Source organism: Canis lupus, chromosome 24, assembly GCF_003254725.2.
Source record: "Canis lupus dingo isolate Sandy chromosome 24, ASM325472v2, whole genome shotgun sequence".
Taxonomy (NCBI): domain Eukaryota; kingdom Metazoa; phylum Chordata; class Mammalia; order Carnivora; family Canidae; genus Canis; species Canis lupus.
Window position 1 is genome coordinate 16,265,441 of NC_064266.1, and position 144,179 is coordinate 16,409,619.

At 42.0% G+C, this 144,179-nt stretch overlaps 2 protein-coding genes and 2 long non-coding RNA genes across 7 annotated transcripts; 2 read left to right on the forward strand and 2 right to left on the reverse strand.

The window, feature by feature from the left end:
• Positions 1–11,184: 11,184 nt before the first annotated feature.
• LOC112673369 (uncharacterized) lies at positions 11,185–13,154 on the reverse strand. The gene is made up of 3 exons (XR_003144757.3): positions 12,915–13,154; positions 12,419–12,549; positions 11,185–11,363 (listed from the first exon to the last, which is right to left on the reverse strand). It is a non-coding gene; the product is annotated as an uncharacterized LOC112673369 (long non-coding RNA).
• A 2,406-nt stretch (positions 13,155–15,560) lies between these two features.
• Positions 15,561–81,873, forward strand: GPCPD1 (glycerophosphocholine phosphodiesterase 1). Of its 4 annotated transcripts, XM_025469371.3 has the most exons (21): positions 27,250–27,401; positions 32,741–32,817; positions 35,723–35,819; positions 40,197–40,281; positions 46,205–46,280; positions 48,155–48,196; positions 49,966–50,089; positions 54,283–54,514; positions 56,517–56,679; positions 56,992–57,124; positions 58,100–58,154; positions 61,263–61,355; positions 64,307–64,384; positions 65,076–65,115; positions 66,446–66,507; positions 68,545–68,610; positions 70,475–70,611; positions 71,319–71,454; positions 71,869–72,029; positions 77,277–77,348; positions 78,497–78,633. In XM_025469371.3, exons 2-20 carry the CDS (start codon positions 32,769–32,771, stop codon positions 77,299–77,301), a joined length of 1,854 nt encoding a protein of 617 aa, XP_025325156.1. In that variant the 5' UTR covers positions 27,250–27,401; positions 32,741–32,768; the 3' UTR covers positions 77,302–77,348; positions 78,497–78,633. The 4 variants fall into 4 exon arrangements, with proteins under 4 accessions (XP_035561946.1, XP_025325156.1, XP_025325154.1 ...); XM_035706053.2 differs by lacking the exons at positions 27,250–27,401; positions 77,277–77,348 and adding an exon at positions 15,561–15,961 and having other exon boundaries at positions 78,497–81,873; XM_025469369.3 differs by lacking the exon at positions 77,277–77,348 and having other exon boundaries at positions 27,252–27,401; positions 78,497–81,873.
• A 38,801-nt stretch (positions 81,874–120,674) lies between these two features.
• Positions 120,675–133,319, reverse strand: LOC125753579 (collagen alpha-1(I) chain-like). Its single transcript, XM_049100775.1, has 6 exons — positions 133,305–133,319; positions 133,037–133,264; positions 132,854–132,895; positions 132,069–132,810; positions 123,431–123,526; positions 120,675–121,242 (listed from the first exon to the last, which is right to left on the reverse strand). Exons 1-6 carry the CDS (start codon positions 133,317–133,319, stop codon positions 121,136–121,138), a joined length of 1,230 nt encoding a protein of 409 aa, XP_048956732.1. The 3' UTR covers positions 120,675–121,135.
• Positions 133,320–133,831: 512 nt separating this feature from the next.
• On the forward strand, positions 133,832–142,456 carry LOC125753572 (uncharacterized). Its single transcript, XR_007405701.1, has 2 exons — positions 133,832–134,571; positions 135,225–142,456. It is a non-coding gene; the product is annotated as an uncharacterized LOC125753572 (long non-coding RNA).
• Positions 142,457–144,179: the final 1,723 nt, after the last annotated feature.

Consider the following 144,179-nt stretch of genomic DNA (forward strand, 5'->3'; position numbering starts at 1 on the left):
AACAAGATTCCTTAAAAGTTTCTCAATGTCATTATTTGTGGAAAAATTGGCAGTTTAACCATGGGAATAACTGTAATGATGGGGGAGGGGGGAGAGGACAGAGCTAAGAGAGTAAGAGGAACAAAAAGGCTTATTTCGGATAGGATGATTCAGGAGGCTTCTCTGAGTGAACAATAATTTATTTTTTTAAAAGATTTCATTTATTTATTCATGAGAACACACAGAGAGAAGAGAGAGAAGCAGAGACACAGGCAGAGGGAGAAGCAGGCTCCATGCAAGGAGCCTGATGTGGGACTCGATCCGGGGTCCCCAGGATCACACCCTGGGCTGCAGGCGGCACTAAACCACTGAGCCACCAGGGCTGCCCTCTGAGTGAACAATAATTTAGCTAAGATCCAAAGGAAGAAACAAAAGAGCTAGCATAAGAGTATGGGAAGAGCTTTCATGAAGCAGGAGCAGCATGTGCAAAGGCCCTGAGGCTGGACAGGCGGGTGTGGTGAGCTGGAGAGAGTGGTATGAAACAAGCTCAGGGAGGTAGGTGGGTCCTATAGCAGCTTAAAGGACACAACAAGTTTTTATTTAATTCTAAGTGTGGTAGAAATCCATAGAAGGATGTTAAACAGATCTGGTATATAAGATCAACCTATTTTCTGTGTAGAGAATGGGTTTCATAGGACAAGGAGATTGGGTGGTAATGGAAGTGGGCAGGTTTGAAATGGGCTTTAGAGATAAAATCAACAGCCCTTTTGATGAATTGGATACAGAGAGGAAAAGCATGAATCAAGATGTACTAAAGTTTCTCACCAGGAAGACTAAAGGAGTGGTACCATTTACAAAACAGGTAAGGCTTAGGGGTGGGGCAACAGGTTTGGGAAGTGAGGAGCCAAGAGCTGCAGGAGACAACGTGATATCTGTAAGATTCTCTAGTGGGAATTTCAGGGATGCAGTTGATATAGGAGTCTTGAGTTCCAGAAAGAGATCAAGGCTGGAGGTATTAACATGGACATTGTTGGTATCCACATGGTATCAGAGCCATGGGATTGGATAGGGTTATGTGGAAAGACAAGAGAGAAGATTACCAAATGTAGAGGTTGGAGAGTGGAAAAAGAACTTACATAGATGGCAAACAAGGAGAAATCTATCTCCCAGGGACCAGGAGGAGAGTATTTCCGGAAACCGTGGGGTGGTCAACTGGCTCAGTGATGCTTAGAGATCAGTAAATACGAAAACAGAAAAATATCCATCAGATTGGGCAACAAGGAGGTTGTTGTTAACCGTGATGAAAGCAGGTTCGATGAAATGATGGGGGCAAAAGCCAGGCCGGAGGGAATGGGGGAGGGAAAGACATTAAGACAGCATGTGGAGGGCGTTCTTCCAAGAAATTTGGCTCTGATGAAAGTAGTTGAAAAGATCTTTGCTTCCATACATGTTGTGCAAAAACAAAGCTCTAAGATTCTTTTCATATTAGTCTGGTTTTCCCTTCCTGTTTTGATTGCAAAGTCCTCTTTGCTTCAATTTTCAATTAGCACTAACTGGAAAATCACCTCCTTTCATCCCAGCATGAAACCTGGACATTATTGTCCTGTAAAGTAACTACTAATTACATTGGCAAAAGTAAACTTCCTGAAGGACTGTGTCCTTGCTGAATAAAGATATCATTTAGGCAGCCCTGATTTCTTGTTGGAAGCTGAAAATATTTATCTTCATAAAACCAAATAATTATTCAGAAGAAATAGTCCCTTTTATAGTTCAGCCAAGAAATTGAAAATGACCTTTAAGGGCAGAGACAGCTTGTCTCCTATTGTTAGTGCAATAATAACTTTGGAAGAGGAGGAATTGGTCTGTCATGCTCACTTCTGTTTCACCCCTTTACTTCGGCAAGATGTGTCAGGGACTATCAGCCCTCAAATCTCTCTACACCTTTCCCAGCTCCTAGACAGAAATTTTTGTTTGAGTTTTCCTTAAAATGCTCCTGGCTTCAATATTATATACATCCTTTGTGTCTTCTTTTCCTCTCTCAACTACATTTTCCTTAGTTTAACTGAGCTCAATTTCCAAGATGGCTCCCAATGATCCTGCCTCCTAGTACTTATCCCCTCTCTCACTGAAAAGGGCTGATGTCTGTGACCAATAGGATATTACAGAAATGACAGAGGATGCCTTCTGTAGCTAGGTCACAAAAAGCAGTATGGCCTCCACCTGGCTCCTTCTTGGACTGCCTACTCTGGGAAAAGGCAGCCACCGTGTCATAACTATAAAGCAATTCATTGAGAAGTCTTCACGGGAGAGTCTGAAGGTTCCTGTCCACAACCAGGGCTATGTGAGTGTGCCATCTTGGAAATGGATCTTCCAGCCCAATTCAAGCCTTCAGAGGACGAAAGCCCCAGCTATACCCTGCTGTAGCCTTCAGCAAGACCTGAGGCCAGAATTTGGAAGTTATATAGCAATAGGTAACTAGTATATCACTGAGATTGAAATAGGGAACAGCTCCACAACCTTCCAGAAGAATTTACATATATATATATATATTTTTTTTTTACAAATAAATATATTTATTTATATATTTTACAAATAAATTTATTTATTTATTTATTTTTTAAGATTTCATTTATTTAACTGACAGAGAGAGAACACAAGTAGGCAGAGTGGTAGGCAGGAGAGGGAGAGGCAGGCTCCTGGCCACACAGGGTTTGATGTGGGGCTCTATCCCAGGACCCTGGGATCATGACCTGAGCTGAGGGCAGATGTTTAACCAACTGAGCCACCCAGGCACCCCAAGTTTCTATATTCTAAAGAAGATTGTTTTAAACTCAAATCTGTAAGTGATAAATTTCTGAAAACAGGAAAAAAGTAGTGAAAGATTCAAGGCAGGAGTAAGGAGATAATTTTTCTGTGCATTTGTGTATTTTGAAAAGTAGGAGAGAGTATAAAATGCTAATATACAGTTAAGTAGGTCCTATATAACCCACCTTCAGATCAAACCTCTCCTAAGTCTGTACTTCTTGTCAGTGTTTATTTAAAAAAATATTCACTGAAGCAGACAATCATATTAGATTAAAAATAGCCACTTCTGGGGAAAGCCAGTTAGGCCATAGACCACCAGGTGGGGAGGAAGCCCAAGCTAGCCATCTGGTAAAGTACTGGAAAAGAGAGAGATGCCTGACGAGCCCCTAGCTGTTCCAGCCAGCTGAGGTGCTGGACATGCAAGTAGGCAAGCCATCTTGGACATCCGGTCCAGTCAATCCTTCAGCCAACTCCAGCCTCAGCTGCCATTTCATTGCAACTATATAAGAAACCTGAGAGGTGCCTGGGTGGCTCAGTGGTTGAGCGTCTGCCTTTGACTCAGGTCATGATCCTGAGGTACTGGGATCGAGACCTGCATCAGGCTACCCGCAGGGAACCTGCTTCTCCCTCTGACTATGTCTCTACTTTTCTCTGTGTCTCTCATGAATAAATTTAAAAATCTTTAAAAAATAAATAAACCTGAGCAAGATCCTTCCCTCTGAGTTTAGCCAGCCAACAGAACTGAGGGAGATAATGAAACAGCTGCTTTAAGTCACTAAGTTGTGGAATGGTTTGTTCTGCAGGAAAAGAATTGGAACAATTAAAGAGGGAATTGAGGGCACCTGTGTGGCTCAGTGGTTGAGCATCTGCCTTAGGCTCAGAGTGATATTGGGGTCCTGGGGTGGAGTCTGGCATCGGGCTCCCTGCAGGGAGCCTGCTTCTCCCTCTGCCTGTGTCTCTCTCTGCCTCTCTTTCTGTGTCTCTCATGAATAAATAAATAAAATCTTAAAAAGAAAAAGAGGGAATTGATCAGGGAACACTAGGTTATATTAATGCAGGTAATCATTAGTTTGTAATGGAGCCACTTCTGGTGGTATGACTTTCTCTAGCTCAGCTTCTCAGGTTCAGGAGTAGGGGAATAAATGGTAGGGCTGGGAAAGATTATTATTTTGCCACAGGGCACGAAGAAACAGCAAACACCCATGGGATGATAAATGGGCATGTAATGTAACTGAGTTTGATTTAAAAAGGAGACAAGGAATCCAGAACATGGAGATGTAGCTCCCGAAGTCTTGTTGTCTAGGGCCAGAGTTGCCCAAAGAATTAAGCTATTAAAAAAAAAAAAAAACCCAAAGCTAATGATTAACTACTAGCATTTTCTCCTGCTAACTCTTGGCCACCTCATTTCATTCATATGTTTCTGTCTTCCACTGTAATAACTTAGGGACTGAGTTATTCCAATGACGTTTAATAGGGCAATGGCCATCTTGCTCTTTTGAACATCCTGCCTTATGCTTCAAACAGGTCTTCAATAAAAGTTTGTAGTTCTGGGGAACCTGGGTGGCACAGTCAGTCAAGTGTCTGACTCTTGGTTTTGGCTCAAGTCTGACCTCGAGGTGATGAGATGGAGCCCCACATTGGCCTCTGCACTCAGCATGGAGTCAGCTTGAGATTTTCTATGCCTTTCTTTCTCTGGCCCTCTCACCACACCACACCACACCCTGAGCTCGCTCCTTAAAATAAATAAATGAATCTTAATAAATACAGAAAATCTGTAGTGCTGTAAATTTAGTTTTTATTTTTTATTTTTTTAGATTTTATTTATTTATTAATGAGAAACAGAAAGATAGAGAGGCAGAGACACAGACACAGCAGGCTCCATGCAGGAGCCCGACGTGGGACTCGATTCCAGGTCTGCAGGATCACACCCTGGGCTGAAGGCGGCGCTAAACCGCTGAGCCACCCGGTCTGCCCAAACTTCGTTTTTAAAAAGAAACATCAAATCCTCTTATCTTAACATTTTTCTTGATATGAAGCAGAGTGCTGGAAGCATTTAAAACGACTTGAGGAGCACCTAGCTGGCTCAGTCAGTGGAGCCTGTGACTCTTGATCTCAGGGTCGTGAGTTTGAGCCCCACTTTGGGTGTGGTGTCTACTTAAACAAACAAACGAACAAACAAAAAAACACTGGAAATATGCTTCCTATCATTGTCTTTGTTCTTTTTGATGATTTCTTTGGTCAGGTCAATCTCTTCATTCTTGGGGTAGCTCTTGACCTTGGTAAGGCTTCCAATGGCAGGTACTTCAGACTCAGATATTAGGTATTGACCATTTAATAATGAAAATGCTTATTCTTCAGGGATGTAGGGTAAGGCAGGATGGTTTTTTGTTTTGTTTTGTTTTTCCAATACAAGCTTTTGGCAGGGCCTGTGGTTGGCAACAAAATGATATTTCAGACATTAGAGAAAGGACTTAGGAACTGAGTGTTCCCTAGGCTTATCAAGTGAATGGTTTCTGCTACACAGTCAAGAAAGGATTTATTTTCAGAAAGCAGGTACATGCTATTAAGAGAGTTAATAGGACAAAAGTTTATTCTCCTGACTTATACCACCTGCTATTTTGAGGCTATTCTACTTGGAGGACAAAATGTGAGACGCATTGTCTGGAGTTTCCATAGAAGCAGTCTCAGTGTTTGCTGATAAGTTATAAATGCTACTACAACCACTCCCAAACCATTAAAACAGGCCTGAACCCATCCTGTCTGGTAAGTAGCTGATATTTCACAAAACAAAAGTGAGAAAAGCAAATGCAGATAGAACCCAAGATTTCAACCCATGACTATATCGACTGGGCATAGAATAGGAAACACCGATGTCTACAAAGTTGGTTTTTAACCTCAATATCTAGAAACTCTCAAAAGATTTTGAGCAGAGACAATCAAGTGTGAATACCCTACTATGTCTACCAAAGCCCAAGAATTTAGGGATAGGAAAACTGGCTTTCATTTCCCTAAAAAGGTAAAAGAAAAGGCTATTTACTACATACCTTGAAAAAATGTTTAGATGACTTAGTATCTTGAAAACTGAAGCAGCTATAATCCTATAATCTCATATAAAATGAATATGTAAGATATTTTATGAATTTATCATTAAACTTAAAAGACTTTTTTTTTAAGATTTTGTTTATTAATTCATGAGAGACACAGAGAGAGGCAGAGACATAGGCACAGAGAGAAGCAAGCTCCCCACAAAGAGCATGATGTGGGACTCTAACCTGGATCCCAGGATCTCCCCAGAGCCAGAGGCAGATACTCAACTGAGTATCCCCGCTGACCCACTCAGGCGGCCTGAAGACATTTTTTTTTTTTTAAGAACACTTCAGGGGTGGTTGGTTTGCTCAGTGGGTAGAGTATGTAATCCTTGGTCACAAGGTTGTGAGTTTAAGCCTCGTGTAGTGCCCTGGAGCAAATTAAAAAAATAAAAATAAAAAAAATAACACCTTAAAGAGGGACCATATATCTTCCACATGTATTTCCTGAATAGCTTTAATCCTTTTGTTATTGAAGAAAGTGGCATTGTGAAGTTAAAATGGGTAGATTTTTATACTAATAAGCATAATATAGATAACTATTTTTGGAAGGTAAAAATCTTTATTAAGTTAAATAAATTTTAAAAGTTATGAACTAGGATGCCTAGGTGGCTCAGCGATCGAGTGCCTGCCTTTGGCTCAGGGCATGATGCCGGGATCCAGGATCCAGTCCCACATTGAGCTCCCTGCTTGGAACCTGCTTCTGTCTCTGCCTAGGTCTCTGCTTCTCTCTGTGTGTGTCTCTCATGAATAAATAAATAAAATCTTTAAAAAAATAAAAATAAATAAAAGTTTTGAACTAAGTGTAGGGATTCCTGAGTAGCTCAGTCGGTTAAGCATTGGACTCTTGGTTTCAGCTTAGGTCTTGATCACAGGGTCCTGGGATCAAGCCCACTCACCCCCACACTGGGCCTGGGGACAACTTAAAAAAAAAGTTATGGACCAAGTATTCAAATAAACTCTTACCTAATTACCTTTCCATTTATTTGATCAATAGCTTTTTTAATACATCATGTTGCAATTGTTTAAATTCTAAGTTGCGATTAATATTTAATACAAATAGCTATTCTTTGAGCAACTGAGCCTGGTAATGGGAGGACATTATTCCCAGATAATCAAGTCGTATAGAATCTCTAAGTCCAAAAGAAAGATTTGTGTACAGTGAGAATGGGGAAAATTAACAAGGCAGGAAACAACAAATGTTGGAGAGGATGCGGAGAAAAGGGAACCCTCTTACACTGTTGGTGGGAATGTGAACTGGTGCAGCCACTCTGGAAAACTGTGTGTAGGTTCCTCAAAGAACCTGCCCTACGACCCAGCAATTGCACTGTTGGGGATTTACCCCAAAGATTCAGATGCAATGAAACGCCAGGGACACCTGCACCCCGATGTTTCTAGCAGCAATGTCCACAATAGCCAAACTGTGGAAGGAGCCTCGGTGTCCATCGAAAGATGAATGGATAAAGAAGATGTGGTTTGTGTATACAATGGAATATTACTCAGCCATTAGAAATGACAAATACCCACCATTTGCTTCAACGTGGATGGAACTGGAAGGTATTATGCTGAGTGAAGTCAATCGAAGAAGGACAAACAGTGTATGTTTTCATTCATTTGGGGAATATAAATAATAGTGAAAGGGAATATAAGGGAAGGGAGAAGAAAAGACTCCTAACTCGGGGAAACGTACTAGGGGTGGTGCAAGGGGAGGAGGGCAGGGGGTGGGGGTGAATGGGTGACGGGCACTGAGGGGGGCACCAATAAAAAAGTTAATTTATTTAAAAAAATAAAAAAAATAAAGATTTGTGTAGGTGAAAATGACATGATATGATAAAATTTAGTTTAACCTAACTTCTCCTTGACTTATGAAATTTGTGGAATTTATCTCTGTATTTGTGATTTCTGCACCCAGCTTTTATTTTCTTTTTTATTTTTAAGATTTTATTTATTTATTCATGAGAGACACAAAGACAGAGAAGCTCCATGCAGGAGCCCCGATGCGGGACTCATCCCAGGACTCCAGGATCACGCCCTGGGCCGAAGGCAGACGCCCAACCGCTGAGCCACCCAGGCGTCCCTATTTCTAATTTTTTTAAAAGATTTTATTTGAGAGACAGTAAGAGAGAGCACAAGCAGGGAGGAGGGGCAGAAGGAAGAAGCAGACCCCGAGGAGTAGGGAGCCCAATGCAGCATTTCATCCCAGGACCCTGAGACCTTACCAGAGCGGAAGGCAGACACTTAACCAACTGAGCTTCCTAGGCTCCCCTGCATTCAGCTTTTACCAATTTTTTAGAGAGATCACCAAACCCACATTTTCACAACATCGCTGGTGGGTTGTAAATATTACTGTCACTGCTTGCTAGCTGTGGAAATTGTGTAAGAAATTCTCAGGGATTTATCAAAGTTCTTTGCAAATGTGGTGCGAGAAAAAGTAAATGAAATTGGAACCAAAGATGTTGAATATAGTGTTGGTGTTTGTTATTTACCTTCTATGCAAATAGTTTCCCGCTTTTGGTTTGCTTTCCTGAGTCATTATGAAAAGCAACCACACACGGGTAGGGGGTGGATTATCAGCTGGCCTCTGCCGGTGGGGGGGGGGGGTGGAGGCCGGCGGTGCGGCAATGAAAGAATTCACCCAAAACAGAGCAAAGGAGATAAGATAGAGGTTTACTGAATACACTGCAAGGCTGGGGGGGGGGCGTGGGGGAGTGTGTGTGGGGTGTCTGGACAGCAAAGGAGAGATCTGCTAGGAGGCAGTGGTGAGGATGTTTTGAGGTGGGTCGCCTTATGGGCCTGTTACATTCAGTCCGTGGGTCACTGTGGGCCCTTCTATCTCACCTAGGTCTCCGTTGCTCAGGCTTGTTGCCTAAAATTGCCCCTCTATAGGGGAAGCAATTTATTTAAGAGACAACCCTATGATTTTAGGTGTCCATGTCATTTTTTGATGACTCCTATTGGCACCACCTCGAAGTCTAGTTGGTGTTTCACCATCTAGAGCTCCTGAAAATACATGATCTAATCCAAGAACAAGAGATGAATCACAGACACTGAAAGCCTACAAAATGACATATTCCTTGGGTTTTAGTCCACCCTGGCTAGACTGCGGTGAGCCTTGCTATTCAAAGCCTTACAACTCAAAGAGCACTTGCTTACTCAAAAAGATTGGTAGCATCAGCATCCACCTTCCCCCTTAGTTTGTTCGAAATTCAGAATTTCAGGCCCCAGAGCTACTGTATCAGAATCTGCACTTTATCAAGATCCTTGGCGATTCAATTCGCATTTGAGAGTCCCTGATCTAGGTTCTAGATTCTAGGGTACCCCATTATTGTATTTAATTTCCACGAATTATCCAAAAGACCCAGGACACCTCTCTCCCTCTTCCTTCTACCCATTTCTCTTCTGTTCTCTTTCTCTTCCTTCTGGTTCTTAGTCTCTCTCTCTCTCTCTCTCTCTCTCTCTCTTTTCCTCTCAGTTTTCTTCCTCTACTTTTTCTCCTCTCTCTCATCTATAGAACATATGCAAGGAAAACAGAGACTTCCAACTCATACATTTTTATGTATATTTGCAAAGCCAAATGACTCCGCCCACACAGAGCATAAATCTGTAAAGTAGCTGAAAGTGGGGCACAGAAAGTTGGTGGTGATCCTTTTCTCTGCTGAGTTGGAGCAGAGCCAGGAGGGGAGATACAGGTGGATGTGGGAAGGTGTGGATGGCCTCCCTCCTCTGCTAGCCTGAGGTCAGTCACTGAGTTCTCATAACTTGCTACATTTACTGAACAGGAGGCAAAGCATCAGGACTCTGCCCTTACTTTCTTTCGTTACTATTTTATTTTGAAATAATTTCAAACTTAAAGAAAATTGCAAAAATAATGCAATGAACTTTTATATATCCTTTATCCAGATTCCCTTTTTTTTTAAAGGTAAGCTCTACACCCCCTCCTGAACATGGGGCTTGAATTTACAATCCCAAGATTAAGAGTCATATACTCTACCAACTGAGCCAGCCAGGTGCCCCCAGATTCACCCTTTTTACCATTTTACAACATTTGCTATGCTTTCTCTCTTTCTCTTTGTACATGCATACACAACACACATGAATTATTACCTCAGTAGGCTGTATCTATTCTCCCTTACGCCCACCTCCCCCCTCCTCTTCTTTTTACTGTTGGGTTGGTGAGGATCATATCATATTTTCTCAAACTTGTGATTTGAGTTTTATAATTTTTTTGGAGATTATTTATATTGATTGCCTAACAAGATAAAAGAAATTCAAAGTTTGTGATATTAAAAAGCTTGCCGGGGATCCCTGGGTGGCACAGCGGTTTGGCGCCTGCCTTTGGCTCAGGGCGCAATCCTGGAGACCCGGGATTGAATCCCACATCGGGCTCCCGGTGCATGGAGCCTGCTTCTCCCTCTGCCTGTGTCTCTGCCTCTCTTTCTCTCTCTGTGCCTATCATAAATAAATAAAAATTTTTAAAAAATTAAAAAAAATAAAAAGCTTGCCTTATTCATGAATTCCACTCTTAAGAGTTCATTAGGGTTTTTCTTCTATCCCTGCTTAAAAACTCCATCATCCTTGAGAACATATAGCCACATTTAAGCTATCTTTCCAATCATTTTTTATATGTAATTTTGTTTTACATGTCTGTGGGGAGAACTGACATGGGCAACCACCTTTTGGGTTTAAGTACATGTGGGGTTTTTCTTCCAGCTGTATGAGATAACTGACATATAACCTTTTGTATATGTAAGGTGTACAACTTGTTGATTTGATACACATCTATATTGCAAAATGATTGTCACCAGTCACCATGGCATTAGCTATAACACCACCATCTCATCACATAATTACCATTTCTTTTTTTTTTAAGATTTATTTATTTATTCATGAGAGATACAGAAGCAGAGACATAGGCAGAAGGAGAAGCAGGCTGCCTGTGGGGAGCCTGATTCAGTACTTGATCCCAGGACCCCAGGATCAAGACCTGAGCTGAAGGCAGATGCTCAATTACTGAGTCACCCAGGTGTCCCAACATAATTGTCATTTCTATGGTAGGATCTACTCTCTTAGCCACTTTCAAATACACAATACAGTACTGTTAGTTTGATTCACCCTGCTGCACATTAGGTCCCCATGTACATTCGATCTTATAACTGGAAGTTTATTCCCTTTGACTAATACCTCCCCATTTCCCACATCCCCTAGCCCCTGGTAACCACCATTCTATTCTGTTTCTCTACTCCTAATACTTTAGCATACATTTCCTAAAAACAAGAATATTATCTTATGAAATCACAGAAATTTAACATTGGTAGAATACTATTACCTAATCTACAGTCCATATTCCAGTTTTATTAATTGTCCCCAACCCCAAATGTCCTGTATAGGAATTTTTTTCTGGAGCAGGATCCAGCCCAGGAGCACATGTTACATTTGATAGTTGTATCTCTACAATTTCCTTTAGTTTGGAACATTTCCTCAGCTTTTCTTGGTCTGCCAAAGACAAAGAAAGATGAAATGACATTCTGGAACAGTATAAACCAATAATGACTTTTTCATCATAAGATTCAGATTACACATTTTAGGCTTGAATACTCCACAGGTTATTATGCTTTTCTGTCTGTGGTTTTTTTTTTTTTTTCTAAACTACAATTAGTGAATTTTAGCAAGCTCATACAAGAAATGTTTTAACAGGATGGAGACCAAGGACTTGGTATAAAAATTTAAGATTCTCCATCCCAATACTCCTTCCCCTGTAGGCTAAAATATTTTCCATACCTTGGGTGGAAAAGCTAAAATGTTCTATGCAGTAGTGGAAATAGTCTGCCTGTTAGGTATCATCATGGACTTGGGAAATGCAAAAAATGCATGGGACCAAACTCTCAACAGACATGATTCAGCAGGGCCATGGCCCAGCACTGGCCTCTTAGGAGGTGTCTTGGGGAAGGGAATGTGAAGATTGATCAGAAACAGTAGGTATTAATTAATATTCTTTGGGCTGCTAATAACAGAAAACGGATTCTCCTTACCTTGTAAGAAAGGGAATATATAGAAATATACTAATTGGAATATACTAGAGCCTCCCTTCTCAGAAGTGTGATCCCTTGACCAATCGCATGAGCATCACCTGGCAGCTTGTCAGAACTGTGGAATCTCGGGGCACCTGGCTGGCTCAATCAGTGAAGCATGCAACTCTTAATCTCAGTGTTGTGAGCTCAAGCCCCACATTGAGTGTGGAGCCTACTTTTAAAAACATTTTAAAAAAAAAAACTACAGGGACGCCTGGGTGGCTCAGTGGTTGAGCGTCTGCCTTTGGCTCAGGGCGTGATCATGGAGTTCAGGGATCGAGTCCCACATCGGGCTTCCTGCATGGAGCCTGCTTCTCCCCCCTCTGCCTGTGTCTCTGCCTCTCTCTCTCTGTCTCTCATGAATAAATAAATAAAATCTTTAAAAAAAAATAAAGAAAGAAAGAACTACAGATTCTCAAGCCCTACCTTGGGACCATAAAACGGTAGTCTGCAATTTAACAAGATATCCAGGTGATTTACCTGCGTGTTAAAGTGAGAGGCACTGCCATGGGGTAGGGCTAGAGACTCAAGGAGCTGGCAATAGCTGCAAACAAAGCCTCAAGATGCAAGAACCAGGGCAACTCTGGAGCTGTAGGAGCACATGACTCTTCCTGTTAGAGTTAAGAAGACATAGCACAAAGTCACAGAGATGAAAAGTACAGCATAGTCAATAATACTGTAATAATGTTGTACAGTGACAGTGACTACACTTATGGTGAGCAGTAACATATAGAACTGTCAGATCAATATATTGTACACCTGTAACTAATATAATGCTGTATGTCAACTATACTTCAATAATTTTTTTTAATTAAAAAAAAAAAAGATGCAGCACAAGTGCTCCCCACTCTGGTCTCTGAGTTCAAAATTCCCAGTTCCCAGTGAAGTAGTTTCTGTTGGTGCCCCAACCATGGCCTCTGCCTGCCTCAATGATCACCTGTGCACCATTCCCCTATATAATTACACCCTTCCATACCTTCTCTTTGTCCAGAGTTGTTCTCTGACCACTGTCTCAAGCAAGGTAAGCCAGCAGATATACAAAGTTCATGCCCCCAGAAGTAGTCCTTGTAAAATAAGAGATGAACTTGGTGGGTACATGCCTCAGCCTCCTCACACCTCAGCAGGACAGTGTGGGGTTCTACATGGCCTCTTGCGCATCTCAGGAGGATTGAGCCCCAGCTGCACACAGTGGTCACTCCTTATGTAACATGCTGGAGTCATGTACTGGCTCACAAGAGCCAATTGTTAAATTTTCAGAAATTGTGCTAGGTCACAGTCATTATTAAAATAAATTATATTGGGACGCCTGGGTAGCTCAGCAGTTGATCATCTGCCTTTGGCTCAGGTTGTGATCCCACAGTACCAGGATTGAATCCCACATCGGGCTCCCTGCATGGAGCCTGCTTCTCTCTCTGCCTCTGTCTCTGCCTCTCTCATGAGTAAATAAATAAAATCTTTAAAAAAATAAAAATAAAATAAATTATATTAGACACAAAGGTAAGGGACTCCTGGGTACCTCAGTTGGTTAAGCCTTTGGTTCAGGTCATGATCTCAGGGTCCTGGGATGGAGCCCTGCCTTGGCTCCTGGCTCAGCAAGGAGTCTGCTTTTCCCTCTCCCTCTGCCCCTCCCCTCATTTGTGTTCTCTGTCTCTCTCTCAAGTGAATAAATAAAATCTTAAAAATAAAAATAATTTTAAAAAAATTTTTAAGTAGTACTATTCAAACTCACTTCCTAATTGCTCTTGAGGCTAGTTACACTTGTTGTATTTGTATGGTGGAAAGGCTGTATAATGGTGTGCAATTGTGCATTTCATCCCAGTTCAGCATTCAGTGATATATGTTAGTAGTTGAAAAATGGCCATGGTGGGAATATTGATTCCACGGAAATTGGCAAATGCTGCAAATTAGATTTTTTTTTCCTGGAGAGCCAGTTATTAAACATTTACCATCATACCATGGATTCAACACATTCTTTATTGGCTCTTTTCTGTTCCTTGTCTCCTTCCTCACTCCTTCCTAATACTTTCTGAAGTCACCAGGCAAATAAATTACTTGCATACATATCTTAGTCTTAGATATTAGAGTTTCCTTTTGGAGAAATGCAAACTAAAACGACAGGAGAGAAAAATCTGATTTTTCCAAGCTGATACTGCTGCTCACTTCTAGACCCATTAGCTACAGTGAGGGAGTTTGAGCCTCTTAGCGTAAAGCTGCTGCCAAGTATCTACCCTTATAGACTGCAGTTTCCAAGCAATGAAGAATTTTCTTTTTTTTTTTTTTATTTATGATAGTCACAGAGAGAGAGAGAGAGAGAGAGGCAGAGACATAGGCAGAGGGAGAAGCAGGCTCCATGCACCGGGAGCCCGACGTGGGATTCGATCCCGGGTCTCCAGGATCGCGCCCTGGGCCAAAGGCAGGTGCCAAACCGCTGCGCCACCCAGGGATCCCCAAGCAACGAAGAATTGCTGTGAGCCCTGTAGTTGCTGCAAGGGAGGCCTGATGGAACTCTCAGCCTGGTGAGAATTTATTTCTAAGGAGATATTTGGGGGAAAAGAAACAGATGTGGAATTCATTAAAGAAAGGAATTGAATCTCTTACTCAGAAGGGTTCGTAAGTGTCATGCATGTGAAATTTGTGAGTTTTGGCATAGGTCAGTAGTTAGCAGACTTTTAGAAATTTTAATCCAAAAACTCGATTTTTTAAAAATTCTGGATCTAGACATAGGATTGCCAACTTTTAAGATTGCCAAATAGAACAGATAAAACATACAAAATATATATAAAAACATATAAAATATATATAAACATGTTTTAAAAGTGCCGTTTACTAGTCTTGTGTACTTGATCTCTCTATGCCTTAGTTTCCACAGTACTAAATGGTAGTTACAATCTACCATTGGTATAAGACAGAAAAAAAAATTCTAAAACAAAACAGACTACTGTCATTTCAATTTTCATGGTTATTTTAATCTTTAAAAAGTAGAAAAAATAGTATTTATTACGGGGTATCTTTTATGTGATAAATTTGGCTTCATGGAGAATTTATGACATTTCATTGTATTTCTCATTTCTCTTCTGGCTTGTGAACATATCTCTAAGGAATCATTACTCGTCCACGTTGACTTTGGGGAAATCACTCTTCTGGGCAGAGTTCTAATGTTTCATAGTATACAAAGAGGCAGTCTCTGAGGTAAGCAAAAATAAAGAAGAAAATGAATGTTTTCATGGCAGGGATGCAATGGAGATCACACTGTCCATCTTTCAGAGACTGTTCTTTCTGCTTCCCTCTGTACATCTCTTCTGCTTGTTTCTTCCTCTTCCTACTGCCTTCCCCTGTTGACTCATCTTAGACTTGCCCTGATTATTTACAACCTCCTGGCCTAAATATATAGCACTCCCCAAGGACTTCCTTCTCAGTGGCTGTTATGGGATGAACTGTGTCCCAAAAAAGATAGTTCGAGTCCAACTCCCATATCCGTGAATGTGACCTTACTTGGAAATAAGGGTCTTTGCAGATATAATCAAGTTAGAATGAGATCATGAAGTTGGCATGAATCCAATATGACCGGAATCCTCAGAAAAAAGGGAAAAAGGAACACCGAAACAGACACACCCAGAGGGAGAATGCTATGTGAGGATGGAGGCAGAGACTGGAGTGATCCATCTACAAGTCAAGGAATGTTGAGGATTGCTGGCAACACCAGAAGCGAAGAGAAAATCATGGGACAGATTCTCCCAGTGTCTTCAGAGACAGTATGATTCTGCTGGCACCTTGATTTTGCTCTTCCAGCTTTTAGAACTGTAACAGAATAAATTTCTGACTTTGTAGTGCTTTGTTACAGGAGTCCAAGGAAACGATTACAATATCCCAGCTAAAGTTGCTGAGAGAAGCTGCTGGGGTGTCTAACCCTGGTCCAGCTTTGTTTGCTTCCCAGCCTGAGGATCTATGAGTTACGTCTAATAGAGGGAAGCTGGCAGTTTAGGACCTACTGCAGAAAAGCCAGTGATTTGAAGACACAGACAGGTAAGCAGGACTCTTACCTTGAATCTTTATTGGCTTGCAACTTGGCTTTCAAAAGGGGGACAATGAACCTCAAGTTTCCCATTTCTGCAGCCATAATGAGAAGCTCTCAATATTTTATCATGGAAGAAAGGAAAGCTTTCCAGGGTTGGATGTCAATCACTAAAATAGTATTGACAAATACTGTCTTATTTTGATAAAATATCTTAATTTCTCCATGCCAGGCATTCTTGCAAGATATGGTTCCATGAGAGAAGAAACATGGTCTGATTAATGAACTTGCTATTTATTCCAAGGCACAAGGATGCCAAACAAAATGGGCTATTCATAAAATATATTAATCTGGGCCCTTTATGGCAGCAACAAGCAGGATAGAGATTCAAAAAGGAAAAAAAAAAAAGCCCACATCAACACCCAAAGATATTGTATGCGGTGTATTGTTTCTCTAATCAGATTGAAATAGCTGAAATAGGAAAAATCTTTTTCTGGGGCTTTTTTCCCATTCTTGAGATTCCTTCACATTACACTGGGAAAATAGACCTCATGACATGCAGAGCCAAGTGATGAATCATTCCCTCCAAATAAATAAATAAAACCCGAATTTGAGCCAAACCAGTAAATCCATTATCTTTCAATCTAGGAGTGTGGTGTGCTGGTAAATATCCAACAACCAACTCTCCAGTGGGAAAGGCTCTGATTTGCAGTGCTTGCTGGTTTCTGACTCCCACCATGGCTTATATCAAGTCACCAACCTAAAGACAATGAACTTGAAGTTGGGAAGAGGTGTGCACAACCCACTCACGAGCTAGCTACTGACCACTAATATCTAGGAGTTTATTTATTTATTTATTTATTTATTTATTTATTTATTTATTTATTTTTATTATTTTATTATTATTTTATTTTATTATTTTTTTATATTATTATTTTTTAATAGTTATACTTGACATCTGTAGAGAACTTAAAAAAAAAGATGTTTTCTTTATACCAGGTGTTTCACATAAGAACATCTTCACAATTGACATTCTGTTTTAATCTTTACACCTGATGAGGTCCATAAAATTGAGAGCCTTAAAGAATAAGGAGTTTGTATAAGGTCAGGTAGTGGAGCTGAACTCAGCAAGTTATTTCAACTCAACGGCCTTTGTTTCCTTTGCTGCAAAGTGGGTTCATAGAGAATCTCAAAGATGGTTGGGAGGACTTGATAAAATAATGCATGTAAAATTCTTAGCACATTGCCTGGTCTGCAGTTCTTCCCTGTTTCGTATGCAATAAATATTCATTGTGGATCTTTCAAAAGTACCAATTGGCAAAAAAGAAGAAAATTTAAAATACTAACCGCTAACAATGTTGGTGCAGAATTCTGGTTCTGGCTTAATTTGACTTAGGAAGGGCAGGCTGAGCATATGAAATGCTTTTTCAGTGATGAAGCACTTGAGCAATTGTTGAGTGCAATTCTGTTTGGATCATGATGGGATGGGAGCTTAGGTTGCATACCGATGTATGCAAATTACTTTTTAAAATAAATTAGGGCAGGAATAATAATGTCATTGTCACTTGAGTGTGCTATCTCTCTGGAGTGGGAATCCTAAGAAAGGAGATGCAGCCAAGTCCCAGGGTCAGGACCCCAGGGGCACACTTGGTGGCTGTAAACTATAAGCCCCTTGAATGTTGCAAGAGAGATGGGGAGAGAACAGAGTCAGACAAATTCATAGTTAGGGAAAGATGATGTGTTTCTTCCAAAGCCCAGTGATTGGTAAGCGTTCCCTACACTGTACGCTATACTGCAAAGGACAGCAGGGCCTCTCCTCTGAGGAGTACAGCAGGGTTGTGTGTGCATCATACTTACCATGAACAGAGGAGGAGGAGCTGTGGTTTGCTTGCCAAGCATATGCTATTTTTGGTAGATGGCATTGCTCCACCTTATTTGAATGAGGATTTTCGGTAGAAACAAGAAGTGATACTTTTGTTTCCCAAATTTTACATTTTCTTGTTTTATTTTTGTTTCCTTTGTTACCATAATTCAGTATTTAGAATTGTAGGGCACCTGGGTGGCTCAGTCGGTTAAACATCCAACTCTTGATTTCCACTCAGGTCATGATCTCAAGAGTCTTGAGATCGAGTCCTGCATTGGGCTCCATGCTCAGTGTGGAGTTTGCTTGGAATTCTCTCTCCTTCTCCCTCTACTCCCTTATCCCTCCCCTCCCCCCACCAGCTGCTCATGTGCTTACTCTCTCTCTCTCTCTCAAATAAATAAATAAAATCTTAAAAGAAAAAAAAAAAGATGGGCTTGTAATTTATTGTAGTTTAGAGTGCTTGTATATGAGAAATCTTTCCTTTTGTTCTCAGGCACAATAAAAAATTAACACATTCACATCGAATATTTGAAAAACTGAAAAAAATGCAAAAAAGCAACAATATCACATAGCCCCACTACCTTTTTGTGCATTTCTTCAGCCTTTTAAAAAGTATTATAGTTCCCTGTACATCCCATCTCCTTGAGCACTAGGTATATAATCACCAGCTTCACACAGCAAAAGTGCAGCTCTTTCTGCCCATAGGCCCAGTCCTTGTGCTATAATAAAAGCACTTTTTTGCACCAAAAAAAGATATAGCAATATCTATTGCTATAAATATACGCATATATCAATATACACTTTTTTAAAAATGGGATCATATCATACACTCTACCACTTGCTTTTTTTTTAACTTAAAAATAGACTGAAAATCTTTCCAAATGGGTACATAAGGAGTTATCACATTCATTCCGTGACTGTGTATTTCATGTATAAATAAATGAGAATTACTACTTATCCATTGCCACACTTCCCATTGAGGGGTATTTACATTGCTTTACTTTTTGCTTTTGTTTTTTGTTTCTAGTTTTTTGTGTGTGTGGGGGTGGGGAGTATTTTAGACAATTTCAACTATGCTACATGAATGTTCTTGGTATATCTTTACGTACCTATATTAGTATTTCTGTAAATATACATTTCTAGAACTACATTTTTTGGGTTTAAAGCTATGCACACTTAAGTTTTTCATAGTTGTGATCCAAACATTCTCAAAAAAAGTGTTATCGATTAATTCAATAAAGACTAATGTGCCAGAGCACCCATTTCCCCCCTTCCTTCCAATAATGGGTGCTACAAACCCTTAACACAGAAACAGATTAAGTTTCTACGATTTCCTTCTAAAAAAGGATTCTTGAAGGGGCACCTGGGTGGCTCAGTGGTTAAGTGTCTGCCTTCAGCTCTGGCATAATCCAAGGGTCCTGGGATTGAGTCCCACATTGGGCTCCCACATGGAGCCTGCTTCTCCCTCTGCCTATGTCTCTCTGCTGCTCTCTGTGTCTCACATAAATAAATAAATAAATAAATAAATAAATAAATAAATAAAATCTAAAAAAAAAAAAAAAAGGAGGATTCTAGGAAACTGAGGTGGTTGAAGGCCAGAGAACTAGAGACAGGATGCAACTGATTGCTCCAACGGTTGCTAGGAAAGGTCTTTGGACCACCCTATCCTGGGATCCAGGAGGAAGAGACTCGTGCTTGCTTTCAAACTTCAAAGACCAAAGCACTGCACACAGTGTAAGCCTGTGGTGGCAATAGGGTGGCATAGTAAGGCGGTAGATCCCTTCATTTTGGCTCGAGGCATCTCTTGTACTGGAAACAGGATGGAGAATAGTTTAGCGCTCAACCCTGTGGCAATTTAAATAGTCCGTGAGATTCAAGATTTGTGATTCTAAAATCCTTTTAAACTCTACTAAAGATTAGATGATCCTTTAAGTGGCTGAGTCTAATTACAAGATAAGGTGGGTTTTATTTATTTATTTATTTTTTAAATATGGATTTTTTTTTAGTTTTTTATTTATTTATGATAGTCACAGAGAGAGAGAGGCAGAGACACCACAGGCAGAGAGAGAAGCAGGCTCCATGCACCAGGAGCCTGATGTGGGATTCGATCCCACGTCTCCAGGATCGTGCCCTGGGCCAAAGGCAGGCGCCAAACCGCTGCGCCACCCAGGGATCCATAAGGTGGGTTTTAAAAGTCAATCCTTTATTTCCTCAGGCAAAAGAATTCATCAAGGCCATCCATAGGCATTATTTTAGGCACTGAGACTTCAAAATAGAAATAAGATAAGGTTCCTGACTTCAAGGAGTTTACAGTCTTATGCGGAAGGGCAGAGGAAATTGAAAACCAGAAACCAACACCTTCCATAAAGTTCAATCCAGATGTGAGGGACATTTGCTTATGCAAATTTATCCACATCAATTTTCGTCACACTCACAAAGGAATAACTAAGAAGAAAGGAGGGTGTTTATAAGAAAATGCTTCCAGGATGAGTTGCAGATCACTTGATTGCTCCCTGGAGCTAATTTTACATTGGTTCAAGTGGGTGGGTTGGTGGGTGGCCAGTGAAGAAGGGTCTTCTAAGAGATCTTTTCAAACTTTGTGTTCATATGAATCCCCAGAGTTCCTGTTAAAATGCAGGTTTTGAATCAGCAGGTCTATGGTAAGGCCTGAGATTCAGCATTTCTTAACAAGTGCTCAGGGAAGGTCAGTGCTGCTGGTTCAAGAACCATACCTTGAATGCCAAAGAGATTGAGGAGGCCCTGAATCCTTTAGAATGACTGGGAAGGAAAAGAGGTGGCTTCGGTCAGAAATAAATCTCGAGGTAGGTAGGAGCTAGCTAAAGAATAATTATCTAATGCTAGAGAGCCATCGGGATACTAAAAAGAGGAGGGATAAATTGGGTAAAGTGGTGAAATCTAATTCAGAGAAGCAGGTTATGGAGAGTAAATCTCTTACCTACTCTCTTCTTCTTAGTCATTTTCTTCTAAGAATTCTTCTTCCTCTCCTTGTCCTCTTTCCCCCTTTTTCCTTCCTCCTCCTCCTTACCATCATCATCATCATCATCATCATCATCTTGCATTTAGGTCATATAACTGGAGAATTGCTTGAAGCAAGCAAGGGGAAAGACTTCTAAAACCATAGACTCATAATAATAAAAATTATTTCACAAACTTGGCCTATAGAACACAGACAACATATGCCAACATTTAAATAGAGGTGAATAGGTAGCCTGGAGGGAATCTTGGTTTGGCTGAGTTTGGCACACAGTGACATCAGTACTATTTTGAGGATAAAAAGAGGTTTTTGATCATTACAGGATTCTTAAGTCTCTGAATATCTTAAAATTTCCCAGATGAGTTTTTATCTACAAAACAACTTTGGGCTGTTTGCCTTACACAGTGGGTGCCTGCTTTGGCCATAATTCTATGATTTGAATCATGAATTGATGAGTTGGCAGTGGCTTCTCTGGACTGTGATCTGATACCTAGGGAAATAACCACTGATTTTAATGATAAGTTTTCTCAGGCTCTGAGGCCATTTTCCTACAGAGCTTTTCTGTAATAAACTCCCTATTTGGAATTTGTCTCCCTAGACTCAGTAAAATAAACATCTCTAAACCAAATAGTTGAATTTATCAGTGCTCATTTCTGATGTTAGCTGGGCAATAAAATCATATGGGAGACAATTCTCATTTCTGATGGACTTTGGCTGACTATATACACTAGAATTTAGTTTTCTAACCATGAATCATAGATATGATGTCTGTATTAAGTAATGGAAGGCTACTTTTTCAGATTTTTAAAATCCCAGCCTAGTAGTTAGTTATATTTGGGGGGGGGGGGGGGAAGCCCCAAATTCTAACTGCCATCACTTTCATGGGTCCTTGGTGTTTTCCTCCTTTCCTTTAGGAAAATATTTTGATTATTTTAATTTTTGATGGTTTAGCTTTTTATGTATAGTATTAATTTATTGCATGGTAAGGTGGCTGAATCCCAAGTGGTTTGGATGATTTTCACCCTCTCTCCATGCCCCTTGGGTTGGGAATTACAATTAATTTTTTAGGAGGAATATGCAATAAGGAACATAGCTATAGCATACACTTATTTTCATGAAAAGAAGACAAGGGGGATGCCTGAGTGGCTCAGTGGTTAAGTGTCTACCTTCAGCTCAGCACATGATCCTGGAGTCCCTTGATCGAGTCCCATATTGGGCTCCCTGCATGGAGCCTGCTTCTTCTCCCTCTGCCTATGCCTCTGCTCGCCTCTCTCTCTGTGTCTCTCATGAATAAATAAATAAAATCTAAAAACAAAACAAAACCAAAAAAGAAAGAAAAAAAAAAAAAAAGAAGACAAGGTTCTCTTTAGCATAGCTGGACTAGGATAATTAGTTTGTTCTGTTGCCTTCGAATCCAAACTCAGAGGCCTATCTGGTGCAGAAAGGACATGTGAAATGTATGATTAGGACAATGGATGAGTAACAGGGAGTGGTGGGGTCTGTGTTGGGTTAGGGTGTGCATTCAAAATTAAACTTAAAACAACAACCACACCGTGTGAACCATATGTCCATTTCTCTGGGTCAGAATGTCATCTAACACAATGTCAGTGTTGACAATCAGAGCAGTATTCCTGTAAGACCAAGTGAGATAAGCGCAAGGGGAGGCCATACCATGGAACCCATAGCAGCTGAATCCCTGCTTCTCCAATTGGTATTCACAGCATTGCTTAATATTTAATGTTGACATATAGAAATGACTAACTTACTTAATACTTTCTCCTGAAATTTCCAGTGATTTCTGTTAGCATATTTGTATCTGCTCTGTGCCAAACACTGTGCTGGGATGTGAAGATCAATAAAACATAATCCTTGCCCTTGAGAGCCTGATTATAGGAAGACAAAGTAAGATATAATAGATAAAAGCAAGCATTAGTTCTCTCATTTTCGTTTTATAGGAAAAATAACAATGGTGTGATGTAAACCAGCAAGTCAGGAGTACAGCAAAGAGAAGAATCATTGCTTCTAATCTCCCCCATCTAAATCATTCACCTAATAAATGCACCACTATTGCCAAGAACCTCTGCCTTCCTGACTTCAACCCGAGCTCATTGGCGAGCTGCCAGCCTGGAGTGAGCAGCTGGGATTTTGAGGCTGCTGTGTGGTAGTAGTGCTGTTAGAGTCCTTTTGTTCAAGACTAAGGATATGCCCAGAAAACAACAGCTCATTCTGCAGACAGTCATCAATATTTTTACTAAAATGATAAAATGATAGCCGGTCAACTGTTGAACAATTTGAGCAGTAAAGGGAATTCCCTCGGGGAATCCATTTTAATGCAGAATGCACCAGACTGAGAGGCATCTGGAGAGACAAAAAAATGATAAGCAGAAGAGGCTAAAAACAAAATGGCTCAGTACAGCACTTTCTTATATAAATTGCGCTCCTTAGTTTTACAATGTCTTGATTCCTAGAATTCATAAGAGAGATACCTTCCAGAGTTGTAATTATGTTTACTTTATATGTGACAATTTGTCTGTAGAAACTGTTACATGATAATCAGTTTTACCAATGTATCGGTCATTTACAATTGGTATCCTACTACTTTAAATATGAAAATTTGGGATCCCTGGGTGGCGCAGTGGTTTAGTGCCTGCCTTTGGTCCAGGGCGCGATCCTGGAGACCCGGGATCAAATCCCACGTCGGGCTCCCGGAGCATGGAACCTGCTTCTCCCTCTGCCTATGTCTCTGCTTCTCTCTCTCTCTCTATGTGTGACTATCATAAATAAAAATTAAAAAAAAAAAAAGAAAATTTGAGCTAACGTCTATAAGGGCCTGGTTAATGGCCCACAATGAAGCCCACAAATGACTAATCTATGGATGAAAAGTTACTTTAGTCAAAATCATATTGACGATGTCCCCAGTTATAAAAAATGGTCATTTATACTCAATGGTTTATACTTAAAATGGTGAGGGGTAGGATTCAAGTCTAGGTTTGGCCCCTAAATCTAGAGCTTTTCCATCAATATCATTACTGTAACCAAGCCAATGTCAATTAGCTCCTTGGTGAGTTGCAGAAACTATACCAAGTGAGTTTTTGCACAAAGAAAAAAAAACCTTTATTTGCAGCAAATAAACAGATCACAGAGAATAGCTTCTTTTTTTTTTTAAGATTTTATTTATTTATTCACAAGAGACAGAAAGAGAGAGAGAGAGAGAGGCAGAGACACAGGCAGAGGGAGAAGTAGGCTCCATGCAAGGAGACCGATGTGGGACTTGATTCTGGGACTCTCCATCCAGAGACTCTCGATCCAGGGACTGTAAAGATTTTGCCACAGGCTTCATCTACCTCTTTTTTCTTTTTTTTAAAGATTTTATTTATTTATTCATGAGAGACAGAGAGAGAGGCAGAGACACAGGCAGAGGGAGAAGCAGGCTCCCTGCAGGAGCCTGATGTGGGACTTGATCCAGGGACTCGATCCAGGGACTCCAGGATCAAGCCCTGGGCCAAAGGCAGGCGCTAAACCGCTGAGCCACCCAGGGATCCCCCAGAGATTAGCTTCTAAAACGATGACTACCTGAGAATGGTTGAATGTGTACCTCTTGTTCAGGGTTAGGATGAATATTTAGATAGGGAAGTCTTGTCAGCTTGTAAGGGCAAACATAAGGTAGGGCATCTGCCTTAAGGAAACATGTTAATATGTTGCATGTTATGTAAATGAGGCTGAGGCTCCTCCTTGGCAGGGATTTTAATATTATAATGGGGTAAAGGCAATGGTAGGTCATTCCAGAGGTCACTCCATGGTCCCTCTGCAGAAGCTCAAGTTGGGGTTTAGCTCAAAGGGTCTAGGTGGTCTGGGCCAGGGAGGTTTTATTAAAGCAGTTGCTATCACCTGAGGAGTGGTTTTGGGTTTAATTTGCCTGAGTTAAGAGGAAAGCCAGAAAGAAGAGCTTTAGGAAAAATATGCGAGTACAGTTAGTGAGTACAAGCAGGTAGGCAATAAAGGTCAGGTCTTGGGGTCTAACTGGTGACATTACTACCTTAAAAAAAAAGTAAGGTGTAAAGTGAGACTGAAGCAAAAGAGCGAGGTTCTTGTCTCATGAAGTTGAGAAATGAATCTTGAAGACAAGGGAGAGGAAAGCAATAGGGTTTTGTCAAGTAAGGATACAGAAAAAGCTCTCAGGAATGAGAGTGGTCCTGATATGGTTGCCACTGAGGGCATTTAGGGTTAGTCTTTTTTTGAAGGCTAACCAGAGAACTTAAATCCCTTTAAACATCTCTATTGATAGCACATTGAGTAAGGATTAGTGATAACATGTTTAGTAGTTTACTTCCTTTTTAGGGTACAGTAATTTTTTGTTGGTAGTAAGTAGCTGTTATAACAAGACCCAACCCCTGACACCTAGGACAGGATGGTCTGGTTTGTTTCTTTATCTCTGGTTTACTTTCACCTCCACATTTTTGGGATTTTTATGAACCTCATCCTGTAGCCCCCTACCTATCTCTTCCTACCTAACCCTGCCTGTCCCTTATTCATGATCATACAGTGTTGATTTTAGACAAATGAGATAACATATTTCATTATGTAATCAAATAAGATGTTAATATTTTGTAAAATTCAATACATATGGAGCCCTTCTGGGAATCATAAGTAAATTAATCTCATTAACCATGTTTTTTGAAAAATTATACCATTCCACAGAAATGGCAGGAGGAAATATTGCCTATATTCTATTTCAATATCCCAATCAGAATGGGGTATATATGCTGTAATCTAAATATGTTGCACTATTAGAGTTTCTAAGCAAGGTTTTGTAAAATGGCATCGCCAGGAGTACCTTCTTCCCCTATGTGGTTCCAAGTTTCTCTGTTCTCCAATCATCTAATGCTACTGGCTTATTTTAGATCTTGAAGTGCCTCAACTTCCAACCTACTGATGGCATCTTTCAAATATGTATAATTCTTCTATAATTTCAATAGGAATTAAGGAGGAACATGGATTGGGTACATCAGCTTGGACCATGAACACCAAATAATAGCTTGACTAAGTGATGATCACAGGAAAATAAAGATCTATTATAAATATTTAAAGGAAGCAAACTCGAAGGGAAAAAATCCATCACTGAAATATGACTAACAACACAGAAATGAAACTCCAAAGCTATTAAGAAATGTACAATTGCAGACTTTTGCAGATAATGGTACATAATTGGAAGGAAATTTTAAATCTTTATGAAATTTGGGATTAAAATAAGTACCATCAAAAAACCATTGCATCCTGTGACTAACACAAAGCATGCACTTAATAATTATTTAGTAACTGAATGGGTGACATTGTTAGAAATGCCCCGGGATCTCATCCAAGCTGAAATATCAAATGTGGCTGTGAGCACTTTAATTTATAAAACTAAAAATTCTTTCTAAGGCTAGAGTTTATCTAATACAAATGCTTTTTTTTTTTAGTAGGTGCATTCCATCCAACTTGCAACTCGGAGCTATGCCTTCCTGCAAGTGTTGTTCAATATCCACACACACACACACAAAGTGGTTCTTTAATTTTCGGTATCTCACTTGATTTAAATGAAATACTGCTAATGTAATTTTATATAAGAGATTAACTAGAGGTTAGCTTTGACGCTGGAAAGGTAACAATTTAAGTTAGGTAAGTGGCAAATGCTGATTAATGTTTCTGGGACTTTCAAAAGAGAGAAAAAAAACTTTGCCTTTTTTTTTTTTTTGGTAGGGCTGATTTTTCAAAAAATTGAGAAAGTACATTTGCAGAGAGGGTCTATCTTGCTTTCGGAAAAGTTCCTTTACATTTTAATATGCATACAAATAACCTGGGAATATTGTTAAATGCAGATTAGACTAGGCGGGCCCGAAAAGGCCCCGAGAGCAAGTGTGAGAGCTGCAGGTGATGCTGGCGCCTTCTAAGACTTTATGTCGCTAGGGCACAAACGCTCAAGCATCCCCGGGCGCTCAGCTCTCGTTTTCAACTTTAAGATCTGATCCAAATGCGTTTGCTGTTGGGTAACGAAAGAAAGTTTCCAGAAAGCACTAGGCCTGCTCATTTCCCCGTTTTTAACGGCAAAAACTTTGATTCGGAACTGCAGCTCCGGCCTCCGCGTTTGGTCGTCCGAAGGCGGCCTTGGAGGCCAACGGACGCGGCTGAGAGCTCAGTCCGGGGGTGGGCGCTGCACCCACCCGCGGCCCCGGCTCCGCGGAAGAGCCGCAGCGGGGGGACCCCGGGGATGCCCCGCGGCTGCCCCGCCCCCGCCCCCGGCCGCGGCCGCCGACGCGAAGCCCTTTCCAGGAACGCGCGGGCCCGCCCCCCGCGCGCGGCCGCCGATTGGCCAGGACGGCGCCGGCGTGACGTCAGGCCCCGCCCCGCCGCCCTCCGGCCCCGCCCCGCGGGGTGGCCTGGCGGTTTGGTCTGGAGCAGCTGAAACCGGTTTGAGCGGAGCCGCTTCCTGCCGCTCGGCGCCGCCGCGGGCTGCCTGGGGGAGCGCTGGCGAGGCGCGGACGGCGGGTGCCCGGCTCCTCGGCCCGCGGCCCCGGCTCTGCGGCGCGGACGCGCGGCCCCGCGGCCCCGGCAGGTGAGGCGGGCGGCCAGGCCTGGCCCGGAGCTCGCTGCGGGGGCGGCTCACGTGGCGGCGGAGCTGTCAGGGCGGCGGGGCCGGGCCCGGCCGGGCCGGGCGGGGGGCGCGGCGGGGCGCGGGCGGGGGGCGCGGGCGGGGGGCGCGGGGCGGGCCGGGCGTCCCGGTCCCCCCCCCCCCGCCCCGGGGCGGCCGCGGCCTGGAAGTTCGCGGTTCCACTTGCATTGTTTGCTGCCCACGGTTCCGCTGCTGCCGGAGCTTGGTCCCGGGCAGCATCGTGCAGGTGCCGGGATGCGTGGGGCGCGCGGCCCCCTCGGCCCCCCCGGCGCCCCCGGCCCCGCCGCCCGCGCGCGAGTAGCTCGTGGTGTTTGGGAGCCGCTTATTTTCTGGAATCGCCTGAGCGCGTAGTGGAAGGCGTGCCTGTATAACGCGGTTGTCGCCAGACCCGAAGCGCCCAGCCTTCCCGAGGAGAGGTCCCGGCGGCTGACTCCGTCCGAGGCCGGGTTGCGTGCTCGGGCCCGGCGGCTTCTGGGGCGAGCCTCCCCGCGGGGCCTCGCGGCCGCCCTTCCCCTCCCCTGCCTTCCGCCGTGGATCGCAGAGACTGACTTCGTCCCGAGGCAGCTGTGCCGGCCGAAGCGGTGCCGACGTGGAAGGGGGTTGAACCAAGCAGGATGTTTAGACCCGACGCTGCCTTCTTTAGACGCCCCGCGCCCAGGAACGGCCCCTTCGTGCCACATCTCTGACGGCTGTGACTTAAGTAAAACTACAAGCTGTCAGTCCTCTCAGCCCCTGGTGGTCTGCATACGAATAATTCAGGATAGGGCAAAACGGCACAGCTGCGCTTGGCCTAGTCCCTTCTGGACTTGAGAACCAATATTCTAGGCGGGATGAAACTTAGGAAAGTTCTGTCCAGAGAAATAAGGACCACGAGAGAACTCTCCCCGTGGCAGAGTTAGTAAAATTTGAGAACTACGAAAAAAGCAGATTAATGAATCAGATCTTTGTATGTAATCCTAGCCAGGGAGGGCATATGAACTGTGCATGAAAGACTCTCAAGACAAAGTGAAATGGGAAATATTTGAAAACTTCTACTGCATTGTTTAGAAAGTTGAACAAGGAATAAACCTGGCTTAGCGAAATCTCCAGAAGCGCTTTCTTTATGAAAATCCATTCGTGTCTGCATACATTTGTTTAAAATGTTGGCTCAAGTACACTGAGGTTGGAATAGTGGAATCATATTCCAACAGGATGAACAGAAGTTAACTCAGGAAAACTTAGGCATTTCATATATTTTTTTTGTAGCCAGTTATGAGGATCAAAGCTGCTGGAACCTAGGAAAGAGTAAGACATGGAAATAGCTTTTTTTTTGGGGGGGGGGGACAATGTTTTTAAAGATTTTATTTATTGAGCGAGAGTGCGCGCGCACATACACACACACACACAAGCTGGAGGGAGGAGCAGAGGGAGAGGGAGAAGCAGACTCTTTGCTGGGAGGGGAGCCTAATGTGGGGCTCCCATCTCAGAACCCTGGGATCATGACCTGGGCTGAAGGCAGACTCTTAACCCACTGAGTCACCCAGGCATCCCTCTTTGAGAAAATTTGAAGGACAGAGATGGTCTTTTTGGCTAGAAAAACACATTTTTAGCTAAAAATATCTGTGATCTCAATTTAAACTAAATGTTCCTGCACCTTGTTTTGCTTAAATATCCCTTTTGTTCCCCTAGCTGGTAAACCAGTAAGGTCATGTGTTGGGATAGTTTCTTTGACCAAAAAAATAGAGTAGGATTTATTTTGGCAGGTAGTGTAAACTCTGAAATACTTCTTGAATGTAAATTACAATGTCATAGCTGTACTAATTGCTTGAGTCTTCAAAAAACTGTTAGATACTACTCAAAATCTCAGATGAGAATACTGCTTGATATTTATCTTCAAAAAGCACAAAATGGAAGTTATATGTAAAACAAATGGAGTTGGTTAAATTACATTTACAGTCAGCTCAAGTATATAAAAATGACTAGATTTTTCTTCTTACTCTTATATATATCTGGAACACATCCCCTGTCCAAGTAGGGATGGCTTTTTTGCTTGTTTGGAAGAAGAGGAAGTATTGGTAGGTGTGTAAATTTTGTGTTCCACAACAGGTCAGTATTTTACTTTGTCACTACTGTTTTGGTGGTAGCTGGGTGCCAAAATTGTGCAGGCCAATCCTGTACCAGAATTTTGGCCTCTGTCCACAATCAAGTAAACTGGTGTAGGAGCAGCTTCCCCGGCTTTATTTTGGTGTGTTATTAAATTGTGGAAGGAGGGAGAGAGGAAATTAAACCAGACTACAGGACTTTTTGGCAATCCAAGTGGAAAATGAGGCTTTGTTGACATCAGGGAGGTTTTTTGGGAGGGTATTTTTGTGCTTATGTATATAGTTTGGTACAGTACATTTACTGCAGCTGTTTATAGCCAAGTTACTACAGACACTTTTATAAGCAACCTTAAGAACGAAAGTCAATTTTAATAATTAGTTGAATTCTCTTTTATTAAGTTGATATATGTAATTTTCCCATTTAATGCAGTAGAAATTTAAAGGTAATTTTGTGCCAGTTGATTTTGATAAATAGGAATAATTATTTTTGATTTCCCTAAAATTAGCTAGAATAGATACTTAAAATTGATCAAAAAATAGTTGAGTAGCAACTGTGTAATTTTGTAGATGAGATTGTGTAGTCCTTTTTTGAAAACTGACAGTAAACACTGGGTGAAAGTAGAAGTTAAAGTTTGAGATTAAGGTTGGTTATTCAGCAGTTTTGGTGGATGATGGGGCTTTCTGCTGTGTCTCAAAATTAATTCAGTTATGTAAAAGCCAAGCTCTTTTGCTTGTCTGAGGTTTCTTTATGACATAAATTAAATGTAAGAGTTTGGTGTTTCAGTGAACTATTTAATTATTAGAAAAGGAAATATTCCAAGAGTTAGTACTCAGATTCGTATCAGATGTCATGTTAAAGGAGAGCTAATAAGATACTTGGATAATGATTGCTTAATGAGGGGATTATCAATCTACAGCTATTTTAAGATTTAGAACATTCTTTAGCAGTGTTAGAACTGGATGTATATGCTTTAAATAGATCATGTTTATTAGACACAGAAATCATTTTGATTAAGGTTTTTTCTCCAGTGCATAACGGATTTTCTAAGTGAAATGGTGGAGTTATCAAATAGAGAATTCTGTATTCAGGTGATATGAAACCACATTGACTGGTGGTCTTTCTCAATATGAATATTCAACATTTACGTTTTATCAGAGATGTAAGTGGGATGGTAGTTTGTAGCTAACTTTGAGTCTGGATTCTTGACCTTCAGAGCAGCCCCCTGTGGGTCAGGTTTCTCAGCCTCAGCCCTATTGATACTTGGAGCTGGACAATTACTTATGGAGAGCTGTTCTGTGCATTACATGGTGTATAGCAGTACTATTGGCCTCTACCCACTAGATGCCAGCAGTATCACTCCCAGTTGCGACAACCAAAAATATGTCCTGACATTGCCAAACATCCCTTGAAGGGCAGAATTGTCCCCCGTGAGAACTGCTGCTTTATATCTGCCTTGACTTGGAAGTGTAGTTACCTGAGCAGCAGTGTCCACTGAATGGGCATTACAGAGTTGGGCATGTGTTCATGGGGAGGGAAAGGGAGCAAAGGGGAAATAGAAGAATGAATAGCTATGAAACTTACTTTATGATTTTTAAAATAATGTATAAGTACAAATAACATTTAAGCTGATAAATTAATGAAATGATGCACAGTAAAGAAATTGGAATTCTTTTAGGAACATTGGTGAATTGGGGTTCAAAATTTAGGGGAGTATTGGAGAAGTTATGTAGACTATGATCTGCCCTTTTGTAGAGTGTGTTCTTTCTATATATGAATTAAATAGCCTTCTTTAGAATTGATACTGTATATATTTTTTAAAAATCTATTTGTTATCTTCCTTTTGTACTTAAATTTTTTTTTTAAGATTTTTTTTTTAAAATTTATTCATGAGAGTCATAGAGAGGTAGAGACAGGGAGAGAGAGAAACAGGCTCGCTGCAGGGAGCTCCATGTGGGACTTGATCCCAAAACTCTGGGATCATGCCCTGAGCTAGAGTCAAGACACTCAACTGTTGAGCCACCCAGGCATTCCCCACCCTTAGGTACTTAAATTAGGGGGTTATAAACAGATTGGTTTGGCTGGGAAAAAACAACCAAGAAATGAAAAATCAGAAAATGTGAATAGGACGTTGAAGGATTAGGGGTTTAGATTTCTGTAAGTAATCGAAGTAATTCTAAGTCAAGGTCATGAGGAAGAATATTCTAACTGGCGTAAAATGTATTATTTTTTGGAAGACATTTAGAAGCCAAAATACGGGTTAGTATACTTAGGATTTTGATTGAAGTTCAGACAGTAGAAAGAACGGCATGTATGTAAGATCAGTTAGAATCAACAGGGTTGGGCCGCCCGGATGGCGCAGCGGTTTAGCGCCGCCTTCAGCCCAGAGCGTGATCCTGGAGACCTGGGATCGAGTCCCGCATTGGGCTCCCTGCATGGAGCCTGCTTCTTCCTCTGCCGGTGTCTCTGCTTCTCTCTCTCTCTCTCTCTCTCTCTCTCATGAATAAATAAAATCTTTAAAAAAAAAAGATTAGGATCAACAGGGTTTGGTAATAGATTGCAGAGTTGAGGCTCTAAATTTGAGTCTACAGAATAAGAGTAATGACAGTCCAGTGGTTAATACAGAGAAAATCTGGAAAGAATGGTTTATAGGGGAGGTTTTTTTTAAGTTATTGGTTACATTACTTAGAAGCAGAATCTGCATCTTGTTGCAGAACATAGTTTTGTTTCAGTGAATGGTACTTCAGTTTCCTTGCTAGTAAAGTTGAAACCTTATTGAAATAGAAATCCTCTTGTGAGCCAACTTTTTTTCTATATGTGGTTGTTTTTTGTTTTTGTTTTGCTTTTTATTCTCCATCATAGCATGAGCCTGGTCAGGAAAGATAGGTTGAGTTCAGAGCAGCTGCTTATCAGAAGAGAAAGTTTGTAACAGGACAATCTTGAATCCTTAAAAAAAAAAAAAAAAAAAAGGACACACTTGTTTTTGTAGTTTTCTGGTCCATACACACAGAATAGGTTTCAACATTAGACACTAAAAATTACTAGGTACTTACTAAAGAATTCAGTCTTTATATATAAGTTTTCTGAAATCTTTTGCTCACAGTTTTGATCTATTTTTGTTTTTTAATTTGTTTCTTGGTGGTGGCTATCTTCAGCTAAGCTTTTTGTATATTTCACATGACATCTTCTCTTTTTCTTCCTAGCTCAACATTCTAAAATAAATCCATCAGAATGACACCTTCTCAGGTTACCTTTGAAATAAGAGGAACTCTTTTACCAGGTATTGTAAAGTTTCACTCTAAAACAAAATTTTAAATTAAATGAGTATTTTTCTTGATTATCTAAATATGGAGTTTGTTGTTATAATGGGCTTAATTTTTAGATGAAACTATCTTTGGGGCTCGCCTGATTTCAGAAATGTGCTTGTAGTGTAGTAAACTTAAGGGAAAAAAAAATACTTCCCCAAATAGTAAATGTCTTAATCTCATATTTTCGAAGAAAGCTGTGAATTTATTTTATTTTGCACAGAACAAGGATAGTTTGACTATGATTTTTAATTACCACGGAAATGAGGGAAATTTTGCTAGTGTAAGAAGTTAGTGAAGTGTTTGGTTAAGATAACTGTGTTCCGTATTTGTAAATGTTTTTTTTGGCTTACTGTATTTTTTGCTATTAAAGCAGTGTGGAGTAATTTTAGGGTAAATAGCTTATCAAAATAGTATCATACTCGGGGTTCTGTCTCTTTATTTAATATACTCTCACTAAATTGGCAAGTTCCTCAAAGCTGTTACAGTCTTTCCCCCTTTTGGGCCTTTCTCAAATTGTTTCCTCTTTCTCGATCTGTGGCCTCCCTTCTTCTTTAACTCTCCTTACTCTAACCCCACATTTAGCTACCCCTATGAAATTCAAAGTTCTAGGACTTTTTTGTAGTACCTTACAGATTTTATGGAATTATTTGAGTAATTTTATGAATAGATTGTAAGCTCTGTGAAAATGTGACTTTGTCTTGTCATATTAATGCATGTACCTAACAGTGCCTGGCTCAGAGCAGGGGTAAATATGCATTCAAAGAATAAGTAAATGATTCACTCTGTATATCCATCATCTTTGTCTAGTAGCCATCAGAGCAGTTGACAGAGTATATGATTGTCCAAGTTCAGATTCTTAGCCAAGATGATCTGGTAGAGGGACGCCCGGGTGGCTCAGTGGTTGAGTGTCTGTCTTCAGCTCAGGTCGTGATCCTGGGGTCCTGGAATCCAGTCCCACATCAGGCTCCTCACAGGAAGCCTGCTTCTCCCTCTGCCTGTGTCTCTGCCTCTCTGTGTGTCTCTCATGAATAAATAAATGAAGCCTTTAAAAAAAAAAAAAAAGATCTGGTACAGCTCCCATCTCTGGGCAGAACTCTGCAGGTTGAAGATTGCTGGTCAGCTGATAGGGTGGTTTGTTTGGGTCAAGAGCTTGCCTCTAGTCCAGCGTGAGCCTTCTTTGCAGAGGGAAGACAAAACTATATTGTACCCTTTCAGGGAATTGTATGAAGCCAGTTTAAGCTAGAAGGAGCTGGCCATGTCAGGCAAATGGACCGGGCACAGAATTAGCCATAGAAGGGTGAGCTTGATAAGGATCTTATTCTCGAGGACCAGAGGGAAGATGATGATGCATATGAATGTAGATGAATCTGTGGGTGCAAAGGAGAAGACTGTGTGCACAGCAACGTGTATGACTTTGGGAATGAATATTTATATTTAGCAACAGTTTATCTTTCTTTTTAATCAGTGAAGACAGTGATAACCTAAGTTTATTACAAAACAAAATCTGGTTACTCTAAAGGATTGGTGAATATTTTGACAAATCTCTATATGTAACCGCTCTGTTTGACAAACCCCAAAAACTCCTGAATGACTGTCACACTTGAAATATTAGTTAAGTTTTAGATAGTCCAAGCTTACAGAATGCTCATGTAGGTGGCTAAAGCCTACTCAGAATGTAGAGGAGTTTGTACTGAACTTTGTTCACTTGGGCTCAGTTCATTATCTTTTTCTTTAGGAATTTTAGTTAGAGTAACTCAGAATGTATTGATATATAAGTCAAAGATTTCTCCATGCTTATATTCAAGAAATTGTTTTGTTTGTTTTAAGGATTTATTCATTTTATTTTATTATTATTAATTTTTTAAGATTTTATTTATTTATTCATGAGCGACAGAGAGAGAGAGGCTGACATAGGCAGAGGGAGAAGTAGGCTCCACACAGGGAGCCCGATGCAGGACTCAATCCCAGGACCCCAGGACCATGCTCTGAGCTGTAGGCAGACACTTAACTGCTGAGCCACCCAGGCATCCCAGATTTATTCATTTTAGAGAGTGCACATGCAAGCTGGGGGTTGAGGGGGTGGTGCACCGAGGGAGAGGGCACAAGAGAATCTCAAGCAGACTCCCTGCTCAGCATGGAGCCCAAGGCAGGGCTTGATCCCACAGTCTAAGATCATGACCCAGGCTGAAACCAAGAGTCAGATGCTCAACTGACTAAGCCACATGGGCACCCTGAAATTGTAGACTTTTGCTGAATATACATAATTTAGTAAATATAGGTGATAGCTATATTGTAGTTTGTTGATGAGGAATGTTCAGGTAAAACAATAGTCATTATTTTAGTAAGGGAAACTAGATTTTTCACTATGTAAGTCTTTGTTTTGAGGATTTTCTTTTTATTGTTAAATTGCTCCTGTCCCATTGATAATTTTCCTAGTCTTTAGCCTATTTAATGCCACTGTTTGAATTCCTAGAAAATATTGGTTATTATTTCTCTAGAATACTTACATGCACTTAGTGTGTGCCTTTTTAAATTGGAAGCTGCCTTGCAGGCAGGAACTGTGCTATGATCACTTTGTTTTCTTGATGCTTGTTATTGGCTCAATTAAGTGGTTGAACAAATGAAGAATAGTTCATTCCTACACATCTCTCCTTTTCTTTCGTTTTAATTCTGTAGAGGTAGGTCAAGTTAATGCAGGTATTAGTATGGTGCCTGAGTCCAATACATGTTTCCAGTGAGGCTTCTTCTCCATCTAATCTAAAGGTAACTGTGCATCCAGGTGAACTGTTGCAACTGACTGCCCTTTCTTGCTTCCTAAAACTAAAATTTGATATTTTCTTACTTAGCCTACTATAACTGGTTGTCCTGTTTCTTTAGGAGAAGTTTTTGCCATATGTGGAAGCTGTGATGCTTTGGGAAACTGGAGTCCTCAGAATGCTGTGGCTCTTCTTCCAGAAAATGAGACAGGTGAAAGGTAAGAAGGGCAATAACAGGATACAGAATAATTGTGACATTCAAATTGGAAACTTGGGTGGTTTCTAAGATAACTTCGTATAGTTTTTGTCTTTTTTTTTTGTAAGATTTTTTTATTTATTCATGAGAGATATGGGGGTGGGGGGCAGGCAGAGAGGCAGAGACACAAGCAGAGGGAAAAGCAGGCTCCATCTATGCAGGGAGCCTGATGTGTGGGACTTGATCCCAGGTCTCCAGGATCAGGCCCTGGGGTGAAGGTGGAGCTAAACTGCTGAGCCACCCGGGCTGCCCTGTTTTTTGTTTGTTTGTTTGTTTGTTTTTTTAATGAGAGTTATTGCATGTACATAAAGAATGAAGTGATTGTACAAGGTTAGTTGTGTAAAAAAAAAAATAATAAGTTTCTCTGTTTCTAAATTTCCCACCTCAGCCATTTTCAACTTTTGGCTGTTTTTTGTTGTTGTTGTTGTTTGTTTGTTTTTAAGATTTTATTTATTCATGAGAGAGAGAGAGAGAGAGAGGGAGAGGCAGAGACATGGGCAGAGGGAGAAGCAGGCTCCATGCAGGAAGCCAGATGTGGGACTCCGTCCTGGAACCTTGTGATCACGCCCTGAGCCAAAGGCAGATGCTCAACCGCTGAGCCACCCAGGTGTCCCTTTTGGCTCGTTCTTTTGGTAGTTAACCACTATATTTCTAAATAACAGGCTCATATTGCCTTTTTATTAAACTTATTTTTAGGTATTGTCTTTTGGCTCCCAATATGTATTCTTGATAAAAGATTTGGTTTTTGCTTTAGCCTATAAAATAATTTTCTATAGCAGAGAGTGGAACAAATATTTTAGCTAGTGTACTGGAATGAGTTTGCAAATGACATTATGTAGATCTTAGGCAGATCTAATTTCTCTAGTCCTAGATTTTTTCATCTGCATGGTAAAGGGATTAGGATAGAATCACTAAATGTTGACAAAGATGGTACTTCTTCACTTAGGGATATTTGGAAGTGTTATAGGTTATCAAGGTGTATGTGTGGGAGGTAAGGTAAGAGGAGATCTTAAATAGTATTATAAACACATGCAGTGGCCATAGGGAGAAACACCAGATTACGTGATTATTAAGCTCACATTGTTTTCCTGTAGAGCAGTGTTATTGAAAATGTGGTTTGTGGGCCAGTGCTAGAGGAAAAAAACTTTTGAAAAAAAAAAAAAAAACTTATCTAATAATCAGTGCATTATGTGAGAAATACAGATATTAAGAGCAAGCATTTAGAAATGTTTATAACAATTTGACATAGCTGGGACATTCAAGCATGAGTGCATGTGGACTCATCTCTGTTGCACATAGACCAGGAGTTTTAGTTACAGGACAGACAAGCAAACAGAAACTGGTCCTTCATAGTTTGAGGAGCATGGATGGCAAAGCAAAAGAAGATAACAATACAGTACCATGATGCAAGTTAATGAAAAGAAAAACAAATTGTATATAAAACAGCCTTTTCCTACTTGTCATTAGTGTGACATATTTTCTCAGCCAGTTCTCAACTGTTATCATAAATAACATTTTATTGGCAAATAATATTGGGACCACAGAGGAACAAAATGTTTATTCTCATCAAGTGGTCATTTTTTTCCTCCATTTTCAGATCAGCCACTCCTGTCTGAAGTAAAACCTTATGTCTTTCTGAACTTGTTCTTAAAACACACCTTGCTCTTAATACTTGAGCTGCCCTGTCACCTGTCTTAAGTCCATTTCAGCCAACCTGGGCAAAGTTAGATGAACAGATGAGATAACACTTAACGACGTAATTTTAAGGGACCAGCCACTTTTACCTTGCTGATGCACACTGAAATATAATTGATTCACATATGGCAGATAAAGTGTTTCACATGGAGAGAGGAAGTAGATGATACAAGAGGATACAAAAAACATTTGCCTTGGACACCATTCTTGTGTTTTAGAATTGTATTTATTTGGATTTCAGTGTGCTTTGCATCTAAGTCCTTTGTACCTCTTTTTCAGAGTCTCAAGCCTCTCCATACCTACAGGCTTATAATGACAAGACCCCTTTAGGATACTATCAAAATAGTATCATACCCATATGATGTGAAAGTTGTGTTGTATTTGAAAGTTGTATTGTTCCTAATAATGGGGAAAATGTGGGTCACTTGTGGGTATATTTGCTTTTCTTGTAGATTTTATGGTATTTTGGGGGAGGATATGCGGGCAATTCAAAATCGAGCCTCATTGCCCATCTGGCTGATTTTTCTTGAATTTCATCAGATTATGTTTGTTTGTTTGTTTGTTTATTTATTTATTTATTTATTTATTTATGATAGTCACAGAGAGAGAGAGAGAGACACACAGGCAGAGACACAGGCAGAGGGAGAAACAGGCTCCATGCACTGGGAGCCCGATGTGGGATTCAATCCCGGGTCTCCAGGATCGTGCCCTGGGCCAAAGGCAGGCGCCAAACCGCTGTGCCACCCAGGGATCCCAGATTATGTTCATTTTTGATGTCACTGAACAGTTCTGGTTCATTTTTAACTTTGCAGCATTTACTTAGGGAAGTGGAATAAAAAACCCATTGCTTTGCTGTATCTCTTTTTTCTTTTTTTTTTTTTTTTTTTTAATTTTATTTATTCATGAGAGACACAGAGAGAGAGAGAGAGAGAGGCAGAGACACAGGCAGAAGGAGAAGCAGGCTCTATGCAGGGAGCCTGACGTGGGACTCGATCCCAGGTTTCCAGGATCACATCCTGGGCTGAAGGCGGCGCCAAGCCGCTGAGCCACCCAGGCTGCCCTATCTCTTTTTTCATTTAGTGGTTCTTAACCAGGGGTGCATGTTAGACTTTCTTGTGAGGGCTTTAAAAAATACGCATGTTTAGATTCTACCCCTGGAGAATGAGGAATAGTGCATGGGAGAGGGGCCCCAGCACATTTTTCAGAGTTCTCTGCTAATTCTATTGTACACATCTGGGGCTGGTTTCATATACTCTGTTTTATAAATGAAATAGTACTAGAACATTGCCACTTTTGTAACCGAGATGGAAAATAATTTCACCTCAGAGTTGGTAGAGTGTGTTGAAAAGGATTCTGAGGCTTATCAGGGAAAAGTAGTACGGATACATGTGCCAAGCATTTGCTGTTATTGCTGTACAGCAGTAGTTCTCAACCAACCTTATATATTCAGCTATCCTGTGAAGTTTTATCAAATTCCACATGAACAGGCTCCACCCAGACCTGTGAAATCAGTCTCCCAGAGTGGAGCCAGGGCATATGTATTTTATTACTACCAGATTAATCTAATTGTTGACCATGGGTGACAGGTGGTTATGGATATTTTGTTAGGAACCCAGGATTGAGTCAGAGTAAGGATAATGCCCTAAAGCCTGCCTTGGCAGAGCAAGGTGGGGAGCAGTGCTAGCCATCTGGTATCATGGAAGAACATTTGGAGCTGCTGTTTATTTTCTAAACTATTCATGCTGAATTAATGTTTAGGTAATGGTCTATGATAGTGGCTCTCAAACTTAAGTGTTCATCATCAGAGTCACCTGGAGACTTGTTAAATTACAGATTGCTGGACTCCTCCCCTTTCCAGAGTTTCTAATTCAGTAGGTCTAGGTGTGGCCTGAAAATTTGCATTTCTAACAAGCTCCAAGGTGATTCTGGATCACACTTTGGATACCACTGGTCTATGATTGGAAGGTAAAAAAATCAGTTATAATCATAAATTGTAGTGACTGCTCTTACTGTTGAGTCAAAGCTTTAGAATAGCAGTAGACTGTTAGCATAGTATAGTTCAGAGGAAGACAGTGAGTTGCAACATGTAAGATATAAATCCCAGTTGTTTGGCTAGGGGAATAACCGGAGGCTGGACAGGACAGTCAGGACCAGGGACATTTGGGAACAGGAGTATAACTTACCTGCCTCAGCCCCAAAGCCTCTTAGCAGCCCTGTCATATCTTGAACTAAATGGGAAGTCAGAGAAGATTCGGACTCTCACTTTAATCTTTGTGCTACTTTTTCTGTTTGGAATACTTCTCGACTTTGTATGGCTGGTTCCTTCTCATTATGTAGGACTTCTCTCAGACAGTTCTTCCTCCTTGAGGGAGGAAGTTTCCTGTCATGTCAGCAAGGTTAAGTACTCTTTACACTGTATGTTTGGTTATTTGTCCTCACCAGAAAGCAATCTGCTTGAAGATAGGGCACACTTACTCATCACAGTGTTCCCAGCACCTGGTGTAGTAGGCCTGGAGTATACTTTTGTGTAGGAATAAAGAAATAGTATTGATCACAGACCTTGCTTGAGGGGTTTCATGAATTTTGAAGTCTTTATGCATTTTAGTTTGATATTAATAGTTGCTCTAATTCTTTTTCCTCACAGCATGTTATGGAAAGCAACCATTGTACTCACTAGAGGAGTATCAGTTCAGTATCGCTACTTCAAAGGGTGCTTTTTAGAACCAAAGGTATGTTTTCTTTATCTAGTTTCCAGTGTCTTTAACAGACTTAATCCTTTCAAAAGCAACGAATTTTAAGTTTGGAAACATTTAAAATAATACAAGTTTGTTTTGATCAAATAAGGACAACAGAACTCTAGAGTAATAATATTTTAGTGCTAAAAAGCAAGGATGTAGCCCTTCAGATGCAGACAGTGTCTGCAGTGGAATGTTTAAAAGACTACTAGTAAGTATACTCTGCAGTATTCTTGTTAAGAAATTGGTTTTAAGGATAAACGAGTGTTCGCAGTAGCTGTGCTTTTTCTGTAACTTTTGTAATCCTGCTAGTAACCAGTTAAAAGGGTTTTCTTTTTGTTTCATTTTTTAATCCTTATGTGGTATCAATACATTTGAAGGAGTGTATAGCCAGCTTTAAGTAATTATTTTAAAAAATTATTTCACGACAGCCATCTCTTAGTGGCTGCATTGTTTTAACTCCTTTCAAAACTGAAGTCATTCCTCTTAGATTTTTTTCAACCATGATGTTGATAGATAGGATCTTTTCTGAAGGCCTTTGGAGTATCTGTTTAATCTGCTTGCTCACAATGATTTATTATTTTGGGATTGTTTTCATATTTAGAAAAGGAAAAAAGTTGATTCTTTCCCTCTTATTTTAAAGATGCTTATTTCCTGAAAGGATTCTTTTCCTTCAGATTTTTATCTTTGAGCACACTTGGGCTGCATATGAGCAGGGGTTTAGGCAGGAGTCTAGGAAGCAAAACATGGATTAAACTGTTTTAAAAATTTTATTTCCCTTTGGGATCACTGAATACTTGTTACTTGTGAAAAATGCAAGCAGCCACTGTTCATTCTCTTAGCCACCATTGTAGAAAAGAAAAAACTGACAAAGCCACTTCAGCTGTCTTTTGCACCTATTACGTTTCTTATTCCAAGAATATATTGTAAATACTCAGTAATTAAATTTCATTATGGTTGATCGTTGTGTTGGCTTATCTTGACAATAGTCTCATTTTAATGACTTAAGGAAGATCATTTGTTTGGCATAAGGGTTAATGCATTGTGGCAGGTTTTCAATATAAATTGAACAGTTGTGCAGCAATAAGTAGGTCCTAGCACTCATGACATTGAAAATTTTTTTGAGGATCCTGGTATATGAAATTCGTAATTTGTGAAGTCAACCTAATTTGGGCATTTGGACAAGAAAAATCATGAGTCCTTTGGGCATAATTTTCTAAAGTAAGACTATTGTCAACATAGATCAAATTAAGCCAACCTACAGTATTTTCCCTCCTCATTGAAAATGTAACCAAAAGCAGCAAATCAGTCCAAACTGCCTTTCTGAAAAAAATTGGCGAGAAGTCTGCTTACAGTAAAAAACAAGTTTTTCCCCTTGTAATACTTGCAAAAGTTTACAGTATGTGTTGGTGAGTGTGTTTCTTTAAGTAGGTGCTCTGTATCGTGTACACATGTACCGTGTGATGCAGGGGCTGCCATGGTAAGTATGTTTTTCATGGACTAGAGTAAATAGCTACATAAAATCCCATGCATATAGCTAGAGGGTTTTTTTTTCCACGTGCCAGCTTAAAGTGACACTTCTTTTCTTTTAAAAGTAGGTGGCGCTTTTTAAATGAAACATAATTTTAAATAGAAATAATTATGAAACTTTGTCTCATGTGCATTGTCAAATGATAAAACTAATGTACAAAGAATCTGAAGTTGTAAAGTGTAAAATATTGAAATATATATTTTATGAAAATAAAGAATGCTAGGAAAGCAAAGTAATTTTGAAACATTGAAAAGCTGAAATGAGTAGTAGTTAAGATTAATTTTGCTGGGTCAAAAGTTTTAGAGGAGGTAGTCTACCCAAGCATTTCTAGAGCCTAAGCTAAAAATCTGTGGTCTTGTCACTTGGCCTTCATATTTCAGTTTTCTTATCTATAAAATGAAGGGCTTGGACTATAGATTTCTTAGGTCCCTTTCATTGCTAAAATTTTATTGCAAATAAAATTTTACCATTCATATTTTCTCTTCCATTTTTGCTCTTCCTGGCATATTCTTTGTAGTTTAGAAAAGTCTTGAAGTCCTTTTTCTCTCAACTCTCCATAGCTACCTATTGTCTTTGTAGAATTAGAATGAGGTGTTAATATGTTGAATTTTAAAATAATTTTATAGGTGACAAATCAAAATACTGTCTTGAACATAGCAAACAAAGGTTGTAGATATTCTTGGAATGAAGACACAGGTGTGAGTCTGCAGATGGTCCATTAATTTCACATCTTCCCCGGAGATAATTTTTCAATGAACATTTATGTAAACATTTTTTAAATCTATGCTCATCCTGCCAGAATTAGTGATATAACCTGATACTGAAATGTTAGCCAATTTTTAATAATGTTGTCTGTGATTTTCCCTTCATTTAAATGGAAATAGCTCTTTATTTTTTGGTAACTTCTCTGTTTCTAATTTTTATAGGTCTTCACATTCACTCATAATTAGATTCATTACAAACCCTTACTTTGTTCTTAATCTCCCTTGATTTTTGTTTAAATCCTTTAGCAAAAGAATCAATCATCTGTGATAGGCACATAGAATAGCCTAGGTTCTTATTTTGTACAGTGGTTTTCTTAATAAAATTCTTCTGGAATTTTAGCTGTTAACTTCAGACTTGAGCCATCTCATAGATGTTTGCCTCGCTTTCTTCCTCTCACGCTTATCCTAAGTGACCATTTTTTTATTGGTCTTATAAAAAATTAGATTTTTAGTAAGTGTCCTCTTGCCATCATAGGTAAAAACTTCTCAGAGCCCCTTTTACATGTACCCTTTTTTCCCCCCTGAAAATATGGAAAGACAACAACAGTCAATAACATTTTAGAAGTTTACAATACATTTTCATGGGGTGATAATTTTGCTACATGGTTTGTTCAGAACAAAACAGACCAAAAACCTCAGTCTATGTGTTTTTTCTCTCAATGCTTAATGCAGCAGAGTGATGTCTGTCACTATTTAAGAAAACAGTCATTATGCTTTTTTTTCTTTGTAGAAATATATTATTTTTATTAATATGCTCATTTGGAAACATTTCAGCAATCATTTGATTTAATATATGCTAAATTATGAAACAACTATCAGTACTATTAATGGAATAATGTCTTGGACTGATAATGTTATTTTTTCTTCAAAGATCAAAGCACTTGACTCCAAAGTACTTAAAATTGTGGCAGCCTTTTATAGAATGGCACTGTTCTTTTTTTCTAAGATCTTGAAGAATGAGTTTATTAATTATATTTAGCATATTAAAAAAGGATTGCATGTTTTGAAGTCATTCCTGAGATTTTAATTTACCAGTGCTCAGGGCTTAAATCGTTTTTAAGAAGTTCAGTAAGCTGAAATTTAAGATCACCTTCTAAAGTTTAATAAAGTTGTCGTAACAATTTTGAAAGTTCACTGCATTTTAAAGCTTGGTGAATTTTTGTTCTATATTGTAACACTTTGTTGTACCAACAAACATGGATTTGTAGTGTGAACTCTTGTTTACACAATTAGAAGTCCTCTGAAATCAGCTCTTTGGACTGCTCCTCAAATGCTCTATTCTGTTCAAGCCTAGGTGGTTTTTTGCAGTGAGTAGTGGATTTGCTACTGAAGCAGATGAGGGTGGAGTTATTAAGATATTACTAAAATATGTTTTCTACCAAATATTTTATCTACAGGGCATACTTACATGATTAAATGTAGATAATGTAGTCAGCACTTTGTAAAATTCCCCTGACACCTGAAGTGATATGAAAACAAAAACCAAACTTTCCTTTCTTCTGTCTACTTCTTATCCCTGCTGATATTTAATAATATGTGCCTGGCACCCTTTGAAATCACTTTTGGTCAGTAACTTAATAAAAATGTAGATCTGTACCATCTTTGTAGCAAAGGGGATTTTTTTGGTGTGCAGGGGACATGAGAGGAACGGGGGAAGGGTATAGGTTAGATCTCTCTGGTTACTGTCTATGGCTAAGAAATGTTCCTTTTTTAATGTATATATTTACATCTTTAGAGGATCAGAAACTTTGATGTTAAAAAAACATTTGAAAGAATGTAACAGGGAAAAGTCATAGTAAAAAACATCTAGCAAAAAAAAAGAAAACATCTAGCAGATGTGGGATTAAATGTATCTCTCCTTTTTTTTTTTTTTTTTTTTTGTGTGTGTAAAGGAAATTCGCTATATTTAAGATGAGGAATTTCACATTAAAAAAATGTTAGGAACGTCTGCCGAGTCTACCAATTCGTAGTGAATGCTTAAAACAAGGAGGTGTTCAGCTAGAGAAAATGAGGATTTGCTTATATTATCCCAGGGTCAGTGATTTGAATGAATATCTAATGCTCTTTTTAGTTTTCAAAGTTCAAAAATTTGCAAGTTTTAAAAAAGATTTCAACGTCTGGTTATTTTGAAATAACAGAATATCTCTTGCATTTAATTACTTAATGTGCCTAATTGGTCTGGTCTCATACTCATTTGTTACCATTTGGCACATTTATTATTAATCAATATTGAAACCATGTAAAATGATAGAGTACCTAATGCCATCTAAAGGGTACAATATAGAGAGAGAAGTTTATATATTTTGCACTTTTTAAGAGTATATAACATATGCCTAGAAAAGGGCTTGAATATTATATGAAAATATCAGCGATTATCCCTAAGTGATGTGATCATGAATGATTTTTGTTTTCTTTTTGCTTCTTTGTATTTTATTAAATGTCTTCTGAAGATGTGAAGAGAAATGTAAAATACCTTGTAAAGTTATGCTTTGAAATTTTACTTCTAAAATGTGTATTAGGAGTTTTATTTTGGCACATAAATTTAGTCAAGTTTTTTTTTAAAGATTCTATTTATTTATTCATAAGAGACACAGAGGCAGAGACATAGGAAGAGGGAGGAGAAGCAGGCTCCATGCAGAGAGCCTGATGCGGGACTCGATCCTGGGACTCCAGGATCATGCCCTGAGCCAAAGGCTCAATCGCTGAGCCACCCAAGCGTCCCAGTCAATTTTTTTTTTTTTTTTAATAATTAAAGTAAAATTAGGAAGCATTGAGTAAGTACTTTAGTCCTTTAGGTGTATGTAGGAAATCTTTGTTGATAGTTTATTTTTGTTTTTAAATTGCTGTAGACGTTAACACATAAAGTTTTATTTTCCCTTTTAGTAAGAGAATTGATAACAGAAAACAGTATTAGACCTTTTCTCACTGTATGAGTTTTATAAACGGTAAGGTATAAAGAGTAAAACTAGATGTTCCCTTTTTGTCAAACTTATCCTTCAAATTTACTCATGCACATATCCTTTTTTTAAGGGTTTTCCTGTGCTTTTCAGAAACATTGATTACTATGATACAAGAAATATGTTCTTCCTGTTATTAACTATAACAAAGAACTTTGTTATGCTCTCTAGTTCCTTGAGTAACTTAGGATCATTGATCTTGAAGTATTTGTGCCTACTATTCCTACTTCATAGAGTTTAGGCTTTTTCCCCAAACACTTGGAGAATTACTTGAGATACTTTATTCAGTAATACCTCATTGACTGCTGATATAATCAAGCATAAAGTGTATTTGGTGTTAGCTTTAACTTAGGACAGAACATCAGCTAAAGGTTAAAATCTTTTTAGTACTGTAGGCAGATTTAAGGATGGGTTTAAGATGATTTTATGTGCCAATTTCATCTCATTTTTCTCTGTTTACTGCCTCACCATCATTTTCTTCTAGCACTCATCGTGTTTTGTGACCTGGTACATTCCTGATTTTTGGCATATAATATTGATAAATAACAGATGAATCTTTTGGTTTCATATTTAGTATAAGACTTAGGCCACAAACATCTAATGGAGTCATGGGTAGAAAATAAGATATAAGAAATTATTGCAGACGTTTAACTTTTAAATTGCAGACTATCGGTGGTCCATGCCAAGTCATAGTTCACAAGTGGGAGACTCATCTACAACCACGATCAATAACCCCTTTAGGTATGGGCATTAACTGCATCTGTTTGAGGCATATGCATAAAGTTACTAATATGCTGCACAATGGCTTAGTGGGATTTAATAAATTTTTATTCTAAAGTATAAAGTCAATGCATTGTCAGTACTGCAAATTTCACTTAGCATATCATGGATCTTTTGAAACTAAACAGTTCTTAATTGCTTTCTTTATAAACTTTGTTAGAAATGCTTGCCAAGTTTATTTGGGGGGGATTTGATTAATTTATTGTGGAATATTTTCATTTGGAGTAGTTACAAAGTTTGTAAAATAACCTTCTTAACTGAGCATCCATGGCTTTATTTGATTACTTGCTCAGAGAGCTGAGGACATTTGAGGAAAGAATTAATCCAAAACAAAGATTCTTAAAATTTTGACTTTAATAGTAAGAGCAATAGAAAAAGTTATCCTATTCTGTGTTTTTTGTTTTTTTGTTTTTTTAGCTAGTAAATACTTGAATAAACTTGTATGAATGCATTCAAATTTCTTGGTTGTAGCAGACATATTTTTCTCTTGATTTACTTAAATACTTGCTGGCTGTGTTAAGATTGATACTCAATTGCTTTTGTTTTTGTTTTTGTTTTTGTTTTTTTCACTGAAACATCATTCAGTTTTCTTGTGCCTAAAAATGGTATTTCTCTTCATACAAGTATTTTTGAATTTCCTTTTCCATACTGAGATTAAAATTTGAAGTTCATTTCCTATATATAAATTACCCACTTGGATTCATCTGTAAATTGACTCAGTGCTGAGAACTGTATCTTCTAGTTTCTAGAGAAAATTAGAATTTAAAGATTAGAATTTAAATGGCTTGCTAGTAGCTATCTTAGAAAGTAGTGAGAGAACCTGCTTTAACCTGTGGCAAGAACATATCTTTTTTAAACAGATATTTCATTCCATCCTCTTTATTGGATTTTCTTTTTTTATGTTTTAATACATTTCTAATAGTATATTTAGAATTTTCATGATAGTGTATTCTAGAATTATAATAGTCCCATACTGAGGTTGTAAATTATTAGGTATTAAACATTTAAAAAATAATTTGCATTTGGAAGCTCATTACAGTTAAATATATTTTCTTACTGTGAGAAATGGGATGTTTGTTTCTGGTCTTTTAAAAATTAATTTTATACTTTTGGAAAACATAACTTCTAAACTTAAGAGCTGCGTGAAATCTACCAAGAATCTTTACTGGGAATTCTCACAGTTATTTTGACAAATATTTCAGACTTAGGTTTAAAGTTAAACTGGGAAAGGAAGTAGCAGGGAAGATAATTAGTGTTTTACTCAAGAGGGTGGGGCTTATCAGCTTTTCTTACGTAGCTGAACTTCTGTTCGAAGGGATTGTACTAGCATTTACTCTTTTGGTAGTTCCTCACAGCTCTGTACATACAGGTAAGTTTGTGCTGTTTGTAAAGCTTGTAGCTGGCTATAGAGAATAGTTGGGATTCTAGGAGAACGTTTTAAGTTCAGAATATGCACTTCATAAGAATAAGCATTTTAATTGTGCCAAGACCTTTGGTTTAAAAAATCAACCAGAAGATATTGTTGTCCAGCAGCCTGTCTCAGAAACTGGTGGGTGTAGACATTTATTCCAGTGCCTCTAGAGCACCTGAGGATTTTCTCTCCCTTCTTGTAACACTACAAATCATCACCAAGTTTGTAAGAACTTTTACTGTTTGATAACCTGCTCAAAAGGGAATTCTTGATTGAGGGCTACAATAAATATGCTTATTCACTTTGGGCTGCTTTAAAATTTTAGATTTCATATTTAAAAAATCCTTAAGGTGGGTAATTTCTCAGTTCATTCTGTATACATCATGAATTTTAACTAGGTTTTTTTATTTTCCTTCAATTCTAGAAAGTGAAATTATTATTGACGATGGACAATTTGGAATCCACAGTAAGTGAGACTGAGTTTTGACAATCTTTACTGATAGAATTGGGATGTTACCTTACATTTGATTAGAAACAGCACAGGGAAATATGACATAGTGTGATACTGAAAATAGAGACTAGATCCAAGGAACAAGTACATTTCTTTTTAAATAATAGTTTGTAATATAATTCTTAAGCTTTAAAATTGTATCCTTTTGTTTTTTTATTTGATGACTTCAGGTGAATGACTTAATATACTTAAGTATTATACTTAACTGTTAACATATCATTTTTTCACACTTATATTTAGTATTAATGTTTCTAAACATTCTGAACTCTTAAGCTAAGTTTGTGCATTTTGTGCATATATGCATTTACAGTAAAATCTAGGTTAAACAGATGTTCCAGTAATTCTCCTGAGACTTTAACATTAATTTACAGTAGAATAGACAATTCTTCTGAATATGTTGAAAATGTCATGCATTCATTATGTTTTTCTACTTCACTAAATAATTTTTTCTGTGGATTCAAGTTGTCTTCAGTGACTGTAGTTCTCACAGTATAATAGCGTTATCAAGCTAAACTGAATTCTTAGTTTAGATCCTATACTATAGAAATCAAAGATACAAAGAGGGTGAGCAGAATGTGTGCTTACACTGTGAACCGGCAATAAATTGCTGATGGCTAGGTTGCATATGTTTATGTACTTGAAAAATGTACATGCTTTTGCAGTATTTGGATAGAAATTTTAACTTTTCCTTAATTTTATTTGGGGTTATTTATATTACATATAAGGTACTTGCATAGCTTTAGTTTCAGTGTTTTATAGTCTTGTCCTCTTTATCTTTTAAAAAATGATATTTATGCTACCTGTTTGGATGGAGGAGTAGCTTTCTCATGTCCTTAACTGTAAGGCATGACGTGTCCCTCTATTGTAGGTTAATATCTATGTGTAGTTACAACTACAGGCATTTCTTTCCTTTTTTAGTTCTCTTAAACTTGGCTTCAGTTAGCTCTTAGGATAGAAAACCATCTCACCAACTTTGTCCATTTCTGAGAACAGTTTAAAGTTAGGAGAGGATAGTGGTTTCTCTTTATTTTTAAAATTTGGTAGCTACTAAACATTTTAAAGTTATACCTAAGAGAAAAGCTTCTGGGTTTTTTTTTAAGTCCTTTTGATAAAATTGGGTATAAACAGTTGACAGCTTTCTGGTATTTATGATAATTTTATGACATCTGTTAGCAGGAAACTTCAAGTTAAATAATGCTAACACAGTGTTATCACAGTCATGCAATTTATTTATGGCAGAATTTATAAATGCAAGCATACAAAATTGATTCACAGTTTTGTTCTTACCTTCTCATGTCTCAGGCTGCAGCTCTAGTGGTAGAACTAGTTTTAGCTGAATAGCTCATGTAATGCTTTGGAAGTGTGATAGTGATCCCCCATGAAACAGCTGCTATGTTAGAGCCTGTGAGGAATGTATTCTTTCAGGAATAGATTGGTATTACTTCAATAATAGATTCAATAAGAATATTTTAATATACTTAAGTTGTTAAATATGACTAATTGTTAACATTTAACTTTTCCCCCCTACTTCGTATAAAAGTTTTTTTAGTGATAAATTTAAGACTACCTGTGTGTTTGCTTTGTAGAGAAGTTCCAGTGATATATATAAACTGAGTGTATTAAAATGTGAACATGAACTAGAATTGTCATAGGTTTGTTGTACTTAACAAATTGTTTCAAAAAGTATGTATAATAATTACTGTTTGTTGTATTTACTCTGCCAGATGGTGTTGAAACTTTGGATTCTGGATGGTTGACATGTCAGACTGAAATAAGATTGCGTTTGCATTATTCTGAAAAACCTCCTGTCTCAATAACAAAGAAGAAATTAAAAAAATCTAGATTTAGGTATGACCATGTGTGTTTGTCATTTAGGCTGTTTATTTTTACTAATGCTGTAGATTTCTGACCTATTTGGTTTTTAGCCTTTAAGTGTATAAACTAAGAATATAGCACACTTACAGATAATGTTACATTTTCTAATTGAAGGGTCTTGTGGGAATAAACAGCTTCCCTAACGCAGATAGTTATAAACATGCTTCTCATAGTATTAATTGCTAAATTTGAAATCAGAAAATTTTGTTTCTATATAGGTAAGTGATTTTCAAGCATATATATCTTTGCAGTTTCTGCCATTCAAGTTTCTTTTTTTTTTTTTTTTTTTTTAAGGATTTTATTTATTTATTTGAGAGAGTGAGCCTGCGTGAGCACAGGCACAAGCTAGAGGAGGAGCAGGAGAGGGACAAGCAGACTCTGAGCTGAGCTCACAGCCCGATGACCCTGAGATCATGACCCGAGCAGAAACCAAGAGTTGGACACTTAACCAGCTGAGCCACATACATGCCCCCATTTAAAATTTCTTAGTGTAGGGATCCCTGGGTGGCGCAGCGGTTTGGCACCTGCCTTTGGCCCAGGGCGCGAACCTGGAGACCCGGGATCGAATCCCACATCGGGCTCCCAGTGCATGGAGCCTGCTTCTCCCTCTGCCTGTGTCTCTGCCTCTCTCTCTCTCTCTCTCTCTCTCTGTGACTATCATAAATAAATAAAAATTTAAAAAATAAAAAATAAAATAAAATAAAAAAAAATAAAATAAAATTTCTTAGTGTAGCAATAGTTTGTTTTAAAATTGATATTGACAGAAATGAATTTGTGCTAAATGAGGGGATGGTGTAAACAGAAAAATATGATTATTAGAAATATCCTTTAGTGTTCTAAACTCCTTGTGGCTTGAAAATGAAAACTTTTTCATGAAGAAAGGTAGCAGTGATCACAGCAGTTCCAGATTAGTTTCTTCTTACTCCTATATTAAGAATAGATGTCAAGCTACATAGCTGGTATTTATGATAATAGCTACATAGGGAGTAACTTTATTTTTCTGTAATGTCATCATACATACCTTTAAGTGAGCTGGCTTCTCAGTGACCCAGGCAGCGCTATCATTTTGAGTTTTTATATCTTAAGGACTGAGAGTTGTGAGTTCTGGTATATAATGCATCCTTCTCTGAAATAATGTTAGCTGAGTTGCAGCGGCCATTTTCAGCAACTGAAGTAATTAATAATACAATACTGTCTTCATAACAAAACTTACAAGGTACTGAAGTTTATAACCCATAAATGTTTTGTAATAACTTCTTAAATACTGTAGTGTTTACCCCAGTCATAAAAAAGGGAAAGTGTGGGTAGCACTTTACAGTCTTTTGCTTTGGCTATTCTATTCTGAGAGGAAACAAAAGGTTTTGGGTGTACCTTGTCTTTGTACATAGCATTTCTAGGCCTTTCGCATAAGTAACTGAATCTTTTAGACTTTTTTAAAAGCTTATTTTAATTTTTTTTTTTTTTTTGAGTGAGAGAGAGAGAGAGGAGCGCCCTTTTCCCCAGCTAGGAGGGAGGGGGGAACAGAGGGGCAGCCTGGGTGACTCAGTCAGCTAAGTGTCCAACTTTAGAGTTTGGCTCATCATGTATTGATCTCAGGGTGATGGATCTGGTCCCGCTCTGGGGGCAGTGCATGCTTACTTAACATAATTGAATCTTGTATTTACATGTGAAAAGAAGCAAATAAATTGTATTACAGCTATAAAGTATCTTTTTAGAATAAGACCCTGAAATAAGGATAACTGTAAAAGATAAACCTGATGGTTGGTTGGGTTTATGAGAATTTTCTTCTTTTCTTGATTTTAGTTAAGAAATTAATAGATAATTAATGGTTGGTGTTCCGCTTACAAATTTCTGAGTGTAAATGCATACTGAGTATCATTCTTGCTTATGTAGAAGTTGTTTTGAGTCTTAGTATATATTATTGTGTTAACCAGGCTTAAATTGGAATAATTTTGTATAACCATACTTTGCTTTGATAGGCTCTACAAATTAAGTAACTGATTCCTACTGAAATAATTGTTTATAGGATGCCTTTCTGGCTCAGTCTGAAGATCACAATTCTTGATCTCAGGATTGTGAGTTTGAGCTCCACTTTGGATGTAGAGATTACTGAAAAAATAATAATAATAAACTTTAGTTAAAAAATTGTATAACTAGAAATTTGTGTTCTGGCCACCTTTTCCTTCCAAATTTGTATTAGTGATAAACATTCATGGGGTAGGAAATAAATTTATCTGCAAGAATATCAGGACTTTAAAAACTTTGCAACAGCTTATATGTTTTATTTTTTATTTTTTAATTTTTTTTTTAAAGATCTATTTATTTATGATAGACCTAGAGAGAGAAGCAGGCTCCATGCCCGGAGCCTGACATGGGACTCAATCCCAGGACTCCAGGATCGCGCCCTGGGCCAAAGGCAGGTGCTAAACCACTGAGCCACCCAGGGATCCCCCAGCTTATGTGTTTTAAATAAAATACTAGACATGCTGTTCTATTCCATTATCAGCAAGTTTTATTTTTAATTTTTTCATTACCACCAGGGTTTAACACAAGTTTTTCTTTCAGTTGACTCTCAGTAAGTGGAAAGCACTGTCTCATTATGATAGATTATAACCTTTATGGAGCTGTTTGAAGAAAACCTTTTTTTTTCTAAGATTTTGTTTATTTATTCATGAGAGACAGGCACAGGCAGAGGGAGAAGCAGGCTCCATGCAGAGAGCCCCATGTGGGACTTGATCCCGGGCATCCCTAAATGACTAAAACTTTTTCATTGATCTCTTTAAACTTGAATTTTTGTTTGTTTGTTTTGTAAATGCACATTCTGTTAGAATAGTTATTTTTATCTTCGTGCTTTTCTTGTGTCCCAATTGTGGTCTCTTTTCATGTATCCTGGTAGAGAGTGTTCCTTCAGACTCATTAGTAGAATCAGTATTGATCCAGAACTATTCTTTTTTTTTTTTATTTTACTTTTTTATTTTTTTTAAGTATTTTATTTATTTGAGAGAGAGATGGGGAAGGGTGAGCACGTATGCGCATGTGAGAGTGGGGTGGTGGGGGAGAGGGAGAGGAAGAAGCAAACTCCTGGCTGAGCAGGGAGCCTGCTTCAGGGCTCCATCCCAGGACCCTGAGATCATGGCCTGAATGAAGGCAGACGCTTAACTGACTGAGGCATGCAGTCATTCCGTTTGTTTCATTTTAAAAATACATACATGTAAAAAGTGTACATGCATATAAATAAATGTTTAATACAATAATTTCTTTAATAATGTACTTTTCAGAGTATCTGGGCTCACTGTGGTAAGGTAGAAGAAAGGGGGAGAAAATTTTTTTTTTAAAGATTTTATCTGAAAAAAAAAAAAAAAAAGATTTTATCTATCTGGAATGCCTGGGTGGCTCAGCGGTTTGGCATCTGCCTTCGGCCCAGGGCGTGATCCTGGAGTGCCGGGATCGAGTCCCACATCAGCCTCCCTGAGGTGAGCCTGCTTCTCCCTCTGTTTATGTCTCTGCCTCTCCCTCTCTCTCTCTCTGTCTCTCATGAATAAATAAATGAATCTTTAAAAAAAAGATTTTATTTATCCATTCATGAGAGACATAGAGAGGTAGAGACATAGGCAGAGGAAGGAGAAGCAGACTTCATGCAGAAGCCTGATGAGGGATTCGATTCCAGAACCCTGAGCCGAAGGCAGACGCTCAACCACTGAGCCACCCAGGCATCCCAAAAAATTTTAATTTATAGCCTCCAACTTTAGTCTTTTAATATATACTAACAATATGGCTCAATTTTGTGCTTGTTTGACACGTATAGTCCTTTGTGAGACTTTTCAAAAGAAGTTGTAAGATAGCCAGTTACAAATGAGATAATAGTAAGTACTTCTATAGATTCATTTTTTAAAAAAGAATTACTGAAAACAACCTTAAGCGTAATGAACATTTATCTTGTTTTACTTCTTTGCAGAAATACGTAGATAAAAACATCAGTATTTTATAAAACATAACTAATGCCTTAGTTGGTATTATGTGTGTAGTCTTATATAATACTGTATTTTTGTTACTTGAAGAATTAGCATATTCAGGAAGCACTTCTAAATTTAGCATTAACGTAACATTTGTATGATTTTTCCTTTTGTTCCATGTTTTTGCATTCATTATTTTTTCCATTTGTGTAGAGTAAAGCTGACACTAGAGGGCTTGGAAGAGGATGACGATGATAGGGTGTCTCCCACCGTTCTTCACAAAATGTCCAACAGCCTAGAGATATCCTTAATAAGCGACAATGAGTTCAAATGCAGGCATTCACAGCCAGAGTGTGGGTATGGCTTACAGCCCGATCGTTGGACAGAGTACAGCATACAGACAATGGAACCAGATAACCTGGAATTAATATTTGATTTTTTTGAGGTGAGTAATTACTGCACAGAAGGAGTTGAGAAAGAGTGCAGGCATGGAAAAAAAATTTTTTTTTAAATGCAGGCATGGGCTTATTTTTATGTTTTGATTTTTGTTTTAGTCTGTGTATAAATCCATGATTCATACATCTTTATAGATGTTTATTCTCCTATACATTTTAGCAGCCTTAGAAAACTTGGGAGTTGATAGACTTAAGTACTATAACAAAAAATTTCAGCTGAGTTGATGTATTACATCAACATCAGATGTCTTGATGTCTGTACCTGTTCTTTTTTTTTTTACGATTTTTTAAAAAAAATTTTATAACCAGTATGAAGCTTGAACTCACAACCCCAAGATGAAGAGTTTTGTACTCTACCAACTGAGCCAGGAGCCTCCAAGGATAAATAGAGGAAAGATCAGATTGTTTAACTATTGGTGGGCAACCCAGTGTAACTAACATCATTGAGTCCTCCTCATGACTGAAGTTTGTGGTTTATTGAGGCATTTTATTATAAGAAATCCTAACAGCAGACTCATTTTTACAACTTTACTTGATACATATTTGTAGTAAAAAAGGGTTGCTATGGAAACTGTGCTGGGTTATTCAGAATCTGCTGCCAGCTTTCCAGAGCTGGGACTCTTACACTAAACTCTTCTTCACAAGTCATGCTGGGTCCCTGGCCAAGGTCCTTGCTTTATTGTACCCAGCTAGTGGTCATGTGTACTGCTTTCCCTCGACTCTTGCTCTTTGGCACTTCCACTCCCATTTCCATTAGATTAGAGCACCTAGCCACAGTTTTGTGAAAATAGCATCATACAGAATGGATTTAAATCCACAAGTAACATTTGTTAACTTTTTAAAATCATTATAGTATTTGAATTGTTTAATTTGATGAAGCCTTTATGCAATAGCCTTTACAACTGGCTTTTTGGCTACTTTGTAGGAAATTGAAAGTGTTTCCCTCTAAAAAAACTGTAACAAAGGATTTTATTTTTAAAAAACCTGTCATTCAATCTTACCCAAGTAAAGACCTCTGTGGGACTATATTCTAAAAATGTGAGGTTTTGGTTGAATATTTCCTTATATCTTAAGGAACTACCTTTTTTTTTTTTTTTTAAGATTTTATTCATTCATTGACAGAGGCACAGACATAGATAGAGGGAGAAGCAGGCTCCCTGTGGGGAGCCTGATGTAGGACTGAATCCCACGACCCTAGGATCACGACCTGAACCAAAGGCAGATGCTCAACCACTGAGCTACTCTGGTGCCCCAAGCAACCACCTTTTATTTTTTATTTTTATTTTTTTAAAGATTTTATTTATTTATTCATGAGAGACACAGAGAGAGAGAGAGAGAGAGAGAGGCAGAGATACAGGCTCCATGCAGGGAGCCCAACACGGGACTCGATCCCAGGTCTCCAGGATCAGGCCCTGGGCTAAAGGTGGCGCTAAACCACTGAGCCACCCGGGCTGCCCCGCAGCTACCTTTTAATACTCTTTCAAATGCCCTAACTTCCTTTTCATTTGCTTAGCAATTTTGAAAGTACTATTTTATTTATAGAACAGGCTAATATCCAGTGTAATATCCAAGTGAGTATTCAGCTTCCTAGAGAGTTAACTATCCCTTTGTCATCTGTGTGGATGCACTTTTAGAGAATACAGTACACATTTGCAGCTCACTACAGGTGTTTGTTAGCCTTTGAATATAAAAATACTTAGAAAATTTGTCAGTGTTTTAAATTCATCTGATACATGTTAGAGGATCAGTAGTGCCAATCAACAGAATTATGACTAATAAAGTATCCTATAAAATCTTAAAATATATACTAAAAGAAAAGGTATCTTTTTATTTATTTTTTTACAAAGAATCTATCTAAATTACTGGAATATGAATTTGATTCATATTATTGATCTTCCTTAGATTCTGAATTAATTTTAAGGGAGTATTTTTGAGTGGAAAATACTGAAGTATAAGAATTTGGATTATTTTAAACCTCATTTTTCATTTCAGGAAGATCTCAGTGAACATGTAGTTCAGGGTGATGCCCTTCCTGGACATGTAGGGACAGCATGCCTCTTATCATCCACCATTGCTGAGAGTGGGAAGAGCGCTGGAATTCTCACTCTTCCCATCATGAGCAGAAATTCCAGAAAAACAATAGGCAAAGTGAGAGGTAAGCCAGGAGAAGCAGAGTGACCCTTTACAAATGAACAAGGGTTAGGTTCAAATGTTAGTTTCAAATTGAGCTTTTGAGAATGGGGTGTTAATAATTTGTTTTTAGAATGTTTACTATGATAACAATAAGGGACATCTGTGAAATTTTCTGGAAGCTTTACTTTGAATCAGTTTTGACTTGTGATTTATTTTCTGTTTGATAGAGATTGATAAACTTGAGTGGCATTTAAATGTAATACCATTTCATTGTTCACCATGGCCCTTTTAATCAGGTTTATCTTTGTTTCTCCTCTCTTTTTTTCCTTGAAAGTTGACTATATAATTATTAAGCCATTACCAGGATACAATTGTGACATGAAGTCTTCATTTTCCAAGTATTGGAAGCCAAGAACACCATTGGATGTTGGACATCGAGGTGCAGGGAATTCTACAACAACTGCTCAGTGGGTTGAATATTTGAGTGGTATTAGCATTTGGTAGCTCATGCATGTTAAGGTTCCATTGGTTTGGCCCACTAAAGGTCAAAGGATCTTTTATTATTGACTGGGATTTAACGTAGTTCAGTGATTGGGGTTCCCAATTAAAATTAAGTAGAGACTAACTCTTTTGTAAGACTCTGGTCAGTCTCTAATATCTACTGAACTGATGCCAAGAGGGACATTAAAAGAGATAGCCAGGAAGGAAAGCTTGATGCAGGGGAGGCACCCTGAACCTCAGTATATGTGTTATGGTCCCAACTTTTGGCATGCTCCCCTCTCTGGGTCTTGGTTTCCTCACCCATTTTTTATATCGTTTCCATACTGGTGTCCTGCTTGTTGTCATTCAGCCTTTTTTAGTTCCTCTGGTCTGCCATCATCTGAGACACCGTTGCAAGGAGCAAGTCTCTTGTGTCTCTTCTATTTCATGCCATTGCAAAGATTGTTTTCCTTGACTGATCACCTCACTTGGGGGGAGGTATGTGTGGGTGTGGGATTTATTTATATTATGCTTGTAAATACCTATAATCATTAGAACTTGGATTTTATTCCGTAATGCATATACTCACCAAGTGATGGTCAGTCTTAATTTGGGGATGGCAGAAGTAGCTTCAGAATAGGTAATATTGAACTGCTTTCATTGTTATAATTGGCTTTTTAATTTTAAGATTTTATTTATTTATTTGTTTATTTGAGAGAGAGGGAGAGAGTGAGCACGAGTGGGGGAGGGATGGAGAGAGAGGGACAAGTAGACTCCCTGTCAAGCACAGAACTCGACTCAGGGCTCAGTCCCAGGACCCTGAGATCCTGACCTGAGCCGAAGTCAGGATTTTCTTAGTGACTGAGCCACGCAGGTGCCCCAGTTGGCCCCCTCTTTATTACATTTGTTTTCTTTATCTTTTCTATAGTGGATGATAACTATATATATTTCTTCTCTTTCAGGCTTGCTAAAGTTCAAGAAAATACTATTGCTTCTTTAAGAAATGCTGCTAGTCATGTAAGTGATCCTCTTTTTTTAAAGATTTTGGGACTGTTGGTCCAAGGGTGGCAAAGTAGAGAAATGTGGGCCTGGGGAGTCTTTTCCATTAATAGCTTATAAAAGTTAAGTAGGTCAAAATGCATGCTTCTTCTGAATATGATTCTAAGTGACAAGAAAGTATCTCTGAGCATTTGATTTTAGATTCTTGGTGGAGATTGGGATGAAAACTATAGAATCATTAGCATTTTTGTTTGAGATTACACATTTTGAGTGATTGGGGCAAGAAGAACATTCCCAATTAAGCATTGGTTTTCATTAACTGAATATTTTCCTCATTCAGATACTTTGGAAATAATGCTTATGGAAGGATTTGATGGTGGTTTTATGTAACTTAAGTCAGTCTATATCTTGCATACCAACTTGATTATGTTAAATTTCTTAATTCCTTTTATCCATTTATAAAAGGTTAGAGTCCATTTTTTAGTTTTTAGTTTTTTTCAGCAACTTGACATTTTTAATCAAGAATCTGAGATTCCCCTGTCTCCCCCTGCTGCCTTGTACCTGACTGAAAAACCTCATGCTCCATAGTTGTTTTTTTTTTTTTTTTTAATATTTTATTTATTTATTCGGGGGAGGGGAGGGGACAGAGACACAGGCAGAGGGAGAAGCAGGCTCCACGCAGGGAGCCCAACGTGGGACTTGATCCTGGGTCTCCAGGATCACACCCCAGGCTGCAGGCGGCGCTAAACCGCTGCGCCACCAGGGCTGCCCTCATGCTCCATAGTTAAACTAGGGAAAAAATGAAGGAACAGCTCTTTTTTTTTTTTTTTTTTTTTCCTATTTTTTTCTGCAGTGTCCTCCACATGCCTTAAACTTAGTTCAACAAGTAAACTTGATTAGTGTGATGTTTAGCTTTATAATTTATATGAGCAAACATCTAGTCTAAGACATACTTTTTCTGTTATTTCAGCATTGCTAAAATTGGTAAGGATTTTACAGCTTTTTTTTTTTAAGATTTTATTTCATGAGGCACAGAAAGAGAGAGGCAGAGACTTAGGCAGAAGGAGAGGGAAGCTCCATCTAAGGAGCCCGATGTGGGATTCGATCCCGGGACTCTGGGATCACTCCCTGAGCCGAAGACAGATGCTCAACTGCTGAGCCTCCCAGGCATCCTATTTTACAACTTTCTAAGCCTTGCATCATGGTGTCATGGGCAGCATTTTTTCCCCTTTTAGTGGTATATAAAGCATCTTATAACTCATGACATCTTACATTAATTAGTGTTTAAAAATATTAATAGCACATACTTTTGTCTTTGTGTTGGAAGGATAATATTAAATCTATGAGTATATTGGACTCTGGTTCAGTATTTGGAACCAATTTTAGTTCATTGTAGCTAACTATTCTAAACATTGTCTTATTAGGTGTAAACATGAAGATCCTGTTAAGGAACTTTCAGTGTCTCCATGCCTTTTTTTTTTTTTTTTTTTTTTTTTTAAGAGTGGGACAGAGGGAGAGGGAGAGAGAGAATCTTAGGTAGGATCCACACCCAACGCAGAGCCTAATATGGGGTTTGATCTCACAACCTGAGCTGAACACAAAAGTCGGTTGCTAAACTGAGCCACCTAGGTGCCACTCTGCTTTTTGAGAGAGCATTTCATTAAGCTTTTGTTCTTCCGTGTTCTGTTGAGATCCTTAAAACTCATGGATCACATTTTAGAATACTATATGCTAGTTTTTAATGGCTTGTTTGTTTTAATGTTAAAACCTGTCCTTGAAAGAGGTTCTGGTATGTTACTGGCTTCTTTTTTTTTTTAAGGTTGTTTTTTTTTTTTTAATATTTTATTTTTTTATTTATTCATGAAAGACAGGGAGGCAGAGAGAGACAGGCAGAGGGAGAAGCAGGCTCCATGCAGGGATCCCAATGCGGGACTCAGTCCCGGGTCTCCAGGATCACACCCTGGGCTGAAGGCGGTGCTAAACAGCTGAGCCACCCGGGCTGCCCTACTGGCTTATTTCTTAAAGCTCACACTTGGATTTTGGAATTAAGTTTTATCTCTCGGTAAAATTATCTTCCTAAACGGTGGTGATCATGTAAAGTTCAACGTTTAAACTAAGCTATAATTTGTTTAATTATTATTGCTATTTAAGGATGTTAGGGTTTGTTCTTAGTAGAAATGCTTTGTGTTATTTGTCCTGTTTTTAGCACTATAGGGAGCTAAACTTATTTCCTGCTTCAGAAGTCATCAAGGAAATGGGCTTCTTGGATACTAGTCTATGGTCACATGTGCTCACAAAATTAGATTCCCCCCTCCCCACCAAAAGTTCAGGAAGGGCTGGAAGCATATCATCCGTCTTGACACAAGCATTTCTCTGGTCTGCAGTAACATATAGATTCTTAGATCTTGTTTCCTTTGATCCCAACCGGCTTTCTTTCAGTGAAGGCACACCTTTGTGGGTCATTTATGTTCTCAGCTTTATTTGGATTAATTTCTATGTCAGAATGGGTTTGACTTAGAAAAATGCTTCCTTAACTTACTCTTGTCATTCTCCCTCCCATTGAAGCTTCTTAAAGAGATGGGGCTCATGTGACACTACTCTTGACCTCCCCTGCCCTTGCTGCTTCTGTCTCCTCACAGTCCTCATCCTTTTCTCTTTACTCCACTTGTGGGATTTTGCCAAGGGAGGCTGGAAGGTATGCTGCTCGAGTGCACCAGGGTGCAGAGCTGAGGCACTCCAGCTTCTTCTTTTCCCTGCTCATCTTGGAGGGTCAGCTGTCTGGCTTTGGCCCTCTGCACCCAGTTCCTGGGAGGCTCCATTTCTGCTGATAGCAGTAGCAGAGGTGACAGGCTGGCCACTGCCACAGAGTATTCCTGGGGTGTGTTTGGGTGGATAGTTGCCCTTGTTTTTCAGCAGGGAAGAGCAATTCTTAAAATTGTTGTAAGTGAAGAAATTACCTCTTAGAAAAAGCTTGCAGCATAACATTAATTCATGAGGAAGTTCTTCGTTTTGTGTACAGATCTGTGGATTTATTGTGAACAGTAAATTTCTTATATCCTTGTAGTTTTAGGTGTATTGTGGGCCAGACAATGCTTTTCAAATACTTGTTTCCTTTATTTCTGTTAGGGTGCAGCCTTTGTAGAATTTGATGTACATCTTTCAAAAGATTTTGTGCCTGTGGTGTATCATGATCTCACCTGTTGTTTGACAATGAAAAAGGTATGTTGAAATTCCTTCATTTTATTTTATGTTATTTTACTTAATTTTTAAGAGAGGGAGATGGGGAGGAGCAGATGGAGATGGAGAAAGAACTTTTTTTTTCTTTTTTTTTTTTTTTACATTTTATTTATTTATGAGAGACACACAGAAAGAGACAGAAAGAGGCAGAGACAGAGGCAGAGGGAGAAGCAGGCTCCACTCAGGGAGCCTGATGTGAGACTCGATCCTGGGATTACAGGATCAGGCCCTGGGCTAAAGGCGGCGCTAAACCACTGAGCCACCCGGGCTGCCCTGGAGAAAGAATGTTAAGCTGGCTCCATGCCTAGGGCAAAGGCTGACATGGGGCTTGATCTCAGAACCCTGAGGTCATGACCTGAGCCGAAATCAAGTCAGAGGCTAAACCTAGTGAGCCACTCTGATGTCCCCCAATTCCTTAATTTTTAAAGTCTTACAGTTGGGGATAGGTTTAAACACTAGGAAGCTTGTTTTTACATATGTGTATTGTTATTTATTAGAGTTGATCAGTTCATGTTTTTTGGTCAATTACTGCCAATTCATTCCTTTGTCAAGTTCTTGCAACATTGAGAGAGTGGGGAAACAGGAGTAATAAAGTAGGGTCTCTGTATTGCTGAATTTGCTTTCTTCTGTTCTCTGACAAAAGGACATTCCAGGTGGCTTCTGTATCAGTTTGCTGCTGTTCTGTATTGAAGCAAGAGAGAAAGCTATCATAGTATCTGTTTTCTAGGCTCCCTTCTATTTCTAGCTCAAGGTTTTCCTCAAATTAATAGATTAGTATGATTTGACCAAAATGAGAAGAGCCACAGTAGAAAAGGACTTTGGAGCTGGATAGTGAAGTAAGGGGAATTTAAGAGGACAGAGGCTCGAGGCAAGGGGAGTAGTAGCGTGGCCAAAGGTACGGTATGTATGGTAAGCCTGGACAGGAGTAGAGAATGGCACAACGGAGAAGAAAGTCCAGAAGGAGATTTGAAAATGCATGTAGTTTCTTGGAAATTATTATAATTGTTGTGCAAACGTCATTATGATAATTGCAGAGTGTTTAACCTTTACTATACAAATTCACAAAGTGATTTCTTAAGGACCTAAGCTAGGAGGATTTGTTTGGTATTTTCTATAAAACTGCTGGGTAGTCATTTTCCTTTGAGATGATTTAAAGTTAAGGCAGTTTGCTAACAAGTATGACATTCTACCAGACGCGAGTGTTGTGGTATACATACACGGCGAGGTACTTTTATCTGCCTGCTTGTGGATTTGAGTAAGTCATGGGGCTTTGGATTACTATGATATATGGAAAAGCACGCTTCCGTTTCTAGAAGGGTACCCCACTGATTTTGCATACATGAAGGGGCTAGGCTATGTCTTTGTTGATAGACCATAGGGGCTGACCCTTCTCATCTATAGTCTTCAGAAAGGGAGGGCAGAAGATGCACCAACTTAGGTAGTAGAGGTAAAATAACAGAAAGGAGCAGATTGTTTTGCTCTGGGGAAAAAAATCCAAAGCGGAACAGGAAGGAATGGAGCAGTAAGGATCTTTGTAAGATTGAGCTTAATGAATTGAGGTGTAATTCCTAAAAATCTGTGAGACTTAATTGAAGAGTGTTACTGATCGCATTTTCACCAGACTTGGTCTTGCTCTTAAATTGAATCTGGATAAATTAGATAATTTTACTTATTTTTAGTTTTACTTTCTAAGCTAGTATTTTCCTTACAAAACCAATTTGTGTTCATTATAAAACTATCGAAGATCATAAAATGAAAAATAAGTCTTCTTTTCCCCTTTCTCCTTGGTCACACTCCGTTACTCTTAGGAGTTTCTTGTATATCCTTTAGAAGAGCTTGATGCATACATGGGTTTATATCATAATTAATGTGAATGAATATAAATGTAATGGATTTTAGCATATTTGTTGGATTGATGATTTATTGGTGGTCTGTTAACTCATTTCCTTAAGGTAGAGGTGCCTAAGCAGTGTAACATTTGATATGGTAATAAAATCTAATAAAAAAGACTTGCTCATAGGAAAAACATTTATACTAGATTAGAGTTCCTGTTAAGTATTACTGATTAAAGCTAATCAGACTTTTTCCCCCCATGACCTTTGATTTCTGTGGCTATTTTATTTTATTTTTTTTTTAATTTTTATTTATTTATGATAGTCACAGAGAGAGAGAGAGAGAGGCAGAGACACAGGCAGAGGGAGAAGCAGGCTCCATGCACCGGGAGCCCGACGTGGGATTCGATCCCGGGTCTCCAGGATCAGGCCCTGGGCCAAAGGCAGGCGCCAAACCGCTGCGCCACCCAGGGATCCCCTCTGTGGCTATTTTAAACCAAACTTAGGTTTAAAAGGTTTAGAAAAGTTTAGAAACTATTGACAGAAATTAATCGTTCTATAGCATATTGATTGCATAGTCATGTACAGTCTGGATATAGATGTCAAATAAATTGCGAATAGCATGACAGGAAGTAGGGGAAATTACTGATTTCTGGCTTTGTTCTCAGTACATCTTCAGGGCCCTGTCCTCTTCCCACCTATTTTTTTCTTTCAGGCACTCCCACCTACATTAAAAACTAAAATTAGGGGATACCTGGGTGGCTCAGCGGTTTAGCGCCTGCCTTCGGCCCAGGGCGTGATGCTGGAGTCCTGGGATCAAGTCCCACATTGGGCTCCCTGCATGGAGCCTGCTTCTCCCTCTGCCTGTCTCTCTCTCTCTCTCATAAATAAATAAAATCTTAAAAAAAAAAATTAAAACTAGAATTTAAGAACTAGAAGATGGTATTTAAAAAAAAAAAAAAGAGGGCCTCCCCTGCATGGACTCCCTGTGGCCTCCAAACAACTGTCCTCATCATTCACTAAGTTGGGATGTTAGACCTGTCTAGGGTTAAACATTCAGTAATAATTTGAAGCCTGTTTTTCTCTTTATTTTCTTTGTAGAAATTTGATGCTGATCCAGTTGAATTATTTGAAATTCCAGTAAAGGAATTAACATTTGACCAACTCCAGTTGTTAAAGGTAGTAATGATAACATAAAATGTGATTGTTCTTTAGTTTTAAAATGATTTAGACTTGTTTATGGTATTATTCTCTTTGTGCATGGAGATGACTGTATATTCAGCATGAGTAGAGTATATGCTTTGGTTTTCTATTAGGAAGAATGGGCTTGCACTAATCCATCTGTCTTCTCTAACAGTTCCTCCACCCCCACTCCACTGTTTTGCATATGTGAAGGCTATAAGTCTTTGTTAGAAGACACAGGGGCTGACCCCTCTCATTCATAGTCTTAGGTTGCCCTCTGGTCGCTTTTGCCCTTCTTTATATAACTGTCACTATTTTACCACTGGCCTTGTATGCTGTCCTTGGTTTTTAAACTTCTCTCACTATCTAAGATCTTTGTATATATTTTATTTTTTATGCCATGTAATTTTATATGATCATTCTTCCTGTTCTCATTAGATAGCTATATAAATGATTGAGTATGAACAGTTTCTTAAGAATTTTTATATTCTTTCCTACTTGGGTATTTGATCATGATCTTATGTGTATGTGTATGCGGTTAGTGTTATTCTTACTGAATTGATAATTCCACATTTTACAGTTTTAACTGGCTAGCTTTTCAAGTTACGGTTCTGTTAACCATAACTTCATAAACTAAGGCTTTTTTTTCTGATTGCATTTTGTGTGTGTGTGTGTGTGTGTTTTCTAGCTTGCTCATGTGACTGCCCTAAAATCTAAAGATCTGAAAGGTATGTACCAATATGGAAGCACTATTTTCATTTCATAGTTAACATATATATAATATATATTTAACATACTCTTGGTTATTTTAACGAATGTAGTATTGGGCTCGCTAAGTGATTCTTATGAGTTTTTACTTTTACGAGTTTTCTTACCTTGATGATCAAGTTCTTTGTAATTTTGTACCTACCATTTTTTTCCAAACATTCTTAACCAAAGAACAAAGTGGAGGCTATATCAAGTATGAAAGCTGGCTCCAGAGCCAGGAATATGAATCCAACTCTAACAGTTAGGTATGACCTAGGGTAGGTTACTTTAACAATTCTGTCCCTCAGTTTCCCCAAACTTGTCCTGCCTATAAAATCCCTTTGTAATTCTACTTTACTTGGCACTCTCAGAACTTCATAGTTTGTGCCATTTGTTTGAAGTTTAGTGTATCCTTTTTTTTAACCCTTTATTCTGTATATGTCCTGTCTCTTCAATTATACTATAAATCTAAGGTAAAAAAAAAAAAAAATCTCTCTAAGGTAGAAAACATGTTTTTGTATTCCCTGAGATACTTAAAATGTTCTGTATGTAGTAGATACTCATTAGATATTTATCTGCAGTTGTGATAACTGAAATGATTTTTTGAAGATATTGTAAAGTGTTAGAGACTCCAGAGGTTATCCCCAGAGCATTGATACGACTTTGTAGGCTTTGTAGCTATTTCATGACTTTTAATAATAAAATTAATTTTATTTTTGTTTTTAGTATTTTTTATTTTTATTTTTTAATTTATATGACTTTAGTCTTTGTAATATAGTTTTCTTTTTAAGAAAAGTTTATTTAGTTTGATATTTTTTTTCCTCTTAGAAAACCATTCTTGTGTATCTTGAGATATAATCTATTTTGGATTTAATGGTAGTGGTAACAAAAGCACAATGGTAGCTTTAAATTCTCTTAATTTCTATTTTCTGAGCTGATTTTGATATTTCAAATAGTAGCCTTAACAAGAGGACACAGCTCTTAATTCCATTGACAAATAACAAATTACTGCTGGTGACTACTTTGTAAAAAACTAATATTAAAGTGTTTATGAGAAGATACTTTTGGGGCCTCAGACTTGATGTTTCTGTGAAAAATGTTGCAAACTAGTTTTCACTAAAGATGCTTATTTCAAAATGGAGGTTTTAATGGTTAAACATACAAGAGCCTTCAAAAAATACTGCATATTAAAAGGATCTCTGTAATTACCTCTGGATCTTTTTTTTTTTCTTTTTTCATCCTAAGAATTCAGGTTAAGATCTTAGGGATAAAATGGCATTTTGTCTAAGTTTTTATAATTTAAAATTTCAGAATCTGTGATTGAGGAAGAAAATTCTTTTTCTGAAAATCAGCCATTTCCTTCTCTTAAAATGGTAAGTTCTTAGGAAAACTAGCACAAAACTATCTCATTAATTCTGTTAAGACTAAATAATTTATTTTGGTCTCTTAAATGGGCAGTAAAAAGCCTGTCAAAGATAGCATTTATATAAACTTGTCATTGATTCTTTTTAGAGAAAATACATTTTTTATGGTGTAGCTATGCTTTTTTTTAAAGAGTAACTTAACTGCTCAAATGAGTAAAAATTCCCACTTCAATGGGTTAATTTGATAAGAATTTGGTAAGAACAGGAAAGTCACATATTTCTGTATATAAATAAGAAATAGAAGGCAACAGAAAAAGGGGTGGGAGGAACATATGGTGGGAGAGCATTTTTACAATATTTAAAACTATTTCTGGGGCTCCTGGCTGGCTTACTTGGAGGATCATGGGACTCTTGATTTCAGGGTCATGAGTTCTAGCTCCATGATAGATGTAGAGATTATCTAAATAAAAACTTGAGAAAGAAACACCAAACCATTCCTTAGCTTTTAGAGAGAAATGAGATTCTCCAACTGAAGAAAGTAAGTACCCAGGTTACTCAAAATGAAACACAAATTTCAAGAATTCACCTGAAAAAATATAACAAATACTAGCATGAAGATTTAAAAACTAGACCTAACTCATACAGGAATCCCTTTAACAGTATCAGGCAAGCCTCTGTGGATGCCAGGCACTCCTTGGTCATGCTAAGTCTGCTTTTTTTCCTACTGGCTCCATTTCATAATTTCTGTTCTTCATTGTCTTTCTGGTGATGTTAGGTACAGTAGATGTCTTAGGTAACAGTAGGTCATTTCAGTTTGTCATGATTACTAATACAACAGAAAAGATACAAGAGAGCCTTTCCAGATATTTATGAAGCCTGGCCAAGTAACGTCATTCCTTCTGACTCAAAAATCTGAAATCATTTGGTTCTGAGAAATCTCATGCTTCCTAGATTTGTGATTAAAAACAGTTTTAAAAATTGTATGTTAATGGTTTAACATTTACTTAGCCAAATAAGTTGAGCACACTTTTTACTCACTCACTTTGCACTGTCACTATAATTTAATCACAATTTTATTTTATTATTTTTTTTTAAGATTTTATTTATTTACTCATGAGAGACACCCGGGGGGTGGGGGGGGCAGAGACACACGCAGAGGGAGAAGCAGGCTCCATGCAGGGAGCCTGACATGGGACTCCATCCCAGGACTCCAGGATCATGCTCTGGGCTGAAGACAGGCGCTCAACCACTGAGCCACCCAGGGATCCCCTAATCACAATTTTAAAATCAACAAAGGCCAAATAAAATCACAGTTTGTTTGTTTTTAAGAAAGGAAAGGAGAGCTTGCGTGGGGAATGGGTGAGGGGCAGAGGGGAGAGAATTCTTAAAGCAGGCTCCATGCTCAGTGGGGCTCAATTTCATCACCCTGAGATCATGGCTAGAGCTGAAACCAAGAGTCGGGTACTTAACCCACTGAGCCACCCAGGCACTCCTAATATCTCAATTTGAAAGAGAATCTTTGTAAATTTGATGTTTAGTAGTCTCAACACTAACCTACATTATTGTCCTTATTTTTCTAATTTTGCATTGGCCCAGTTAAAATGTGATAGATACATTAAATAAAGCTAAAGACAGAGAAGAAAGTCAAAAAGCCCCACATGAAATTGAGTAACACTGTTTTAGGCACTGTACTTCCATGTACCTGGTTAATATAGACCTGAGACCTATGATGGTGAAAGAGTTTGAGGTTAAGAATGCATTGTTGTGGTAGTGGTGCATCTGCCATCACAGATGTTGCCTAAGACTACTGCTTTTGCTGTTTAATTTCTTTTGACTTCCTTATTTAACTTAATCATCAACAACATTGTTAGTTTGGGTATAAGAAAGTACGCTGAAGGCACAAAACATGTTATCCTTACTTAGTGGTATGTTTTACCATAGGTTGCTTTTTGTAATAATTCTGTTTTCCTTTTTTTCTTCTCTTATTCTGCCACTCATCTCGCCAAAAAACAAAATACAATTCACCTCCAACAAACAAAACTCTAGGTTTTAGAGTCTTTGCCAGAAGATGTAGGGTTTAACATAGAGATAAAATGGATCTGCCAACAAAGGGTAAGTAATCCTTGATGTAACACATTCCCCCCCCCCCCCGTTTTTTTAAATGCATTTGTTTCCATTTCCTTGTTTTAATGGAAAGGTGAAGCTGAAATCTTAATGTGGCTTCTTCTAACATTATTAACCTTTTTGATAAAGCATACTTTATCCTTATACTATATGTGAGTACTTAAAATTAATGATGAATGTATTATAGTATAAATTTTAATTTACATGTGTCTCATGCACATTAACATGGATGGTTTCTGGACATACTTATAAAATGAACAATGGAAACTGGACAGTTATAACTTTATAACTGATTAGTTTTTGCTTTCTGTGACCTTGGGCAGATTACTTTAACAACTCTATCCCTCAGTTTCCCCAAAACTTGTACTGCCTACAAAATCCCTTTGTAATTGTACTTTACTTGGCACTCCCAGAACTTCTAGTTTGTGCCATTTTTTTGAAGTTTAGTGGATCCTTTTTTTAACCTTTTATTCTGTATATGTCTTGTCTCTTCAACTAAACATATATTTTAAATAATTCCTTAAGCAGTTTTATATTAAGTGGCAGTTGCTAGTAATAGTTAACCAAGAAAAGAAATTTCTGCAGGTATGTTTTAAATCATTCCCAAATTTAGTCATTCTTTTGTTCAATAGTTCTATATTGAAAAGCTGCTGTGGGCGAGGCATCTTGTGGCTGCTTGGTTTGAGTAGTAAACAGAATAAACCTTGTTTTCTTGGAATTTGTAGTCTAGTTGAGGAAAACAATTAACTATTGAATATATCAGGTAGGGATATGTGCAAATGGTTGAGATGCATTGTTAAGAGGTTGTTGGGGCTGGGGGCCTGGAAGTGGGTAATTAGGGTATGTTGGGCAATCAGAGCAGTATCTTGGAAATTGTTTTCGTCAGAATAATTTATACCTGCCCTCAAATCTTGCCTTCTAAGTAGCTGTTTATGATAAGCTGGTCCTGGTTAACATAGTAAGTTTTTCTTAAGGGATTATTTTAGTTTTCTGAGCTTTTAGGATTATTTTAATGACTGATATACAAAACATCTAATATTTGAGTATCAACAGGGCTCTTAGTATCTTAATTGTATTTAGAAAATATTTTTATTACTTGCTGAGGGTATTTGATATGTCTAAGAGCCAAAGAATGAGATTTTTAATTAGTAAAAATTACTTGGGTTTTTTGCTGGGAGGCACTTGGGTGGCTCAGTTGTTTGGACATCCATCTGTTGATCTCAGCTCAGGTCTTGATCTCAGGGTCTTGACTTTAAGCCCCACCCTGGGCATGGAGCCTACCTGAAAAATAAATTACCTGGGTTTTTTTGTAATGAGTTAGTAAATGAAGTGGAGTTCTTTTGTCTAACAGTTCATAAAGATCATATAAATTTTTTTTAAAAGATTTTATTTATTTGAGGGGGCACATGAGTTAGGGGGGTGGTAGAGAAGCAAACTTCTCCCTGAGCATGGAGCCAGATGCAGGGCTCAATCCTAGGACCCTGAGATCATGATCTGAGCCAAAGTCAGATGTTTAACCAACTGAGCCAGCCAAGTGCCCCTATATAAAAATATTTTAAAGGCACTAGAGTGCAATTTCCAGAGTTTTAACTTTTATTTTGCTAACTTTATTAAAGCAAAAGTTTATTGATGGTGTAATTGCTTTATACATAAACGTCTCTATCTGAATTATGACAGCTGCACCATCACTAAGTAGCTGTATGGTCTTGGACAAGTTCTTAATCTTTTTAGACCTTTGTTTTTCCTCATGTAAAAGAAGAGTTGGATTAGATGTTCCCAAGATTTTTTTTCTGGTACTGAGATTGTAGGATATTTAATGGCTTTTATTTTCCTGTTTATTTCTTCCACATAGGATGGAATATGGGATGGTAATTTATCAACATATTTTGACATGAATCTGTTTTTGGATATAATTTTAAAAACTGTCTTAGAAAATTCTGGGAAGAGGAGAATAGTGTTTTCTTCATTTGATGCAGATATTTGCACAATGTGAGTAATAATTTTTTTCACCTATACTCTTAGATATAAGTAGCTGGGACGTAGGGTACAAAGATTGTGGTTGGAGGTTGCCCACACTTTACCTTTGATTTGACCTCTCAGTCAGGTTATATATATTTTCACATCCCTTCAGGACTACCTGCAGGATGCCCTCCCCACTCCCTCAGTGAATGCTATACCTACTGGATCCTAGTGCCTCACACCTTATGTTTTGTTTTATAGGCATGGAACATCCTCCTAACCAAATTGTAAGCCCTCAAGGGCTTCCTCATTGCCCATTTCTTTGTTTGTTTGTTTCTTTCTTTCTTTCTTTTTTTTTTTTTTTTGAGATTTTATTTATTTATTCATGAGAGATACAGAGGGAGGCAGAGGGAGGAGGAGCAGGCTCCATACAGGAGCCTGATGTGGGACTCAATCCCGGAACTCCAGGATCACGTCTGGATCTGAAGGCAGATCCTCAACTGCTGAGCCACCCAGGCGTCTCTCATTGCCCATTTCTGAAAATATTTTAGTTCTTGTGTAGAATGATTTAAAATTTATCTTTTTTTGATTAAAAGATACATGTTAATGGTGATCATATCTCAGTAATGGGATTAAGCTCTTTCAGAAGGTGATTTCTTTATATTTTTAGAGTTTCCTAAAATTCCTGTATTAGAATTATCTCCCTAATGAGAGTATTTTTTAATGGTCTTTTTTAGGGTTCGGCAGAAGCAGAACAAGTACCCCATATTATTTTTGACTCAAGGAAAATCTGATATTTACCCTGAACTCATGGACCTCAGATCTCGGACAACCCCCATTGCAATGAGCTTTGCACAATTTGAAAACCTACTGGTATGTTATGCTTGATTTTTAAATTATTTTAATTTTTAAAGATGTCTTAGAGTAGTAGTAAAGTTTTCATTTTATTTACACATCCCATTGCTTAGTTTTGACACATTTATAAGAAGCTGATAGCTATACTTAAGTAAGGATATTAGATCTCAATGAAAAGCAGTAAATGAACAATAAAGTATTTTTTTGCAGGCCTAGGTTAAGTAAGTTTTTGTAGTTTTCTAAGTGGATTTTATGAATCATCTAAAATGGCTAGATAAAATTTGTAAACTTGTCTGATAAAATAACTTGGAAGAAAAAGTTCTAACATTTTTTCTCTCTCCCCACTCTACCTTGGGGAACACTGATGTAGAGTATGACCATTTAGCACTTGCAGCTAATAATTTACTTTTTCGTGAATAATTTTTCTTTTAGGGGATAAATGCACACACTGAAGACCTTCTCAGAAACCCATCCTATATCCAGGAGGCAAAAGCTAAGGGACTAGTCATATTTTGCTGGGGTGATGATACCAACGATCCGGAAAACAGAAAGAAACTGAAGGAACTTGGAGTTAATGGTCTAATTTACGATAGGTATTTGTTTTTCATAAAAAGTTTTCTTGGATTGTTAAAAAATAAATAGTTATTTTATAAAAAATAATATTAAACTTAGTTAAGTTAAAATTCTGTAGTTCAGCCTGAGGTTTATCTTAACATTTATCAGTGGAATAAGTCTGGAGTGTAGTACAAACACTTGGGAAGCTTATTAAATATTTGGATACGTGGGCTCCAAACTGGATATACTGTCATGGGGTGGGGACGCTGTCTCCTAGACTTCTCTGCACCAACTTTCTTGGGGATCTCCTCCAGTTCTGTGGCTTTTCTTACCTTTATTCTTCCATATTTGTATCTTCAGCCTTTCTGTCTCTTTCTCCTGACCACTGAAACTTTTATATCAGCTACCAAAACCTGTTCTTTTCTATAGACTTTCTGATTTCAGTATAATTGACAACTCATGTCTTTTGGTTTCTCATTCTAAATCCTTGGTGTCTTTGTAGCTCTGTTCCTAAACTCATACTCCAAAACCAGTCAGACAGAATCTTGTTGATGCTGTCTTCAGAATATATCCTGAATGTATCCACTCACCAGGTTTACTACTGTCATCTCCTTAGACACCTCATTTCTCATGAGGCTTATTGAAGTCCATCTGCTGTCTATTTTCAGCACAGCAGCAGGAGGGAGCCTGTTCTAACTGAAGTCAGATCCTGTTACTGCTTTAAACTCTCCCACAATTCTCTTTGTCACCTAAACTAAAATCCAAGGACCTTCCAAGGCCTTATGAGAGCTGATTCCCATCTTCCTCCAGCCCCCACCCCAACATACCCACACAAACATAAGCTCCACAAGGACAGGCTCTTTACTTGTTTTGTTCACTGCTATATCTCCAAAAGTTAGAACAATGTGTGACACACAGTAGGGGTTAAGTATTTGTTGAACAAAATGTTTTTCATTTTTCTTACAAGCTCCCTTGACGTTTATAAGTTTGAGAGCCACTAATCTGAGACGAAAAGATTGCTTAATATAAAGAAATTTTGGGTTAGAAGGGATGTGATTTAGTCTGCTGAGGGGTTACCAGGCTCACTAATACTTGAGCCATAACATTAAAGAGTAAGTGATGGGACAGCCCGGGTGGCTCAGCGGTTTAGTGCTGCCTTCAGCCCAGGGCCTGATCCTGGAGACCCCGGATCGAGTCCCACATCAGGCTCCCTGAATGGAGCCTGCTTCTGCCTCTGTCTCTGCCTGTCTCTCTCTCTCTCTCTCTCTCTCCCCCTCTCCCTGTGTGTATCTCTCATGAATAAATAAATAAAATCTTAAAAAAAAAAAAAAAAGTAAGTGATGAAATTCTTACCAAGCCTGTTTTAAAAAATACCTTTCCTTGGATTTAGTTCACTTTATTGTTTGTCTTGTCCCATATAGTTAGATGACTTATAATAGACAATTCCAACTAATTAAAGGAAAATAAAATTTTTACATTAACCGTTTAAAAAATGCTGAGTTTAGCAAAATTTTGAGGAATGTTTTTTTTGAGGAAGAGAAAGGAATGATTGCAAATGTTTTCAGGCAAGAAAATGTATTGTGAGACATACTATGTATGACTTTGTAGAGTATTACATATTTTAGGCAGATTCTTAACCTTACTTTGTTAAAGTCGAATTGTCACAATGTGATGGAGAACAGGAAGATACTTTGTGATATAAAAGATCTGAAGAAAGTGAGTTCTTTCTGACCTGGGATCAAAAAGAGTAATTTTAAAGAGGAAGCATTGAGTTAGTTTTTGGGAGTGGCTAAGTTTGCTTTGACAGTATCTGAGTTTTAGGCAGAGCAATAGCAGGACTCAGGGCAAGACTATGTTTTGAAGGTGTGGAAGATATGGAGGAGACAATTCAGGAAGGGGCTCCTATTAGGGTCTGTTAGAGTTGATGCTTACCCTTGAAAGTTTTTATGTTTTATTTATTTATCTTTTCTTTTTAAAGATTTTATTTATTTACTCATGAGAGACCCATAGAGGCAGAGACACAGATAGAGGGAGAAGCAGGCTCCATGCAGGGAACCCGATGTGGAACTCGATCCCAGGACTCTGGGACCACACCCTGAGCTGAAGGCAGACCTTTAACTGCTGAGCCACCCAGGCGATCCAAGTTTTTATGTTTTAAAGAACTACGTGTGTGTGTATGCAAGGTTTACAATAAAAGCCAGGAGTCCCCTATGCCTGTCCCTTTCATTGTTTTTAGCAGAGTGAGGTCCTGTGCCTGAGTTTTGTTTTGTTTTGTTTTGTTTGTTTGTTTTGTTTTTGAGAAAGAAAGCATGTGAACATGTAAAACAGGGTGAGGGGCAGAGAGAGAGGGAGAGGATCTTAAGCAAACTCCGTGCCCAGTGTGGAACATGACTTGGGGCTCAGTCTCATGACCCTGAGATCATAACCTTAAACCAAAATCACACTTAACCAACAGAGCCACCCAGATGCCCCACCCTAATGTTTTTCTAGCTTTTTCTTCTGCTATGTAATATGCTTATGCTGTTATTTTTTATTATTATTACAAATTTAGATATAAAGGTTTTGAATGATTAATAATTTGGGGAGCCTTTGATTTATTTTACATTGGTGAAGAATTGTTGAGAGTGGGTGTTTTAGTTGATCAAAAATGATTCTCTTCTTTTACAAAGGCAATAACACATTGTAGATTTTACATTTAATCATGGTTTTGTAATGCATTATTTCATATGAAGAGCTATCTTGATTTCCTGATATTTTGGATTTTTGCATTTGTGATAATTGAGTAAGATGACCTTTATTTTTTTTTTTTTTTAAGATGACCTTTAATTTACCTTTCTCAGCTGGTTGTTGTCTCATTTTGGTATGGGGAAATGCTTGCCTCAGAGTAATTACACAATGTTTCCTCTTTTTATAAAAAAAAGAATTACTGTGGTCAAATGATTGAAAATAAATCCAATAACAGATATTCATGTTTAAAGAACAGTATCATTAGATTTGAGGTCTCCCATGTGCCTCTGTCTAATTCAATTTCCTTATTTCCTCCTTCAGGTATAACTGATTATCAAATTATTATTCTCTTAAAAAATTTTTTAAATATTTTATTTATTTATTCATAAGAGAGCCCAACATGGGACTCGATCCCGGGTCTCCAGGATCAGGCCCTGGGCTGAAGGCGGCGCTAAACCGCTGAACCACCCAGGCTGCCCCCCAAAAATTTTTTTAAAGATTTTATTTATTTATTCATGAGAGACACAGAGAGGCAGAGACAGGAGAAGCAGGCTCCATGCAAGGAGCCTGATGTGGGACTCAATCCCGGGACTCCGGGATCACGCCCTAAGCCTAAGGCAGACCGCTCAACCACTGAGCCACCCAGGCATCCCTCTTTTTAAAAAATTTAAATTCTTATTTCTGTCACTAAATAATATACCATTTGGTTTCTCGTGGCTTTAAACTTCATTTGTATTTTTTCTCCTGCTTGTTGTAACAACTTTCTAAAAGTTAATGTATTTGTTCTATATAGCTATAATTTATTCATCTTCATGGCTATATAATATTCATGGCTATGCCTCTACTACAGTTTATTCTGTATGAGAACATTTAGGTAGTTGCCACGTTTTTCTTTTGCAGTGTTTGCTGTAAACATTGTTGAGCCAGGCCCTCTAGAATACATGTGTATTTCTAGGGCAATGACTTTTCAAACCTTTTTGACCCAACCCAATTAGAAATTCATTCTACATTGTGACCAAGTACACACATTGGTACAATATCTACAAGTATGTACCTGAAACAGAATTTTAAAAATAATGGCCCTTGGATATTTTCTATTTGTATGTGTACTTTTGAAATGCTAGTTCATTTTGTCACTTGCCTTCACCTTTTTAAATTCTAGTCTTAACTTGCCAAACTTATTTTGCAATCCATTGTAATGCATCTGTTTGTCAGGTATTGGAAGTACATCAGGAATATGGTCCTCTGGAGTGGGTGGTTCTATATTCCTTGGTTCTGTACCCATTGTAGCCTGCTCACAGTTCTCAGGAGTAGGCCAGTGCATAATAAACTGTCAGGTAGAGTGGCTACTTCAGCACATAGTTAAGACAAGCTATATGTAAATAAGATTCAGTTTCGGGCTCACTAGGGCACTCTGTCCTTAGGTTACAGCGCTGGTAGAATGGCATGGCAGTGGCCCTTTTGGAGTGATAGCCCTTAACACACCTTCCTTTTTGCTCAGACTGCTCTAGTATAGACTCACTGACGACTTTGGGTTACAGCTGTCATCCTGAGTGAAGACTGCTCCTGGACCCTTCCTGTGTCAGAACTCCCATTTTCTATTGTCCAGATCTTTTTTTGCTTTCCTGTCATTTTTATGGAACACATCCTTCAGTATCTTCTTGAGAAAGGAAGACGTGGAAAGTAAATGTTTGATCTTGCATGCCTGGAAGTACTGTGGCTGGGCATAAAATTTCATGTTAGAAATCATTTCTTTTGGGATTTTAAAAGCCTTTCTCCAGTCACATTCACAGTTTCAGTGTTAGTGTTGAGCAGTGTGAAACCATATTGATTCTTGTTCCTGCACATGTGATTTCTTTGTTTCCTATCTTGAAGCTTGGAGAGTCTTGTCACCAGTGTTGTAAAATTTCATAGAGGCGGATCTTGGTGTGGATCTGGTTTCATCCCTTGTTCTGGGCACATGACAGCCCATCTAATCTGTTGATACATGTCCTTGAAGATGCAGAGAATTTTGTGAATTATTCTTTGATTTTTATCTCTTCCATTTTTCTGGGTTCCCCCCTCCCTTTGTAGAAATTCTTCAATTTACATACTATTCACTCTTGGACCAAACTTATGTTTTCTCCTATTTTCTATTTTTGTCTTTTTGCTCTGCTTTGAAAGATTTCGCCAACCTTATCATCCACCGGTCTATTGAGGTTTTTGTGTCTTTGATTTTAAGAACTGTCTTTTTTTTCTCTGAGTGCTCTATTCTCCCTTGTATATATCATCCTGTTTTGGTTCAGTGAACTATTCTATGAAGGCATCAAGGACCTTTTTTTTGATCTGTGAAGTTTTCTTCTCTTTGACTCCCTACCTTACATGTTAGAAGCTTTTCTCAGTTGTTTGGAAATCCTTGGCTGCTTCTCATGGTAAGAAATTGGGATCTAGGAAGCTTGTTAGAGGTTCTTAGTGTGTGAATGGGGCTTGTTGGATTTCACTGTGGGGTGATCTGGGTGGCCTGTTTGGTCATACTGCTGATGTCAGTAGATTTAGAACTGTACTTTTTGGCTGACCAGATTCCTCACAGAAGAATCTATATAAACTACCTAGAGGATCCAGATCTGGCTCCCAGGGTTCTTGGGATTCAGGTAAGGGAAGAGAGCTGGGGAAGGGAGGGCATGTCTCTGAATTTTGCATGTGTTATATGTACGGACTGTCTAATTCCCCTGGTGCTGGTGGCTTTATAAAATGCCTGGTCTTCTAGTCATCCATTCCAAGAGATTTCCTGTTAAGTTCTCAAAATCAACAGAAGGGTGGGTGGTTTGAGATGTGGGGCAGCCTCTGTGGCAGGAAGTTAGGAAGAATTGGGGGAGATGCTTACTGCTACTCAGCCTTCACTTATCCTCCCTGTTTTAGCTGCTGTCACCCTCCCCAGTGCTAGGGGAATCTGGTGCTGCTTTTAACTCAGCCTTCTCATGTTTTCCACTACTGGCTTGTGATTTGCCCTTTTCTGTTCTGCTAACTGAAATACTTTGTTATTACGTGCATCTGTTTTCCAGCTTCCAAAATTTTGTTGCTGTGTATTTTTTTTCTCCATACGCATGGATTCTTTTTTAATCCTTTTATTTTCTCTTTAATGGGATATACAGGGAAAGTATAGTTGCTTCTGTTTTCAGTCTGATATCTTGACCCAGAGGTCACTTCTCATTCTCTTAGAAATTCTTTCCTACTAAGATGTCACAGCGACCTCTGTTGTAGTACCTTACGTGAGTTGCCTGGCCATCCTCTCTCTGCTGATGGGCAGTGCAGTGCTGCCAGTGTCACATGGGGCTTTTTCTGGCCTCTTAACTATGGGTACCTGGACAGTTCACATAGTGCAGATCTTCAGTGCTTTGAAGTCCCAACTGGGTATGAATTCCAGCTCTGCCTCTTAATAGCTTCCCATCTATCTGTAAAATACAGCATTGCCGATTGGCTTTGAGAGAAGATATGTGAAGAATTGATCAATAGTAAACTACAGGTTTATTTCATTTTCTGATTCAGTTGCTTTGTAACCGTTCTTTTTCATCATGAGCACAAAAGGAAATGCTACTATTCTGCATTTTTGGAAAGATGGAGAAGAAGTATTTTAAAATTGAACTGATAATTACATCTTTTAAAAAGTTGAGGGGGGAGGCCTTTTGTACTATGGATGTTCCAGGCTTTCTGTAATCAGATACTCCTGAAAAGGTTAAGTCGGATCTTAAGTAAACCATAAAATTATACTATTTTATGTTTTGTGTTTGTTTCATCATAGGATATATGATTGGATGCCTGAACAGCCAAATATATTCCAAGTGGAACAGTTGGAACGCCTGAAGCAAGAATTGCCAGAGCTTAAGAGCTGTTTGTGTCCTACTGTTAGCCGCTTTGTCCCCTCATCTTTGTGTGGGGAGCCTGACATTCACGTGGATGCTAATGGCATCGATAACGTGGAGAGTGCTTAGTTTTTATTGGGCAGAGGCCATTTTGGGGCATGCACTGATGTTTTGGGTATTCACTTGTCATCATTGAGCATTGTTTATCTATGCCTTCTAGCTCAGTCCAATGAAGCAATAATGAAGTATTTTACTCTTTCACTACAATTCTTGCTAGAATTTCAAGTATGCTATTTAAATCACTTGGCCAGGTATAATTACCAGTCAGTCTCATTACAATGAAAAAATTTATTGGTTGGCAAGCATATTAAACTAAATATATAAACATATAATGTTAAACAAATGTTCAGTAAAAGCATAGTGCTTTGAAATTAACTATATAAATATATTTACAGTTCTTAACAACTTTCATTTGATCAGGTCTGAAATATTTAGCACTTGAGGAACATGACTGTGCATAATTATACCTGACCACGGAAAAAATAAGTACCTCAAATGCATGCATTTGCACTGGTGATTCCAACTGCACAAATCTTTGTGCCATCTATGTATATATGTATTTTTTACATGGATTGACATGCACAGACACCATTTTCATTCAGTATGAACCTTGAGGCTGCTGCCATTCTCCCTCTTAACCAAACCAATGCCTGTGTAAACAGCCTGGAGGTAATCCTTGAAAAATTGTTTCATAAGTCTTTCAAAAGTTGTTTTGCATAAATGTTAAAATTTCAAAATGCTGCAGGGTAATTTAATGTATAAAATATTAGAAGTATGTACTGCATACTTAATAGATCATAATGTATAAATTCTATTCAGTGCATGCTTTAGGTTTTAAGCATGAGATTGTATACGTTTACTGTAAGTCCTTGCATCTGTGGTGCTAGGTGAGTGTGAGAAGGTGTCAAGGACTGAAAATATTTTGTTGCCTAAAAAAAAGCCTGTTTGTAGGTATTTTCAATATGCTTATTTTAAGTGTCTCTCACTACCTATTACACACCATTGCTTTGTGAGTTTGTTTTGTGTTGTGTGTGTGTGTGTGTGTGTTGTACAGTAGTTAAATCTCCACGCAGAAAAATAAATGTCCTGAATTCTCATATTGGTATTCTTTATTGGTTAATGTATATCAGGCATGTAATTTATTCAGAAGTGTAGAAGATTTTTCTAAATGTAAATGTGTTTTTTTTTAAGGATTATACTAAGGTTTCTTTAATTAGATGCTGATTGTTTAGGCATAACTGTAACTTAAGAATGAATGTTAAATAAAATATACAGGTTTATTTTCTTCCTTATAGAACAAAATTTCAAGAAGGTATTTTATAGAATTGATTCTATATTATTATTATGAGAAATTAGAATTTAGGAATTGGAATCCTACCCTAAAATGATGGTTTATTGCATCTACCTTTGCATGTTCTTCACCAGGCAATCTCTTTATGCATTGACAAATTTTAGTACTAGCTAAGAACCTAAGACTTGGAATAACATATTGTGTCTTTTTGCTTTTTAAGCCAAACAATGCAATTGTGGTTCAATCTTAATTGTGTGAAGATAGGCTTTGAACTGCTATGGTATTGTGCTGTAACACCAATATTTAATGGAAAAGAGTTTAGGAAATACAGTCTTCGGCAAGGGTTTTATATACTTTTCCCACATTGAATGAGATTTTCCAACACATTGGTGTGAGTTAGGCAGTTTTAGAAAACTTCTGAAAAAGAACTCATTTTCTTTGTCTACAGAACTTTGTACAATACAGTGACTGTTACCTTATGGTAACTTGATTAGCCATAGGTGTGCATTTCTGGTCCTGTTCAGTTTGCTCTCCTCCCCTATGCCTTTCTAGTCTAGTGGCAGTGCAGCTCCATGTTGAAGACTCAACAGATCATTAAGGGAAAGGAGGGGTGATGGGGAGAGGGGGAGTTTCCTAACAGTGTAATTTGCTGCGAAGAGTTCACAAAGACTGCTTATGACGCAGACAGAACCTCACTGCTTCCTTTCTTTCCTGTCCCTTCCCAACCTTAGAAACCAGGATTAGCAGACAGTTCAATCATAGCAAGCATGAGCTCTCCATTTTATAGGACTAAATCCAGGCTTCCATATCACTCTGCTTCGGCCACACTATACCCATGGTAGGCCCTGGCCATGCCATGCTCCTACACTATTCCATGTCTGTAGCCATGTACCCTCTGCCTGGAAGCCCTCTCCCCACACTTTCTCCCTGCCAAACTCCCTTCCCCTGAGCCATCAGCCTGTGTCCTCTGAGTCCGTCCTGAAACTGCTTTTACTTCATAGCCGTATGTTCATAACCTTGATCATGCCATGCATCTTAGTACATTGTAGGTAGGCACAGTTGTTTGTCTCACCTACCAGGCTGCAGGCTCTTTCAAAGGCAGGGGACTTGTCTTACTCTTTTTATTTCCACAGTGCGTGGAACATAGTAGAAAATAAATGTTGGAATTGTTGGGATAATATAATTTGTATCAAATGTCCTTTTAAATTAAGAGATTAATTATGTTTACTAAGAGTGTAAACTTTGGTTTACATTTTGACAGTTGGAAGTTTGTTGATGTCAATTTTAAATGTAGAGGTATAATGTTAAAATCACTTTATATTTTCTGGAAATTGAGTGCAATGTTTGATAAAACACCGCCATTGTTCTCTGGTGTTTTCTACTCTCTGGAATTCTGTACTGTAACTGACTGGATGTAAATGGGAGGAATATAGTTCATTCATGTGTCAGTAGTGCCTGAGGGCTACCACAGCCACCCATTACCTCACTCTCATCGTTCCTTGTGTCTTCTCCGCTCCCAACTCCACGCTTATGCCTACCTCAGTACCCCTTTCCTTTGTCTGAAATGCCTTCTCTGTCTTCCTTCTGTGTCCAGCTCAGGTGCCACCTCCTCCATAAAACTTTGCTCAGCTTTTGATCTGAATCATGATGCAAACAAATGCATACAGCCTTTAAATCTCACTACTTCATTTTACAGCTGGGCTCATAAACCCAGAGAAGTTAACTGACCAGGTTGGTACTAGAACTGGGTTTTGTGATTCCTAATCCCATGTTCTTAAACTATGCTGCCTTCTGAATTCTTGTGGCGTTTGTTAGCATGTGCTTTCTTACAGTCTTTTTATGTGCCTGTTCTATTTCCCTAAGATTGTAAGCCCCTTAAGGGCAGGGACTTCTTTGCATTTCTAGCACTACTATAGTGTTCTCTACTTAGTTATAAACTAGGCAAATAAATGGCGGTGGCAATGATCCTAGTTTCCTAACTCAGATTGTTTCACAGTGTACATTCAGTGTTGTATGGCATGCTTGGCTATGTTGTCTGGAGTGTGTATGCTTGTGTGTATGTGTGTGCATGTGTGTTTGCATGTATACTCATGGAGTTCTCCATGCTGCCCCAGTTGTTTGGGGTCACAGATGGGTTACCACAAACCAATTTTCTACTCTGTGCTGAATGAGAACAAGGACTGAACAGGAAGATGAGGTCCAGTTTTTCCCCCAGGCCTGGCTGGCCTTTCCTACGGTGATACACCTAAATCCTGGGGCTGGTAGTCTGGTAGTGCAGAATGCGCTGCCATGGATAGGACTTGGGTGACCTGTGGGGTGGCTGTCTCATTGGTCCTGGTGGAGTGTCTTTGCCCTTTGTGCCTTGGCCCTTCACACTGTGATTACATTCTGTCCTTCACACTTTCACTGGTTTGGCACTCTAGGTTGGCAGTGGAGTCCTGTTAGTTTAGATTTGAATATAACTTATTTGCATTTTAGGTTTGGATTGTGTATTTTGGGGGTAGGAAGCAAAGTATACATATGAAGAATATTGCATTGTTCTTGAGTGGAAATTTATTCACATACAATCTTAGTTTATATGGTTTCAGAAATGGATTTGAAAGGTTTAAAATGCAAGAGTGTATGATTAAGACCAAATATGTGTCAGAGATAAGAGAAAGACCCTGGGTGGCTCAGCAGTTTAGCACCTGCCTTCGGCCCAGGGTGTGATCCTGGAGTTCCAGGATCAAGTCCCACATCGGGCTCCCTGCATGGAGCCTGCTTCTCCCTCTGCCTGTGTCTCTGCCTCTCTCTCTGTGTATCTCTCATGAATAAATATAAAATCTTTAAAAAAAGATAATAGTTTGAAACAAAGCTCCTGAGCCCTTGCAGAATGGGGTAGAGATCAGGGTTTGTGAAGCCACTTAGGGCCACAGCTTTTTTTTTTTTTTTTCTTTTTTAAAAGATTTTATTTATTCATAAGAGACATAGAGAGGCAGAGACATAGGCAGAGGGAGAAGCAGGCTCCTTGCAAGGAGCCCGATGCAGGACTTGATCCCCGGACCTGGGATCACCCTCTGAGCCGAAGGCAGATGGTCAATTGCGGAGCTACCCAGGCATCCCTGGGCACAGCCTTTATAAAATAAGTGCAGAGATTAATTTATCTAATCCTCTACTAAATTGGTCCAAGCATACATCTTCTCCAAGCTAAAACAGAAATGCAGACGGGAAAAGTGAACTTCTGGAACTTACTTGCATATTTGCAAAGGTAAACTGTGTAATGTCACAGGAAGAAAACTAAAAGTTTAGCAGAAGTCTGTCCCATGGTTTCAAGTGTGTCTCTTTGCAGCCCAGACTTCACCCGTAAGCCCACATTCACACATCCAGTTGTCTGTCTGCATTTCCACTTGGAGGTGTAATGGGCACCTCACATGTAATATGCCTCCGAAAAACCCTTCTTCCGCTAAAACTGTTCCCATTCATCCTCTGGTGATCTGTGTCACAATAAGTGGCACCCAAGAGTATTACACTAAGCACAAGTTACCAGAAAGAAATCATAAAACTTTATATGTGATAGGTCAGTTGCTCGTTTGTTTGTTTGTTTTTAAATTTTTATTTATTTATGATAGTCACACAGAGAGAGAGGCAGAGACACAGGCAGAGGGAGAAGCAGGCTCCATGCACCGGGAGCCCGATGTGGGATTCGATCCCGGGTCTCCAGGATCACGCCCTGGGCCAAAGGCAGGCGCTAAACCGCTGCGCCATCCAGGGATCCCAGCTCATTTGTTTTAAGTAAAAAAACGTTTAATAGCATAGAATTATCTTACCAAGTGCTGAAAAGTCCCTGTGGGATTTTTGAGCAGTAATGATTTTCTAGATTAATGTGTAGGGGAAGGATTAATGTTTTAAAAATATGAAGTCTTTCCAGAACACAGAGCGTGTTTCCCATTTTTCTCAGAATTTTTACATCTTCCAGTAAAATTTTTTTTCATTTACATGTATATTTTTTAAAGTTTCTTCTTACATTTAAAAAAACTACTTATGAATTTGTTTTAATTCCTATTTTCCTAAAATATATTCTTTAGTAATCTGTTAATTTTTGTTTTTTTATCTCATCTGTAGCTATACTGCTGAATTTAGCTAGTCAGAGTACTTTGTTATTTAGGTGTCTGGGATTTTCTAGTTAGTTGGTCATATCTGCAAATGCGTTTTTATAATTTTAAGGATGGCTTTTTTCTTTTTATTTCAGTAGCTAATAATTGTAGGTATCCTGTTTCTTTACTGACTGTAATGGGAAATAGCATCGTGGCTGCTGGGGTTTCTAGTAGATGACCCTTATCAAATTAAGGACATTTCTTTTTCTTCTTGATTTGCTAAAAGATCTCTTCCCCCATCCACCCACCTCCACTGCCAATCTCCCCCCCTCCCCCAAGGGATAGGTGTGGAATTTATTCAGTGAGTTTTTGAGGAGTTAAAAAACAATCAGTTTTTTACTTACCTGTTAATTTATTTTTTTAAAGATGTAATTTATTCATGAGAGAGACGGGGGGAGAGAGAGAGACAGGCAGAGGGAGAAACAGGCTCCATTCCATGCAGGGAGCCTGACGTGGGATTCGATCCTAGGTCTCCAGGACCACACCCTGGGCTGAAGGCAGCGCTAAACTGCTGAGCCACCTGGGCTGCCCGTCTGTTTATTTTATTTTTTAAAGGTTTTATTTATTAATGAGAGACACGGGGGAGGGGGGGGCGGGCAGAGACACAGGGAGAGGGAGAAGCAGGCTCCATGCAGGGAGCCTGACGTGGGACTTGATCCCAGGTCTCCAGGATCAGGCCCTGGGCTGAAGGCAGGCGCCAAACCGCTGAGCCACCCGGGCTGCCCCCATCTGTTAATTTTAATGGAGTGAATGATGCTAATATTTTCCGTGAACTACCCTTCAATAATTTGTATAAAACGGGTTAATGTTCTTTTAAGAGTGATTGATTCGTTTAGGTTTGTTTATTTATTTATTTATTTATTTATTTATTTATTTATTTATAAGATTTTTATTTATTTTTTCATGACAGACACAGAGACCGGCAGAAACAGGCAGAGGGAGAAGCAGGCTCCACACAGGGAGCCTGACGTGGGACTCGATCCTGGGTCTCCAGGATCAGGCCCTGGGCTCAAAGTGGCGCTAAACCGCTGAGCCACTCGGGCTGCCCCTAGGATTTATTATATATGTTCATAAATGAAATTGACTTCATTTTCTTCTGTTTATGTCTAGTTTTAGAAACCATTAGGATAACCTTATAAAGTCAGTTGAATTAGCCTTTCAGGTTTTTCTGTCTTGTCGAACAGTGTATATAATAGTATCCTCTGTTTATTGACAGTCTGGTAAGTGTTCCTATAAAACTGTGGGTATTTTCAAGTGTTTTTCCTGCCCTCACAGTTTCTTCTTTAGTTATTATCTATTCATGTTCTCTACTTTTTATTAAATTCATATTTTTGGAGAAAACCAGCCAGTTTTCCTAGATTTAAAAAAAATTACTTTTCTGTCCAGCTATGCTCTGTTTAGTGTGTATATAATGTATAATATTTATATACACATTCTAAATACTGGATATCATACATAAAATCTTCTGAGATGCAACCACTTTTTTATTCTTAATACTTTATTTGGCATGAAGTGGGGAGTTATCCTTGATTTAGATTGCCCAAGATCTTTTTTTTTTTTAAACTAGACTTTAGTTAAAAAACATTGAGCAATGTTTTCACTATTTCATTACTTACTGTTCTTAAATTTAGTGTGTAAAATTCTACCTAATTTGGATTTATTTTGTACCTAAGAGCTTTTTGAGTTGAATCTACCTCAATACTAAGTACATTCCTGGTTCTATAATAATAATAATAGGGTTGACCTTAGAAAAATACTATTTTAGTAGAGATGGAACAAGAACTTTTTTTCCCAAGATTTTTATTTAACTTATTTGAGAGTGAGAGCATGAGCAAGCAACAGAAGGAAAGTCTCTAAGCTTTAGCCTGATATTAGCTCATTTGATGACAGATAAGTCCTATCACTTCCACTTCAGCCAAAATGGCTCTGCTTTGACCTGGTTTGGTTCTCCTGAGATGTGATTTGAAAGTAGGGCTCCTTGGCTAAAACCACTTGAGATGCCTGTTGAATTTTAAATATTAAATAATCTGGTGGGTTTTTTTAATCCTTTTATCTCTTTAAACATTCTCAACCTATTTCATTTTATCCTATACTTTTTAGGCTTTTCTGGAATTCTTGTTCTGATTTTGTTGGCTATCTTTCTTAGCATTGAATTTCCTTGTGTGTTTTGGAGTTTTGGTATGCAGGCTCATGGGTTTTTTTTGTTTGTTTCCCTTTTCCATCCTCTCTGGTGTTTGCCTCCCTTAGGAACTCCAGGATCTCAGTCTAAATCCAGGTATCTGATCACACCTGGTTATTAATAACCGTAAAGAGAGTGGGAGCATTGTACCCCATCCCAGAGTCACCTGGTAGCATCATTTTGATTTCCAGTCCAAGGAGGTTTTGCTCTTTTTATTTTCTCTTATGATTTCCCCATTCTACCTGTGTATTTGGAGCAAAGATTTGTTTAGTGTTTTGTTTTGGTACAGACTTACCAAATCATCCTGTAGTATTAAAAATTCCCACCATCCCAGGGGATTGTGGTATAGGTTCCTCATCCTCAGAGGTCACCAGAGTTAATACGTGTGGTGTGTGTGGTGGTTTATGGTTGTCTAGCTGCCCAGTGACCGCCTACTTTTGGGAGCAGTATTTTGGTGGGGGCAGGGGATGTTCTCTCTTCCCTGTTGGGTACAGTCTTTTGAGACCTGTAAAATAAAGCAGCATCCTATCCCCTAGCCAAGGGCTAGGTGTATGAATAAAACCAGACCAGCTGAGCCCTGGACTGTTTCCTGGATCACTTAGACTGTTTCCCTTCTAGAACAATTTTAGTTCCTGCAATGAAACCCATAGGATCTTCCTGCCTACTCCTTTGGACCTATGCTAAGGTCTTTCCCTTCAATTCTGTGAGATCATCTACATCCCTCTAGTAATTCCTCTTTTCTAATATTAGAGGCAAATTTTGTTGCCTAACACCCAGGAAAACATGACTGATGGACCATACACTCTTAGAGATGTGTATGCACCTACAGCCATGTAAATGCTCAAATATGATTTTTACGTAACTATGCTTTACAGTAGCTTGTATTTCAGACACTTTGTGTACTTGGGATTAAACAAAAAGAATTAATTCAAGTAGGCTCTAATCTGACTTAGTATGGGGATAAATGAAAGACAGATAGGCCATATCTCAGTTAACCAGGCAAGTGTCTTGGTGAATCAGGACCCCAGCTTGTGCTGCTGCTGCCCTGTGAACAGTGTGGCACTCCTAAAGTGGCTTCTGTCTGTTCTCTTGGATGCTCTATTTCCCCTGTCATCTCCCAGCCTTGTCTCTGGCCATCCTGAACCAAGCCCTCATCTCGTTACACCGCTCTACTCACTGTCTCAGGATGCACACTCTCTTCTTGGTGTCTGCTTTTCCTGTTGTTTATTTCCCTTTTCCTTCCTGTAAGACCAGCTCAATGACCTGAAGCCTTTCTGAATAGCCTACAGGGCAGTGCCTGTCCTCCCACCCCCTAAATTCCCAGAGTAGCTGACATTTGTTCGTTGCTTGCCAAGTTACTTGTGTGTTTGAGTCAGGATATAAAGAACACTGACATTGCTTTGACAGCATGTCAGAGAGACTTATTGCCATGCTTGATACTCATATACTTGCCTTCTGTCTTCTGCGTGCCCATCATGGCATTATATTCACACTGTTTCATCCATTAAGTGAGCAGATCCCATACTCATGCAGGATACTTATTTCATTACCCAACACCAAAGGTAAGGAGGAAGCCAGCTGCCCAAAAAATAAACTTTTGCCTCAGAAACATTCTGAAGCTAATTTTTTCCATGGCTGGTTCTAGTTGTTTAAGGAGCTGTCAGAAACTGTGAGTTGTGAATTGGAGAGACCAAGATCTTGCATGTCCTCAAGGACGGGGGCCTGGACCTCTGGTTACAGATCTGGCCCTATAGGTGCTCTAAGGTGGCAAAGTATATATTTTGACTCTGAAGAGTATTCATCATGTTCATAAAGGGAGGTGAGGTTGCTCATGTTTGTCTTGGCTGGCCAGCCAGCTTACAAGCGTTATTTGCTCATGGTGGCAATCACAGAGGGCCTTTGCCCAAGATACCAGTTTTTCTCCCCTCTGGCTTCATTGCTTCCCTTGGGCAGAAAGAACCCAGAAGATCTGTTCCTGGAAAGTAGGGGCCAGTATGTATCCTGTAAACTGTCAACTTATTTGGGAGTTTAAAAAGCATACTAAAATAGGGATCCAAATACTATTTGGCTTCAGTAGTTTGGAACCTATACTCTCACATAACAAAAGTGAACAAAATCTGGCAGTTTCTTTTTTTTAAGATTTTATTTATTTATTCATAGAGACACACACAGAGAGAGAGGCAGAGACACAGGCAGAGGGAGAAGCAGGCTCCATGCAGGGAGCCCAACACAGGACTCGATCCAGGGTCTTAAGGATCACACCCTGGGCTGCAGGCAGCACTAAACCACTGCGCCACCGGGGCTACCCAAAATCTGGCAGTTTCATGTGAAGGGAAGACACTAGTTGAAATAGACTTGTAGTAAAACAATTTTTTTCTTTCCAGAGTGATACATGTTCATTATTTTAAAATAGAAAATAGAATTAAGTAAAAAATACAAATATCCACAAGTCTCCCCAAATATAATCCTTATTATAGTTTGGTATACTATATACTTCTAGTCTTTATCTATGCAAGTAGTACATTTTAGTTTTAGTAAAATTGTAGCTCTTTTTTTTTTCTCATTTTTGACTTCATATAGTGAAAAATTGGACTCCTTCCAGAAAGATGGAATAGACAGATTTCCCATATTTCTGCTTCTAGTACAACTAAAAACCCTGAACATTATATGTAAAGTAAACATAAGACTCAAAGGCAGAGAGAAGATAGATTGATTAGGGACCTAAGGACTCAAGGAACTACATGGTTGTGAGTTCCCCAGGTTTTCTTTTTGCCTCATCTATCCCAGATAATACTGGAGAAGCTGGCAACCAGGAAAAACAACTGTAGAAAGAAAAACAAACAACATCAAAGTCTACTCTCTCTTGCCAAAGAATCAGGAAAAGGGCAGGCTATCAAGACAAATTTTTTCAGGCAGTAACTGCTCTATTCCAATCAAATGCCATCAGAAAGGCTGTAATAGCTCCATCCTCCCCCCAGCCAGTAAAGACCAAGTGGAAAGCCTGGATCCCACCCCTGCCAGGCTGAAACTGGCACCCCAACCCCCTGACAATGATGTCAGAGAAGGTCTAGTGGGGAACCCTGTACTCTGCCCCACTTGCAATAATGAGACACCACTTTTTTTCCCTTCTGGGATGGAGGCAGAAGAGATCCAGGAGAATCAGGGTTTTTACCACCATACAGTGCTAATGAGGCTGCTCTGGCCACAGTGGAGCACTAAACGGGGAAATATATATGATGATATATAATGATCTATGTACGTGAAAAAGAGAGAAACCATGCAAAAGCTAATCAAATGAAAGGCAGGAATGGCTCTATTAATATTGGATAAAGTAGAGGTGTCTGGGTCACTCAGTCAGGTATCTGATATGTCTTGATTTCAGCTCAGTTCATGGCCTTGAGGTCATGGGATCAAGCCCCACATCAGGCTTGGCGCTCAGCATGGAGTCAGATTCTCTCTCCCTCTCTTTCCATGCTCTCTCTCTCAAATAAATAAAATCTTAAAAAAATATATGTATATATTGGGTAAAGTAGACATCAGAACAAAGTTGACCAGAGACAGAGGGACATTTACAAAATGAGAAAATGGTCGATCCACCCAGAAAACTCAGCCATCCCAAAGACTGTATATATCAAACAACAGAGCTACCAAATATGTGAAGCAAAAACGGATAGAACAGAAAAAGGAAATAGATACACAGTTATACTTGGAGACAATATCCTTCTTTCAACAATTGATAGGGCAACTAAACAAAATGGCAGGATAGGAAGAAGTCAACAGCACCATCAGCCAACAGGATCTTGCTGCCATTTACAAAGCATTCCATTGAACAGTGGAACATCTATTCACCTAAGTGCCCAGAGAGACCACATCCTGGGCCATAAAACAAACCTTAACAAAGTTAAGTGAATTGAAATCCTACAGAACAGGTTGCCTGACTACAATGCAATCCCACTAGAAATCAGTAGTAACAAGATAACAGGAAAGTCTTCCAACACTTGCAAACTAAACACATTTCTAAATAATCCATGGATCAACGAAGTTTCAAGTCAACATCTTAAAAATACTTTGAACTGAATAAAAATGAAGCTGCTACATGTCAAAATTGTGTGGAACACAATAAAAATAGGAAAGAGGAGCCCACAGCATCTGCATGCATCTCTTAGAACAAGGGAGCATCTCAGATCAATAACCACAGTTTCCATCTCAAGAAACTAGAAAGAAAATTCCAATAAACCCAAAGCAAGCAGGAAGAAGGAAGTAATAACAAGTAGAATAAGTAAGCCTGAAAATAGAAGGATAGAGAAAAACCAAAAAAACCCAAAAAAGTTGATTATTTGAAATGGGCAATAAATTTGGCAGTCCTCTAACAAGACTAACAAAAAAAAGACGTAAATTATTAATATCAAAAATGAAACAAGTCCTATGGACATCTAAAGGATAACAGGCAATTATGAGAAACTTCACATATACATTTGAGAACTTAAGATGGAATGGGCCAATCCCTCCCTATTAGACACAAACTACCAGAACTCACCCAAAGTGAAATAGTTTGAATAGCCCCATAACTGTTAAGGAAATGAAGTTTTAAAACCTCCTGAAAAGCTCTAGGCCCATATGTTTCCAATGAAGAAGTCCACCAAAAGTTTAAAGTAGAATTAGAACCAACTCTACAAAATCTCTTCTGGAAAATGGGGTAACTGGGTGGAAGGTATGAAGGACTTCTCTTTGCAATATCTTGTGACACAATAATTATTCTGAAATGAAAAGTTAAAAAATATACATCTATGCAATAACAAATTCACATGTCACTTTCTAATATCATACAACTTCATTTTTAATGGCTGCTTAGGGACCGTGACACTTCTGATCGTTATTTTAAAACATTTTAAGTGTTTTACTACCTTTTAAATGTCTTGGTAGCATTAGCCAGCAGTTCATCTCAGGAAAAGCTGGGCTATGAGGTGTTCCCTCTTTGGGGCTTCTAGGGAGAAGACTATCCCCCACATCCTAAGTTCTCCTGGAGCTGGGAGGGCAGCTTTTCCTCAGTCACTTAGGGCCCTGGATGGCTTAGCCCAGGCTTTTATTCCTGGGAAGGTGTCCTGTAGAGGTTAAGAACATGACAGCCCCATCCATGGCCAAGAATATAGTTGGTAGGTGGTATTGTTAAATAGGAAAAAAAGTTATTTAAATTTTCATTCATAGAAATAAAATAAATTGTAATTAAAATATAAACTTCAGCTGGGGCATCTGGCTGGTTCAGTCAGGAGAGCACATGACTCTTGATCTCAGGGTTGTGAGTTTGAGGCCCATGTTGGGTGTAGAGATTACTTTAAAATCTTTAAAAATTAATTAATTAAAAAGATAAACTTTGGAGACCTAAAAAATGAAAATGATTATAAATGTGCACACATGAATGAATTTTATAGGGCACGTAGTCAGCTCCATGGGCAGATAATGTTTGAAAAAACGAACAATACACTGAAGTCACTTATTTCCTCTCTCTTGCTGCTTCTCTTGAGTCAATGCCCCAATGTTCATGGGGTTGTCTTCTAGAAAATGTTGAATGAGTGGGAAAGGACAAAACTTTGGGACTGCCTCCGTCCACCCTGGAACACATTCTTTTTCAGTCTTTGCTGATATCAGTTACAAAACACTAGTAATTCTAAAATAAGGAGGAAAATGTTTGTCTTTGTCCCTCTCCTGTCCCTTAGTACTTTACCTCCTCCCTATTCATTGAATTAATGGCAAATGTCATGGTAGCTGATTAGCTGTCACTGAGTCAAACCTGCTGCTTTTGGAGGGACCCAGAGCTCTGAGCTGTGGTGATCTCTGCTGCCTTTGTTGCTGGTGAGAATGGCCACTGCACACCACCCAGAGTGGCAGCGCCATCACCACCCCCTCCAACCAGCTGGCAGCCCTGGGCTGTCTATTCAGAGTCCAAGCTTAGCAGGTACCATTGTCTTCTGAGGGGGAGAAAAGAGCTAATTGCATTTCACCAGAGCTCCACAACCGTTTGCCCTGCACTGTGGCACATCAGATCCTGTGCCGAGCTAAGGATTAACAGTGGACACAAGCCAGCCCCAGGGCAGGACATACTCCAGGCTCCTTAAACAGCTGAGTGCGGACTGCTCTGAGCCCAGTGCCCAGCCTTGGAATGAAGCGGTCTGGTCTGATGTCAGAGATGCCTGAAGCCACAGATGTCCCTTCCTGCAGCCGTGAGAAATAATTGTTTTTGCTTATTTGATTTAGGCAAACCAGGTTCACACACACAAAATATTAATAAAAACGATAAAGCACTCTGGGCCAAAAAAAGAAGTAAGTGCGTATTAATTTGCTAGAAGTAAGTCAATAGGTTTAATATATCAAATTTTTCTAAAGGACATGACATTGCTGTGAATTCTAAAGTTTGTGTTTTCCCTGAATTTTTTTTCTGATTATTTTTTGTGAAAGAGCAATATTCACATACCACAGAAAACAAACTATGCAAAGTTTGTAATAGGAAAAGAGTTTGCAATTATAAAGCTAGATATTTTTCTTTGCCTCACGGATCACCTTAGGCAAGGAGATGAGAAGGAGGGGAAGGCGGGGAAGTCCCTAACCCACAAGAAAGGGAAAGGAGAGAAGGCACCGCCCTGCCAGCCAAGAGTGGGAAAAAGGGAGAGTGAGTACCCACCATTTGCTTCGACGTGAATAGAACTGGAAGGTATTATGCTGAGTGAAATAAATCAATCAGAGAAAGACAATCATATGGTTTCACTCATACGTGGAATATAAGAAATAGTGAAAGGGATTATAAGGGAAAGGAGGGGAACTGAGTGGGAAAAATTAGAGAGGGAGACAAATCATGAGAGACTCTTAACTCTGGGAAACGAACAAAAGGTTGCAGAAGGGGAGATGGGTGGGGGGATGGGGTAACTGGGTGATGGGCACTGAGGAGGGCACTTGATGGGATGAGCACTGGGTGTTATACTATATGTTGGCAAGTTGAATTTAAATTAAAAAAACGTTAAAAAAAAAAAAGTTAAAATCCAAAAAAACTTTAAAAAGGGAGAGTGAATGTGAGCAGGTAAGATTCCAGGATCTTTGTCTGGCATTTGCTCCCCCCGAGGCAGAGTGAGGAGGGGTACTGAACAAACCCCAGAGAGATTGGGAGAACAGTAGAACCCTAGAGGCCCCATTGCTGCACAGAAATAGGGTTAGGGGCAGGTTGCACATCTCCAGTCCAGGGGAACTTGGTAGAAGTAGGCACTTCCATAGACGGCTGCTGGCTGGTGAGGGAGTAGTGCGGCCCAGGGAGCAGCAGAAGCCTAGTCTGTAGAAGGTGGCCAGTGATGGAGGACCTCATCAGCAAGCTGCCTCCCATTAGTGGTTCCCAACCCAGAGGCCCCGCAGAGCACACGCGCAAGGACCAATTCCTAGGAATGGAATTCTAAGTCAAAAGCCACATGAATCCTGGGGCTGTGTCTGAAAAGTTCTTGCCTATTAGGAATAGATGATGATGTAATTATAGGTAAAATGATATTCTGCTGTGGATTTGCTTTAAAATAATCATCTAGCCAAAAATAAGTGGATTTGGGATCTTGGTGATATGAGACAAATGTTACTCATTGTCGAAGTTGACTGAGGGGTACTATATTTGTTTGTTAGAGCCATCACAGCAGGGCCCCACAGAGATTTATTTTCTCTATTCTAGAGGCTGAAAGTCCAAGATCAAGGTTTGGTTTGGTTTGGTTTGGTTTGGTTGGTTGGTTGATTTCTCAGAGGGAAACTTCCATTTCCAGCAATGTGGCAAATTGGATATACTGAAACGGCTTCTCACCACAAAGCAAATACTTATTAAAATAATAGGCAAACTCTTGAGAAAGTGAGAAAAATCCTCAAAACACAAAACCAAAATGGAGACCACAGCTACCCTTCAGAAAACTAGAGACTGGATTTCAGAGGCCACAGGGTGGGGACCGAAGGTCATGTCCATGGCCCATTCAAGGTGGAGGAATGGGACCTTCCAACTGGCCAGGAGAGCTGAAAGCCTGCAGTTTGAGTGGAAGGGTGAGCAAGAGAAAAAGTAGCTACCAGCAAATGGCTATCAGAGTATTTCTCAGACCTGCTCAAAGTGATCCTCACACAGGTTCCAGGTTTGAATTTATACCAGCACATGATCAGAAAAAAGCCAGGCCCAGAAATGATTTTTTAATGCTTCCTGGTTGGTTGTACATACAGAAGCAAATGCAAATTCAGTTTGGAAGGAGCCACTCATCCAGCCCCTGTGAAGTCCTTTAAGGTAAGCCAAATATTAGTACACAATAAAAAGTCACCTAACGTACAAACAGGCCACCATGAGTAAGTCAACAGAGATGTCAAACAGCAGTTTGGTATGGACCTGCACCAGGAAAGAGACCGCCAAGGACTCCAGACATAGATTTACTCTTCCAGTTGTATCACAGAGTAGGTCAAACAGAGGAACCAAGATGGAAGAAGCAGGAAACTGGCCCTTGCTTCGCTGCAGGAGGTGTGCACCACAGTGTAAGACCAAGCTGTTGACTGCTTGACGGCTGTGATTCTCAGGTCCCCCTCTGTCCTTCATGAACTCCTTCCCAGTTCTGTTGGATTGAATCTGCCACTTGCTTCTTCCCTTGTGTCTCCATCCCATGGTCCCCACATGTACGTTAATTTCAGGACCTCAGAAACTCTCCCTGTCACTTTTCATCCGACCATCAACCCTTCAAGTGCACAGTAAATATCTCCTCCATTTGTGGCCTTAGCACCACGCAGTGCCCTGGAATGATGATGCACGCACATAAGAAACATTACCAGGTGGGTGACCTTTTAATAAAAGTGAGAGGAGATTATGGTTTCGTGTTTATAAGGGTGTTTTTTCTTCATAGTCATGCAGTGAGGCAGTTACTATTATTATTGCCATTGTCCAGAGAAGATGAGCCTGCTGGTCAGTCCGGAGGGAAGTAATGCAGCCCATGACACCAGCATGGCAGGAAGGATGTGGGGCAGGTGGGAAAGCCACGGAGCAGCAGGATCTGCAGGACTCCATATGGGGGCGCTGTGGGAGGGAAGGGTGGTGATACAGACTCCAAGGTTTCTAGTTCGGGCAGTTGGGTGGATGCTATGACATGTGCTGACATGAGGGCATGTAAGGACTTCACCTTTGGGCCTGGCCGGTCTGAAGTGTCCGGGAACACCCAAAGGGAAAGTCCCATTGGCAGCTGGGCATATTGGTCTGGAACAGAGCAGGATAATCAGGAAGAAATCAGAGTTATTACCGTGGATCTGCCCCCCATTGTGTCCCTGCTACACACACACACACACACACACACACACACACACACACACATGAGCCAGGAAAGTTCCTTTACATTTTGTTACACAGTCAGCAATTCCAACACTTAGTTTATTAGAGTCATAGGCCTATTTCAAAAATGCAAAAACTTCAGGACAAGGTTTCCATAGTGTGTGTCATGGTTTCCTGCAGCCAAAGGTAGAGGTAAGAGGTATTATGCAGGGCTTTTCAGGTGAAAGCTTAGGGAGACATTCCTACCCTCTACCTGTGGAAATTCTGACCAACAACATATCAGAAATTCTGGGGCATCAATAGTCCAGAAATCAGTAATAACAGAATAAAGGAATTGGTGATGCAAAAATATAGTTAACTTAAAAAACATTTGTTTGTAGTCTTTTTCTTGGAAACACAGCTATAGGAAGATTTGGATCCAGTGAGTCCTTTACCTGAGTGTGGATCAATTTCTGGATGCAAGTGCTGGGGAGTGTTCTCATCAGCAAGGAGGACAGGCTGAGAATTTTGGAGCACAGGATATTTGGGCCTTGTCCTGCTTTCCAGAATACAGGTATTCAAGATGGTATGGGAGACCAGGGCCCAGGTAAAGAGATAAAGGATGTAAAGGAGGGTGTGGGAGCCCATCAAAGAAAAAAGAAACTAATACACAGCATTTTGCCTGGTATGGCCCTGAACCAGGAAAGAGACAAGCCTCTTGTCTACCTCTCTCTTCTTGTCCCCATGACCAGAAATTCAGACAAGATGTACGCTGTGGTTCAGCCACATTCATCTGTGGTGGGCTAGCCTGGGACTCTCCACTGCCTCGTAGAACATGCCCAATGGGTAAATGGTATCCAAGTTTCTAAAAACCAACCTTTAAGCAATCTTCAGCAACACAGTTTCTTGTGTCAAGAGTCTCTATTCAAGATGGAACTGGAGGTCCGTCTGCGTTGACTTTTAACAAGGCCGTTCTAAGAGGGAAGGACCAAGGTTTCAGGAAGGAGTGTGATGAAGGTATTCCTGGCTTGGTATTGGGAGGAGCTGGGGGATGGAGAGAGAGGAGTCCAGGCTCCAGGCATGTTTTGAGGGCTCTACTGAAAGGACAAGATTTGTGTATCATGACTCAACCTACTCCTGCCTTGGGGAATCAGCAAGGACTCACCCATTCCAGGGAGGAGCCACCATCTTCCCCTCTGAAGGCATTTCATGGTTGTCTCAAAAGTGTTTGGAGTCTGAACCAACAACTCTATCAACATATTGATTAGGCTTGAGAACCAATGCCTTTGGCTCAAGAGGAGTCCCCCAAGTGTTTTCACCTCTCACATTTTTTTTTCCAGATTTTTTTTATTCATGAGAGAGGCAGAGACACAGGCAGAGGGAGAAGCAGGCCTGTGGGGGAGCCTGATGTGGGACTTGATCTCAGAACCTCGGGATCAGGACTGAGCCAAAGGCAGATGCTCAACCACTGAGCCACCCAGGTGTCCCACTCTTGCATTTATTTTTAAGTCTAGGAAACATTAAGAGAGAAGGAAGCCAAAGGCTGGTGATGCCAAAAATGCAGAAGCAGTGACTGCTCTGCTTTGGTCCTTGTGATATATCCTGTGATGGAATAATTGGTCAAGTATACACAGGGGTCAGTGCCCCAGCTTCTGCTGTCAAGTCCTCAGTTTCCCTGCAGGGTACTATTTGAGGTGTGGGAAATGCTCATGATTTTACATAATCCAGAGACACCTACAAGCTATCTTTCGCCCAGTTGATGCTGGCAGTATGCCAGGCACAGGAGCCTCAACAGTGAGCAACGGTTACCCTTTCATGAGGCTCAACATCTACAACATCTAATGCACTGGAATTCTGGTGTGAATCTGTGAATCTGTGTGAATCTATCTGTCTGAGCCTCAGTCTCTTTATCTGAGTCCCAAGCTAGCAGAGTTAGAGGTAAGTGTACAGCACCTCACCTAGTGTGAGATAGGTGCTTGGTTCTTTCAAGATCATTGTATCATCAGCTGGTGACTCCTGTGGATTCCTGGTGATGCCCTGCCAGAGAGAACCCCAGGGATGAGCACCAGATGGTCCTGCTGCTACTCAGACTCCAATCACTGCTCATGCAGGCCCGGGGCCAGCGTGCCCTGGGAAAAGGGCTGGTGGGGGAGGGGTGTCCCTTCTTCACTCTCTAAGAACAATAGCCTTGAATTATTCTCATCCTCATTTTACTCAGACCAGTCCCCTTAAGCTAAACGAACCTCCTTGTCCAGCTACATTGCACATGTGCTGGTGAAAATGTAGCTGATGCCAAGAATGATCAAAACCCTACACACAAGGGACCCCTGGGTGGCTCAGTGATTGAGCGTCTGTTTTTGGCTCAGGACATGATCCCGGGGTCCGGGGATCGAGTCCCACATCGGGCTCCCCGCAGGGAGCCTGCTTCTTCCTCCACCTGTGTCTCTGCCTTTCTCTGTGTCTCTAATGAATAAATAAATAAAATCTTTATAAAACAAAACGCTAACACACAAAAGCTCCTTCCCCTTCCACCCTGTATCTATGCCCAGTTTCTGGGCATCTCCCCTGTACTTTCAGGACATGGAGCAGCCTGCAGATGAGGAGGAGCTTATCCAGAACTTTCTGGCCTCATTACCCCACCCATGGTACTCAACACATTGAGTTGTACTTTTGATTTATGAGTTATTTGTCTTACTCTGCTTGGGCCGCTATAACAAAACACCACAGGCTGGGTGGTGGTTTAAACAACAGAAACTGATTTCTCACAGTTCTGGAGACTGGAAGTCCAAGAGCAAGGTGTCAGCATGGTCTGTTCCTGGTGAAAGCTGCCTTGCTGTGTCCTCAGATGGCCTTTTCCTCAGTGTGAGCGCAAGGAAAGAGAGCAATCTTTCTCTCTCCCTTTTCTGGTAAAGGTGCCAATCCCATCATAAGAGTCCCACCCTCATGAGCTAATCTCAACCTAACTACCTCCCAGAAGTCCCATCTCCAAATACCATCACAGTGGGAGTTAGGGCTTCAATCTGTGAATTTTGAGAGGATGCAATTTAGTCCCAATAGATACTTGGACAAATAAAAATGACCTAAGTATAGCACTTCAGGTCTGTACCCTGACACTGGAGTCATACCAGGTCCCTCATGTTCCTGAATGCCTGGAGTGTGTCCCAGAGAACCTGGCAAGGCAGAGTCTTGGAACAGCCTTTGTTCAGGGCTTCCTTCCAGACTTTGTCAGAAAAACACCTCCAAACATATACCCTGGGATGGGTGGATGGTCCATTACATGGTATAGTCTCACTTTCTTTTTCCTAAAAATATTTTTCAATTGCAACTTTATTACCTTAAGGAAATTTAGAATATAAATAGGCAAAAGTCTAAAAAAAAATAAAGCCACAATAATGCCTGAGAGATAATACTAATTTGGGTAGGCTAGTTCAGACCTGCCTTCAACTTAAGCGTGTGTGTGCTCACACGGTGTATATTACTTACACTCTGCTTTTCTCCACTGAATTGTACATCTTGGGAAAAATTCAACCTCTTGGGTAGCCTTTTCAGCATCATTTAAAAAGAATACTTAGTACTCAATCTTTGTTGTTTCAGGGAGACAGCTTCCCCCAAGGGCCAGCTGAGGACATGGACTCAGATTGCGGGTAAGGATGTTGCCCTTGGGGAGCTGACCGTGTGGCTGGGGCCCTGGGCAACCATGCTGGGAGAAGTGAAGAGCAAGAAGAGGGGAGCTGGGCGACACTGTCCCTGCTGTCTTCTACTCCAAGAGAGGGGCAGAATCAGCCTGGGACTCCCTAGGCCACTCGGGGCTCTGTAACCTGGAAAGAGATGCTTTCCCTTCTGGGAACAGGAAGGATGGCTCTCTGCATCGGGACAGGTGCCCACTGGAGCCATGATATCATTCCAGGGCATGAAGGAGGAAGCCTCCTTCTGGGGAAGGCAACAAAGGAAGGAGGGGACAGCCTATTTCTCTGTCTCTTTTGTCTGAACACTTGAGACTAGGTTGCAGGCACTTGGAAGCCATGTGGGTGGGAGAAGCCATTCTATCTGGGCTCTCTTAAAGCACAGAGTGGGTGATGGGGAGATGGGATGCTTAGGATAAACTCAAGGGTCCAGGGACACTGTCCTGACACACCAGGAAAGACTGGTTCTGGTAACTGCTTCTCCCAAGAAAAGACATTGTTCCTCCATTTATTCATTTATTCTACAAGCCTTTATTGAGTTCCTGCCATGTGACCAACACCACAGAGTAAGCACATTTCATCTGTATTTTAAGAGGCCTTAATCATCAGAACAGTTTAAAGTTGAGCTGTATTAGGGGTAGTGAGGGCCCCTTGCTCATCCTGAGATGGGTTGGTCACCAAGGACCTTCCTCAGTGAGATGACTTGTAAAGCTAATATTGAAATTGAATGAATATTTGTTGCAAACAGTCACTGGCATGTTGTGACCCCGTAATCTAGCCAGCTTCCCCCATGGTGTCCCAACAAGTTCTGGGCTTCCCTCCAAAGTTGGGTGAGGGCTCTTGGCTGACAATGGGAGGGAGGGAGAAATAAACTTACCAGTCTGGAACCAGATGCTTCCTAGATGGTCTGGCATGCACAGCCTTGCTCCAGGCCTCACCGAGAACCTGCCCCTGTGCTGACTCACAATTGGAATATCCCAGTCCTGGCCTCTGGGCAGTCAGGGGCCACAGCCACATACCCTCTGTCTAAATCCAAGATCTACCCATCCTTTTATGCTGAGTCTTCCATCCCTCCATGGGGAGCTGGTCATGGCCCCTTCTGTTACACTGAACAGGATGAGTGATGGTCTCATCCCATTTGGAAGTATGGATATTTTGATATGCAAATGACAAAGGATATAATTGTTGACCTGAGCAATCTCAGGACAAAATTGTTTTGCAACCTCTTTGCCATGCTAAACAAACAAAGCATTGGACTTCCAGCTTATTCCACTGGACTTTTAGCTTAGTATGTGAGCACTGGGTAATTTCACTCCATCTTCATGCCTCACCCCGCCCCCCATGGCCTCCCCTCTCTTCCTCATCCTCCCTGATTCCTCCACATCCCTGAGTCTCACCTCCAGCTCTGAGCTTCATTCCCTCCTGCTTCTGCAGCTCCTACATCTGCTGTCTGTCCCTTATCTCTGATCCTCAGAAACGGAGGAAGAGTCAGAAGTGGATAGCAGTAGGTGGAAATTTGTTCTTTGGATATTGGATGTCAAAATGTCCATTCCAGAACCTGCCTCAACTGAGCTTATCTTCCTTGGGCCAAGGGGACTGGTGTTTGGAAGGGAAGGGATAAAGGAACGCCTGAATTGAAACTGGATTCTTCCAAGGGCTCACCTGAATCTCCAGAATGTTCTGATTTCTTCTCCTTCTCCCTGTTTCTGCCTATGTGGTTATGAAGCAGCCATGTTAAAACCAAAAGCAAAATAAAGAGCAAAGCAAAGCATTAGATCTGGGCATGCAAAGGACTTCCAAGGCCTAAAAAGAAAAGTGGCATATAAACTCACAAAGTGTAACTCTCAAGGTACTTTGCCAAGCATAGAGATGTTTAAGACTAGCATCTAATGACCACGACTGTTAGCTGGAGGAAAGGGCCAGACAAGCTCAAAGGAATAAGAGGTATCAAGAGAGGCAGTAGAATGTCACACAAGTCCCTCCAGACCAGCAGACAATAGATTTTAACATTTTAACAGGTCTAGGGCAGGGCATGAAGGAGACATGCATGGCATCTCACTCTGCCAAAAGCAAGGAAGGTGTCAAAGGCTAATGGAATGAAGTCAAAGGAACACACAATCCATCTGAAGGGACCTTCATTTGCCTAAGATTGAACAGTTCAGGCACCAAAATGGATAATGTCTACAATGGACTGAAACATCATAATCATACAAAAACAAAATGAAACAACAGAAAACCCTGCATTTGTCACCATTAGAAGTCACCCAATTCTCTGACAATTGGTAAATAAATGTACAGATTCAAGTGTTTATCCTCCCTTTACTGGATCAGCTGTATATCAGGAAAACCTACTAGTTGCTAAGGAAGTCTTCCTTTATAGAAGAATTCCAGCTAATAGAAGCAAAAAGAATGATAGAATCAGAAAATTCATCAAATGCAAGCACCATGAAACAATGAATGCAGGCAGTGATCATCATGAGATGCTGGAACGACAGTGTTAAAGTTGATGGAGTGCTTTACAATGGAGGGATCAGGCCAGTGCCAGATGTACCTGTAGAATGGTCTTAGCACCACCAGACATGGCCAGGAGCTATTATATGGCCCCCAAAGGGTAGCTACAGCAAATTTTCTTTACCTTTTTAAAAATATTTTATTTATTTATTCATGAGAGAGACAGAGAGAGAGAGAGACAGGGACACAGGGAGAAGGAGAAGCAGGCTCCTTTCAGGGAGCCCAACGTGGGACTCGATCCCAGGACCCTGGGATCACACCCTGAACCGAAGGCACTCAACCGCTGAGCTACCCAGGCGTCCCAGCCACAGCAAATTTCCAGTTTGCCTCCTCCCTGTTCTTCTTGCCTCAAAAGCTGAATCTGAATCTTTGCAAGCCTCTACACCTGACTTCCAGTGTACAGGAAATATAGATAGGGCACCATGGGACATGGATGACACCATAGGAAGTAAGAAAACCAAACATAGAATATTCTAAAGACAATTGATCCACTTTCTCTAAGAAATCAATGGCATTAAAACAAAAAGAGAGCTAAGACTGCTGTAAACCAATAGGGACTTAAGAAACATACAACCAAATGCAATGTGTGGGATTTTAAATCCTGATTCAAACAATCCAGCTATAAAGACACCTTTGAGATAAATGGGGAAGTGAATACCGACAGGTATTAGATGATGTTAAAAGAATCATCATTAATTTTATTAAAGGTATTTTTTTATTTTGTAAAAGATTTTATTTATCTATCTATTTATTTATCTATTTAATTTGAAAGAGAGAGCACGAACCAGGGGAGGGGCAGAGGGAGAGAGAGAATCTCAGGCAGGCTCCACACTAAGCGCAAAGCTGGATGCAGGGCTCGATTGCACAACCCAGGGATTGCACAACCTGAGTCAAAATCAAGTCAGGCATTCAACCAACTGAGCTACACAGGTGCCCAGGTTTTTATTTTTTTAATATTCTTATATGATTTAGAGAAGCATGTTAAAGTAGTACAAGAGAAGTGATGTACCTTGGATTTGCTCTGAAACAATCCAGTACAGAAAGAAGGGGGGATAGATAGAACAACACTGGCAAAATGCTGCTCACTGTAGCTGAGTGAGGAGTATCTGCGAGTTCATTATGCTATTCTACTTTTGTATCCACTTGAAATTTTCTGTAACAAAAAGTTAAGAGAAGGCAAAAACTGACCAGTTCTAAACTTGAGCAAGTCAGCTCACCTTTCTGGACTTTGGTTTCCTTATTGATGAAATCAGTTCGTTAAAATAACCAACCCCTGGGGGCACCTGAGTGGCTCAGTCGGTTTAGCGTCTGCCTTTGGCTCAGGTCATGATCTCAGGGTCCTGGCATGGAGCCCTGCATCGGGCTCCCTGATCAGTGGAGAGTCTGCTTCTCCCTCTCCCTTTGCCTCTCCCCCACTCCACTCATGTTCTCTCTTGCTTGCTTTGCTCTCTCTCAAAAAAGTAAATAAATAATCTTAAAAAAAAAAAAAAAAAGACGCTTCCAGCCCCTGACTTCTGTGGTTCTTTATCCCCTCTTTGATTTGGGAGCCACTTTTAAATGCCTTTCCAGTTATGTCCATGCAAAGAGGCATCTGTAGTACTGGTTGCATGGGCAGTGTAGGGGCTCTGAGGGAAGGAAGTAGAATGCAGAACTATCTTAGGGTTAAAGGTGATAAACAAGAGTTTATTGGTGTTTTTGTGTTAGCTAGCCAAGGAACTGCAGAAGAGAAGACAGATTCATCTGATGCAACTTCCTTCTTTTTGAATTTTGTTTTTGTTTTTCAGTACATGCTGTTGGTTAATTTCTGTGTGGGAACCTCTCTGCTGAAAGTCTGGACAGGAGGACTGCTTGTTTACCAGTTGGCTTAACAAGGAATAAATGGCTTTCTTTAGCTGGGGTGATGGGGCTGGTTCAACCCCCAAAATTCTTACCCAGTGTTTTTATTTTTTGTTACAAAATCCAAGTGTGTGTGTGTGGGGAATGTTTGCAATGAGGCAAGAGCATCTTGTAAGCAGGGGCAAGCAGAGGGTAAAAAAGTTCTTGATGAGAAGCTATAGATTCTTTATGTTATAAAATGTAGAAATACCAACCTGGCTTCTGGACCTTGTACTTTCTATCAGCTGCTTTGGGTTCGGGGTAATACTAGATTGGGCCAAATGTCAATGGAAGGTACATTTGTAAAAAAAAAAAAAAAAAAAAAAAAAAAAAAAAAAAAAAGTCACCCTACAAAATAAATTGGAAGTTATTTATATCATGATTACTCAGCAAGCTATAAGGAGATAACTGGATGATCTAGAATTCTTTGATCTTAGAATTCACAACAAAGAGCTTTTTAACTACAACCTAGTTGCAAAGACCCTCAGATTTATATCTCTAGCTTCATCTCTCCTGTGAACTGCAGATCCCTGTAGCCAATTGCTCCTTCAAGATTTCTACTTGGAGGTCCGACAGGGTCCTCAAATCTCACATACTCCCATATGAAGTCATGATGTCCACTACCACCCCTCAACATCCTACTTGTGGTCTCCCCTTTTTGATAGAAGGCAATTCCAGGGGCACCTCGGTAGCTCAGCAGTTGAGCATCTGCCTTCAGCTCCAGTCATGATCCTGGGGTCCTGGCATTGAGTCCTGCATCAGGCTCCCCATGGGGAGCCTGCCGCTCCCTCTGCCTATGTCTCTGCCTCTCTCTGGTGTCTCTCATGAATAATTTTTTTTTTTTTAAAGGCAACTCCATTCTTTCAGTTGCTCAGGCCAAATCTTAGAGTGACACCTTGACACCTCTTACACTTCCATGCCCCATGTCCAATCCATCAGCAAATCCTGTTGGATGCTTCCCTCAAAGTATTTCTGTTTTCCCTACCTCCTTTGACAGAGTGAATGGGAGTCCCTGACTAGAACTGGATCACTCCCTTGCCTTTAAAGTCACGGCCTCACCATCAGTATCTACCTTGAGAAAATCAGGACCTATCTCTTTCTGACCTTGGTGTCTGCTTTTTCTTGGAACCGCAAGTATCTCAGGGCTCCCTAGACATCTCTCAGCCCTGTGACACTCGTCCTCATGTGACTATCCATTGGCCTTACTGACATTTTCCGGCAGCCCAGCCAACCCCTGAAACCTTTCCACCATGCCTTCTGGAACACTTGGGCAGGTGTCAGCTAAGTGCCCTGTGTCTTCTACCTCTTTTCTAGCTGTCCCTTCATCATCATTCTTTAATCCAGCACTGCCCAATGAAATATAATGTGAGCCACAGGTGTAATTCTAAATTTTCTAGTAGTCACATTAAAATAAGTAGAAAAAAAGCAGGTAAAACTAATATAACATTATATGTCAATTATACTGCAATAATAAAAAAGCAGATAAAATTAATTTAATAATATATTTTATTAGGATGCCCGGGTGGCTCAGTGGTTGAGTGTCTGCCTGTGGCTCAGTCGTGATCCCAGAGTCCCAGGATCGAGTCCCACATCAGGCTCCCTGCATGGAGCCTGCTTCTCTCTCTGCCTGTGTCTCTGCCTCTCTCTCTCTGTCTCTCATAATAAATAAATAAAATATTTTTTTAAAATGTATTTCATCAAACACAATAGATCTAAAATGCAAAAATATATTTTATGTAGTCCAATATATTTCAACAAGAAAAAAGTATAGAAATATTAATGAGATATTTTATATCTTTTTTTCATACTGTCTGAAATCTGATGTGTATTTTACACTTAGGGTATATTTAAATTTGGTTTTTTGATGGTTAAAGTGAAATTTAGTCCTGCCAGAACATTAAAGCTGTGTTTAACAGAAAAAATATTTATAGTGCTTCAATTTTAACTTAATTGGAATTCAATTAAATATTCAGTTGCTCATTTCAAAGTGCTCTGTAGCCATGTGTGGCTGGCATCTGCTATATTAGACTGTGCAGATCTGAGTGAAACCTCATTTTCCCTGCTGCCCTCTCAAGCTTTGGGTCTTTTCTAGACTTTTCGTGTATCTCTGGGCCTGAAGGTGGATGAGTATCTTCCTCAACACTCACTGTCCTGGGACATCCTCCCTCGTTTTTACCACAAAGCCTGGGTAGATGCCTCTCTTCCTTGAAGACTTCCCTTCCTGGCTCACTGTCACTTTCTAGAACACTCTCCAGTCATGAGCCTTGGAAATATCAACATCTTTAAATAATATTTCCAACATAAGGGCTTTCAGTTCTCCACCAATGATCTTGTCTGCTCAGCCATTCATTCCCACGGTCATACCCTAGACCTGTTCTGCCCACTGTTGACACCCCTTCAGAACAGAACATGCATCCCTCACTCCTATCACTGTTCCACCTCCTTGTGTGTCCTCCTCCCAACAAGACCACCAGTGCATTGATTCATCCTTAACTACAGCATGCCTCCTGCCTTGTCCAGCTTTAGACAGTCAGTTGTTGAACTCCCTTCCTCACCTGTGCCCCCAGGCCCCACCCTCTCCTGCTTCATCACACCCCTCTGATTACATCCACCTCACTTCCAAGTCTGCATCTTGACCCACACAACTGAACATGCTGGAGAAGGGCAAGCAGCACTTCTACCCAGCTTCCACCACATTCAGCCACTAGCCAGCCTCAGTGGGTCTGCAGGGCTGGCCCGATATCTAACAGTTCTTCATGCATTTAATCCCTGATTCTCTTAGATGATATTTCACTCTCCTTAGCAAGGTGCAAAAGACTTCCACTTAAATAAATTCATTTTTTTCCCAGATAGATCACTTAGGAAAGTTACACGATACCACATTCTCCTGATTTGGAGAAAGAGTTAATGCCCAACCTACAGGGTTAATATGAAGGCTTTATATAGCTTATATAAGCCACATATACCAAGAGTGTGCTATATCAGAAATCAGAGACATTATTTCTAGTGGAAACCCATATGCCAAATACGTTCTGATAGGATTTGGCATTTTCTTTTTTTTTTGTTAATTGTGACATATGACATGTGTGAGTTTTAGGTGTACAATGTGTTGATGTGATACACTTAAATATCCCCAAATGATTACCAGCATAGTGTTAGCTATTACTTCCATCATGTCACATAATTATATTTCTTTTTTTAAAAAGAGATTTTAAAAAAAAGAGAGATTTTTATTCATTTATTCATGAGACACACACACAGAGAAAGACAGAGACCCAGGCAGAAGGAGAAGCAGGCTCCATGCAGGGAGCCGGACGCAGAACTCAATCCCGGGTCTCCAGGATCACGCCCTGGGCCAAAGGCAGGCGCCAAACCCCTGAGCCACCCAGGCTACCCTATATTTCTTTTTTGTGTGAGAACATTTAAGATCTAATCTCTTAGCAACATTCAAGTACATAACATAATACCGTTAACTATACACACACAATGCTATGCATTAGATGGGTTTGGCATTTTCAATAATAATAATAATAAGACACGGACTTCTGATTTCCTATTTCTTTATCCTGAACTGAATTTTGTTTCCTTCCCCCAAATGTGCTTGGTGCCTGAGTGCCTGAGTCAGGTGGGTGAGTATGAACTGCCAGGCTTGGAGTGGCCATGGGGAGGCAGGATTCCCCATGGATGTTCTCTGTGCAGGTGAGGTAAAAGTGCATCAAACAGACTTCACCTGTCTCCCTCCTACCTGCCTGCCTACCTGTCTTTTCATCCATTCACCATCCAGTTACTTAAGTACAACGTGTTGTCGAGTATTTTGATCTCATCCAATCATGGTCATAAATAGGAATTGAAAAAGGCCAACTTTCCAAAGTTTAAAAGAAGGATGTAACCATTCACACCCAGCCACCTCTCCTGCCCCTGCCCAACACCAAAGTAGCCCTGTGTCTGGATGTGGGCCATGCAAAACGAGCTGTATGTGCTTACCTGAGATCTGCACTTCTAGCAATCTTTTGCCAACCAATGACACTTTGGGTGTCAATGTCATTTTAGTCCTACAATTACTGAAGTGGAAAAAAAAAAAACACCCATCAGGTGTCCATGTAATGTTATGAAACTTTTTTTTAAATAGGTTTCATGCCCAGTGTGGGGCCCAACACTGGGCCCATCATGGGGCTTGAACTCACAACCCTGAGACCAAGACCCAGACTGAGATCAAGAGTCAGGGGCTTAACCCGCTGAAGCTTTTTTTTTTTTTTTTTTTTTTTTTTTTTGACAATAAGTTGCTAGTTACTATTTTCACTCTTCCAAACTAAGGGCTATTCTCAATCAGTATTAGATCGAACATGTCAATGATCATATTAATAGCAAAATATTCTTGATGAAAGAAGAAAGACCCCTTCAGTTAAATCATTCCTTCTAGACTTCAGGGAATCATGAATCAGTAAAAGCCTAGACATGAGCGTCACCTAGAGGACTCCTCGTGTACTGGGGCCATTGGGAGTCAGGTTGGTTGGGCTCAGAGGGCACCTCAAGGGCTTCGTTAGCTCTGGGCTGTTACCAAAGTTCCTAATGGCTCCAGTCCTTACTTTTCCCGTCTGTAAAACTAAGCTATTAATAATCGCCCCCCCAAACGGCTGCAGTAAATTTTAAAGCATAATCCATGTAAGGCATCACCAATAGGTCCAGCATCTGGCTAAATTCTCAACAAATGAGATGCAGGGAAAGTGTCCAGCACAGCTAGTCTCAAGCCATGAACCAAAGCAGTTAAGTTGTGATTAAGAAATTCTTTTATCATATATGGTTAATTTCTGACTTCAGGTGCAAGACACATACTCTTTACCAAGAGGTAAAGAAGTCTAATGACATGATCTATGGTCATCCTTTGAATCTATGTATCTGCCTAAAGAAATTCTTCATGCATTTGCAATACATTAGCATGAAAGCATGCTTCGTTGTAAACCTTTAAGTGTGGGGTTTTCCAGAGGGCAGAGGCGTTGCAGGTCTGTTTAATCGCGACCTAATGAGTGGGTGAAAGAGCTCCAAATGCTGTGTGCATGTGCTGCCATCTCGTGATACTTAGGGGAACACATTTCTGATGCATTCTGGAGCTGTTGCTGACTTGGCGAGTCCTACTCTTTCTGAGAAGGATTACATAGTGCTATTACACACACATCTACGTATATGTATTCTAGACACCCATACCTCTGCACACACAAAAAATGGGTTTCACAAAGTGGGTCACTTTGCCCACGAAGTTGTTCAAGGTTGTTCTAAATATAGGAGAACAGACGGCAAGATATTTTTATTCATTTTATTCTATTTTTGAAATTTCCCGAGATTTCCATTTTGATTCCTAGATTACTTGGAACGTGTGGATTAGTTCTCAAGTATTTTGGAGATTTTCTCATTATCTTTACATTATGGATTTCTAGTTTGATTGCTGGGCAACTAGCCTTTTACTCCCTTCTGTGCCCTCCTGGCCAATCTAAGCTCCCCTTGTGGTGTGAGGGTAGGGGCTGCAAAAGGATCCCCCCTCATGACCTCAGACTACTCCCCTCAGTCCGACTTGATTCTGAGAATTGCCCCTTGCTTGTCCCAGCCCAGGTTCCAGTCTCAGAGAGACCTATCAGCGCTGTTCTTCCCCACTTCTAGCTCCTAGTTCTCTCTCCCCACCTCATCTGTCCACAGTGAAGTCAATTATACATCTCAGGTTTGCACTAGAAAGAAATATCTTTTATTTATTTTTTAAAGATTTATTTATTCCTGAGAGAAACAGAGAGGGAGGCAGAGACATAGGCAGAGGGAGAAGCAGGCTCTCTGCAGGGAGCCCAGTGTGGGACTCCATCCCAGGACCCCGGGATCATGGCCTGAGCCGAAGGCAGACGCTCAACACCGAGCCATCCAGGTGCCCTGAAAAAAAATATCTTGAGGTTCAAAGAGAGTAGCATTGCCACAGGTTAACAGTCCAGGTGTGCAGATGCCATGAGCAGAAACAGAGAGGAACAGAGTCCCCAGGTGAGTGGCCAGGTTTTGGGAACTCAGGGAAAGGTGAGGTGCTATAGCCTGGGGCTCTGGACCTGGGGAGCAGTGTGGCAGCAACAGGGAGCACAGGAAACCAGGGTCTCAGCAACTTAAGTTGGGGAATAGGGGCAGAGGTTTGACTGAGGGAGCCCATCTGTTTCTGTGTCCTTGGTAGCCAGCAGTGGGACCAGCCTGAGGAGGACAGACTCTGGCGGGTAGGAGGGGCTGTGTTTATGGAGGGCCTCGATGACGGTAGGATTGCCCAGGAAGGGAGCCAGCGCTTTGCCAGCAGAGGCCTGCGACTCCTCCAGGGGACAGCGACTCTGGTCAGTGCTGGCTCATGGCCAAAGAAAGGCCCCCTTTCTATTATTTTCTGGGGCTTATTTTATTTTTATTTATTTATCTTTTCAGATTTTATTTATTTATTTTGAGAGAGAGCGAGAAAGATCACAGAGGGAGAGGGAGAGGCAGACTCCCGCTGAGTGGGGAGCCCGACGTGGGGCTCGATCTCAGGACCCCGGCATCATGACCTGAGCCGAAGGCTACCGACTGAGCCACCCAGGTGCCCTCTTTTCTGTTTTTTAAAAATCAAACTTATTTATTCCCCTAAATAGAATAACTTCTAAGAGGTTTTTATTTCAGGAAACCTCCTCCCCTGACCGGTCCCCATAGCCCGACCCTCAGAAAGCCATTCTTTCCTCTTGGAGCTGAGTCACCAAGATCTTCTATCCTAGTGCCTCCTTCTCCCCACCCCGCCTGCTCAGCCAGCTCCAGGTCACAGCATCCCACTGTCTCCTCTTCTGTTCTGGGAGCTGTTAGATCTCACCGTGGCTGCGTGGGGATTTGTGCCAACCATTTGGGTCAGAGTTGTCTTTGTTCTAACCTTCTGGTGCGCATTCTCAGTGGGTCTTGCTTTGCCTTTTCTTTTCTTTTTTTTCTTCTCAATTATTTCATTTTGTTGTTGTACTTCTCTCCAGCTCTTACCTTGCATACTCTTGAATGAGGTAAGCTCCCAAATCACTTTTTAGCAGGAAGTCTGTCCAGAGGAGGATTGAGCCCTGTGGTCCAGATGCTCAGCAATTTCACTGAAACTAAGATTTTTGCGTGTGGGTGTTTTACTCCATCTTGAAAAACGAAATGCAGTAGCCAAACTCGAAAGAACACATACACTGCATCCATGAGGCAGAAAGAGAACTAATCACATAATCTCTCCCTGTGTAGCCACCGCTTGGCTCCAGAAACGGGCCCGCCGTGTGCTCACCACCAGCCACATCCTTGGAAACCTAGATCCAGAATCCTGGTTCTCAATCTATTGCCTTGCTTTGTAGCTTGAGTACAATTCTTTGTATATATGCAAAGAATGCATTGAAGTGTTTTGTGCATCTCTTTACACCGTGTCATTCTTCTGGACTCCTTGGCTGCCCCACCATGTTTGTGACTTTCTTGCATACTGAAGTGTAGAGAGCTTGTTTGCATGTTTTTACCTCTAGAGTATTCCATGGCAGTGGTCCTACCACAATTTATTCCTCCATTCTTCTGTTCATGCACGTTTGGATTGTTTTTAGTTTTGTTCCTTTGAATAAGATTTACCTGTCCTCTGGGACAGAGGTGTGAAGTTTCAGCTAGTGGCAGAATTGGCAGGGTCCAAGTTACATGCTCAACTTCATTGGATAAGACCACGCTGACTCCCAAAGTGGCTGTACAAAACCCAGTGTAAATTAGTTCCTCCCATTCTACTTCCCTACAAATACATTCATGTTTGCTTTAATACCTTTCACTTTTCACCCAGCTGACAGGGGCAGCTAGCTGTAAGGCTGCTCACAGGAAGTCTCCCTTTCCTCCTCCATTTTTAAGATTTTATTTATTTATTCATGAGAGACAGAGAGAGAGGCAGAGACACAGGCAGAGGGAGAAGCAGGCTCCATGCAGGGAGCCCAAAGTGGGACTCGATCCCTAACGTGGGGATCAGGACCTGAGCAGAAGGCAGAGGCTCTACCGCTGAGCCACCCAGGTGTCCCCACATCAAAGTGTTTTTAATCTCAGCAATCTCCCAGCCCCATATCACTCTCTCTGTATTTATTTGTTGCTTCTTCCCATGCTCCTTCTCAAAATATAAGTTCCAGGGGGCAGGGGTTTCGGTTGCCTTTTTAAAGCTGTTCCTCGGGGTTTAAAAATGTGTAAGGCGGGATCTCTGGGTGGCGCAGCGGTTTAGCACCTGCCTTTGGCCTAGGGCGTGATCCTGGAGACCCGGGATCGAATCCCACGTTGGGCTCCCGGTGCATGGAGCCTGCTTCTCCCTCTGCCTATGTCTCTGCCTCTCTCTCTCTTTGTGTGTGACTATCATAAATTTAAAAAAAAAAATTAAAAAAAAAAAAGGAAAAATGTGTAAGGCACACGGTAGCTCAATACCTCGAACCTCTCCCGGATCCTGGTTGCTGCAGGGTGTGAATTGTGCTGTGCTGTGCCGTCTGTCCCATCACTAGATGAGGGACCTCTGCTTTTGTGCCCCTCACCCCAGGCAGGTCTTTGCTACAGGCCTCCAGGGAGACAGCAGGAAGGATTCAAGGGGCATCCTCCAGAGGAGGGGTGAGCCACTAGGCCAGCCCCCGTGCCCCTGGGACCCCAGCCGGCCGTCTCTCACAGGAACTCATTGTGGGGCGCCCCTGGCCAGCCTCGGGTTCTCTCCTTGTTTCCCACTCTGCACAAGCAAGTCCCTGCAGCTGCTGTCCACACCCCAACTCCCCCCTCCCCCATGCCTTCCTCTCGTCCACACTTCCTTTCCTCCGAGTTCTGGACCTGACAGTGAATGGCTCCTGACCATCTCGTTCTGGTGTTTACTGAGCGTCTCAGACTCAACCTTCCATAAAACAGAGCCTTTTTTTTTTTTTTTTAAATATCTGTGCCACAGTGAAAGGAGCAGTGAGCCTGTCTGTGGCTGTGTGTCAGTGCTTGCATAGTGCCTGGCAGGGTCAGCTTTGGGTAGGCCTCTGAATGAGGGGTGCAGGAGTGGGAGGGGGTTGGGGGGTGAAGGAATAAACCGCGGAGCTGGTTTTGGGAGAGCGCAGGGCCAGGCTTCCGTGAGGGGAGAACTAACACCCGTGATGGAGCAGTGAGCCAGCCTCCAGGGAAGCTCAAGAGTGAAACACACTGAAAAAAAATCCCTTAGATTTTTTTTTTAAGATTTTATTTATTTGAGAAAGAGAGAGCGCAGGCACAGGAGCAGGGGGAGGGACAGAGGGAGAGGGAATCTCCAGAAGACTCCACAGAGCACAGAGCCCCATCTGGGGCTCAATCACCCAACCCTGAGATCATGACCTGAGCCGAAATCGAGAGTTGGAGGCTTAAGCGACTGGACTACCCAGCCCCCCTCCCCATCCCTTAGATTTGAGTGTGGTCTCTGGGTTGGAGATGGAATAGCTACAAGAGTCTTAGGGAATAGCTGGGTTTGAGATTTGGGATTAGGAATGTTGTCAATAAGGAAGCAGGAGATTGAAGAGGATACACTGGGGGATGGTGGAGGAATTCTTAGGTATTGGCGCAAAGACCCAGGTGGGTTTGTGTGCCTGAGGCTTGGGACTTATGAGGGACCCCCACGCTCTGGTGGAGAGATGGCTGCTCCATAGAGTAACCAAGTCCCCCTGAAATGTGTAAAGGAAGCATATAGCAGTCTCAGGTGAAGAGAGTCCCCGTTAGGGGAGGAGGGGTGTGGCTATGCAGCTGCTGATAGAATTACTACAGTGAGTGAATAAATGAATGAGTTTGAGGGTTGAGATAAGAATGGGAGTCACTGAGGATAGACTGCTGGGTTGGAGGAGGAAGTATTAGGCCCTGGTACAGGGGAAGGTGAGGCTGGAGGTTGGGACTGGTGTATGGCAACGAGGATGACCAGCCATCCCTACTGGCCCACGACTGAGCTGGTGTTAGCAGGGAAAGGCTCACATCCTCAGAGTGTCTCTCAGCCCTGGGCACACCAAGACAGTCGGTCACCATGATGGCAACAGATGTTTTGATGAGGGAGTTACCAAGTGACAATGAGGTACTTACTAGAAGGGTGAAGGGTTGGAGCAGAGGGTTTCAACCTCGGCTGTACATTGCATTTGTCTGGGGGTGCTTTACAACTCCTGATGTTCGCTCAGCACCACCAAACAGTTGTTTCAGGAGCAGTGGCAGGAACTTGGGGAAGGCTCCCAGGTGGGCTTCACATGCAGCCAGATGACCATCTGGTTACAGCAGAACTCTAACTTTAAATTCCAGCCCAGGGATCCCCGGGTGGCACAGCGGTTTGGCGCCTGCCTTTGGCCCAGGGCGCGATCCTGGAGACCCGGGATCGAATCCCATGTCGGGCTCCCGGCATGGAGCCTGCTTCTCCCTCTGCCTATGTCTCTACCTCTCTCTCTCTCTCTCTGTGACTATCATAAAAAAATAAAATAAAATAAAAATAAATAAATAAATAAATAAATTCCAGCCCAGAGACCCTAGGAGATGCCCTTCCCATCAGTACTAGCAGCCAGCGTGGGCAAGATTCTCACGTGGGACCCCCACCCTGTGGCCTTGGGAGGATCCCTGGGGGGGCAACATGTGGTTTCAGAGGACCTGCTCCTTAGCAGAGTGCCTGGCACCAGGGTCTTCTGGCATGTTACTGATCACTGCAGCGTACCAGATAGAGCCCTGTGGATCTCTCGAGAGCAAGGAGGGTGGTGGGGTCTATGGCTCCACCTCAGTGTGCAGGCACGGCGGGCTCTCAGTGATAAATGGGTCACCGGGACTCATGTCACAGGGCACATAGTGGTGTCAGCCGTGTTGTGCATGTGGACACCTGGAGACACTGATGGGCAGGGACGCATCTCTGCTCCCACCTGCCTGTGCATATACATATATTCTGTTTCTCTGGCAAAGCCTGACAAATACAACTTCTCAAGTGGATCTACAGGTTCAAAAGAATGCCTATCAAAACTCCAGCTGATGTCCAACAAGCTGACAAGCTGATCCTAAAATTCATGCAGAAAGTCAAGGGACCCAGGAGAGCCAAAATAATCTGGCCAAAGAATAGCAAAGTTGGAGGATTCACACTTCCTGGTGGCAAAACTTATTACAAAGCTACAGGAAATCAGAACAGTGTGGTACTAGCACTAAGGATAGACACATAGGGGCAGCCCCAGTGGCTCAGTTGTTTAGTGCCGCCTTTGGCCCAGGGTGTGATCCTGGAGATCAGGGATCGAGTCCCACGTCGATCGAGTCCCACGTCGGAGGCTCCTTCCATGGAGCCTGCTTCTCCCTCTGCCTGTGTCTCTGCCTCTGTCTGTGTCTCTCATGGATAAATAAATAAATTCTTAAAAGAAAAAAAAAAGGATAGACACAGATCAATGAACTAGAATCAAGAGTCCAGAAAGACACCCTTATATTTATGATGAATTGCTTTTGAGACAGATGCCAAAATAATTCACTGGGGAAAGGATAGTTTTTTTAGCACATGGTGCTGGAACAACTGGCTAGCCAGGGGCAAAATAGTAACCTTGGATCCCCATCTCACATCATATACAAGAATTAGTTCAAAATGGATCAAAGACTTAAATGTAAGGGCTAAGCTATTACACTTCTAGAAGGAAACATAGGAGTAAATTGTTGTGACCTTGAGTTAGGCAATGATTGCTTAGGTATGAGGCCCAAAGTACAAGTTACTAAAGAAAAAATAAGTCGGACTTTATCAGAATTTAAAATTTTGTGCTTCAAAGGACACCACCAAGAAAGTGAAAAGACAGCTCACAGAATGGAAGCCAATATTCACAAATTATACATCTGATAAGATACTTTTTTTCTGGTAAGAGACCCTTATCTAAGATACATAAAGGACTCTGACAACTCAATAAAAAGACAAAAAAAATCCACTAAAATATGAGCAAAAGATTTGAATAGATGTTTCTCCAAAGATGATCTACAAAGGCCGAAAGCACATGAGAAGATGTTCAACACCATTAGTCATTAGAGAAATGCAAATTAAAAGCACAATGAGACACCATTTCACTGGGATGAATGCTGATACCATCCCCCTAGGGGTCTGTCAAAAAGACAGGTAGGAACAAGGGTCAGGTTGGGGCACAAATGGGAGTCCTCACACACACACATTGTGGGTGAGAATTTAAAAGGCACAGGCACCTAAAAAAAAGGAAAGTTTAGTGGCTCCTCAAAAGGTTGAACACTTTGACCCAGAAATTCCACTCCTAGGTATATGCTCAAGAGAAAGGAAAACCTGTATCCATGCAAACACCACAAATGTTCATAGCAGTTTTAGTTGTAATAGACAAAAAGTGGAAATAATCCAAATTCTCATTCATTGATAAATGCATGATTACCATGTGGTTTCTACGTACAATAGAATATTTTTAGCAATAAAGGAATGAAGTGGTTGTTTTTGAGAGAGAATGTGAGAGCGCATGTGTGCAAGACGGGGGGGGGGGGGGGGGGGGAGAGGGAGAGAGAATCCCAAACAGATTCTGCACTCGGCTCAGAGCCCCACATACGGATTGAACTCAGGACCCTGAGACATGACCTGAGTTTAACATTGAATCGACTGAGCCACCCAGGCACCGCCAGAATGAAATTTGATATATGATTTAATAAGGAAGGACTTTGAAAACACTCTGTCAAAGAAGCTGGTTATAAAAAAACACATACAGTATCACTCCATTTATATGAAGTGTCCAAATTGGCAATCTCTAGACAAAGTAGATTAGTAGTTGTCTAGGACTGGGAGGGGGGTGGCGAATAGAGGGGGGACTGCAGATGAGTAGAGAGTTTTTCTTTGGGGTCATAAAAATGTTCTAAGATTAGTTTGTGGCGATGATATGTGACTCTGAGTATACTAAAAACCAGTGTACATTTAAAAAGAGTACTGGGGACACCTGCGTGGCTCAGTGATTGAGTGACGGCCTTTGGCTCAGGTCATGATCCCGGGGTCCTGGGTTCGAGTTCCACATCAGGTTCCCCACAGGGAGCCTGCTTCTCCCTTGGCCTATGTCTCTGCCTCTCTCTGTGTGTCTCTCATGAATAAATAAATAAAATCTTTTTTAAAATGAGTAAATTGCATGGTATCTGAGTTACATCTTGATAAACCTGTAGAGAAGCAAAAAGAGGAGAACCGTAAGGAAGTGACTCAGAGAGCCTGTGGTCCGCCAACGACAGCCCTGTCTCCCGTTCCACCTCCCTCTCAGGCCCTCCAGGCTCTGAGGGTCTGTCCCTCCACAGGCAGCTGCTGGCCAGTCGCCCAGGGGCCATGCCGCTCACCGGTCAGCATCACCGCCGGCAGTTGGCTCCCTGGAGACAGTCAGTTAAACCGACAAAGCCTCTGTCAGACTCCGCAGGGCGTCGCGCCATCTGCCGCTCCAGGCTCAGCCGGGAGAGCAGTTCCTGGAACGTTCGGGCTCAGGGAGGCGGCCAACAGTCACAGGGTCGGCCCCGCAGGGACAGGGCGTATACACGGGTTGCCCTGGGCCTGCAGACGCGCAGGTCCCTTGCTGCTGGCGGTGGCCAGAGGAGGAGGTGAGGATGGGGGAGCCGCCATCTGCCCAGTAAGAGGTGACAGCGCGCAGCGGGGCTGGGCAGGCTGACAGGCCTCCGGGCTCAGGCCCACCTCCGGGGGCTGGACTCCCTCCTGCGCCCCGCTCCAGGCCTCCTTGAGAGCACACCGGGGACAGGCTGGGACCCGGAGGAGGTGGGGGCTGGGGCTCGGACCCAGGGATTAGGCCAGGATCCTGGGATCCCACCTGTCGGGGTGGACACGGAGCCGACAGTTTCCCGGGCTGCTCAGAAGAATCGGATCCCGGGCACTCAGCTCACGGGGACGTTTCTGCTCAGCGCGTGCCCACAAACGCGTGGCCGTAAGTGTGCATTCACGGGGTGGCAGACACGCCGACCACGCCCCCTTCGGACACCGCCCTCCTCCTCCCTGCAGCCCCAGAGCAGAAGGAGGCCGCTGGAGTGGCTGGCTGCTGACCCGCTCCTGGGGACGAGGACGGGAGGCCAGCCCCCTCCCCCGCACCCCCCCCCCCCCCCCCCGCAGCTCGGCCAGGCCAGGACAGAGCCCCAGCTCACCAGCTGCCGCAGGGACACGGCCACACCCGGGGCCACACCCGGAGCCGGAGCCGGAGCCGGAGCCAGAGCCCGAGCCGGGCTGAGCAGCCGGGCTGAGAGGTCAGAGCAGGTGACGGGGCCCAAGGACCCGCTCACCACCTGCACACACTCCCGGGCTCCTGCAGGTTCCCAGCACCTTCCTCCAGGCTCCTCCGAGGTCTCTAGTGCACAGGGAAGGCCTGAAGCAGCCCCCGAGCTCCTCCCCCTGCAGACAGGCAGCCCCTTCGGCTCTCACCCCCTTCTCCCCCCTATAAAACCCTGATCTCCACCTTCCCAGGCTCGCCCCACGCTGTACAGCCTCCCCACCTGCCCACCTGGGCTCTGGCCCTGCACGTCCAACAGGAAGGAGGTCCCTGGCTTTCCTGCCCTGTAGGGACCCAGGGTCATGGAAACGAGGTGAAATTTCCATGACCCTGTTGACGGTGACATTATTTTGTATATGCCCCCCACGCTTGACAACAGCCTCTAAGCAGACACACCAGTCAGCAGGTCGTCCTCCGAGCCGAGCTGTGCTCGCTGCTGATTCTGCGCCAGCTGGTGTTTGACCGTGCTGCGGGCGTCAAGTGGTCAGACTCCCGGAAGGACCGCCAGGTGGAGAGATGCCGGAGGCCGGGCCCACGGGACCCTGCGCGCATCCCCGGCCCTGGCCACCCTGCCGGGGCCGGGAGGAAACCCGGGGCTGGCCGCGAGGCCTGCCCTCCCCACACCCACCCTGTCCACCCCGGCCTCCCGCTCTGAGCAGGACACGAGGCACACGGTTCTGAGAACCGACAGGCAGTGAGGACGATCAAAGCGCTTGGGCCTTTCACTCTCTCCTTTTGCCATTTCCAGGCCGGCGTGGACCGGGGTTGCGAGCTGATGCAGCGGCCACAGGTGGCCCCGTGGGCGGCTTCCTCCCCCCACAGGATGACCCAAGCCCCTCCCGTCCCCTCAGGTTCACTTTTCCGCCTGGACGGAGCCTGGGAGAGCACAGGTGCCTCCCCGCGGCCCCACTGGGGCCAGGACAGGCCTCGGCGGACCCTGGAGGGACTCTGCGCCCCTGGCTTCCCGGGCCCCTTGTGCCCCGCGGGGCTCCCTCTCGCTGCCCTCCTGGTCTCGGCCCTCACGTCTGCCAGGCCAGGGCCTGGACTCAGAGGCCTGGAGCCTGCCCGCAGCCTCCGCCGGGCCAGCTGGGTCCGCGTCCTCGCCTCTCGGGCCTCCGCCTGCGCCGCCTCCTGAGTGGCCCCGGGAGAGCCTGAGAGCAGGGCAGACAGCGGGAGGGGCAGCCCAGGGACAGGACTCACCGGGGACTGCCCCCCGGGCTGCGGGCAAGGGTGAGCGCCGCGTGGTGCCTTTGCTGCCCCCCGCCCCCCGGAGCCACCTGGAGAACCTACCCCACCAACGACTGTGCAGGGATCGGGGCAGCACCTGGGGCTCTGCGCCAGGGCCGCTCCTCACTGGGATTCGCTGCCAAGAGACACGCGGAGCACCGCGGCCTCCCAGACCTTGGCCATCCGTGCACACCTCAGGCCTCCATCCAGGGGGGCACCTCAGGCCTCCATCCAGGGGCTCAGTGAGGCCAAGGCCAGAGCTTGCTCAGCAGCCACCCAGAGAGCCACATTTCATTCCCTCTGGACTTCCCACGCCCGAGGCCTGTGGACGTGGCTAGTGGGGCCACTTCCCGAGGAGGACTCTCTAGGTGAGGTGATTGGTGCTCCTTTCGGGTGTGTTTCCCATTACTGAAAACAAACGTATGTGACTGTTTCGGGTACCCTCACCTTGTAATCATGTTATCACCTGGGGGGCGGGGAGTGAAGTCCCAAGTTCAATGCTAAGCCCGTGTCTCTCTCGAGAAGGGAAGGAGGTCCTTGCAGGTGGGACATGATTGGGGGCACCGGGGACCTCGCCAGGGTTGGTGCGTGCGTGGCCCAAGCCTGAATTTGGGTTTGAGGACCTCTCTCTGGAAGGGTTTCATGACCAGATGGTCCTGGAGATGGCAGCACGGGTTTCGGTCTTCAAAGCATTTCTCTTACTGGGCCATGACTCTTCTCGTTTATTCTCTGTTCTCTTCCGTTCCGTCGTCTTTGGGGCTCATTTGCTGGTTGTTCACAGGGTGTTACAGAGTAATCCCCTTCCAGGGACCCCTATGCCCTGAGAGCTTATGCTGGCCTCCTCCCATTCTTCCTGGTATCTGCTCCTTTGGAGGGGCCATGCTGTTGTTTTTAATGGGTATCATCTGGTTTAATTTGTTAATTTAATTTGATAATATCTGATCCTTCTTGCATTTGAACTTCTCCTCAGTTCTTGATCAGTACCCTCTCTTAGTGATGCATTCTGGAGAAAAAAATGGCTGTAGGTATAGGCTCTCATAACTCAAGAAAATCTAGGTAAGTCTTGAATCCCTAGGTGTGTAGCCTTAACACTTGATGCATTGGAAAAAATGCACTTTCCACTCTCTCTACAGATGGCCTCTCTGGCCTTGGTGTTTCTGAGCTTAGGTGGCATCAAAGAAGCTTTTCCTTTTACCTGCCTAAACCTTCTTCAGGCACTTCTACTCTCTGGTGCTTTTTCCCTCCACTAGGTAATTAAAATAATTAATTTCACCCACCAGTGACGTTAATTCCCATGGACACTGTCATCTTGATCAATGATGTCCCCATGGTTTTTCATCCCAGGGCCCAGTGGTTAAGTCATTGATCTCTCTTGAAGATTTGTGCTTGATTTTTAGGGCTTCACACTGAGGTCCTGACTTGTCACCTCCCTCATCCCTGCAGTGGTTCATCTTCCTGAAGCAGTCATTTCTACCCTGATTTCCCCAGTTTCACTACTGTGTAAGACAGGAGAGTTGGATTTGAAGGGTGTTGGGGGGAAAGGATCCAAAAGTATCAGAAGCTGGGGAATCATTTCTTTTTTTTAAAGATTTTATTTATTTATTCATGAGAATACACAGAGAGGAGAGAGAGAGAGCGAGAGAGACAGAGACACAGGCAGAGGGAGAAGCAGGATCCACGCAGGAAGCCCTTCGTGGGACTCCATCCCGGGTCTCCAGGATCATGCCCTGGGCTGCAGGCGGCACTAAACCGCTGAGCCACCCGAGCTGCCCGAATCATTTTTTTTCTGCACAGACTGTCTGCTTTGTGGGCTGAGAATCCAGACTTAAGTCTGGTTCCAAATACTCCTGCCATAGTTGGGTCACAATCAGAGTTTCATATCCCCCCTACTCCACCCACTCCAAATTCATCATCAAAATCTCCCCCAGGCTGCATGTTCTCCAACAGTCTGCTCCAGAAGGAATCACCCCCATAATATCACTTCCTTACTCCAGCTCGATCCTTTCTCTTACCCCTGACTCCACCTGCAGGCTGATCTGTGTGGTGTCAGGAGATAATTTATATTTTGCAGGGGAAGATATGGTTGTTCACAGAAGTGGTCTTCAGAGAGTCACACTTTGAGTTAGAAGTGGGGTAGACCTTTGAAATGGGGGCTCCACAGCGTTGTCTTCTCTCCCAGGGATTCCTGATGTCCAAGAGTCCCAACGAGCTGGGGCGAACAGAGGGCCTAAGATGAGTTGTCCAACCCCACCACCTCCAGAGCCCTACCCGCTGTACCTGGCCTGAAATTGCCATGGTGATGGTAAAGAAACCTCATGGGCCGCCTCTTCCACTGCTGCCATTCCCACTCCATGCTGAATGTCCAGGTGTGATCAACAGAATCAAGGGGGAATGGGATCCAGAGGGAAAAGGGGCCAGACCCAGGGAGTGGCTGTGCTGGAGTCAGAGCAGGGGCTGACAGCCCTGAGGCTCTGAGTTCCAGGGAGCCTTGGGAACAGAGCAGCAGTACCCTGGGGGAACAGGGGACTGGGGACCAAGTTTCTACCCGGAAACAAGAATGAATGTAGGCAAGGTTTGAGGAACACTGAACATCCGTATTCTTCAGCAGCCCCAGCATCCAGAGCCAGGGTAGACTGGGTGCTGGAAGGTTGTCTGAGAACAGGGAAGACCAGTGGATCAACACAGGGTCTCCCAGATCCCGCAGCCCGAACCCTGGGGCGGGGAGATAGCAAGGATGCTCAAACACGAGGTAGAGGTAGAAAGGGGTACTTTTTTCTTTTTAAAATTTTATTTATTCATGAAAGAGAGAGGCAGAGACACAGGCAGAGGGAGAAGCAGGCTCCATGCAGGGAGCCCAACGTGGGACTCGATCCCGGGACTCCAGGATCCCATCCTGGGCTGAAGGCGGCGCTAAACTGCTGAGCCACCCGGGCTACCCGAAAGGGGTACTTTTAATCATTTTTGAAACAAGGCAATTGGACACTCATTCAGTTTCAAGAGTCAAATAGGTCTGTACCAAGAACTCTCTCACTCTGCCTGCTTCCAGGAGAAACCATTTCAGACCATTTAAGATGGTCCCCCTGGCCCCCAGCCTCACCAGCTCTTTTGTGCTTCTGCTCTCCTATCTCTGCCCTGAGCTCTTGTATCCTACTTTTGCCATAGACCTAATGGATTCATCAGGTTTTAAAATCAGAGTGAAATTCTTTTTTTTTTTTTAAACTGGCTTTGTGGACTCACTTTTCTGGTGAGTTTTCTTTCACAGTCATATATTTGGTTTTTCTACTCCTTTATTTGTGATTTTGACTAAATCGTTGGCTCCTTTTCAATAACTCATGTTTTCTAACTTATGTTTCTCTTTAAGAATTCACGGTAGAGATGGCTTAGGGCTATGTCCTACACTTTTACACATCATCTTAGTCCCCCAATTTAAATCAAATGAAATATCTATTACAAGTGAGAGGTTATACAAAGTTTATATGTACTGTATAGAGAGTCCCAATGAACACCAGTATACCCACCTCTCAGCTTCAGAAATGCAACACTATCTTCATTTTTGACATCTCCTTAGTACTCCCCACAATCCTATCTCCTCCTCTACCCTAAGAGTCATCACTATCCTGAATTTTATTGATCACTTGCTTTTCTTTGTAGTATTTCTCACAAGTGCTCAAATGCTCAAAAAATTTAAGTAGCTTAACATGTTCTTTTTTTTTTTTTAAGATTTTATTCATGAGAGACACACAGAGAGAGGCAGAGGCCTAGGCAGAGGGAGAAACAGGTTCCCCACAGGGAGCCCAATGCAGGATTTGATCCTAGGACCCTGGGCTCATGACCTGAGCCAAAGGCAGATGCTCAACCACTGAGCCACCCAGGTGCCCCTGCTTCACATGTTCTTGAAAAAATATTTTTACACCATGTGTCTTCTTGAGTCAATGACTATCCAATAGTGTATAACAGTTCCAAAATTCATGCAACAATTGGTGGTTATTTCTCATACACATATCTAGGGGTTGGTTGGGGGGCTGGATTCAGCTGGCCTGTGTTTTGGCTCCAGGCCTGCTCCATGCATATCTCACTCCCCGAGGGCCAGTGTCTATCCTGGGCATTCTCTCTCTCTTTTTTTCTTTTTTCTTTTTTTTTTTTTTAGATTTTATTTATTCATGAGAGAGAGAGAGAGAGAGAGAGAGAGAGGCAGAGACACAGGCAGAGGGAGAAGCAGGCTCCTTGCAGGAAGCCTGACATGGGATTCTCCAGAATCATGCCCTCAGCTGAAGGCAGCGCTAAACCGCTGAGCCACCTGGGCTGGACATTCTCTTCATGGGGCCAAAGGCAGGTGCACAAGAGAAGAAGCCCAACCAGGCAAGGACAATTTTACAGTTAGCTTGTGTCTCACTCACCAACATCCCAGTGGCCAAAGTGAGTCCTATGGCTTAGCTTGAAATCCAGAGGTGAGGAATTCTTTGCCGACCATGAGGCCTTGGGAAGAACTGGATCTGTAACACAATAGCAGGAGGTCACATGTTACTCCATCTACCAGAAGGACACAGTTATATTAATATGATTCCATCTAGGAATTATGTAGCCATACTTCATTTTAACTGCTGGGTAATACTCTGCTGTAATGACTGTATTTTATGTTTCTAGGATTCTCTCTGTGGACACTTGAGTTTTGCTAATTCAAACAACGCTGCTTTGAACATGCTCACACATGTCTCCAGTACAGGTGTTTTGAGAAGTATTCAAAATTAAACTACTATAGGAGGCACCTGGGTGGCTCAGTTGGTTAAGTGTCTACCTTCTGCTTAGGTCATGATCCCAGTGTTCTGGGATGGAGCCCTGTGTCAGGATCCCTCTCAATGAGGAGCCTTCTCCCTCTCCTCTGACCCTCCCTGTTACTCGTTCTCCATCTCTCAAATCTTAAAAGAAAAAAAAACCATTTAGCAAAATTACCTAAAACTTTGAAATAAAGCAAAAAAATGATCACATGATCTTCAAATAGCTTTGTAAGAACATTTTTATCACGCCTCCTGAAATCATCTAACTTGTTCAGGGATGTCACTTATTAATGATTGGTTTCATAATGAAGTTTTATAGATGAGTTTTTTTGGGGGGTTTTTTGAGAGCACATAGGAGAGTGAGGAGGAACGGGGAGAGGGAGAGAATTTTTTTCAAAGATTTTATTCATGAGAGACACACAGAGGCAGAGGGAGATTGAGGCTCCCTGCAAGGAGCCCAATGTGGGACTCGATCCCAGGACCCCAGTATCACGTCCCGAGCCGAAGGCAGATGCTCAATCACTGAGTCACCCAGGCACCCTGGGAGGGAAAGAATCTAAGCAGGTTCAGCGGTCAGTAGGACTCAGGGCTCAATCTTCAGATCATGACTTGAGCCAAAATCAAGAGTCAGACCTTTAACTGACTGAGCCACCTAGGTGCCCCTATAGATGTTTTATAACAAGTATAGGTGAACTTATAGAAAACTGGTAAGTTGTGATTTTTGTATCTGGCAAAGATGTCAAACCCTGAAGTTTTCAGTTTTATTGTACTTTGGTACAGTAATGTTTTGTATTTAGCAAGTTTTCCTCCAATTGTATAAATCCTAATTTCTCATATCTTCATTAGTGTTGTCATTCATCTGCTTCCTTAATTAAGGAATTAAAACTTTAAATATGTCCACTCTGGTGGACACTAAAAGGCTACCAAAGTAATGGCAAGTGTTATTAGCTTGAGATGAGTCAGAAAGGAGAATACCAACAAAGTGACTATTGCCCAACAGACCTCCATTACTAGAGGAAATGGTATATTCAGGAAAGTGAACCAGGCCTTGATGGCATCTCACAGTATGTGCAAATCGCCCATTCATCCACCAAATACGTCTGTCTCAGATGCAGGGTCTGTGTCTGCGCATTGGGCTTCTTGGGGGCTTCACTACACCGAGTTTCCTGAGGATATCTGACCCTGGCTTGCCAATGGATCAGCTAAGGCTGATGGGTTACACCCAAAGAAAACTCAAAACCACATGGAAAAGGGCCCTTTGCTCAATGCAGGGAGGTGTAGACAGTGATGCTAGCCCGCAGAAACACTCCCCAAAATGCACCTTGTACATTTTTGCTGACTTGTGGGCAATTGCCACGTGGAGGGAGAACTGGGTGAAGATGTTTCATCTTCTATGGGGACAAACATTATGGCAGCATAGTGTACAAGACACACACACACACCACCACCACCACCACCACCACCACCACCCCGCAACCTTTGTTTGTGACCCATATGGATACCAAGGAGAAAGGAGCCTTTGAGGATGCACGTCATTGGAATCCACAAGCTGACCTGACCTGTACTGCCAGGTAGCAGGTGCCCTTAAAGGATGGAATGGGCCCCTCCGAAATGAGAAATTGATCAAGAGCACTGATAGCTGAGGCTCTGCTCCCAGTGGAGCTTATGCTTCATATAGGCACTTTGGTTCTAAATGAAGGAATTCCCTGAAATGGTACCTCCTCCCTTTAAGTAGACTATTGGTCAGGTTGGGACACCCCGAAGGCCCAGAATGGTCATAAGGTTCCCAAACCACATAATTAAGCCTTCTTACTCTACCACTCATGCTTACATTTTGGAAACTGAGCTCCTGGAATTTCAAGAGTAGAAAAGAGGCAAGGGGTGGGTGACTCTAATCCAGTGTTTCTCTTGCTGTCTAGCTATACTTGCTGAATTTAGGCAATTATGTATATGATAATGATCAGAAATACAAGGTGAGAACTCCCAAAAGTGGTCTTGGCATGACCCACATATCAGGTGGTGAGAGTTTCTAGGATAGTACAAAGAATATAAGAAAAAACTGTTGAGCACATCAGGGCTGGTCTGAGTGTATGGTGTGGGTAAGACACGAGAAGCCGGGCCAACATAACTGAGTGACAACTGCAGGAACTGGGCATACAGCTCTCCTGGCTGTGGAAGGAGAGGGCCAACCTCAGTTAGTGGGAAGAGAACACTTTAGACCCTAGGATATCAGGTGTGGAGGGAGGAGCATAATCTCACTTTGAGCCTTGTCCACAGGGCATTTAGCCAACATAACCCAGACTGCCACCATTACTCTCAACTGCTGGCCAACATAGACTCTTGGTCAGAAACCTCCCAATGGCCACTGACTCCGGGAAGAAATAACTTCCACTTGAAAAAGCAGTACGAGATCAACTTTATGGACACTGACATTATTGTTACTTTTTTTGTACATTTCTCATTGAATACTGACTTCTAAATGCTGTAGCACGAGTAGTAATGGACAATCACATAGCTCTGGATCTCCTGCTGGCCAGTTAGTGGGGTGAGGGGGTTGCCAACACCTCGTGCTGCATCTGGGTTAATGTCATATTAACTGGATTGGCCCAGATGGAGTATCTGGCTGTGGACCATCTTCCAAATAGGCCTAAGACACTGATGGGAGTGACAGTGTAGACATTCCCGTTCAGTGTTTCCCAAAACAAATAACAGATTGGATCTAAGTCCCTATTAGTGCAATTGCCTACAGCATGTGATGGGATGGGCTACTGAGAATTCTTAGTGGGATATATAAAAAGCCAAGGGTGTGGACATGTAGAGAGATGGCTTGACCTTGGCACCCTAGCAACCTTGTACATAATCCACATAAACCTTACAAGCAAAGGCTTGAATCACAGGTAATCTGACCCTTAGCAGAACACCTTGTGTTCTCCCTGGAACACGGAAGGATGGGATATCTGTGAGGAGGTGCTCTGGGCCGTTTTCTACCACCATTGCCTCTTGGGTTCTTACGAGGGCTGAGGCTTTCTGCTCCACCCCTCTCAGAATAGAGTCACAGAATGTAGAAATTCTTATAGGCAGTTTATAATCAGCTCCTCAGTAATGGGTGTTCCCTACCCTTGTTTCAGCCATCTGGCTCCTTTTATTTCTGTGTCTTGTGTGTGTGTACAGGAACCACATGGAGCTAGGACTTTAGGCTACTCTTCCTTTCATTGGCTATGTACGTAATACACTGGCCAAATCTAAAAGTGGCTTTTGTATATTAACAAGCCAAAGGACTCGTGTATGCTTGACACATGAAAGGCCCTGCAACTTCCGCTCTCTACCAAGAAGTAAAACTGAAAACTCAAAGCCAAACAGCATCACTCAGGGAATTGTACAGGCTAATGCCACAGTCCAAGACCTGATCTCACCAGTTTGGCCTATGCAGTTAATGACTGGCTATCATTAACTTAATCAGGTAGGGACTCACTGATTGCAAGCTCAGATATAAAAATTTTACTGGAGCAAGTGCACATGGCCCCTGGAACTTGATATGCAGCTACTGACCAGGTTAAAACATTTTCCTTCACATCAACTTGCAAGACCTACCAGCAAGTTTGTTTTTTACCTAGCAGTGCTAACAGTATACCTTCACAGTGTTGTCACAGGGCTAAGTAGGCCTATTCTGTTTTCTGTCATGGTCTAGAATACAGAGATACTGATTTCTTGACATTTTACAAAATGTAACACTGATCCATTATACTGCCATTATGCTGATAGGATTTGGTGAGCAGGAAGTAGCAAGTATTTTAGATGCCTTTAGTAGGACAAGTGAACCACACTGTAGAAGACACAGGTCATGAAAATTCAAGAGTTTGTCACTGGAGTGAAGTTTCTGGGGGCGCAGTAGTCTGTAGCATGCAGAGATGTCCTCCAAAGCAAAAGTAAGTTTCTGCACCTTGTACCATCCATCATGAACAAAGGGACACAACTCTTGGTGGCCCTTTTTGGATTCTGGAGGCAATCCGTATCACATATGTGTGTACATTTTTTTTTTGACCCATCTATAGAGACACTGATAAGCCTACCTGTTTCAGTTAGGACCAGAGAAAGAGAAGGCTCTGCAGTAAGTTCAGTCTGTCATACAAACTGCTGTATAATTATCCAGTAGATCCAATAATATATTCCCAAAGTGTTTGGGCTAGCTATAATTGATGTATGGAGCTTCTCACAAGCTTGACTAGGGGAATGACAGCTCCATCTCTAAGATTTTAGAAGAAATCTGTGTCCTTTTGGACATATAATTCTTTTGAGAGAAGCTTCTGGCTTGCTACTGGACCTGAAGATACTGAACACCTGACTCTAGCACATCATGTAATCCCGTGGCCTGAGTTTCCCACCACAAACACATGTAGCCATAAGGATGCGCATGTGCAGAAGCATTTATCATCAATGGAAATGGCCTATAAGAGATGAAGTTTGAGGAAGTTGGGGAAATATGAGTACATGGAATGAGCAGGTGGCTCGGACTCCTTTGACATGAACCCGTTGCATTGGTCCTCTCCTTCAACCCATGCCTATGGCCTCATGACGTGTTCTTTATGACCACCTGGCTGAGGAAAACACTTGAATATGGTTTACAGCTGGATTTGCACAAGAAGCTGTAATACATAGGCGGCCAGCTGTGACATTATGGGGTGACCCTGAAGGACAATGGATATGCCTTCCTTGCTACACTACTTCTGCCAGCAACACCATCTGCAGACTTACAGGATGACTTCTCCACCATTACAACAATCAATCCACTGTCATGTCTGATCAAAGAGCTCATTTCACAAAAAGGACATTCAGCAATGGGCTCCTGCCCATGGAACTAACTTTTGACTACATACTTCATCACCCAGAAGTGGGCTCCCTAACTGAAAGATGGAATGGCTGAGGGTTTTTTTTTTTTCTTAAAGATTGGGATTATTCCACTGCATAGTTTCAGACCATGATGTTTTATTTGTTTATTTATTTATTATTAAATATTTTATGTATTTATTCATGATAGACACATAGAGAGAGGTAGAGACACAGGCAGAGGGAGAAGCAGGCTCCATGCAGGGAGCCCGATGTGGGACTTGATCCCAGGACCCCAGGATTATGTCCTGAGCTAAGGCAGACACTCAACCACTACATTAGAGACATACAGACTAAAATCATTTATATATAATGTTCTAGGGCATATAAACACAGTTAATGAATTCTGCGAATATAACAAAAATGTAGTACAATTATAAAGAAAAGTGAGTGACTAATAAACAATATTCAGGATAGTGGTACCTTGGGTATAAGGAGGGAGATACAATGTTTGGGGGCACAGAGAGGACATCAGATATTGGCGGTTTATTTCTTAAGCTGAGAGTTGGACACATAGGTTATTAGTACTCACTACAGTTTACTATACAATTATAAAACCCCTCATATATATGATGCATTTCATTCTCCTTCGGATGGGTAAAAATAACCACACACAAAACCTCGAGACACAAGGAAGTATACTGGAGCTTGAGACATAGCCCACATGAAACCTTTACAAAAATTGAGTACAACTAAATTAAACTCATTTAAATGAGTTATCTAAATAGGATGAGCACAAATTGAATCAAAGATGAGAAAAAGGATGAGAAAATCATTCACAAAAAAAAATGTTGTTCACAGGCAAATGAATAGTATGACCAAACATTTTCAATCAAATTAATAAAGCAGTTTATAAGGCTAATAAAGCAGTCATCTCCAAAAGCAAGAGGCAAATGTAGAGATACAAGAGACTAAGGAAGAAATATCAAGGGTAAACGATGAGATGAAAAGAGAGCCAAAGGAGGTCTTTTTTAAAAATACAAGCTCAAAGGACAGCGCTTCGGTCTGAGGACAGACAGTGGGGAGAGGAAGAGGAAGTTCTTTGTGCACTTGTAAAGCTACTTGTGCACTTGTAAAGCCTTTTAAACTGTGAATTTGTCACTTGGATTTTGAAAATTTATACAAAGCAGCCTGTCCCTACCCCATGTTGGAGTCCCCTTGGCACTGTCCCCATTGCAATGTCTGGGCCTCTGGGCCTGGGAGATCCCACATTGATCCACATGTCTGCCCTGTTCTCAGACAACTTTCTAGCATCCAGGCTTCGATCCAGCCAGATCCAGCTGTGTGTGCTGGGACCACATAAATATCATTACTCAGACCATGTCTATAATCTTGTTTCCCAGTATAAACTTGGCCCCCAATCCCCCTGGGCACTACTGGTCTCCTGCCAAGGTGGGAGACCTTGAACCCAGAACTTCCGAGCCTCCAAGCCTCCAGCCTCTGTTCTGACTCTAATACAGCCACTTCCAGAGTTTGGCCCCTCACCTTTGGGCTCCATTCCCCAATTCTGTTAATGACATTTGGACATTCCTTATGGAATAGAATGAGATGAGACATGGCAATAATGGAAGAGGCAACAGGTAAAGTTTATTTACCATCACCATGGAAACCTCAGGCCAGGTGCACTGGGCAGGACTTCCGAGGAGGCAGGCTGGGACAACCCTCCTTGGGCCTCCTGCTTATCCTGTCTCATAAGGACAGGAATAAATCAGGACATCAGGAATTCCCGGGAGGCTGCCCAGTATTACTAAGCTCTGGAATGAGGTCTTACCTCAACTTGTGAAGACCACTCTTTCTGAATCCTTTTTTTTTTTTAACCTCTAAAGCATGGGACATTTCTGACTCCATAGGGAACAGTGAACAGGTAGGATGCAGTGGGAGACAGGCCAAGATGAAAGAAGACAAGGAACAATGTCAGGATGGTTCCCTCTGCAGCATGGACTCAGAGAGCAAGCAGATCAGGGAGGTGACTGTGGATGAGTCACAGTGGGAAGGAATGGGGGGATGCAAAGGTCTCACTGAGATCCAATTACAGTAGGAGCTGGCTGTGGCCAGGTCATCACTGAGAGGAGATAAAACCCCTGGGGACAAGACATAAAGAAGTCTGGGCACAGAGATTCTCCAGTCCCTGCACTTCTTCTGCCACATTTCTTTCTGACATCCTACAAACTCAGCTCTTATTTATGAGTCCACCTGGTACCACTGGGGCAGTGGGACATAGCTGGGGGGAATGGCTACTTCAAGATGATGAGACACTATAGGGATGAGGAAGGTGGCAGGTCACTGCCTGTAAAGCCCAACAAACCAGTAACAAACCCGCTATAGGGGAGGTTCACGTCTCACTGGCCATTCCTTGGACCTTGGATGACAACTACTTAGTGACACTCCCTAATCAGCAAGGCACTTACAAGAAAGGAATTGAAACATCAGTAAGTGAAATAAATGAAGTCCATTTTTCCTGGAAAATATGAAAGGACATGAGAAAACGAGTCTTCTACAGGAAGTGCCTATGCCAGCTCTGACTCGTTTGGCCCTTTGGAACCAAAACACTAAACTGTCACCATAACCTTAGAAGATTAAGCTACAGACAGGAGGATAAAGATTGGATTGGTACTGGCGACCCAATCCAAGCTCACAGACCTATACCAGGTTTATTTTTTTGAAGTCTCAGCGGAGCCCATTATGACCATATTTTTCTTTTGAAACTGTAAGCCAACGATAACAGGGGATCAATGATGGATCTGGTAAAAACTCAAAAAAATGTCACCAGAAAAAAACAGGGACAATAAAAAGGGAGAGTGTTAAAGATGATCAGATTATGAAAAAAGGAAAAGCCAGCAGGGAATCTTTAGAAAACAACAGCATGGCCCCTCCAAAGGAGCAGATACCAGAAAGAATGGGAGGAGGCCAGCATAAGCTCTCAGGGCATAGGGGTCCCTGGAAGGGGATTACTCTGTAACACCCTGTGAACAACCAGCAAATGAGCCCCAAAGACGACGGAACGGAAGAGAACAGAGAATAAACGAGAAGAGTCATGGCCCAGTAAGAGAAATGCTTTGAAGACCAAAACCCGTGCTGCCATCTCCAGGACCATCTGGTCATGAAACCCTTCCAGAGAGAGGTCCTCAAACCCAAATTCAGGCTTGGGCCACGCACGCACCAACCCTGGCGAGGTCCCCGGTGCCCCCAATCATGTCCCACCTGCAAGGACCTCCTTCCCTTCTCCAGAGAGACACGGGCTTAGCATTGAACTTGGGACTTCACTCCCCGCCCCCCAGGTGATAACATGATTACAAGGTGAGGGTACCCGAAACAGTCACATACGTTTGTTTTCAGTAATGGGAAACACACCCGAAAGGAGCACCAATCACCTCACCTAGAGAGTCCTCCTCGGGAAGTGGCCCCACTAGCCACGTCCACAGGCCTCGGGCGTGGGAAGTCCAGAGGGAATGAAACGTGGCTCCCTGGGTGGCTGCTGAGCAAGCTCTGGCCTTGGCCTCACTGAGCCCCTGGATGGAGGCCTGAGGTGTGCACGGATGGCCAAGGTCTGGGAGGCCGCGGTGCTCCGCGTGTCTCTTGGCAGCGAATCCCAGTGAGGAGCGGCCCTGGCGCAGAGCCCCAGGTGCTGCCCCGATCCCTGCACAGTCGTTGGTGGGGTAGGTTCTCCAGGTGGCTCCGGGGGGGGGGAAGGGGGGCAGCAAAGGCACCACGCGGCGCTCACCCTTGCCCGCAGCCCGGGGGGCAGTCCCCGGTGAGTCCTGTCCCTGGGCTGCCCCTCCCGCTGTCTGCCCTGCTCTCAGGCTCTCCCGGGGCCACTCAGGAGGCGGCGCAGGCGGAGGCCCGAGAGGCGAGGACGCGGACCCAGCTGGCCCGGCGGAGGCTGCGGGCAGGCTCCAGGCCTCTGAGTCCAGGCCCTGGCCTGGCAGACGTGAGGGCCGAGACCAGGAGGGCAGCGAGAGGGAGCCCCGCGGGGCACAAGGGGCCCGGGAAGCCAGGGGCGCAGAGTCCCTCCAGGGTCCGCCGAGGCCTGTCCTGGCCCCAGTGGGGCCGCGGGGAGGCACCTGTGCTCTCCCAGGCTCCGTCCAGGCGGAAAAGTGAACCTGAGGGGACGGGAGGGGCTTGGGTCATCCTGTGGGGGGAGGAAGCCGCCCACGGGGCCACCTGTGGCCGCTGCATCAGCTCGCAACCCCGGTCCACGCCGGCCTGGAAATGGCAAAAGGAGAGAGTGAAAGGCCCAAGCGCTTTGATCGTCCTCACTGCCTGTCGGTTCTCAGAACCGTGTGCCTCGTGTCCTGCTCAGAGCGGGAGGCCGGGGTGGACAGGGTGGGTGTGGGGAGGGCAGGCCTCGCGGCCAGCCCCGGGTTTCCTCCCGGCCCCGGCAGGGTGGCCAGGGCCGGGGATGCGCGCAGGGTCCCGTGGGCCCGGCCTCCGGCATCTCTCCACCTGGCGGTCCTTCCGGGAGTCTGACCACTTGACGCCCGCAGCACGGTCAAACACCAGCTGGCGCAGAATCAGCAGCGAGCACAGCTCGGCTCGGAGGACGACCTGCTGACTGGTGTGTCTGCTTAGAGGCTGTTGTCAAGCGTGGGGGGCATATACAAAATAATGTCACCGTCAACAGGGTCATGGAAATTTCACCTCGTTTCCATGACCCTGGGTCCCTACAGGGCAGGAAAGCCAGGGACCTCCTTCCTGTTGGACGTGCAGGGCCAGAGCCCAGGTGGGCAGGTGGGGAGGCTGTACAGCGTGGGGCGAGCCTGGGAAGGTGGAGATCAGGGTTTTATAGGGGGGAGAAGGGGGTGAGAGCCGAAGGGGCTGCCTGTCTGCAGGGGGAGGAGCTCGGGGGCTGCTTCAGGCCTTCCCTGTGCACTAGAGACCTCGGAGGAGCCTGGAGGAAGGTGCTGGGAACCTGCAGGAGCCCGGGAGTGTGTGCAGGTGGTGAGCGGGTCCTTGGGCCCCGTCACCTGCTCTGACCTCTCAGCCCGGCTGCTCAGCCCGGCTCTGGCTCTGGCTCCGGCTCCGGCTCCGGCTCCGGGTGTGGCCCCGGGTGTGGCCGTGTCCCTGCGGCAGCTGGTGAGCTGGGGCTCTGTCCTGGCCTGGCCGAGCTGCGGGGGGGGGGGGGGGGGTGCGGGGGAGGGGGCTGGCCTCCCGTCCTCGTCCCCAGGAGCGGGTCAGCAGCCAGCCACTCCAGCGGCCTCCTTCTGCTCTGGGGCTGCAGGGAGGAGGAGGGCGGTGTCCGAAGGGGGCGTGGTCGGCGTGTCTGCCACCCCGTGAATGCACACTTACGGCCACGCGTTTGTGGGCACGCGCTGAGCAGAAACGTCCCCGTGAGCTGAGTGCCCGGGATCCGATTCTTCTGAGCAGCCCGGGAAACTGTCGGCTCCGTGTCCACCCCGACAGGTGGGATCCCAGGATCCTGGCCTAATCCCTGGGTCCGAGCCCCAGCCCCCACCTCCCCCGGGTCCCAGCCTGTCCCCGGTGTGCTCTCAAGGAGGCCTGGAGCGGGGCGCAGGAGGGAGTCCAGCCCCCGGAGGTGGGCCTGAGCCCGGAGGCCTGTCAGCCTGCCCAGCCCCGCTGCGCGCTGTCACCTCTTACTGGGCAGATGGCGGCTCCCCCATCCTCACCTCCTCCTCTGGCCACCGCCAGCAGCAAGGGACCTGCGCGTCTGCAGGCCCAGGGCAACCCGTGTATACGCCCTGTCCCTGCGGGGCCGACCCTGTGACTGTTGGCCGCCTCCCTGAGCCCGAACGTTCCAGGAACTGCTCTCCCGGCTGAGCCTGGAGCGGCAGATGGCGCGACGCCCTGCGGAGTCTGACAGAGGCTTTGTCGGTTTAACTGACTGTCTCCAGGGAGCCAACTGCCGGCGGTGATGCTGACCGGTGAGCGGCATGGCCCCTGGGCGACTGGCCAGCAGCTGCCTGTGGAGGGACAGACCCTCAGAGCCTGGAGGGCCTGAGAGGGAGGTGGAACGGGAGACAGACTAGCCTGAAGGGGAATGTTGGGGCTAACCACTGGCTCAGCGACTTTCTGGAGCCTCGGCCCCATCTGCTCTCCTCTGTGTGGCCCTGTAGTGCTCAGAGCCACTTTAGCGAAGTCTTGTTGTGAGGTCTAATGAGTCCAAGTTCCTGAAAACATGTTCACCTTTGTCAGGATAGGGTGCCCAGTAATTACCCAGCTCTTAACGATCACCATCTTAGACCTAAAAGATGGTACTTAGCTGCTGAGGAAGGTCAGGAAGATCTCAGAATAATAGTTTCCAAGTCCCATTTCCCTGTTCCCAGAAGCCCAGGGTGGCATGGGGGCACCTCAGGGGATGCCAAGGCTTGGGCTGGAGGTGACAATGAGTTATGTCCTTCAAAATTCATAGGGTAAAGCCCTAGCCCCCACTGATAGTTTTAGGAGTAGGAACCTTTGGGAGATAGTTTTAGGTGAAGTTTGAGGGTGAAGGTCTTGTGATGGGATTAGTACCCTCAGAAGAAGAAACACCAGGGAGCTCCTCTCTCCCTCTCTTTGCATCCCTGACATGGTGAAGAGTTGGCCTCTACAAGCCAGGAAGAGATCCCTCACCATCAACAAACCCTCCTGGACCTAGATCTTGGACTTTGCATCCCCAGAACTGTGAGACATAAATTTCTATTGTTTAAGCCATTCAGTATATGGTATTTTGTTATAGCAGCCCGAGCATGCTACAAATTCGGGAACTACATTTTTTCCTACTAATGCCCTGTGATTCTCTAGGTGAGCTACCTATCAGGCATTGTGGATTTCAGTAACGAATCCAAATAGATCAAACGTGTTTCAAATAATCGGGGAGCTTCTCTTAATAACAGTTCTCCTTTGCCAAGGCTCTGCATTAGGGAGGTAGTAGGTACTATCTTGCCCAATCTTCACGATCACCTTATAAAGCAGCGTGTCCACTTAACAGACAAGGAAACTGAGCCTCAGAGAGGTGAAGTGATTTGCCCAAGATGATCCAGCTGGGGCCAACCAAAGTCAAGATGAGATTCAAGACAATTCTGCTACCTTCCTGTCTTTTGCCTGGAAACTAGATGACAGTTGCAGATGACTGTGACATTGTCCCCATGAAAACGAACCCTGGAGGAGAGAGAGGTACTCCTCACCAAACACCCTGTGCTTCAGCCTTCTCCCAAGCTCCCCACCCACATCCCAAACATTTCGGATGAATGGAACCCGCCTCTGGACAGGTACTTTTTGCCTACCACCCCCTCCACCCGCAATAGGACTCCTCCATCAGGCTGCCTTGGATTAATTACCTAATTCCCTGCAGCCCGGGTGCCTCCCTATTGATTTCTACAGCACACAGGCCGGTGCAGGATTCAGGCATCCAGGTGGGAGGGCGTGAGATACCATGGAAGGCATGGCAGGGGGCAGAGAGGGCACATCTATCAGAAGAGGCCCAACTCCCTGGCACGTGGACATTTTGCCTAGTGGCGCTTTGGAGAACAACTGGGGCAGTTGATGGATGAGTCAGGAGGAAGGGAACGAGGAGAAGGCCCTGGAGAAGGGGAAAGCGGAAGGGAGGCCAGGTCTGTCCCCTCCCACAATGGAAATTCATTTCTCCTTGAGCACTCAGACACTGGCTTCCCCGGAGGGGCCTCCCAAATCTCTGTGGCCGCCTCTCCGTGGCGGACACTGCCTTCTTGCCTTCTCTGTAGCCCCCAGGCCTCTGTGGGTCGGCATTGGCCGCTCTGGCTCTGCGGCTGGCGGCCCCCGGGGTGCCTCTCTTGAGAACCCAGTAAACGTTAAACTGCTCCAGGCAAGAGCCACGTCTCCTTCCCTGGGGTTGCAGCAGCTCCAGTCACAGGGTGCCTGGCACACCCAGAGACTGTCGGCTGGGAGCCAGTGCTTCTGGGGATGCAAGGACAAGTGAATGTGTCCTGTACAGAGCGTGCACCGGGGAGCACTCACGGTGGAAGGGCCTCGCTCGACCCCAGCTCTTTGGCTGCAACGGCTTTGCAGCTCCGATCGGGAATCAGAATGCTGCTCCCTGCCGGCCGCCGGAGGGCGCTCCGAGCCAACTCACCCAGAGGCGGGAGGCGCGGGAGTCCCGGCGGCCGCCGGTGTCAGGCGTGGGCGGTCACAGTTTGCTGGGAGAGCAGAGGCAAGAAAATCACCAAATTGATGGTGGCCTGTTTGCTGGATGAACAGGGCAGGAAAAACCCCACCAGGGCGCTGGGGCCACGGTGGTGCTGAGTCCTGAGCTGTCTTGTCTGGTCCCTGCTTTACCAATGTCTGGAAGTGTGGCCTTAAGAAAATCATTCTCTTCTCTGGGCCTGGTTTCCTTCTGTGAAATGGCTGGACTCCAGTTCCAGGCTGTGGGGGGACGTGAGCTCTCGGAACCCTCCTGGGCGGTAGGTGTGCATGCAACTCAGACCACGCACGAGGTTAGTCCCTGCTTTCTGCCTCTCTCCGGGAATCGCAGTCACCGGCACTGTGCAAGCCTGCAGCCCTTGCTGCAGTAGGAACTGCTAATGTCCTGGATGCTCCCCGTATTCTTCGTGAGATGATCCAGGCCCAACCAGAGGAGTGAAACATTCAGGAGAGCCGAAGCAGTCCGGGGCATCCTTCAGAAGTGAGCCTCAAATGGGCACATGCAGGAGAAAACTATTCACACAAGTTCTTCCAAAGCACAGAGATGATGATGGCTGTAATATAAGATGCGTTCTTGTGCGTAACAGTAGAGTGACATGCAAATGCATGAGGCACCATTCAGGATGGGGGCAGCCTTGGAAAGGAGACCACAAGGAGGAAGGAGAGAAGGAATTGTTTCTGTAGCATTCTATTTCAGAAGAGGCAGGCAGACCTCAACCATCTGTAGCAAAATGTCAACTCCGATAAATCTGGTTGGTTCTTAAATTGTTCTCCATAATCCTGTGTTTGACCTATTCTTTTTTTTTTTTTTTTTTTACCTATTCTTTTAACTGTAAAGGAAAAAAGATTTATAGTTATTTTTAAGATAACAGAGTCCACCAGACTCTCGGAACACCTCAGAACGGAACTGGCCTAAGGCAGTTCCCACCCCCCACCCCAACAGAACTTTCCATAGCTAAAGACATGCGGGCATAGAGAGTCTTAGGTTTTCCAGGCCCAGGTGGGGCAGAATGATCCTAAGGGAGGGCAGCACACTGTAGGGGAGGTACCAGGCCCTGCTCTGATCTAAGCAGCCCTAGAGAGACACGGATCTATGGGGCTTTGTCTTCCTCATCTGTAAAATGGGATGATGTTTGTCCTCTCTACTGAGTTAGGACTTGCCTTAAATGAGGTTATTTGTACAAATAATGACCTGGCTGAAAATAATGATAGAAGCAGGTAAACAGTTATTTACTTGTCAAGCTAGGAGTCCCAAGGTCTTATTAGTAATGTTAGCAATAACGTGGAAGAAACGAAGGGAGGCCGTACAAAGGAGTATGGAAAGAAGGAAATGTGAGTAGGAAAAACCTAGTGATGAAAGCTTAAACCTCCAAGGAAAGAGCTCCTCTTTCTAGATCCCAACTCAAGGCCTGTCTTTCAAAATAATGAAAATTATGTTCTGTGAAAAATGATCCCAGTGGTCATTGTGATAAGAATTTAGAACAATATTTGTATATCTCACCACAGTGACTCAACGGTTATTTCCTGTGAAAGCCACAGGGCTTCAGTTTTCAGAGTTTAAATAATGGGCATAGAGATACCCCCAAAGAGACACTTATTAAATGGCAATATAGAATAAACTGGAAGAAAAGGAGAAAAAACATCAAGCTGCTCACTGCCTTGTTTCCAGCTGAGACTCTGTTCCACAGACCCTGCGGGAGCGACATGAATTGGACAGTTTCCTGAGGCCCGGGTTAACTGGGTAGGCTGCAGACTTTCGAGGGGGAACGGTGTTGGGGGAGGAGGGCAGGAACAAGTCAATGTGTCTTCTAGAAACCTGTCACAAAGAAAATCCAAACCCATCAAATGGACACTTTGCAGGAGGATTGTTAATGGTATAAAAGAGTGCTCGAAGGTTCACCCACAGAGACTTTCTGACAGCCGATGTCAGGATCAGCAAAAGCAAAATGCGCAGTGGGTGGCCGTAAACTGGCCCCTCTCAGCTCTGCTCCTTAGGCCTGTCTTCTGCTCAGTGTCCCCTGTTTCTCTCCCCTTATACCAGGCCCAAGGATCCAGGCTTCTCCACCTCTCTCACGGCATTCCTAATATAATCAGCTTATCTACTCCATGCTGTTGCAGGCTTTAGGTAATCTCCCTTTCAGAAGGACCCCCAAATTCAAAGAGAATGCTTGAGGAGGGCAGCACAGTGAGGTCAAGGGCATTGCCATCGGATGGACCTGGATGGGAGCCCTAATCCCCACATGTGGTAGTCATTCTCCGCCACAGCCCATGGTGATCCTACCTTTGGTATTCATGTCCTTGCCAGTTCCCCCCATATATTGAATCAAGGCTGGTGCTAGGGGACCAATAGAACATTGTGGACATGACAGTGTATGAATTTTGAAGCGAGGTCACAAAAGGCATTGTGGCTTCTGCCTTGACCTCCTGGATCACTCTTTCGGGGGAAGCCAGCTATCACCTAGTGAGAACACTCAAGTTGCTCTCACCCACGTGGAGAAGAACTGATACTTCCAGCCAATAGCCAGTACCAATTTGCCAACCTTGGCTGTGAAGCCTCTTTGAAGTGGGGTTTTTAGCCCTAGGAGACATATAACTGCAGCATTGCGAGGGACCTTGACTTTAAGTCACCCAGCTGAGCTGCTTCTGAACTAGCTCACTGAAACTATGAAAGATAATCACTGGTGGTGGTGGTGGTGATTTTAAATCCTACATTTGGGGGCAATGTGTTACATGGCCATATTAACAAGAACTTCACCTTTCTAAGTAGTGGTGACAGTCAAGGCTGATAATCATTTAGGAGACAACTATACACCCCTATTAATTGTTAAAATATTGAACTATTTCTATGCTGCTTTGTAAAGAGTTTGTACATGAATTAACGATCTTAGGTGGCGTGTTCCCCAAGGTCCTTTGCAAAGGCAAATCAAATCCTCTTCGGAAGAAGGGAATATTATCCTTGGCCTTAAATTGTTTCAACAAATATTTTACAAATGCCACGTCCAGCACGCAACCAAAGACGACCCAAGATATGGTCAAATGCAGAATTTTCTAGCCACCCAGAAAATATCCTTCACCCATAGCTTCTGTGGTGGAAAAATTAAGCAATATGATGGTGATGGATTGAGTGTGTGGTGGAGAGGGAGAAACCAAAGGTTGGAAGGGATGCAAATGGGCCTAATGAAAGAGGGAAGAGGCTCCAGTTGCTTCCTCAAACTGGGACCCAGCTCTGAGAACAGCATAGAGCAAACCCCTCTTCTCAGTGCTTCAGAGCATAGCTGGACCTCAGGTGCAGTCTCCAGAGACCCCTATAGCCCAGATTTTCGTTTCTCTACAAACTCCCATCTCCAAGCTTGGCTGGAGAATGGTGAAATTGTTTCTTGAAGGTGGCCCAAACCATGGACCCATGAAAGGGACTAAAGTGTTTAGAAGATTCTTAGCTGAATGTTCCAGACTGCATTAGATCCAGAGACTCCTAGAAAACATGCCTAAAGGAAAATGCTTCTCCATCCAGGAAGCTATATCAGATCTAGAGGAAAAAAGGTAATTTTTTTGCAACAAACAATGTAAAATAAAATTAGAACCCACTCTAGGACATTAGCAAGATCTGTAGCAAATTCCTCATTATGCAGATGAGGAAAATAGGAGCCGGAAGATTAGAAAGTGAGTCCTAGCCTGCTGACCCACACTGTGTGCAGCTCTGCCCTGGTGGGTGTTGTCACATATGATTTCTACCTTACTCTCAGGCTACCAATACCCTGAATGTCATAGACCACCTGGCACTTCTTTCTCAACAAGCTAATTTTGGCCCACACAAATGGAAAGGCTCGGTTTGACATCATTTGAAGTATCCTCTTTTTTCTTTCTTGAACTAAATTTCAACATCCATTGTTTTTTCCAGGCAGACATCCACACAAAGTCTTTCTCTGGACCCTGCCAACTCCTCATGGCATAGCATTTTGAGTGGTAGTATCTAGAATATCTTATTTCTCTGAGCCTTTGTTAAGAATTTTATATACCTATATACTCCGACAAATAGGAGCTTCTTCCTTCCTCTTTATAACGTCATTTTGATTAATGATTCCCCAGTGGAGCAGATGGTGTGGTCAGAATGTGCCAAGGGCTCCCTGCCCCATGAGGAGATAGGCTCCTGTCCCTAGAGATATTTGAGCGGGATCTCAGTGACGGTCTGCCAGTCTCTCGAGTGAAGGAAGTTGCTTCAGGTATTGAAGGTTATTTCCAGAATTAATCATTATACATAAAATATTTTGATTCCTCACCATTTCTGGGGTGCATACTCTGCCTTGCCAATTGCCCTCCCCCCATCCTATCTCCATTCATAGTGATTTTTTTTTAAGGTTTTTATTTATTCATGAGAGACACAGAGAGAGAGAGAGGCAGAGACACAGGCAGAGGGAGAGAAGCAGGCTCCATGCAGGGAGCCCGACGTGGGACTCGATCCAGGGTCTCCAGGATCAGGCCCTGGGCTGCAGGCGGTGCTAAACCGCTGAGCCACCGGGGCTGCCCCCACAGTGATTTTCATTCCCTTCTTCTCTGCACCTCCATGGCAACCTCTGTCATGGTCTGGAGGGACCCAGCTGTTAATCCCAACTTGACCACCAAGTAGCTATGAAACCCTGAGAATTCACTAACTCATGTGGACCCCGGTCTCCTTCTCTCCTCTTGCATCATGGAGCTGCTGTGGAAAGAGTGATCATGAATATGAAGGACAAGCCAGTATCCAGCACAAAGTTTCTCAGTACACAGACGCATCTGTAGCCTGGCAACCGTGTCTTGTGACCACCGATTCACTTGTCCTCCCTCCCTCTAGCCTCCCAGAGGGTAGGGTCTGGGTCTTCTCTATCTGTATCCCCAGGCCCTAGCCCAGAGCCTCACAGTTAGCAGGCACTTTATGAACTCATTACTCAGACATTACCGAGGCAGAGAAACGGTGCTGTGGATACAGGGCCAGACAAGATCTAGACTCTCAAGGAAGTTACACTGGAGCAAGTGAGATAAAAACAGGCAAATGCCGAGTTCTGAGAGCTGAGTTGTATTTTTTAGCTTTCCATGATCTTCTAATATGACTGCTCCTGCTTTAGCATAGGTCAGAATAATTGACCTAGATGGGCAAAAAGTCATCCAGCAGGGAAGCATTTCAATTAAGGGCTATTTTATTTTCCACGGGGTCTTGGAGAGCTTAGAGAGAAAAGAAGCAATAGTAAAATAATAGCAAGCAGACTGCTGCAATTAAATTAAATGTGATTTACCACAACTTAAGTATCACTTTCAGATAGTGTCAAATTAAAGCATGTAAGAAGATTGCTGAAAAAAGACTTTTTTTTTTTCTTATCTAAGTGAAATGCTGGCACAGGAGTCCTCAAACGGGAAACTGCCAGATGCTGTTTTACATGCGTGGCATGTTGGTGCCTAACATCTCCTTAGTGTTTTTGAATTCTACATTGTCTGCAAAATTGCCACTTCATTAAAACTGCCTCAGAAATTCCCTTTGCAATGATGCAGGTCACTGTCATGTCTGTCCTGCCTCGTTCGTGTTTTAGGAACACAGGAGTTATTTTCAAAAATATCTTTATTTAACCTCAAATTTTCTGCACTATCAAAAAAAAAAAAAACGGTTAGTCAAGGAAAGGGACATTTTCAAGTTGACAAATTTATCTCTTTGCTTTCACTGTTTGGAGCTAAGCATTCCTGAAGTTTGACCTTCCTGTAGCCATGATATATGCCCTACACCTTCAACATAATTTGTTTTTGTTCAGACTATAGTCTCTTGCTGTCTGGGGTTCAATAGGATTTGAGTAAGTGTGTGTTATAGAGGTAGAGGCAGACACAGACATAGAGGTGTCAAGGTGAGGGAAACAGTTTAATTTGTAAATTTTTTAAAAATGGATATGCACAAAGAGGATTTAGCCTAATAAGAAACTAGTATGGCTCATTTCAGCCTGGGGTCAAGGCTTGGTGTGGTTCAAGATCCTAAAGTTTATTTCTCAGGAAAAAATCATGTATAGGTTCAAACGCAGTAGTAGAGAGGAGAAAATCTTCCTTGATGACAGGAGCCAAAGTGAATTACATTTGGTAGGTGGCATCAACAATATTGGACACACCTGATAAAAAAAATAGGTCAAAAATATATGTATGAAAAGCTTACTGGTGATAATTTATATTAGAGCTTTTATTTATCTCAAAAAATTGATCTTTTTATCTTTTTCTACAACTTTCTTTTTCCCAAGCCAGTGAAAAATAAAATATAATTTATATTTAATTATAGGACATTCCTTTATTATTGATATAGTGTCCAAGTGTTTAATTATTGGTTCAAAAATGACAATCTCTGGGGCACCTGGGTGGCTTGGTTGGTTAAGTGCCCGAATCTTGATTTTAGTTCGGCTCATAATCTCAGGGTCCTGAGATTGAGCCCTGCATCTGGCTCCATGCTCAGTGCAGAGCTCTGAGTGCACTGCTTGTCCCTCTCTCTCTCCCCACTTGCTCTCTCTCAAATAAATAAATAAAATATTAAAAAAAAAACTTTGGAAAATTACAATTTCCAATATCACTGAAGTGGCTAGGAGAAATGATGCTGACCTAAGTAACTCTGGAAATGAGTGGAGTCTGGGGGTGCCTGGGTGGCTCAGTGGTTGAGCATCTGCCTTCTGCTCAGGGCGTGATCCCAGGGTCCTGGGATCGAGTTCCTCATCAGGCTCTCCGAGGGGAGCCTGCTTCTCCCTTTGCCTATATTTCTCCCTCTCTCTCTGTGTCTCTCACGAATAAAATTATTTCAAAAAAATAAAAGGAAATGAGTGGAGTCTGTAACACTGAAGATAAAAGGAATTGCACACAAGCACTGTACTCGAGTTGATGAACTTTTTTATGGGACTACAGATTAACAATTCTGACACTGATATATATGTATATTGGAATCATACAATTAAACAAATGGATGGCAAAAGGTAGGAGCCAAATTTCTTGTTTGTGGAGTGAAAATTATAGATAAGAAAGGGGATTAGAAGAATAGAATGATCCATGTCTAATGGATTAGAGTTGGAGACATCAGATGAATTTGCATTTACTTAACATAGCTACTGAGGATTACATAGAAACGTTTATAGATGTGCATATATATGGGTTAGTAGACACACATGTATTCCCTTGAGGTGTATGTAACTACAAGAAGTGAAACCCAGTAGCAACTAGCACCCCTGGATCCCAGACCTTGGTTTCTATTACCATTCTCCATTAAAGGAAATAGAGCTTCTTAGAGAAATGACTGATTCTAGGACCAGGGAAGGAAATATACGAGATGAGTCTGGAGCATCTTGTAGTGCCTCAAAGGAAATGCTGAAAAACGAAAACTCAACAACAA

Coding starts and splice junctions, on each gene's coding strand:
- GPCPD1 (XM_035706053.2), top strand. CDS start 32,769: ATGACACCTTCTCAGGTTACCTTTGAAATAAGAGGAACTCTTTTACCA. Junction 48,197..49,965: donor TGGACAATTTGGAATCCACA/GTAAGTGAGACT, acceptor TTACTCTGCCAG/ATGGTGTTGAAACTTTGGAT. Junction 71,455..71,868: donor CACAATTTGAAAACCTACTG/GTATGTTATGCT, acceptor TTTTTCTTTTAG/GGGATAAATGCACACACTGA.
- LOC125753579 (XM_049100775.1), bottom strand. Junction 132,896..133,036: donor AACCCGGGGCTGGCCGCGAG/GCCTGCCCTCCC, acceptor TGCCATTTCCAG/GCCGGCGTGGACCGGGGTTG. Junction 123,527..132,068: donor TCCCGAGGAGGACTCTCTAG/GTGAGGTGATTG, acceptor ATTGTGTTACAG/ATCCAGTTCTTCCCAAGGCC.